We start from the raw sequence: 144,179 nt of genomic DNA, 5'->3' as shown, positions 1-144,179 counted from the left end.
TGTTCCTTTCTAAGGTGACCTACAAAGGACTTTTTTTTTAATTGGACTTACACTTTGTCTCTTTCTGGTGTACAAATTATTCTTTCTTTTTGTTTGTTTATTCATAGCAATTATTTTTTTCTTGCCTATTTCAGGAATGTTAGTGCTGGCCTTTTCTGATTTTTCTGGATGCTACTTTGAATCTTCCCAAGGACAGTTATTATTAGCTTTTACATTGCAGCTGACTGGATATGGGTGTTGAAAGTTTAATCTGTTATCTCCATAAAATATAATTACTTGTACCCACCAACCTTGAAACGAGCCCCTATTTATATAAGAAACCTAACTATTTCTCAGTGAAAGCAAAATTTACTAGCTACCTCGTATCTTCCAGAAATGTTCTCCAAAACTGCTAGCTTCATTAGATATATATCATCTTGACTAAATCTCAGCCAGGCTTTCTTATCTATATACATGTGCCTAATATTAATAAAGTAAAATCTTGTAACCTCCCACTTCCTATTCCATAAAGAAACTTCTTGGATTTAATTTCCTTCAAAACTTCCCAGAAGTAGCAATCAACATGTGTATGACCTTGAAAACTTTATGCAGAGGTTGGCCTTGACATACACGGACCACATGCAATCTATGACACTGGGACTCTGTAAAATATGTGGCCAAGTAATGACTTCTGCCAGCCCTAAGGGAATGCAGCCTGAGCTGTAATGCACCTGCATCACTATAAGAAGCATTGCCTAAAGGAAAAGATCACAGCTCCTCGTGTCTCTGATGCTTATATTTTCCACAGCTGACTTTAAAACCATTTTCGGTGACTATTTGGGCCTTTAGGTTAATTAGTTCCTCTCACTAATTTATTTTTGCCCCAATGGATTCTCATCCCCCTCCTTTCACAGTTTGTTTTATTACACTAAATAGACCAAGATCTTCTAGTCCTCTCTTAACAGAGCGACTCTTTTCCTCTGATCTTCCTTGTAGACCTTTGCAATTTGTCTTCCTTCGTGATGCACAGCCAGGACAGTATTTTAGATAAAGCCTTACAGGGACTTTCTGCAGGGCCATTAATAAGAAATCCCTCTCAACAGATACTAATACTTAACTGTTAGGTGGGAAAGTGGACATCACTGAGGAGTAAATATGTAAGAATGTTCCGCTCAATGAAATGTCTCTCCTCAAACTTTGCTACTATTGCCTTGTTGCCATTTGCTAGAATAAACAGCAATCTTGTGTTAAAATAAAGGGATTCATGGCTCAAACACCAGTGAAGAGAAGTAGCTGTTGAATTGTGTCCCTCGCCTGCTGTGGCTGACAAGCTTAATGACAGAGATAAATGTAAGCTGGCAGCATTACTGGATCCATATTTTAAGCAAAAATTGAAACCTCGCTTCTACAAGGTGCTGACATGGCTCTCTGGAAGGATGAACCACTAAGTGCAGGATCCATCCTCCCTTACCTGTTTTGCTGAGTGCTCTGCAAGTTGGTATTTCATGTACCAGTGGAAAGAGCCACTGATGTGGCAAAACAAATCTTCTGAGTGGAAAAAATACTCTAAAACCAATCAAGGTCAAAAGCTCTGTAAGGGACACTGAGCCTAGGGCAAAGTTGTTTTGGGTTACAGTCTGACATGAGATATGGGCTGGGCAATGCACAGCATCAGTCAAATACAAATCTAATTCAGTTGTCTAAAAATAAGTATCTAGTGCTGTCTGGGATGCCCTAAGATACTGTGTCTGGTCTACAGTTGCTGACCGAAACAGGTACAGGTTTCCTATACATCCAACGTGATATCTCTCAGCCCTTAAATGTTCTAATGCATCTCTTATGCCACCAGGCATTTATGTGCTGGGAAATAAGTTGATTCCCTAATGCATCAGATCCCTGTATGTAAACTGTTAGATTTAATTGTCTTCATCTCAAATTGAATCCCACCACTGTACTTGGTCAGCTGAATCCCATCTCATGTTTGTGTCCTACTGTACCTGCTTGCAAAGGGAGACTGTGGGCTGATCTGAAGGTGTGGAAGCAGGCAGGAGATGAAGCATGCTGAGCTGGTCCCTTGGAGGACGTAGACATACTCCTTGAGTCCAAAACATTGTCATTTATTATTGCTTGCTTACTTGGTCCTAACTGGAAGAAACATTTTTTCTATACAGAGCAGCAAATTACATTTGTGAACAAGACTCTGGCTACTTTAATCCTGTCTATTCCAAGAACAGGTTGATTACAATATAATTTATTTTTAAAAATAATTTATTTCTGTTTTGTCTTAGAAAGAGATTCATCCATCCATCAGCAGCAATTTCCAGATTTGTCTTACATTTCCAGAAAATCCTGTCTGATCTCAAATAAGTGGTTGGTTGTTAAGTGATGACCATTTGTAGATGTCATCACCTTCAGTCAGATTTCTACGTGATCAGAAATTTTCAGAATAGAAAATTCGGCACATATTGTCCTGACGAAGAAATTCCTACTTCCTGTGTATGAAATGAAATATCAGGATAGTCCATATAAGCCATTTCCTATATTTTTATCCCTACAGCCATAATTTTCATGGAGGGGCTGGCTGTATTTCATATATACTAGCTGTCCAATTCCTTATTCAAACAGTAATGCTGATATCAAATTATTTGGAAATGATAAACATAGTTCACTGTTAAATATTTCCTATAGGAAAGCCCAGAAGAAAAGGTCTAGGGATTAATCTAAAGAAGAATCTTGACTAAAGCTTTACATTGAATCGGAGGGGGTTGGAGCTGTAGGGTTAATACACTGATGATTCTTCAATATTTTCCAAAGCCAGTGTCCCTTTGTGCTGCCTGTTAGGTGATTCTTCAGAATTATGTATTACGTTCAGCTATATTCAATTTGCTATAGTCGATATGACTAGTGTGACAACAACAAAAATGTGTGCTCTTAAAAGCGTAGCCATTATGGTATCTTCTTTTATTGTCTGGTAGTTCCAGTGTGTTCCATTGCATTACATGAAAAATAGAGTCTGTCTCTTCTGTGATTAGATAGGGAGGAAAGATGGGTACTGTATTTCATCAGAATTTACAGCAGCTGATAGGAGTAAATGAATAAAATATTCTAGTTAGTGTTTACCTTGTTTCTTCCTTTGCTGACTATTGAGATCGCTTCATATTCTTTCTTTTTATATAACAGACGTAGTCAAAAGCACATTTTTCTTTTTTTCTGATCTTCATTATATTTAGTGAAAGCTGGAACTTATGACAGTGAATCCAAATCTTGCAGTGGATGGCTGCTTTCTGAGCAAGCTGTGGGGAAGAGGATTTTTCTTGCACTCCCTGAAATGGGTATTTAAATAAAAGGTCTACAACTAATGGCTAGTGTTGACCCTTAAAATCCTATAAAATCGTCACTGTCTGAGAACTGTTTCCTCTGCTGCTCTATTTGTGTGTGTGGAAGTGAAGAAGGTCTGTAATGGAAAAATCTAAAGCCAAAACCAGAAGTGAAGATTTTTCTCCCCAGAGATTTAGCCTTTAATGCGTTCATTGTTTCCTGTTTCTCAGAAGGCTTTGGACATCGTTCACTTTAAAGCTGCCATAGGAAAACCACCACAGGAAAAAAGTATGAGTGAAGCATTCCTGGTATCTATTACTAGCTCTACCAAAAACCAACCCAATGGAAGAATGTCATGGCCTACATTTCTAAAGGAGGTTAGTAGTTTTGGGGGGCCCTAATTTTCAAAGCAGCTGAGTATCCAAAAATGCAAGTGAATTTCCTTAGACCAATTCTTGACACCTCACAGTCAAGTCATGCATCTTCTTTTAGTCATGATACATTTTTTTGCAAGCCTGAAAAACAGAGACAGCTTTGGAAATGTAGGAACTTTGGTGCATTTGGCAGAGAAAAGATTCCATTCATGCAAAGCAAAGAAAAATGAAACACTCTTCTATAAATGAGCCATAATCCATCTCCCATGCCCAATTAAGATGTCGATATATCTCTAGCCTGACTTATGCCTCAGTTCAAACTCAACATTGTCAAAACAACATTCCTAATCTTCAGCTCTTCCCTGTACTTGCAGGGAAGTACTTCCCTGTACTTCTTCTCTCCTTTTCAGTCATTCTGAAAAATAACACCATCATCCCTGTCAATCAAGCTTATCTTTTGGGCATGATATTCACCCAGATGGATTTCTTTCAATCACATCAAGCTGTTTCTAAATCTTGCAGACACTTCCTGAAAAAAGATGCAGATTTTCTAATCCATCCACCCATTTAAGTTGTCTCCAGGCTCTGAGCACCTGATGTCTCAAGCCTTGATAAATATAGCTTGGTCTTATTGATATTTATCCAGCATTCAGGTGCAAAAAAACTTTCATACCACATTGTTCTGATCATATAAACTTATTTCTGTAAATTTTTTTTAATAGTGCTGTGTTTTTTTCTGTTGCACTAAATATAAGAAATTCTCTTTTTTGTGGTTTTACTTAGTTCTCTGTATCTTAACTCATTCTCTCTCACTTAACAGTGAGAGATCTGCTTTCAAGCCTCTGCTTCAAACATAACGCCAACTTACAGCTGTAAGTTTTGTCCTTGTTTTGTCCCAGATGCTTGGGGTAAGTTCCCCCAAAGCAACCTTCGGTTTAAAATTAGTCTGAATATGAATAAAAATCCAGAATACCAATTTGCTACAAGTCAATGAATTTACTGATTAGTATTAGGAAGACTGCAACCAACCAATAACATAGATGATATTATCAAATTCTGGTCTGGTGTGTGCCACAGTGACTGTAAATGAAGACCAGTTAAGAGACAATCTTGGACAGAAATATTTTTTCACCTTGTTTATGCCATTGCTTTTAACAGAATGATCCGATCTCCACCTGTCTTAAGTCAAGAGCAAAAGTAAAAAGTGTTAGGGTAACCAGCATAGAGGCTGTAGGTCTGATACTCAACAAAAAGCATTATTCAGTAATTCTTAGCTGGTCCACTGTGGTAAAAGGCTATGGAAAAAGTTTAGCTGATCCCTTAATATAATTGTGTTTACAACATAACACTATACAGACCATCTGCTAATAAGCAAAGAAGCTAAATTAAAATGGCCAAATAGCATCAGCTGCCAATCATTTGCAAGGCCATGACTTCTTTCTTCATCATGTTTTTCTTGATTCTCTTCTTTTCTGTGATGTCTATAAAACCTTGATAACATTCAGATTAGCTGGGTGCTGCAAACCACTGCCTGTTACATCATCAGTTGCTTTATGACTGCCTTTTTTGCTCACCTATTAGAAATTACCTGCTTAAGGAGGTTTGAAGAAGAAATCACTTTTTCTTTTATATTTGTACAGTATCTGTAGGGACTACAGTAAGATTTTTTTTAAAAAAGATAACTACTATATTTAAACCCGATTACTCAAATTACATTTCTAAAAGTGAACAGCTTTAAAAAAAAATGCTTTGAAACAGCTAGCTCAATTCTAGCAAAATATCAGAGTAATCTTGTGAGATCCATCCTCATCTTTATTGAAGATAATGACCTTCAAATAAAGGTAAATCTGAAAACATTTGGAGTCATCCTTCTCTATAAGACTCTTAGGCACACATTTTAAATGGGATCAGTGTTTACCTCTCATCTTTACTGAACTGATCATTTACTTTATTCCAGCTTGGTTACTCTACAAAATGAAACTAATACCTTCTAATAATGGTTGGCACAGAATGCTGTGCTACTTGGACATGTTTACATGAATTTTACATAAATGAATAAGTAAAGTAATGGTGGCTGTCAGAGCAATATTTATCATTACTTGTTGAATTGCGAGTGCATAGTTTAAAGGATATAACTTACTAGCAATGACAATCTGCACAGGTTGCTCTAGCAAATCTTTTGTGATTTTAGCTTCAGCTGCAACCTAGTGGCCAGCTGTGTTAGCTATAATTCAGTTGTCAGTAAAACAGAGTTATGTTGGTAGAAAATGTCTGCAGCCTCACTGCTCTTCAGGGTTGTATAATTGATCCTGCACCAGAACCACTCAGGCAGGGACAACTGAGTGAGGACCCTGTCCCTTTGGACCCCTCCTGGAGGGAGGTGCAGGAAGGCACCAGAGTCCCATAGGATCCCTGTCACATCTGCCAGATCCGGGTGTGTGTTTCAGATGCTCCCATGCATCTCTAAAGGTACTAAAACCTGACGTGTGAGCAGTTGTGTTGAGTCCCTCAGTCATACGTAAACATGCCTGTAGACACCTGCAACTAGATGTGAATCTAGACTGGAATACCATTCCAGATGTCTAGACTATGTTAACATACACTGACTGACGGACAGACAGTGGAAAGAAGGGTATTCCCTGAAAGTGAATCAGTTCCTCTTAAGACACAGGGAATGAAATGATCTCTGGACATGCCTTAAAGATCTTTGCATCTAGTTGACCACTCTAAAGTAATGACATAACAGTTAGACATATAAAATTTGAGGAAATGATTCCTGGTCCAAAAAAAAAAAAAGGAAATAACAAGGAAATGGAGCTCATGATTTTTATCTAATAAAATCTGACTGCTGACATGGAAAATGGTTAGAAGCGGGGGTCATCGGCACTGAAAGCACATGACCTTATCAGATGAGCTGCAGAAATAGCTTCTAAGGGTCGGTACGGGCCAGTCTAAAGAGCCTGGAGGCTGTGTTTTAGGAACATGCCTGCATGTACTGAAGTCCAACATAACATGCCTGTATTCACTTCATATTGTTGAATTTTCCACATACTTGTAGAGATGTTCATGAACTGGGACTGAGCTTGAAAAAAAATCCTTACATCACTTCACAAGTCATTCCTGACAGACTGAAAAGGCGAAAAATCAACCTTAAAGAGCTTATTTCTGAATCTACACGTGCAGAATTTGAGGATGAGCATTATACCGACCCATCAGGGGTGAACCCAGCAGGAGATGACAGGAATTGATACCTGAACCAAGCCCAACCTCCAGGAAGACAGTAAAACTCACTTCAGAGAAAAATGTTCTTACTAAGTATAGCCAACTATCCATGGTTTTTGGTTTGTTCATTTTCAGTTTCCTCATTTAGTGCTTCGTAATAAGAATACGAGAGGTGCCACCTCACCCAGATCCCAGAGTATATGTTTTTAGGACAGGATTCATTTTACTAAACTTCTGCTGCCCAACAGTTAACCATATAGTCTAACGTGGTTGTCTCCGTTTCTACTGCAATCAGCTTAGCTCTGGGGATGGATTTATCAAACTTGTTTTGGCACCTGCCTTTTGATGGGATGAACTCACTTCAGGAGGTGCCCATCTCTCCCTGCTGACCATGAGGGTTTCAGACCAGATATCCATCGTGTGAAGGCCAAAGTCAGACTGGATGAACCATACCCTCCACATAGAAAGTCTTAGCAGCAATTAAAGTAGGGCTAAACATCAACCTGCTGCTCCACTTTAAAGTACATAGCTTGAGTTAGGAAGTGATAGACAATGACAGAGTCATAGTAATAAGATTTCCTTCGCATATTTCCAAACTGCACAGCCTGGCGTGGTGTAGGATCCCAGTCTTATGATGGGAAGAAGCTCCTCCTTTGAGTTACCTTTCCCATTCCCAGCACCCTGTACAACACCACTACATCTGCATTCAGCCTTATTGTTCAGCCTTAAATTGGCTTAATTAGTGGCATTGATTTGAAGTGAGAATCATGGGGGTGGGGGGAGCGTACCTAATTATTTTTCAAGACTTTTGCTAATTAAACTCTGAGTTGCCAAACACTGGGAAGATAGTCATGGATTCTCAGGCAAAATGGAGTGGATATTGTGTTGGAGCTTGGCCCAACTTCTACCCTGCCTCAAGCTACCTTTGACATTAGCTCAGGTAGTTAATAAAACAGGAGTGGTGTTTTAAAACAGCCTTATCTGAGCAGCTTGTTGTGATGCATGAGAGCACTTTTTTATACCTGCATAAACTGGAGCCATCCTGGCTGTAAGTCGGTGACACATCGGGTGCTGGGCTGTTCTCAGCTGACCTCTGGAAGGATGTTTGCACCCGTTCAGAGCTTCTCCCATCGAACACAACCACAGTCTCCTCTTCTCTAGAAGAACTGTTATGACTTAAACTTGGTAAGGTTTTAGCAGATGTTTCCCTTGTATCAATGGGCTTCACCGTGTCACTTCTTACCTATGAACAAAATTGTCACAACTATTAGTTTTTGAGCAATTAGGTTTCCATCTTCAGTTCACACAAGAAATGTGCCTGGGGCAGGATCTAGGTTTGTCACAATTCTCAGAGAGAAGAGGAGATGCTGACCCATCGACTGGCTCTCTGTAATTTTCCCTGCATGCAAAGTGATCTGTTCAGTGTTCTGTTCTGACATCACGTTCAACATGCAGAGCCAATGTTTGATTACGCAGTTTATCACACCCCTGAGTTTAAATTAGGAGTAACACTCCCTGGTGCTTCTCATGGCCACTGTGCTGCATATAAAACCTACCAAAGCTCCTCCTCCGTGAAGTGAATGAAATCCATGTAAACATCAGCTATCAAGGTGGCAGGCCCAGCTGCGCCACAACGCCTAGCTTACATATATAATTATAGCTATAATATAGCTGTATTATATATATAGCATTATATATAAAATATGTGTAATGTAAGATATAATTCTAGCTATAATATAGCTATATTATATATATGATCTTATACTTATCTATGCAAGAAAGAGTATAAGCTATGAGCATATATATATTCCTGCATAGATAAGTACTAAATCAGGTCTTGCTATGTATCGAGTTAAATGCAGAGCATCTTCACCAGCTTTTCTCTTGACTTACCTACATACTTCCCATGTGCTCTGTTCCTGCAGGGGCAGCCGTTTTCTGTTTGGGTATAATTTGCACAGGGTGTATGGCATGCACTGCTGTGTGCAGCAGTTCTCTTCCACAGGGATTGCATTTTGGTGATGATTTTCCCTCCAGATAACACAGAAAACTTCCTCTTTGAGATTCTCTGACTACTGCTTGTACACGGAGCAGTATCGCAATGTCTGTATTCTTCCCAGTGACCCCTCAGGCAGCGGCATTCCCTTAAACACCTGGATGTTCCACATTATGCGGAGTGTTCTCAGTAAATGGCTGGGATAAATGATGAGATTCAACTGCTGGGGGAGTAACCTAATCAACATACAAGGTCACATTCAAAAGCTTGAATGTTGCTTCCCAATTAGAGCTATGTATCAGATGGAAGGCAAGAGATTAAATATTGATGATTTTCTTCACTGGCTAGTGATCTTTTTTCAGGGAAGCTGTTACAGTTTCTCGGCCAGTGTCCATGTACAAGATGCATTCTTCCACTAGGTATTTTTTCTTCCCTTAAGTCAGTAAAATAACTCTCAAATAAAATTTGAAAAAGTACCCTGCAGTGAAGACAAACTCAGAGATGTTTTTTTTTTTCTATTATTCACATTGTGGATTGAAATCACAAAGATAATTGGCTACATTCTGTTTACAATTACCCCTATTTCTGCTCCACTGATATCATTAGGGATTGCATAAATGCTGCAGAACAGAATTAAGTTCACATCTCTTCAAGGTGGTAGGTACTTCCATGTGGTGGGTAGGTTGTTCGACAGGAGAGGTTTCTGAATGGGAGGGATACACAAGATCTAGGGGCAGCCTTGGTGCACTGGAAGAGCTGAATCTGAGCACTGTGAGAGGTGTTTGGTGCAAGGATGTTGGGCCACACTAGCACTGAATAGGGCTTTCCCCCTCTTCTGCTTATAAAGAGCGATGTGGCAAAGTATTTCAGTGACCTGAAAAGACTTTCAGGCTGTATCTTTCATAACGCCTGTTTCTGGGCTGTAGCTGTCACCCATCCTGTGCAGCCACAGACTTGTTGTTATTGCTTTCCTATTCTTTTGCCCATTACCAATAATTCATTGCCTTCTCTCAGCATCATACCTTTGCACCGTAGAAGAACTGGGTGATATTTTTCAGTGAATTGTAGACGCCTTGAAGAAAGGCTCCAGAGCTGTTTGAAAGTTTGTATACTATTTGGAGAACAGTTTTTGACTACAAATATTGGCATTTATTTGAAACTAAATGTTTGCTTTCAAACTGAATTATGCCCCCCCCCCCCAAATATTATGTTCCCACATCACCTGGTCTTATGAAATGATCTGGAGGAAACGAAAAGGAAAAAACCCTAAAAGTTTCATGTCAAGTCCATCTACACTGAAAATATAGCTCAGATAGTCACAGGGCAGTAACTGAACTGAAAATACTTTTTTTGCAAGCTCCCGTTCTTTGCCTAGACTCTTCATATTTGTTGATCACTGGATTCTCTTGCTATAATAACTGCTTCATTGTGTAATTAATTCTACTGGAGAATCCATTCGCACAGTTATGGTTTTGCATTTTTCAATAATTAATTCCCTGTAAGCAGGTTCATGTTTTTTGTATATTCCCTGTATTATTCCTGAATTGTCTTCACTTTGTTAAGGTGACTGCAACAATCTTCTTCCCAGCCCTTCCCTCTGTCCTTCTCTTGTCTCTTTTATTCTGTCATCCAGTCCTCAGCCCTGCAGCACCCTCCAGTCCTCACCCTTGACAGAGCAAAGACAATTTTCATTCCTTGCATCATGGCCAAACGAAGCCAGTTTCAGGACGCAAAAAAACAGTGGATGAATGAAGCAATTTCAAGGCTTTTTGGAGAATGATTCAAGATAATGCCTGGCTGGCTCTGGGCTTCTTGGCAGTGGTAGGGTGGTCCCAGGGACAGCAGAGTGGGCCGGAAGTGGCCAGTAAGCGTTTGTGAGGTCTGAGGTTAAGGACTGGGAAGACTTTAGGAGACTTTATGAGGTTCCAAAGACCTAGAATCAGTGAAAGGGCCTGAGAGGAGATTTCAAGGTGCCTAATGGGGGGAAACATAGAATGAGACCATTTAGTGGGGTTTCAGAGGGCTGTTGGTAGAAGGAGGTCCTTTCTGTCTCCTTACTGTGGAGGGCCTCATAATAGAGCAAGTTTGGCAAGCTCAGTTCTCCTGGGAGCTTCAGCAAATATCCTTTGTTTTTGTGGATCATAACACTCAAGTCTTATGCCTCATCATGGCTTTGCTTTGAATTTTGATATTCACAAAGCTCGCATTTTCTTCACATGTGGGTTGTTTCTCAAATACAGGCTTAATCTCAATACCTGTTTCTTAATTTCACAGAAAGCAATTATCTGCATTGTTATATTGTTTATTAGATGGTTTTCCCCCATTTGTAGTGCTTGATCAAACAAATCAATGGTAGGGCAACATTTTTTATTACTATTTTTTTCTGTGTGATACATTATACTGATCACTGTTAATAAGTAAATGGCTTTTTGGTACAACTTTGGCTTTGCAAAATTGAATATGACCCTATACTTTTTGTCTTGGACAGGAGTTATTACAGTGTTATACAGAATGGACTTTTGATACTGCTTAGGTGGATGCAGTTAGGTGAGATGGATCCTCCACATGGTCTCTTAGAAGAATTTCTTAAGAGAATTTGCATGTTTACAGGTTTGTGAATTTGCTTTTGCAAATATTTTCTATTTCCCTCAAGCTCATTTTTTTCCAAGTAAAATTTCTGCCGCGAAACTTGATTACTCCAACATTTGCCTAAAGGAGATGAATAAAAGAAAACTCAAAAATTTAGAGCAACATTATTAGTTGACTCCTTTGCTCAGTCCGAAGGACACAATCCAAACTTTCTTGATGACTTTATTTGCCTTTGGATTAGGTTCTGACTGCAAAGTTTGGTTTTCAGGCACATTTCTGAAGCACGGGACACTGTGTTCAAATCACCAGCCCAAAAGAGATCTGTGCTTCAGGGGAAAGCAGTCCGAGCACAATTAAAAGATGATGTCTGGAATTGTCAAGCTTATGGAGACTTTTCGTATCAGAGTAGAACTCGCATCTTAATATGTCAGGGCTCATCTACCTTAAATAGCCCATGATATTCCAAATATTAGGTTCTAAGTTGCTGATCTGAAATATTCTCAGTAACCATCGTTAGAAAATTAATACACTCTTTAGTGATTAATCCACATATGACTGGAGTTGCTAGGAGCTTTACTTTAAATACATTGGATCGGAGATACACCCAATTAATCTGCTTTTAATCTGCTTGTTTTGTAGCTGATTTCATGGTCTTTTGCAGGCTGGTATGGGTTCATTCAACCCACAATCTGCAATGGCTAGAAGTTATTAATAACGGCAGCATGACACTGACTTTGAATTACGATTATCTTTTTTCTCTGTATAGCATCAGAGCTGGTTTCTCGCTGATCGTGACTATGCAACTTCTTGTCAGCTTGAAGTGTGGACACTGAATGAGCTCAGGTCTGCCCACAGAAGGTGCTGCAGCACATTGTCCTCCATCAGTATTGACCCTTAGCAACAGATGGAGAGCAAATATTTCAACCTCAATCATTCAAGTCTCATCCTTTGAAGGGCTCTGGAAGGACAACCTCGTGCCATTTGCAGAGTGCAACACAACAGACCCCATACTTGGCCCTACTGGAGGCACAAAACCTTTGATGTTGAAGTTCCTTAAGCAAGCACAGCACATCAGGATCAGCACGTTAGATGGACTCAAGATGTTCAGAAAGTCTGCCCTTGCTTATCCCTCATTAAAACAAGATTTAATATGAACTTTATTTGAATGCATTAACATACATATATTACCATTATTCCTTAATATTTTATCATGAGAACACATTAAGATGGCTATATATGGGGACTGAGTCTCTGCTGGGTGAAATTTGCCTGTATAATGCACTCACACAGGATTCAAGCTTTCCCTCATCCCTGCCAGCACAAGGTATTGTTAGTAACATTAAAATAAAAAATAAAAAAAAAACCCTGAGCGAAGACAGAGGTGTAGTGGCACATGGTTCCTTGCCATGGAAACAGCAATGAAATTTACAATTCAGGAAAGTTTAAATTATTAAAAAAAAAAAAAAAGAGAGAGAATGTAATTTAGGTTTAACTTTTCTCAATGAAGTGACAATTTGAAATTGAAAAAGTTATGAGTTACATGATAATTTGTTTAAAATTTTCATCCTGGTTTAGGATGAAAACATGTGGGAAAATAGTTTCCAAATGTGTAAATCTCAGTATTTCCCTCAGGATGGAACCTCACGTTTGCTATTCGGTTGCAGATGCCACAAATGCTATGTACAAATGCTTGCAAAGACTATGTCCCCATCAGAGAAAAGGGAAAATGTTCTCACTTAGCTAAAGGTCTTGCTCCAGGCTCAGTGAATACCTGCAACAGATCTCCAGTTCCCCGGCATTTCTTGCTCCTTGGTCCTGCAGTGACCTGTGTCCATGGTCCATGGATTCAACCTATAACCCTGATGAAGGTATCTCCCATGAGCCTACTTTATTCTGTGAACCAGTAATGGTATTAATACTGGTCATTAAAATTAAACCTTAGCATGCAGTTTTCTGGTAGCATCCTAATCATGAAGATTAAATATGTGTAAACTATGCTTTCCTTGGTATTTCAGAGAGGCCTTTCAATGAGATTGAAACTATAAGCTTGAGAAACTCATATTAGCTTTAATCTGAGAGGTGTGCAGAGTTTATGTGCTCAGCCATCTTCGTCATCAGAGCTATTAACTTCTGCAGTTGCTGCTGCAGAGTTTATAGACTCTATAGGTTCCTTCCTTCTTAGGAATGTTCCTTCTTAGGAAGGAACCTATAGAGGTGACTATCTTTGTATAAAGTTTCTTCTTGTAGAGGAAACTCGTATTTTCCTCAGCAATTTTGAAGCCATGTAAGTTCTTCAGAAGAATGCAATTTTCAGTAAAGGATTAATTTCTTCACTAACATGGATTCCTGTGACAGTCTGTATTAACACTGATTCAATTTGATTATATGTTAATTTTAACAAAGCCACATATTCCAAAGGAAAAATTGTTCCCAATCAAAAATGTTGACCAGCTTTGGTATCAGCTGCAGGAATCTACCTTCCTTTTAATTTCTGGATGGCTTTCAGGTTAAATTATTCATTCTTCCAACCATTCAAACACACTGAATCTAGGAAGAGTAGCCGTGGCCTCCAAGATTATCAAAACATATAGATGCTTCGTTATTTAAAAAAAAAAAAACACATCTATTTACCTCTCGCTTTAATTCCGTTTCATTTTTATAGTAGCTTATTAAGCTAATTTTTTAGAAGATGTAAAGTAAAGAAAAAATATATTTCACACTCTTTGTGCCTTTCTCCAACACTTATTTCAAGCAGTGATGTTATCTTCCCTCAGTTTTCTTTCTGTCTTACATCTTCCTGCTCTTCACTTGCCTTTACAAGACAAACTCATGTGATTTGTTACAGTTATGCTCACCACCAAGGTATGAAAACATATCATGGTTTATGTTTTTGACTAAAATACCCACATAATTTTGCATCTGATGTATTTTGACATGTGTTGATCTGTGAGACTTGGTGTTAATGTCAGTGTCATACCAAAAAATCTAGAAGAAAGCAGAGATTGGTGGCCTAAAGCTAAATTGCTTTATTCCACACCCTCCTCCACCAGCTCCGTTTTGCATTATGTATTAGACTTTTTTTAATGCCCATAATGTTTAATGTCACTGGAAAGTTAAGGAGGAAGAAAAGGAAATGTGTTTCAGTGTTGGATGGCAGCCAAAATTTTTTTGGCAGCTCTGAGTTAAGAAAGCAAGAGTGAAGTTTTCAGAATCCTCTTTTGAAGATAGATGTTTACCAAGAAAAAAAAAATCAGATTGTCTCAGCATATTCAAAAACACCAAAATTTTTAGAAGTGAAATCCTGACTCCATTGAAATCCCTGGCAAAACCCTGACTTGTTTCAATGAGGCAAAGGTATTTGTTGTAAACTCTCTTGGAGGATTTTGGCTGATGGAAGTAATTGCAGATGATCTGTTAATTTGGATAAAGAACAATCAATTACATGATGAGGGATTGCATAATGTTCAGCAGCCCACTGAAGAAAAAAGTCTTAGCCTGAAAAGACCAAATATCAAGTCAGGCAGGGTTTGCTGTACAGAGCAGGATTAGCCTCGCCCAACCTTTGCTCTTTAAAAATCAGGCCTCTTCTCTGAGCTTGTTGTAGAGGCTGGGATTCAGCTCCAGCTTCAGACATCTACGTGTTGGCACCCACATCTAGGTGGATTCATGAAAGTGTTTAAATTGCCATTATGCTCAGTGGGAATCTAGTCAATACTGTCAAACAACCTGCAGAGAGATTTGACTCATGCTACACTCAATGTCATGATGCTGTTTCCAGTCACAGGGAGGGAAATGGTACCTCTGGAGGGAAATTTATCCCACTGATTTTGAGACAAGATGGACTGTGCTCCCTCATGGGCCATTTGCCTCTCCACTGACCACAGAGGGAGCCCAGAAAAAACAACTGAGATTTGACCTCTGAATTATGCAAAATAAAAGTGTCTTGTAACAGGAGGGCTTTTGCAAATGTTTGTGGCAAGCTAACATGTCAATCAATTTGATTCTTAATCATTACAGATGTGCTACTTGACTCCAGTAGCTTCTTGGCAGATAGAGGATGGTGATGAGATAATTGCCTGGGGAATAAAAAAAATGTTAGAAAATCACTGGCATTGAAACTTTGAGTTCAATAAGATGCTTGAGATTTCTGTGGATTAAATATACGTGAATGCGTATACCAGCCTTGACCACCATGACTATGTAGCATTATACCTTCTCCATGGAAATATGTTTTGGAACATTTTCCTCCCTTGGCATGGGATTTTTTTTTTTTTGACATCTGACTCCTACCTAAGAATGACTCCTTAATGTGCTTCAGAAGGGAAGATGGCTGAAAATAGAAGGAATACTGTCTTAAAAATAAGAAAGCTATTAAAAATAGGACACTACAACTTGAAAAAAGGAATGTTTTTATATGTAATGGCTATTTTTAAATAGGCAATTCCATGAGTCTGACATTCACAAGCTCTTCCAGTCCCAAACTTAGAAAATGACAGGGATGTAGTGTAGAAAGGTTATGCACTTAGAACTGGAGATTAGGAAAAAACTGAAATTAGATCACGCTTACCTTGTCATTGAAAAACAGGACAGATTTTTATGTCTGTTATGGTGACTATATGTAAGTGTTATCTGATATCCATCAAGAACTGTGCATATTTGTCAGAGCTAGGCAATACCACAAAGCCCTTAGTGCCAAACTTTCTCCTTCTGGAGCTGCAGATAAGCAATTTGGATGTGGTCAAACAAAACCTGAGGTTTTGGAAACTAGAAATGATGGAAGCAAGCATGGCAAAATTGCCATCTTTACAAGTAAGAAATAGCATGAAACTAGATCTAAAGAGAAGAGACTGTAAAGCTGCCAAATTAATACCTATAGCCTCCTTACCATGGTTGCACATCATACACTAGAAATTCAGTCCCTCGGTAGGAAGTGAAGCCTTCTTAATAAAACTAAAAATATTGCCTCTGCTTCTAATGAAGATCAAAATCCCAAAGGTAGGGCTTATGTTCTCCAGGTGAAGGCTCACAGGAAGAGTCTATCCTTGGATTACGAAGGGTAACAGAAGCAGGAAACTTAGACTGCAGGTCAAGCATAAATAAAAATGGTCAAACTAGAGAGGGAACAGCCTTGCAAAGCTAGACATCAGATTATGAAAGAGGTAGGAGTTGCTATATAGGAGCTATGGTGCATTTTATAAGTGAAATGGAACTAGATGGTCAAAATGCTGCTACAGACTCTCAGCATTGGAAGACTTTTATCAGCTCTCTATCCTGGGAGCTAAGTCTGTGAATTTTATTAATTGGCTGCAAAAGGCTATGGTCGCTGCTTTTCATGGATTTCTTTTTATTACAACGTGAGAAATCATTAGTTAGGCTAACAAGAGGGATGGTTCTTATGGCTCTCTGGATAGATGAGTTATCAGTTCCCCTAAAACAATACATCTTTGAGATATTGAGAAACTGTTTCTGTAGTTTCTTCCAGGAAGCACACATTTCTTGAGGTGTTAGCAGACTATAAACAGTGGCTTTTCACTGGATCCACAATTTAATAAGGGCATTCAAAAGATTTTTTTTGTTTGGCATTGGAAACATTACAAAACACTATGGCAGAATGAACTTCATTTTCATGTTGCATTCTTCTTTTGTCAGTAACCATATCTGGCCAGTCTTAGAATCTTTTATCTTCATGCAAAAGTAAATTGATGCAAATTAACGCTGGGTTTTGTTTACATTTTATTTTAAAATTTCATTACTGGGCACATGCTTAGGGTGATAATGCCCCATAAGAGGCATGGTATTACCAGATTATTCTCTTACTTTGTCTCCAGGCACAGTAAAAGAATTAGTAGCATCCACTGAGAGGCTGTGATTCTGCAGTGACAGCTTGTCCCATGCTCTTCGTGCATGTGGCAAGCCCTGCTCCAGCACAAGGAAGGAAATAGGCCTCCTGTCTACCCAATTGCCTCAGTAAGTTTGCAGACCACACCAAGTTGGGCGGGAGTGTTGATCTGCTCGAGGGTAGGAAGGCTCTGCAGAGGGACCTGGATAGGCTGGATCGATGGGCCGAGGCCAACTGTATGAGATTCAACAAGGCCAAGTGCCGGGTCCTGCACTTCGGCCACAACAACCCCAGGCAACGCTACAGGCTTGGGGAAGAGTGGCTGGAAAGCTGCCCAGAGGAAAAGGACCTGGGGGTGCTGGTTGACAGCCGGCTGAACATGAGCCGGCAGTGTGCCCAGGTGGCCAAGAAGGCCAACGGCATCCTGGCCTGTATCAGAAATAGTGTGGCCAGCAGGAGTAGGGAGGTGATCGTGCCCCTGTACTCGGCACTGGTGAGGCCGCACCTCGAATCCTGTGTTCAGTTTTGGGCCCCTCACTACAAGAAGGACGTTGAGGTGTTGGAGCGTGTCCAGAGAAGGGCAACGAAGCTGGTGAAGGGCCTGGAGCACAAGTCTTATGAGGAGCAGCTGAGGGAACAGGGGGGTTGTTTAGCCTGGAGAAGAGAAGGCTGAGGGGAGACCTCATCGCGCTCTACAACCACCTGAAAGGAGGTTGTAGTGAGGTGGGTGTTGGTCTCTTCTCCCAAGTAACAAGCGATAGGACGAGAGGAAATGGCCTCAGGTTGCACCAAGGGAGGTTTAGATTGAACATTAGGAGAAATTTCTTTACTGAAAGAGTGGTCAGGCCTTGGAACAGGCTGCCCAGGGAAGTGGTTGAGTCACCATCTGTCGTGGTTTAACCTGGCAGCAGCCAAATACCACGCAGCCGCTCGCTCACCCCCCCTGCCAGGTGGGATGGGGGAGTGAATCAGAAGGGTAAAAGTGAGAAAAACTCATGGGTTGAGATACAGACAGTTTAATAGGGAAAGCAAAAGCCGCGCACGCAAGCAAAGCAAAACAAGGAATTCATTCACCACTTCCCATCGGCAGGCAGGTGTTCAGCCATCGCCAGGAAAGCAGGGCTCCATCACGCGTAACGGTTACTTGGGAAGACAAACGCCAGCACTCCGAACGCCCCCCTCCTTCTTCTTCACCCAGCCTTATATGCCGAGCATGACGTCATATGGTATGGAATAGCCTATTGGTCAGCTAGGCCAGCTGTCCTGGCCACACTCCCTCCCAGCCTCCTGCACATCTGACAGGGCATGGGAAGATGAAAAGTCCTTGACTAGCGTAAACAATACCTAGCAGCAACCAAAACATCAGTGTGTCATCAACATTATTCTCACACTACATTCAAAACACAGCACTATACCAGTTAATAGGAAGAAAATCAACTCCATCCCAGCCAAAACCAGGACACCATCCCTGGAAGTATTTAAAAGACGTGTAGATGAGGTGCTTAGGGACATGGTTTAGTGGGTATGGTGGTGTTGGGTTGACGGTTGGACTGGATGATCTTAAAGGTCTTTTCCAACCTTAATGATTCTATGATTCTATGATTCTATGACTTTTCCCACCAGCATCCATTCTTCTTTACCTAAGCTAGTCCATCCCATGAACCTTGGTGCAGTCCCATCACCTCTGTGTTCAAAGACCTGCCCTACCTTGCTTTGAGCCTTCAGCAGTGTAAGGCTGGAAATACTCGCAGAACTGTAAATTCAATACCAAAATTTGCTTAAGAGATAATGTCAGTGCAATACAGTGCTGTGACAGGATAATGGTTTCCTGACACAATAAAGCTGCCAAAAAGAAGCCAAGCAGTTTATAGATAATAAATGTCAAGATGGAGGTAGATGTTTATTTTCAGAGCATCACAAGCCTATTATCCTGTCAGACCCTCCTGTTTCAATTTCTTTATTTCCATTATACTAAATGAATAAAGAACAGTAAGGAATGAGATATCCCACAGGCCAATCACAAGTCCGTTCAGCCCAACAGCTCCAGCAAGGCATTAGCTCACATCAGTGTATGTCTTTATTGAGGAGCTGCATTGCTATGGATCACTGTCACATGAGCTTCAGATGAACAGAAATCCCTCCGTCTCTTCCAGGAGGTGTTTACCTGCCAGCCATAAAGTTCTTGGTGTTGTTAAACCATCTTCACTTCAGTGAAGGGGGGACACATGGAAGAAACAAGGAGAAAACATTTGTCCCTGCGTCACACTACTGGCACCTGTATTAGCTTGGCAGAGATGAACATTAAATGGGTCTTTAGAGGGGAAAGATTAGGGTTGTGGGCAGAGTCAAACATATATATTTGTGTAGGTACAACGGCCACGAGTTTCTAGAAGGGGAGAACAGGTATCTTCATTTATGTCCACACTGCTAGTAGATGTGGGTTGAGTAAATCCAATGTCATCTCTTGACATCTGTTTCCTCAGATGAGCATTTTGCATCATTCACTCATCCTTTGTTGTTGCTGTTGTTGTTGTTATTATTATGATTAATAATATTTAACAATAAGTATGTGTTTTATGGAATGGAGTGGTAAGAATAATCTCAGACCCAAAAGAAATCTTGTATGTTGCTGAACAGAAAAGGGAAGGGAAAAAGGAGCTGGTTGTGGTTTTTATTTGCTGCTGTATATAACAAAGAAAATTCAGAGCTGTTGTAGTGGGTAAGATATCATGAACAAGGCCATGCTGGTGTGGGTCTGGAGAATGGATCTAAAGGGAAGCAAGTAAGAGTATCTGAAATGGGGTGAAAAGGGTGTTTTCAAAGGAAAATACACTGAGAAGGAAAGACCATCATGCGAGAAGAATGCTGTGGTGACATTTGGTCTCACAAACATTATTCATTTCATGTGCAGCTTTCCATTCACCAACTAAGTGAAGTCAAAAGGCCTCGAGAAAAAGCAGCGTGACAAAGGAAACTCTTGGCAGCTTTCCTATGCAGAGAATGCCAAGGGCATGGTATTAACCTTCAGACTTCCTGCTGGTTCCTTTCTCCTCCTTCGCTGGTTTTCCTGAGGCTGCTCCACCTTCTCTTGGGGGAGTGGCATTGCATTAACATTTTTCACTCTCCTCCTTTCTTTATGACTGAAAGAAAAACACCCAAGATAAAAACCCTCCGCAGAGGAGTGCTCATCTAGAGATGAGCCCTAATATTCCCTGGACAGCAGCCTGGGCTTTAACTCATGTACTGCCTAGGAATGCCTGAACATCCAGCGGTCGGCATGTGAAAAATGCACTTCCAGGATGTCCTGGTTTCGGCCGGGATAAAGTTAATTTTCCTCCTAATAGCTGGTATAGTGCTGTGTTTTGGATTTAGGATAGGAATAATGTGATAACGCACAGATGTTTTAGTTTTTGCTAAGCAGTGTTTACATACGTCAAGGACTTTTCAGCTTCCCATGCTCTGCAAGCAAGGAGGTACACAAGAATATGGGAGGGAGCATAGCTGGGACAGCTGACCCAAACTGGCCAAAGGGATATTCCATACCATACGATGTCATGCTCAGTATATAAACTGGGGGGAGTTGGCCAGGGGCCAGCGATTGCTGCTCGGGGACTGGCTGGGCATCGGTCAGCAGGTGGTGAGCAGTTGCATCACTTGTTTTTCCTGGGTTTTGTTCCTCTTTCTCTCTTTCATTGCTTTCCTTTTCGTTACAATAATTATTATTATCATTATTATTATTATTTTTTTATTTTTATTTTATTTTATTTCAATTATTAAACTGTTCTTATCTCAACCCATGAGTTTTCTTACTTTCGCTCTTCCGATTCTCTCCTCCATCCCACCGGGGGGGGGCGGGGCGGTGTGAGCAAACGGCTGTGTGGTGTTTAGTTGCTGGCTGGGGTTAAACCATGACACAGGGGGAAGATTGATCTGGGCACCAAGGGAAAGTGCCAGCCTGTTGTGATAAGGCTGTTTCAGGATTATCTCATGGTAGATAGATGCATCCTTTGTGTTTTCTGTGACTTGTAATTGCATCTGTCCACAGAGCCATGTTAACATCTATACACAAGTGGGACAAACTTGCTGAAACATTCCACAATTTCTGCCCAGAGGGAAACTTCCATGCCCTTCCTGAAAGGGTTTTTCAGCCCCGTTGCAAAGAGTGATGTCTTTGGTAGACGACCTGGATGAATGATGGCAGCTGACAACGCAGTGACCCTCATAGTCTCTAAGAGTATGTTCATCTTACTGATTTCAGCTATCTGAAGGTTGGGTATCTGGTCTGAACTAACCATAAGGGAGTCCATCAATAGGAGACAGACTGTCATGTCCAAAGGCTATTTCATCCCCATCTAACAAAAAGTTCTAAGATAAGTCTAAGATGAATCTCCTGGTGAAGATGTCTTTTTGATAATTATTAAGGGACCTACATAACTAGATGAGACTAGGCACATAACTTTTAAACAGCTAATGTTAGGTGAGTGGTAACCCGTCCCATAAATGAATTTCATGACTTATTGCATTTTATTTCAATATTGCAATACAAAATACGCTGTGTAGACTGAAATCACAGAAAAAACGGATAGAAAATAAAATGCTAAAAATCAATTGTATCAGATGAAACAGTGGGATTTTCAATTATGATTTTATTTCAATAATAAGTGTCCTTAATATTTAATTTTAAATTCTGACACCTCGGTTAATCTGCTTAGAATAAGCTAAAACTGAGATATATAGTTACTGCCATTTATATAAATCATTTAAATTAAAAAAATTTCAGGCAGTTCAGGGTTCTTACCAAAGTTATAAAAATGTGAAACTATTTAACCTGTAAAAGCACTGAGCAAGTAGCAGGAAGCGGAATTTATTGAAGAGCTAAATTAATGCCGATGCCACTAAGCTCTGTCTCAGTGCAGAGTATTTTCTGTTTATACCACTGATATAGCCAATTTGTTTAGGTGCTAGCATGTTTGAAGTAAAGAAATCAACTGGGAATCAAAGAAGTGGGAAAATTCTGTATTCTCATCAGGAAGGATGAGATCTGCTACTGGACTGGTATGGTAAAATCTTGTGGAGTTCTGAAGCGATCTGTTCAATTTATTTGTAAACATTATAGTTTAACTTCATCCTAGAGGCAAACAGGTCGTTAAAAGCTCTCCAACCCTGCTTAAGCATCTAGGACTTTTAAGATCATTTTATTTAACTCATAAAAATGATTTTTAAAAACCTTGGGTTTTGTACTTTAATGAAATTCCTGGATCCATGTGAAAGCTCTTTGACATTTACTGTGCGGGGGGGGGGGGGGGGGAGGAACTTAATTACATCTTTAGAAAATAAGAAATTTGACATTCACACTTTTTCAGCAAAACAGAAATGAAAAAAAATAAAGATCCTAAATGAGGTTATTCTGTGTATTTTCTTATGTAAATACATATAGATAGAGAATATTCAATATTTGCAAAAGTGTGTCCCGGATTCTGCCGATCACTGAAGATGAAAAAAGTACCATCCAGGTTTTAATTTTTTTATCCCTGTGGAGGGTGAGATTGGAGAAATATGATCTGCTCCACAGCTGATGAGCTTTGCACCCATACTCCTCCATTAGGAGGAACTTCAAGACAGGGAACTCTAGGAAATTCATAGCAGACTTATAAAACCTTCCAGTGTTGGAGATTGGACCACTTCTCTGGGCAGTCAGTGCTAGTGCCTACCTGTTCTCTGCATTAGAAGGTTTCGGTGCAATACCAACAACCTGCTTGCTGAAGTTTATTACATGTTATCCTAGTTAGCAAGAACATGCAAAGCACATTAATTCTTTCTTCTTTTATATCTGCTTTCCATATATTTGAAAAAGACCATCATGTCCACTTTGTTCTTTGCATATGCATACTACAAGGAATATTTTTCTTAAAGGGAGCAGTACTGTCTAAAGAGGAAAGTAAATAGGTAAAGCATGAAGAACTGAGAATTTTGCATAGAGAAGAAGGTTTAGGATTAGGGAGAAATCTCATAAATACTTGGAAAGAGGAAGGAGTGTGATAGTTTCAGACTATCACATCATATTCAATAAGTTGGTCCTAATATGCAAAGTACTTCATGATCTTGGCATGGCAATCCTAAAAAACAACCTAATTTTCTCCTTTTGGCAAGATGGAGCCATTCACAGCAAAGAGAGGGAAATCAGGTCAGCTTATAGCAGAGCCCTTGCAATTAGTTTACTGAAATTCTACTTCATAGTCCCTCACCATGGGACAGTGTGTAACTGGAATCAGCTCAGCAAAGGTGGCAGAGGCACCTAATGGGTTTCATTACCACTGACATTTCAGCTGGGCAACTTGACTTCACAGGAGATAGAACCAGAAATATTTAAGCAGAGATAAATTTGCTTTTGAAAAGTTTTGTTTATCTTTTATTGCAATTTGATTAAAAGCCATTGATACCAAATGATGAGGTTTCTGCTGCAGTAAGTTACTCAGGCGATCATTTTCATGCTGATGATGACAGAATCTTGAAGTCAAACCCAGTAATTAAATTCAGCAAAGAACATCAGAAGAAAAATATTGACTGAAGCATCAATTCATGGTTTGTTGAGGTATGATATCTCATGCCTTGCAGTGGAACCTGCTTATAGTGAAGTCAGTCTGATGCATTTTGCGGCTGTTTCTTGGGTAAATGGTATGACAGAAGCGGTCACTGATTCCTGAAACTTGCTATCATACAGACGTGAATTTGCAAGGGAGAGAAGAAAAGGGCACTATTGCAATAATAGAGGTTTCTGCAACATGAGGGAAGTATTTTTGTCCCCTTTGGGGTGGGAGAAGGGTAACAGTCACATTGCCTGAAGATAAACACCCAAATTATCTTTGTCTCCTTATGGCTTCTGATGTATAAGTGACGGAAATAGTCCTTCAACAAATGAACTAAATGTGGCCTTTTTTGGTAGAAATTAAAGCTCAGACTAGACCAGCTATCATGAAGCAGCACTCAGATAGAGTCTTCCAAACAGCATCTGATCCTTGAGTTTTGTCCTCAGATATAAAACGTCAAGTCTGGACGACCCTTTACACTGGCCAAATCAAGTATATTTCTGGTTGTGCTGGTTTTGGCTGGGATAGAGTTAGTTTTCTTCACAGTAGCTAGTGTGGGGCTATGTTTTGGATTTGTGCTGGAAACAGCGTTGATAACATAGAGATGTTTTCGTTACTGCTGAGCAGTGCTTACACAGAGTCAAGGCCTTTTCTGCTTCTCACCCCACCCCACCAGTGAGTAGGCTGGGGGGGCACAAGGAGTGGGGAGGGGACACAGCCGGGACAGCTGACCCCAACTGACTAAAGGGGTATTCCATACCATATGATGTCATGCTCAGTGTATAATGCTGGGGGAAGAAGAAGGAAGGAGGGCATGTTTGGAGTGATGGCGTTTGTCTTCCCAAGTAACTGGTACGTGTGATGGAGCCCTGCTTTCCTGGGGATGGCTGAACACCTGCCTGCCGGTGGGAAGTAGTGAATGAATTCCTTGTTTTGCTTTGCTTGTGTGCATGGCCTTTGCTTTCCCTATTAAACTGTCTTTATCTCAACCCACGAGTTTTGTCACGTTGCTTTTCCGATTCTCTCCCCCATCCCACCAGGGAATGAGCAAGCGGCTGCGTGGTGCTTAGCTGCCCTCTGGGGTTAAACCACGACAGTCTTTTTTGGCGCCCAATGAGGGGCTTGAAAGGTTCAAGATAACGACAGGTTTGATTGGAATGTGCTAGATCGAATTTATAGCTGTTATTGCTGTTTAGCTATTAATTGGCAGACTCCTGTGCTTGCCACGGGGCTTGCTTGCCTTACTGTGTATTAGAGTCCAGTGCTCGTTAGTGGCTGCTTTTTGCTCTCGCTGCCTGCTGTACTGCTGTACCGCTTATCGTCTTACTGTGCTGTGCCTGGGAACGTTCTGATAACAGCAATGGGGGTGCGCCTGGGCTGGCAGATGGCCAGGGCATCGCTGCTGTTCCTGCGCTGCTGTACTGGGCAGCCTGGAACTCCAGTGGGAACTCGAGTCGAAGGGACTGTGACCTGTGGATGAGTCCACGTGGGAGCAGGACACCCCGAAGCGTCTGTGGCCGTGGATAAACCCATGACAGAGCAGGTACATCTTGAAGCGTCTGTGGCCATGGTTATGTCTGTGCCGTAGCAGGTACACCTCTGAAGGGATTGTGGCCCAAGGATAAGTCCATGCTGGAGAAGGTACACCTCAAAGCATCAGTGGCTGTGGATAAGTCCATGCTGCTGGAGGTACACCTTGAAGCATCAGCGGCTGTGCATGAGGCCATGCTGGAGGTCATGCTGGAGCATGAGGTCATGTGGAGCACCTCAAAGCGTGTGGCCATGGATAAGTCCACGACAGAGCAGGTACAACCCTGGAGGGACTGCAGCCATGGGTAAGGCCATGTCGGAGCAGGTTTACATCTGAAGGGACTGTGGTTGTGGGTAAGGCCACGCTGGAACAGGTATATCTCTGAAGGCATTGTGGCCCATGGAGAAGGTGGCCACAGGTACATCTCAGAGCGACTGTGGCTGTGGATGAGTCTATGCCACAGCAGGTATAACTCTGGAGAGTCTGTGGCTCATAGATAAGGCTCCACTTGGAACAGGTACACTCCTAAGGGACTGCAGTCTGTGGATAAGTCCAAGCCGGAGCAGGGGCAAGGGGAGGAGTTCATTGCAATGTTAAATCTGATGGTCTGGTCCAGAGGGTCCAGGGGTGGAGACTGTAATGGAAATACGTTTAAATTGCTCTAACCCGGGATTTGAGTTGCATGTTATAGGAATTACTATAGCAGGAACCACCTGAACCAATGGAGGACAAGACTTACAAGAAGCAGCGCAAGTGCATCAGTGACCTGACCTGGGCTGGCTTTGGTGCCCAATAACTCCACACAATGCACCACCTCTGCTGACCTGAGTGACCACCATAACAGATGGAGCCCAAAGTCATGGACTAAATGAACTCAGTGGATATTTGTGGACATTTATGGATATTTTACAGACATTTCACAGACATTTCACAGGGGTGGTCCATAGACTAAGGGGATGATACCTGTGTATCATATCAAAGGATGGGAGCGAGTGGCTGTGCGGTGCTTAGTTGCCAGCTGGGATTAAACCACAAAACTGGTTCATCTCTTTATAACCTGCAACAACACTGGGACTAAACCATATCAAGCCTTGAAGTGTAAGCAGAAGGATTATGTGACATGTCTTGACATGACAGACACATGCGATATGATGTTTGGCCATTTTGGAAGCTGCCTGATTTTATTGAAACATGTCCAGATTGTTTTGCAGTAAAACCCCACTTTTATTTAAAAATACCTTTCAATCCAGACATTCCATATCCTGTCTTAAAGTGATTATTATCTGAGTGGACAAATATGCATTCAGTTGAATTGCATGCATTTCTTCCACCCTGTTTTGATTTCTATTCCATGCTCCACTCCTTTCAGCTCTCACCCCATTTGATCCCATTTGCAAGTGTAATATGTTCCCTGTATGACCATCCAAGGCATAACTCAAAATATTTGATAATACCTGACCAAAGAAAGAGTCTTGAGAAATTTTTCACAGTACATCCATTTGGAAAATGAACCAATCATAATTACTTTCAAGCAGTCATTTCTAACTAGTTTTTCAGCCTACTTTGGTTTTATCAGGACTATCTTTCTCCAGTTTGTTTGTGAGATAATAATATGAAACAATGTCAGTAGACATCCTAAAGTCAAATATTTAACTACTGTATCCTGAAGGCTGCCATAGAAAGAAATTAAATTCCTTTGACACTTTTTTTTTCTTGACAAAACCACATTACTGCTCATTTCTCCCTACGTGCTTTCAGATAGTTATTGTTCAATTACGCCTGGCTGGCTGGCTTGCCAGTATCCTTTGGCCTTCTATTCCTCCTCTTCCTTTTTAAAAAAGTCTGCTCTACTTGCTTTTTCTTATCTTATGCGACCTCATCTGACGTCCAGGAGTTCACAGACACCTGACAATAACACTAAGATATTTTTCCATAAATTATCTGAGAATCCAATTTAAATTCATCTAAGTGTTCTCTCTACAACCTCTTCTATCTTTCTTCTACTTTGATTTTTATTTTTCTGACATTCACTTTTTTAGCCATCTGATTTGATTACACATGACCTTCTTGCTGAAAATGGAAACAAAAATGCTATCAAATATTGAAACCTTCTTAAGACTTGTAACAAGTAAGGGAGAAAAGCAGTTTCTTAAAATATCCATCTTGCTGAAGGATCAAGCGGATCCAGTCTAAGAAAATGTTAATGAGTTTGGTGTATAGCAGTGTCCATTCCCTCATGGGATGATCTAAACCACCAGATTTCCTTTTTCCTGGCCAAGAATAGTACCAGATTCTTGCAATAGTGGATGTGGGCAGAGGGGAAGGAAGGTCTCGTACATAACAGCTCTTAGAAATTTGAGGTCTTTGGCGGGGGCTAGGATCCATCAAAGGCAGAAGAAGCTGGTTAAAGTAGACTCTTTTAGAGAACCACTAAATTCACATGCAGAAGGGAGGGGAAGAAGAAGAGGGGGAAGCATTTGTGTAGCAGGGTGGGCTGGGACGGAAGTGACCGTTAAATTTTCTGTGGATTTTGCAGTTCATGTCAGGTCATAATTGCCTATCGATCTTCTCACTATTCTATCTCTCTATACTCATTCTCATATTTCAAAGCTACCAGGCTCATTTGGGACTGGAGCGTTTTTCCTGCAGGTGCTACCCCTCTCCTTTCCTCCGTATTCCTCATCTCCCATAGAAGTTGTCTGAAATGACACCCCTGCTTTTGACACAGCTACTCAACACGATCACATATCGAAACACAGGAAAATTTGCAGGCTGGGGCAACTTTCATGCCCAAGAGTTTCTAGAAAAGCATTTTCCCAAAGAACAGAATCCAGAGGATGTTCCAAAGGGTGGGAAACCTGCTGATGTCTGTCAATAATAACAAATGATGAACCAGATCTCCTGAGAAAGCCAGTGTAACATCAATAACAGAACCGATACAGGAAAAAAAGGCAAAGTTAATACAGAATTGGTAAAAGGTAATAGGGAATATAATCAATTAATACTAGTCACCAAAATTTTACAGAAAACATGTCTCATAAAACAAATATAATTTAAATATTTGATGATTTTCCAAGGCTGGCTAATTAAGGTAACAACAAAGATGTAATCTATTTAGACTTCTGTACGGTGTTTGACTTTTTGCTGCATAACATTTTCATTAAAAAATTAGCTCCACATAATATCAATAAGGCCGATGTTAAGGAAATTAAGAACAGGCTAATTCACAAACCTGCAAAAGGGTTTGTCAATGGGTAACCATGATGGAGAGAGGATGCCCTTAGTAGGGTTCTGCATAGACTGTTGCTATCCCATATTTCTGGAAGGCAGTTTGCAATCACCGTTGGTAATATTTGCAGATAACACAAAGGCTGTCAGCATGCTAAATAATGCAGAGAATGGAGCAACAGTGCACAGCAATATGCCTCACTCAGGGAGTTGATCCCAGACAAGGTTATGTAGCCAACGATGAGGAGGAGTGGGGAGGAGGGTTCTCAGGGCTTAGCATATGAATCACTCAACATGAGCAGTGGTGTGTCAGGAAAGGGACCGCAACCTCTGCAGAGACCAAGCTGGCAAATAGGGCAGGGAGGTGAGTCTTTGTTGAAGAACACGCTTTTTTCCTTTCACTGCCACCCCAACACTTGCATGTGATTTTTCTAATCTATTTTTTCCTTAGGAGGGATCCGGTTTGCCTGGGTTGACTCTCTAGGCAACACCTGTATTTTTGGCTCCTATCAGAGCAGTCCTACAGTAAATACCTAAATTCCCAGGCAAGTAGTGATGATAGATGTCCTGAAGGTCTTGAAAGGAAGATCCACTTTATCTAATTTAGGTGATTAAATTTAGGTGGGCAAGATCTCTCCTTGGAGGCCTCCAGAACACCCTGCCTATCTCCACTGACCACGTTGGGAATTTTAGCTCCTCTTTTGGGAAGAACTTGACACTGAGTCAGATAAACTGGATCACATTCCCTGTGAAGCCACTTGGCCTACATAAATCTATAGTCTCTACTGATAGGGGAATATGTATTGTTCATTCACAGGTATTGGCTAAGCCGTCTTTCTTGTTATTATGTTCATTAAATTAGTCCAGTGCAACAAAAACCTGATACCACACATGAGAATCACCTTTACTCTATGTAGTGCACATACTATCTCAAAAGTTAAGAGCATCCAGAGTTTTCATTAATGCCAAGATACGTCCTGAATTAAATTCATGCTTTGCCAGGAATTTGGGGCATGAAAATTGAATTTCCAGCTGGTGTAAATGGGGACAAAATCACTGAGTTCCTGGTTTTATGGAGAAATAATGGTCCTTCCTTTTTCTAACAGTATGCTTTTCTTTCCTCTTTGCCTATCTTTCAGTTCCAGTCATTCATAATCCACACTTCTATTTTCCTATTTTATAGCCATCCCACAGGAGTAATGTGAAACATAATCAATCAGTATTTGTAAAGCACTCTGAGACTATCAGGTGGAAGGAAGTGTATAAATGCAAATTGTTACGATTGCTCTTACACTGCTGCCAAGGGACCTGCAAACAGAATCAGGTCCTCATATATTCAGATATACACAGACTTAGTCACATCTTGTGAAGGCAGCCAGAAGATAAAACCTGGGGAAGCGTAAGAAGATAGAAGTTTCATAAAATATTGGAAAAGATGGTTCAGGGATTGCTTACCAGTTTAAGACTGAATCTTTGTTCTGTCACAGATTTTTGCACAGTTTTTCTTCTACCACTGACTACAATACCTACATTTGGAGTATAATTACCCTGGATTGTCTATATTGGTCTATGTTGTTCATAATGCAGTGACCTAGTCTTTCTGGGCTACTCTTATAGTCAGTGTTATCTAATACAGCTTTTATGGTGCAATCCATGTGACTGTTATTAGACATCCACTTAATAATAAGTAGATCTCATACGATGAGAGAAATTATGCCCAAGTGTTTATCTTCATTGACTATACATTGTCTGGGGTAGATCCAGACAACTGTCTCAGATGTAGGCATCTATACTTGATTAGGCAAATCCCATCCTATAATTACCTCTGTCAGCAAACTGAAAGGTGCCAGGGAACATTCCCAAGCGCTGGAATGCAATCATCTATACTCTTCAATTTTTAGAATGGTGCCTGGAATGATTTTGGCCCAAAATAACCATCACTTTCCCAACGCGATCCTGACTGTGGGTCAGGATCCAGCACCAGCCAGGAACCGTTCTGAGCTGTCGGTTTGGATGCAGCTACCCTGTTCTGGAGGCTGAGATACTTCAACGTTATAGACACAGCCCAGCTGGGCCAGCTGGCCCCAGAGCTAGAAAATGGGCCCTGGCACTGCTTCGTTTACTAGGATAGTCATATCCACAGCTCAACACCCATCACAACTGTGGCTGGAAATGTTCAGTGGTTCACCAAAGTAGACCTGGTGATCCCAAGTTGACAGGAGACTTACAGCCCCGCTGGGTCTAAACCATTGGCGTAGCATCCCATAGGAACATGACAGAGGCAGGAACAGGAGCAGACCCCCTCCAGGTAGCGTTCAAATGCTTCACACTCCTGCAGCCTCTCTCAGTCCCAGGTTTTTGGGTTTGTTTGGTTTTGGTTTGTTTTTTGGGTTTCTGTTTTCGTTTTTTTTTTTAATTCTGCATTACTGTTTAAAAGACAGAAAGACAGAAGCTGAACTGAGACGTTTTGCATGGACTCATGATCATGTAGGTTTGCTCTTCATGGAACATGTTCTGCAGGTCCCCTATTACAAATATCTTAAGATAATGCAGCTTTTAGGAATTATAAAGTACTTTATCTTGAGACTGTTTTCCTAGATAATAAATTCCTTAGTTTTCATCCTCCTTTTTACCTCTTGTTGAAACCACCATGCCCTTTATGTCATTAAGCAGCCAACACCACCACTAGATGAGGTTTATTGCATATCTCTTGATTTCATGTCAGTCTAAAGAAATAAAGTCCTGAAGTTGACTGCACTTTGCTCCTTCCCATCAGTTTCTGTATCAGCTTATCTTACTGCATTCAGTCCTCACAGGACGCACAGCAAAGGCCATCTCAGGCCATCTCTGAAAAGGCAGACTAAGGCTGACAAAATTAGCAGAGCTAACCTGCAATAAAGGAGAAGCAGTCTCTTAGGAGGATGTTTTATGAATGTGGTCTCTTCTACAAGACCTATAGTGTTGCCTTTTCATTCTGAACCCACCTTTGTAAACAGAAAATAACACTGCCATATAGCACCACCCTCTGATTTGGGCTAAATAACTACATTACCCTCCATTCTCAATGAGGAGGTGAAATAATGCAAGGCAAGTATCCAAGATGTTGTCAGTCCAAGGATTAATACCATCTATCTATAGCCAACCATAACCTGGGCTGCATCAAAAGAAGCGTGGCCAGCAGGTTGAGGAAGGTGATTCTACCTCTCTACTCTACTCTAGTGAGACCCCACCTGCAGCTCTGGAGCCCTCAGCACAAGAAAGACATGGACCTGTTGGAGCGGGTCCAGAGGGCCATGAAAATTATCAGGGAGATGGAGCACCTCTCCTATGAAGAAAGGCTGCGGGAGTTGAGGTTATTCAGCCTGGAGAAGAGAAGACTTTGGGGAGATCTTATTGAGGCCTTTCAGTACTTAAAGGGGGCTTATAAGAAAGATGGGGACAGACTTTTTAGTTGGCCTGTAGCGACAGGACAAGGGGGAATGGTTTTAAACTAAAAGAGGGTAGATTTTGACTAGATATAAGGAAGAAATTTTTTACACTGAGGGTGGTGAAACACTGGCACAGGTTGCCCAGAGAGGTGGTAGATGCCCCATCCCTGGGAAAGGTCAAGTTGGACGGGGCTCTGAGCAACGTGATCTAGTTGAAGATGTCCCTGCCCGTGGCAGGGGGGTTGGACTAGATGACCTTTAAAGGTCCCTTCCAACCCAAACAATTCTATGAGTCTGTGATTCTATTTTCTTACTGGGATCCCCGTGCTTAGGAGTGTATTTCCATCTTCCTTTGGATCTGTAGCACTAAGAACACATTGCAGTAGCTTCACTGGTCAGCTTGAAAACCCACAGGGTAGATACGGTCTCTGTATAAAGCCCTTAAGGAGGAAGTGGATAGCGGGTATAATTTACAGGTATAATTTACAGTTCCACAGATCTCCATCTAGAGATGGGTTGTAGCAGACACCTTTGTTTTCAAAGTACTTTTCCAAATAGGCAGGGACATGAAAATAAAGACATATGGTGATGGAAGAAATGAATATTCATTGTTAGCTTTTTATGATAGTAGGAAGCACAGTAACAAGAGCTGAAAAGATGGGTTTTAATTTTTGCAGAAGTGATAAGGAGAAACACATGTGGGAGTGTATTTGATTTTTTCACTCATCTGAGATAGCTTCTTCAGTCATTTCCATTTTCTCCAGCTGAATCAATATTTTCTCTATCACAAAAGAAAACAAAACCGCAACTTAACCTCCCCACCCACACAAAACGTATTACTTAACTACTTGTTGCTCGCAGCTATCTTTGCAAGCTGTCTTCTTTCAGCATTTTAATTTTTCAGTCCTCTCAAGAAATATAATACATTAGCATTATGCATTTTATGATGCTCTTACTTGCCACAGATCTCACAGCTCCTTGCTAACACCGGAGGCTTTTATCAGGTAACAGTGTGAATTAGCTATAGTTGCTTAGAAAATGGCAAGTATATTTTTGCAACTTAAAAAAGAAACCTAAACAGGAGCAAAACCTGTTTATTTCTTTCTAATAAATTTCCAAGAAAGCTTCCAATTTTTGGTGAAAAATTGAAATTTAAAAAGATTTGCAGAATTAATCAGAAAAAAAATGTATTTTAAATTTCTTCCCAAAAGCTTGATTTTTGAATTGACAGTTTTTGCTTTTCAAAACTAAAAGAACTTGTTTGTTATAGGGGAGACAAAACAATCCAGTAAATGTAGAATAAAACAGTGAGTTTATGCCCAATATTTTTCAAAATCTGGTTTTTATATGTGAAAGTATTGGCCAATTTTATTCAACAAATATTAATCCTTTGAAAACCCTGGCTTGGCAATCTTTACTTATGTGAGTAGTATTTTAGCACTTCACCAACTGCCCTATAGCTACTTAAGGAAATAACACCTAATCGGGGGAGTAAAACTTTTAGAATCATAGAATCATAGAATAGTTTGGATTGGAAAGGACCTTTAAAGGTCATCTAGTCCAACCCCCCAGTTTTTATAATAAAGCTGAACATTTGAAAATATGTCAATACATAAAGGATCTGATACTTGCTTCCTCCCATACCAGAATTTCAAAGGCTCTTCAGCATCTAATCCTTTTGTTATTACCACTACAGCCTCCTGTGTCTTTACTATCAGCCTGACTGTCCGTGCTTTTCATCAGTCTCAGGTATTTCTGTTTAAAATCTCCAGAGTCGGTGGGTGCAGGTTTCTGGTCCTACAGGGCCTGACATCCTCCCTAAAAGGCACGAGGCACCTCAGTGTTTCATACCCTCCATTTCTGCAGCTGGCAGGGTTTTCTCCAATATTTTCAAAACCACCACATAGCACAAAAACAAAACAGCAAATTCAACCACAGTAACCAGAGTTTGGTTTTTTCCCCCGAAGGGTCACCCCAGCTCTTACATCCTTTCTCCAGTGCTCTCATCCCCCCGTACTATGCACAGACCCCTCTGTCTCCCCCTCTCCACCCCTGCCCTCCCTGCCTGGCTCCTGTGTGGTGCTGGCCCTGCAGTCTGAGGAAATTCAGAAATTAAATGAGGATTGCTAAGGGACTTTCTCTTAAAATTCACATTTCTAAAACTAAACTCTATATCATATTCTCATATTCTTTCCCAGTTTGAGGTAGAAAATCATACAAGTATATGAATATGAATATGAACTGCTAGTCGGTCTGAAGTCTGTTTTATTTACTCTTATATCCACAGCCTCTGTGGTTATTCTAAATTATTCCTCTGATTTTTCACTATTTAATGTCTTTTTGTACCATTAATTTTTACTACATCCACCCAGCTATTAAACCATAATAACTTAAAATCACTATGTCAATAGGACTGTTTGTAGCTTTACTTGCTTGTGAATCAACGTATGGCAATCTGGCTCTTGGGCACCCAACTCTTCAGGTACCTTCTTCAGTACCTACTCAATGCACCTATGCCAACCCCTCGAGCCCGTTGATGATTCTTATTTAAACTATCGACAAGTTTCCTGTGTCTCAGTAACCCTCCGAGCTGAACACAGTCCCCCAGTGCAGCCACATCAGAGTGACACAGAGGGACTGTTCCCTCCCTGCTTTAGGATATCTCTGCAAGTAAATTTGTATTGTTTTGACTTTCTGCTATGTAATGTTTTTTCCAAAACCATGTCTACCTTGTCCTTTGCTGTAATCCTGGTTTTTTTGTGCCAAGTGATTTGTTCCAAAGTTGTCTTTTTTCTGGGAGTAGGCAACTCCAATTATTTTCCCCAGATTTCCAAGCTGAATCTTATTTCAAGTATTCTTGAGTGTTTTGAATCTCCCTGTGGTTTGTTATTTCTCTGGGCTCCAGACTCTCTAAACCATCATTCAGTTCCCCCAGCTAACATCCCTGAGATGTCGGTTATTCCTCTTTAAAGAGGATTCATTGGATGACACCAGGGAGGATATAAATATCAGCATATCCCAACACTGTTCTCAGAAAAGGTGCTGATGCCCTGCTTGTTTCTGAGATGTACTTCAAACTGACTTTTTAGATTCTCCATGGATTTTGCCATTTGAGATGACCAACGTAGTGCATTGGTCACTTTATCATCCACGTTACCTGCGGGGTCACTAATGCCGGGTCACACTTTGTTATTGTGTACTCCAAGGGCCAGGCAAGACCAACTGCCAGTGCCCTTTGGCAATATTGCTTTATTTTCCTGCTCTGGAAGGAAGCAGTGTGTGCTCAGTCACACCTTTCATTGCACATATTTCTGTGCCCTCTCTTTGCATGGTCTGTGCTTCAGCAACACCGTGTCTGAATGCTCCACTGCGGCATCCTGGCAGACAGGAGTTGTCCAAGACCAGAAGAAGCTGCAGAAAAAAAAACCATCCTTTGCCATATCTTATTTAGGCACTAGAGGGACCTGCTCCTCCTAGGGTGGTCCAGACTGCTTGTACTGTGTTCCTGAACTCTTCCTGTGGCCAACAGGAAGATCTGGCCAACCTCCTGAGCAACGATTAGCTCTGTGGAGGGCTTACTGGGCAAGGCCATGGCATCCAGAGAAGTGATTGCAGCTTTCTCCCTGCCAGACCAGGTACCCACACCATATAAGCCACAGAAGGAATGAGTACCAAAGGCTCCAGGCAGAGCTTCTGCAGCCTGTGCTGAAGCCCACAGTGCTAAGGTATCTCTGCCAGCAGCCCCCACAGCTTAGATGTGGTGACATACTCTGTCAAAGGCTATTATAAACCTGCGTGTGTAGAAATGAGGAATCAGGTTCTGACTTCCCACTCAAGGTCTTACTTATGTATGTAAGTACAAAGGCTCAATAAAGCGTTTGCATTTAGGCTTTATTCACTGGGAGCACTCAACCATCGGCCTAAGTGCATCATAAAATAGACAAAGAGCTGTAATTTGTACCAATGGAGCTTAGCATTTCCTGGGGTTGTTGAGGCAGATTTCCATCATGGACAATGCTTTAAGACGAGCAAATAGGAGGCTGATAGGGTCTTTTCTACAGAATTTCCCACCTTCGACCTCTCCTCCTTGTTGCCTGTAACAATTCCAGCCCGCATTTGCAAGCGCCTCCAGATCAGCATTATCTAGGCCACTAAATAAAAACAGCTTGAATTTGAAAGGCGTGATGTGCTTGCAGCGCCCATTCAAATACCTAAAAATTAAGCCACTTTTACCAAGGCACTTGTGAATCTTAGCCGCTGCTTTCAGTCAGGTAGGTTTCAAATCCAATGCTCCCAGCATCTCTGTTGCACCCCTTGGAAGAATTTCACATTTCCACAGTTCTGCAGGACCTCAGGCTCCCAATCTGAATCACTGCCTCTGAGACCTAACAGAAGCCCTCCAAAGCTCTCAAAGATGGGCTCCTGCTCTGTACGTCCTGTTCATCCACACAGAAGTGTGTGTGGGGAGGTGTCGGCATGAAAGGGATTGCTGAATATGCTGTTTTTCTCCAAAACACCGATAATTACTTCAAGCTGAGCATAGCCCACTGTTTGTCTAGTCCTGGATCGGGCAGAGTCTGCTAACTGACAGTCTCGAACTTCCCAGTTTCCACTCTCCCTCCTTCTGTTTCGGTAAGGGTTTATTATGGAAGAACCTTGCTCTCTCAGGTTTTGCACAACGTCCTTTGTCCCATCCCAAAATAAATCAATTTCTGCTTGACAAAACTAGCTAAAATACAGCAGGAATTTGATGGAGGGGTAGACACCGAGCAGAGATTTGCATTTTTCGGGTTTTGTTCTTTCATTACATTTCTGCGATTTAAACTTATGAGTTAAATATAAAGCTCCTGCAAAGCAAGCCTGTCTTTTCTCCTGCCTTGCCTGCAAGGGGCTGTCAGGTCTGCTAGGGCTGGATCTGCTGTCCCAAGCAGTCCTGGCTGAAGCTCCTGGAGGAGCAGAGCTTGCTGCCTGGAGAGTTGGTGGGCAGCTCTCCTGCTGCAAATGCATGCATTTCTCTGCTGCTCTCCTTTGGTCCGGGGAGCTGCAGAATTTTTCTCCTCTTATGTAATGGTCTGCTGGTGTCTTTGCTTGGAAAACCTCTTTTTCAGCTGGAGGGTGTCAGGAGCCCCGTCCTACCTCTCTCGGGTCACTGCTCAGGGAGCTGCTGGCCGGGAGGAGAGGTGTCAGGCTGTCGGGCAACAGAAGGGAGCAGCTCATCCCCCTTCCTCCCCTTGCCCCAAGCCCTTCCCGGAGTCACTCTCCCCCTTGTAGGACCACGGGGCAGCTCCGCCTGGGCGACCTCGGGCTGCAAATGGGGGAAAGGGGAGAGAGGTGGCAATTTGGGCTGGGAGCTTTGCCTGGAGTGGTGCGTGTCCTCCCCCCCCGTCCCCCCCCGCCCCCCAAGGGCCACAGCGCGGCTGGGGCAGGGCTGGGTGCGGCGGGGCGCGGGGGGGGATGCAGCAGCCGTGGGACCGGGGGACGGAGAGCGGAGCGCCGCGGCTGCTGCCGCTGCTGCTGTGGGAAAGCGCTTGGCAAAGTCTCCGGGCAAAGCTCTCCCTCCTCCGGCAGTCGGCGGGGAGCGGGGGCGCCCGGGGCGGCCCCGCGGCTGCGGCCGGGGAGAGGGGTGGGCGACGAGGGAGGCGTACGGTGGGGTCGGGGGATGTTAAAATGCAGCATCATCCTCCCGCCCCGGCAAATTCCCCGTGTGTGTGTGTGTGTGTAGGGGGTGGAGGGAGGAAGGCGAGCAGCGGTGCTTTGCAGCGGGAGGGGGACCCGCTGCCGTCGCTCGCTGCACCGCCCCGGAGAAGCGGTGCCCGCCGCGGGGCTGCGCGGAGCGGCGGCGGGCGCGGAGCGGGCACTGCAGAGCCGGCAGCGCTCCCGGTGCAACGCCTGAGCCTCGTCGGCGAAAGGGGGGCACCCGGGCGGGAGGGGGGGGGGAAGGGGGGGCGATGCTAGTTGGCTGGGGGGGAGGGAGGAGAGAGGGGAAAAAAAAAAAGAGAAAGAGAAAAAAAAGCAAGGACCCCCCTCCTCCCTCCTCTGCCCGGTCCCTTCCACCCCCGACACACACACACACACACACGCGCGCTCACACACACCCCATTGATCAATATTTGGCTGTCTTGCTGCAACTTGCTGCAGTCTTTTAAAGGAGTAGTAGAGAGAGAGGGAGAGAGAAAGGGAAACTGTCAGGAAGGGGTAAGGAGCTACACATGTCACATGTGCTTTCTAAGACGGCCAGGAGCATCTGCAGGCTGGATCTGGTGGAGGATGCTGCGGCAGGTGATACACAGAGGGCTCCAGTCGTTTTTCTACAAGCTGGGTTTATTCGTGAGCAGGCATCCGGTGTTTTTCCTCACTGTGCCCGCAGTCCTGACCATCATCTTCGGCTTCAGCCTGCTCAACCGCTTCCAGCCTGACACTGACCTGGAGAGCCTGGTAGCCCCCAGCCACAGCCTGGCCAAGATCGAGAGGAGCTTAGCCAGCAGCCTTTTCTCCCTCGATCAATCCAAAAGCCAGCTGTATTCGGACTTGCACACCCCGGGGAGGTATGGCAGGGTGATTCTCCTCTCCAAACCCGGAGGCAATATTTTGCATCAGGCTGATGTGATCCTGCAGATCCACCGAGCCGTGCTGGAAATGAAGGTGAACTACAAAGGCTATAATTATACTTTTTCCCATCTGTGTGTGTTGAAAAATCAGGATAAGAAATGCGTGCTGGATGATATTATTTCAGTGCTAGAGGATCTGAGGCAGGCTGCCCTCTCCAATAAGACAACAGCCAGGGTGCAAGTGAGCTATCCCAACACTAAATTAAAGGTATGCTCTTACTGCATGCTTTTGCCAATTAAAGAGGCAGCACTTCATTTCTTGTCCTAAACAGCAAAGAGAAATATAATCATATCTCTCTCTCTCTATCTAAATGTGTATGATCTGGGCTTTCCTCGGGAAGCAGCTGAAACCGGTGCCTTGCTATTGTTCTGTACGAGGAGGAGGGTGGGGGGACTGGACGCTAACGCACCAGGAGAAGCAGGGAGTGGAGAACAGCCTCGGGACCGGGAGACCTTGCAATGCCTTGAAGGGTTAATACACCGGGGAAAAGGGACAGGAGGTCGGTGGGGTGTTGAGAGCTGGGGTTTCACTATCACCTTTTCCAGCCCCACTGCCATGCTGGGATAATTTATCTTTAATATGGCCAGAAAAGGCTTTCCTCAAATGCAGAGTGAGCTCCTGTATCTCCCTGCCTCTGCGAGTGCCGTAGGAGCAGCAGGAGGTTTGGGCCAGAAGCGATTTCAGGTGTCCTGCCTTCTTTTTCTTTACCTGCATGCAAAGAAGGGGAAGGGAGGTGGAATTTTTTCTCTCGGTGTGAAAATAATTAACTCTGCCGCTGATGGATGGGCTGGAGTTTTGGGACGGATCCCATCAGCTAGAGGTTTCCAACAAAGATGAAACAAGGTAAAAGGTGAAAGAAGTTTCAGTCCTTCCAATCAAAAGAATAAACAATTCGGCACGAATGATCTCAGGAATATTTCCCCAGCACACAAGCACCCATCCGCTTTCCCTCGCATCTGGAGCAATCCGGTTCACCAGGACTAACCTGCTATGAGGAAATAAGGTGCAAAGTTTGCAGGTGGCTGCTGAAAGAAGTTTCTGCGAATTACAGTATATCTGCATGCTCCCCCAGGCATTGCACCAGAGGCAGGATTTACTTAACAGAGTGTAACAAACTCCCTAGCACACTAGTTACTCATGGCTCAGGTCATAGGGAAGAGGATATGGTCCTTCTCGTAAACCAGAGAGGCTCTTTGGGGTTATCTGTCCCCCTTTTTTCAAAGAGTTCCTCAGGGATGAGGGAGGTAGTGGTCTTGCAAGTACTGGCCAGATCCTAAAGTTATCATTTGTTTCTTACTGTTCATTTACCAGGAAAAAAAGCAAAGCCAGTCCCTGTCCCAAAAACTGAAGCAGAGACATAGATTGATTTTATTGGTATTTTTACTTCAGTAAAAGGGCCAGGGGGGGCAGTTGGGATTTGGTCCCGTTGCTCTAGATGTTACAGTAATTGTTTTGTGCAGAGTTGTGGCTGTTGGTGTTGAGTGTGTGGAAATGAAAAGGTGTCCTTGCTGCTGCTGGAAAGTCCTGAGTGCAAGGAGTGCTCAGAAGCACGAATTATTCCTGATTAAATACCCCTGAACAAATTTTATCTTTTAGTTTGCTGTGAAGACAACCCTGCTATTGCAGAATTAAAGTGCTTTCTTTCCATTTTGCTTATTTTTAAAGTCAAGATTAAGCTAGTTCAGTGGAGAACACTGATAATCTGGACTAACATAATTTTAAACCAGCTTTATACAGAAATAGTGATTCTACTCTCTCAATCCAGATTAATTTTCTTCTGTAGAGAAACCTTAACTGAGCTTGGAAAACTAGGATGGGGTCACTTGCAACATGTTTTTTTACTAGGAGAGTGCATCCTTTTTTAAAGATAAAAGCAAAGGAAAAAACAACCTGGTCTGGTTTAGAGATTTATTGGAATAAGTGATCGGTAGATAATTCACACAGAGAAAGGTTTTCCCAAAGCACAGATATCTGACTCTGAGCACTGCTGAATACCAGTCCGGCACCTCCAACCCCCCAAGTAGTTGTTGTGTATCATCTTCTGGATGAAGGAATAAATGCCCTTAAGAATCCAGGTTTAAAGCTGGACAGGGCAGGCAGCTTTCTACCCACTTCTCAGTGAAGGGAGGTAAAGCCACCAAAATCTGTGACTGCACTTTACAGACAAGCTAACGATTACAATCCATTTCTGCGGATAAGGAGAATCCCTGGTGTTACTGAGAAAGAGAAACACACTTTGCCACAGTTTTTCTTTTCCTGGTACGGTAAGGACTCTGTTGTGGGACTGCGGTCAGCCCTGAACCTGGACTGGCCTTCAGCTATGGTGTGTCTTCAAAAAATCACCTCCTCTGGTCTCTTTGGCTCCAGCTGCTAGGAATAAATTACTACTTTATATAGATTAATTCACTAGGTGAGCCCCCTCTCTGTCATCTCTGTTGTCCCATCTACTAAGCTACGGGGTTAGGAAGTTGTGGGCAAACATCTCTTGCTCTCCTTCAAGCCATGGCCAAAATATTGATTTAATCTAGGCTCCCAGGCTATTTACTGACCTCCGCATCTCTGAGCAAAGACTGTAGAAACCCAGGCCTGTGTTGCTTGTTTTGGGGTGTCTGGATGCATTTAACCAGAACTACCTGGGAGGCTACACTGCTAGGGTAGATCAGTCTCTGGATGTTCAGCAAAAGGCTGTAGTTATAGGTTTTTTATTTCTTCTTACCTGAGTCGTGACATGAAGGAGCGGTTGTGGCTAGACTTCATGGGAATGCAAACAAGAGGGTCACATCTGGCTGCCCTTATTCAGTGTGGACCAGTGTTCATCACACTCACCGGTCCATGTCCTTGGGACTGTTCTCAGCTAAACTTCCCTGCATCATAAGGACCCACCAGGATCTTCTAGGTTGCCTCACTTTCTCAAAGGACACGTTGCTTTGTTAATGCTTGGTTAGATTTTGCTCTGTCTTGTTCTTTTAATAACGGCTTCAGATCGAATAAAATTCTTCTAAGAACAATAGGGTGGGTTTACAAACCGCGAAGGTGTCCCAGATGTGTTTAGTCTGCAGCTGACATGGGTCAAATGTCAACCTGTACTGGTTTGGGAACCACAATGACATGTTGAGTTGTTCCAACTGCTCTCCTGCTCCATCTGGGAGCTGCAAAAACATCTTGTAGTTTTTTCTTCCCCTCAAGTCTTGTGAGCAACTCTCACTTTGTCCCTCTTCTAGTCTCCTGCTGGAGCCCAAATTGATTCGAGTCTCCCAGGTGAGGCTGGCTGAAGGCTGGCTGTGGGTGAGCTCTTGCCAGGTCTTTCACGGGAACTTTTTGGGAGCCGTATGAGCAGGTTTCAGCAAACTGCTCTGGTTTTGAAACAGTTGTTATTGGGCTGTAAAATCTAATGAAACTGCTTGGCTTTTCCTAAGAAAATCTGGCTGTGAAGGGTAATGATTGTTTATTCCTTACTTGCTGTAGTGTTGGAAGAGCTTATAGCCTTGGATACATCTATCTTCACTGCCCCTCTGTAAGTCGGGAAGTCTTGGTCTTTCCACGTGCCAGAGGAAGAGCAGAGAGATGGCATTTACAGCCAGAGTGCAGACTGCAGTGTGGTTTCAAATGCCTGAGATGGGTTTAAAATCCACTCTGGCAACACAGGGGTCATTGTAAGTTATTTTACTCTTCTGAAAGGCCAGGTGACCCAGGCTGTACGAAAATGCCAGCTCCCATTGCTTTGGGGACACTTTCTACCCCCTTCACAGTTATTGCTATGCTACGCTGCAGTCTGCAGCCCAGCCAGAGAGTGACTTGCCCAAGGTCATGCAGATAGACCATGGCAGAGCAGGAAAACAAAGCTGGATGTGTGCAGTCTTGATGAAGACTTTTGAGATACGTCCTGGAGCAAGATTGCTCATGCTTTCCCCAGCCCAGGACAAAAAAACAACGTTCCTGTGCTTGGGGTCTAGATTGTGCCCTAACCACATAGACTGGGCAAGTCTACACTCAGCACTGACCCTCGGACATCAAACTGTTAAATCACAAGTTTTAACGAATCCCGGCATCATTTTTGTCAATTAAGACTTCCAGAATAGTGCCTGGGCATGGCTTGGGAGTTAGCATGGGAAAGGGTCCATTCCTGGTTGGTATATCAACTCCATTTTGGGGATAACAGTCTGTATCTGCTTGGATATGTTGTGCCCCTGCCCCCAGGGCCAGAGTATGGTCTGAGGCACATTTTATTTATTGGTATAGACAGAATTATTGATTACATGGGGATTACTTCTTGTGTACTATCAGATATGAGGAAGGAGATTGGTTTATGACCCTGATTTGCCAATAACTCCAGCAAATTTGCTGTTCTTATCAGGAAAAAAGAAAAAAAAATCACTACAAAGAAAGAGAATGATTTCTGAACAGAGTCCTTACCTGGAGGGGAAAAAAAAAAAGCATGAAAGCATTTTTCAGGTATTTCACCTTTACTGTTTCTTTTCATGTTTATTTGCTAGTTTGTCTGAGAAAATATAATAACTTAGAACTTATCTCTCTGAGATCACAACGAATATGACAACTGCTGGTTAAAAGGAGCCTTTGTAAGCAGATTGGTTTTTGTAATACTGCCTTTAATTAATTAATTATCAGTCATTTATGAACACTAGGCTAAACAGCAGCAAATAAAACAGACATCTCTATTACCACATTTGTGATAAGCACACCAACTGGATATTAAATCCTTTATTGCTTAAGTAGAAAAGTTACTTGCATTCACTTAAGATCTTGAAACCTGTAATTGCAGACTTGCTACTGGCCAGATTCTCAGTTTTTCTCACGCCGACAGCTCTACTTTTAAATAAGCCTTGCTCCGTTTGCATTCGTGGAGTCTTTCCCACTGCTCTAAGATTAATTCCTCCTTACATGACCCTGAGGCACCGACCACCTCCATGGGACAGAGAGGATACAAAACCAGAGCCCGCCTACATCAGAGCACGCGTCTGCCTATCAATAATATCCACAAACTGTTTATTCCTCCAGTAAAGCTGGTCCAAATATAAGATTACTCTGACTCCAAGGACCAGATGCTTCCTCGGAGGCAACGTGGCTTTGTAGCCATTTGTGATACCACCTGTCCCAACCCAAGCCTGTGGCTCAGGATCCTGTGAAGTGCTCTGTGGCTGGCAAAAGTTGCTAAGTTAAAGCAAAATAATAAAACATGAGCAGGGAGAGGATCAGAAGAGGAAGGCTGGAGGCTGCAGATAGTTTTCATCTCAGCCTCTCGGATCAGGATTGGGCAGACTGAGCTCAGAGTAGCTGCTCAGGAGCATGAAAGGAACCTGATAATGTTTGAAGGCAAGTAGCCTCTTCTGGCTCACAGGCTGGGAAAACTTATTTGGGGGGGGGGCGGGGGGGAAAAGTCTGTCTTGTTCTTCTCCTGTGTCTGGCAGGACTAGGAAGGGTTCCTCACCCACCTCACCTGGAGGGGCTGGCAGAGCTGGTGTCTGCAGAGGATTAGCTGTGCCCTTATTGGGAGATGTCCCTGCAGCTATCAGCTCTTGAGAACATGATCAGACAGCCTACCTGCTCCGCGTGGGCAAGAAATGAAGCATTTCCTTGCATTTTTAGGAAAATTCTCCATTCCTTCCTCTGCTCAGTATTAGGAATAATCTCTTTCTTGTCTCTGCTAGACCAGGCGTTAGGACAACACTCTTGACTAAAGGAAGGCCAGACTATGAGCCCTGACTGCACCAGGGACATGAAACCAGGTTAACCTGTACCAGGACAAGCTGTCCCAACATAAACAAACAGCAGAAAGACAGCAGAAACCTATCAAAGCAAGGATGGGGTTTAGGATGCTCTTTTTGCATTGCCATTCTTCAGTTATGAACTTAACGTTCTTTATCAGTCTCTAGGGTAAATTCCACCTTCACCCCAGCAGGGCTGTAGACAGCAGGTTCATTGGGTGTGGGGCTCATTCCTTCCCATCAAGCAGCTGAGAGGACTGGCCACATCAAAGACTGCAAAGAAAATATTCTCCATTGACCTCTCAGATGACCTTGGTCAGCTGCTTCATGTCTTTCCCTCCCAGCTTATTCCACTCTTCAGTTTTGTCAGCACTTGCTGGGAGACATGGCCTTTTATGCAGTGCCAGGCCTTCTGGAGACCTCGCCGTGATGTGAATAATAATAAAGAAGCAATTGGAAGATCGTTTGGGTAGAGAGAAAAGGAAGATGCAATTGCAAGCCCCTTCAGTTAGTAATGACTGCTCATCGCTGTGGATCAGGGATGGATGTCAACCACTTGCCAAAGGTAGAAGGTCCAGTAGCACTTTGCCATCTTCCTACAATAGCTACCCTCTGTGGACAGAAAAAAAAATTATTTCCTTTACTAAATATTCAGTTAACTCTTGGCAGTGTTTCTACGCTGACATAACATCTTCTAATTTCAGCCATCTCTATACCTTTCCAAAATGTCTTTCAAGCCCCTTACTGTAGTGGCTATGTGAGCTGTTGGAGGGCTCTGAACTTCTCCCTCTGAATTTACTACGGATGGGTATTCTTGCTACCTGTAACAAGAATTAAAACAAATTCAGATACCACCACGCTAGCAAGGCAAGAGAATACAATTGATGAGCCTTAGTAAAGAAGATGTGTCATCTTCCCAACCAGAGAAAGATGCTTTAATGGAGAGGAGAGGAGATGTTTAAACCAACATTAACTGATTAAATATATGTTCTGTAGTAGAAGTGTGAGGAACTTTGTAAGGAGAAAATTAGATTAATAAATATGTCAAAAAAAGTTCTTAAATTATTTAATGTCCTTTATGTATATGTGGGTATGCATGTTACATATGTATCTTTCTTAGCTGGTAAACAATGATGTAGGTAAGGTTGTGCTAGACATTTTGAAAATAGGAATCTAAGAACAAAACCTGTATTAAACCTTTTCAACCATTAAGAGATAAAAGAGCCCTATGCAGAGCTCTGCACAGTTGTTATTACAGAAGTCATGGTGAAAAAACCTGCTGACTGGTTTTCCGAGAGGAGTGAATTCAGTTATTAAAATAATCATCTTGCATTTCTAGAGAAAGCCTTTAATTGATGCAGACCCCACATCCATTGCACACTCCTAGAGCAAACAGTGAGACATGCTGTGCATGGCTGGGACTCGAGCTGAAAAGCAGCTTTAAATACAGATGAAAAAAAGTCTTCAACGACGTAGGAAAGCAGGTGCTGCGTGTGGTGGAAAAGAGAGGGGAAGACAACGGGAGGCAGAAAGGGCAAGTTATAGTGTCTTTTATACGTCTGTTGCTCACTATTAGTCCTGTTCTCTGTTTTCCTACCTACCAAGGAGCAAGATGCTCATGTGGAGAATAGATAGTAAAGGAAGTTCTTGGTAGCGGGACTGCAAAGGGAGAGAACAGTGACAGAGCTCCTGAGCATTGCAGAGATGATCACAGGCAGTGGCACATGTCATTGCCCTAGCCCTGGATTCACCGGGTGTGAATTAGCTTCACTTTTACACTGGTTAGGCCATTTGGGAGCAGGAGCTTTGGGTGAAGTACTTGGAGATCTTTGATGACACTAGAAGTGTGATCTGATGGCAGCGGGAGGATTTCCAGCTAAAAAGAATTACTGTGGAACTGGCACAAGGGCAAACTGGGAATAATTTGTTGGTGGGCAGCTCTGGTATGGCAAAGAGATTTTTCTGCAGCTTTTTTTTCTCCTTTACCCCTCTCACATGTTGGTGGGTAATTCCTGCACGATGCCAGTTCTGCACGCCCAGCAGCGGCTCTGCGAGACGTCGGACAGCCCTCCCACAGCCGTGGGTCGGCCAGATCAGCTTTTCTGCCTGATTCTGCATTCTGGCACCAAACGTGCCCTCCCCAGTCCACTCTCGCTAGTAAACTGGTACCGCAGCCAGGAAGCTGCTGGGGGGACTGCAGGTTGTGAGACCAGCATGTCACTACCTGGCTAATTGCAGAAAGGTTTTGGTCTGATAATGATTTATAACTAAGATGGAAAAATTCTGTCGGCACCACAGGTGTATAATGTTTCCTCAATACATACGATGGCAACTGTTTCAGCATCTCCCAGAATAATTCTTCTTTAAAAATACCAATTGCACAAGCCCCAAGGCTGCTTGTCTGCTCTGAGGGCATATGAGAAGGCAAAGGGCAGTCTTGCCTACCTGTCCCATGCCTTTGAAGGCGATGCCACATTGCAGAAACTTTAAGAGTAATGCAGCCCACCTACCTAGGGTATGCAACTTGGGATTAAGAATCGAGCTCCTAATGGGCCAGTCCACCACAATTAATTTCCTTGTGCAGTCGATGGGAGACCTGGGAGATGCCATTGAATACCTCCACAGGGAACCCCAAACACCTAACGTGTATCCTCTAGCAATACATAGGGAACATAAATATCACCTATAGGACCGGTTCAGTGGGCACCTAAAACTTGTGCCCAAGTTAGGTACCTAAGCAAGACAGAAAAGTTGCCCTTGCGAAAGACAGGGTCTGGCTTTTCTTACACCTGGCATAATTGTTACCACCAGCGTTACAGAACTGTTGTCAGTCTGATGGGGAGGTGTTATTGTTACCACATACGTGGTCTACTTTTGCACAGTCAACAGCTTCGTAATGGGTGCTACGATTCAGAAGTGGCTGTGGAGTGTTTTGCTGCTTCTGTGCTAAATCACTCATTTACCTGTGCTAAATCACACGTTACCTGTGCTGCATGTAGGGCAGGCCCATAAAATTTCAGCTGAATCTTCTTCTATCAGAAGTTACAGTACTCTTGAAATCAAAAGTGTCTGTGAAACAATGTCTACCTTGCCCTTAATTTTGTCTTGGAGGAAGAAAAGAGAAGGGCAGGTCCCCATAGTTTCATCTTGATATGTCCCCAACAAAATGCTTCTATTTTTTTTGTGTTGAAATGGTTCTTTCAAAGTATTATTTCAAAATCCTTTCCAAAATATTTTGCATTCACATTATATTGTAGATTAGAAAATAAAGGAAAAAAAAAGTTACTTTAAAAGGAAATGTTTTCCCATGTTCAGACTTTGGGGAAGGAGAGGTCACTCTGCTTTGAAAATCACAGAGAAATGAAGTCACCCCACCAGCTCCGCCTGGCAGGATCCCTGCGTGGCTGAGGACACAGCCCGGTCCCCGTGGACATGAATGTATCCCCCAACAGGGTGCTTTGGCTTTTTTAATGCCATTTTTCACTGGAGACCAAGGCACTGTATTGATGGGCCAAGTGATCCTCGCTTCCAGTTTCCGGAGCAGGTTTAGTTTGTAAAACAATTTGCAGTTCGTTAAGAAGAAAGATGCTGTTAGCAGTGCTTCATTATGCAATGCAATCTCTTGTTTGACGGGGCCTGTGACTTAAATATAAATCACTTTTTCCCTAACCATTTTCCAGGATAGTTTCTTAGAATAGATTTTGATTCATTAACTAAACACTTTAACAAATTCAATGCTGAGCAGGTGCAACATGGAAATATTCGTGTGCATTTTTCTCCTTAAAATCCACACTTCAGTTTGTGCATGTTCTTGACTCCTGTCCTACTGAGTGAGGTTTTATTCACAGATAAGTATAAAACATCCTCCAACAGAGATTGCACCACACAGACTTTTGGATCCAAATGACAAACCCACTTCTCTTCAGGAGTGGCTGGGAGGTGTGGTAATAAATGCTCTACCAGTGGTGTTTCTTTGTTAACTAATATTAATTTTCCTGTCTATAACTGATTTTCTGTCTGCACATAAAAAACACTGGTCACCCAGTTGATGCACAACAGATTTATCATTGTAAATTGCATAGAAAGTTGGGACACCGGCAAAGAAACATGAACATTTCTGAACATTTACAAATGTCTCTCGAATCCTTTCTTTCCCCAGGCTTCAAGATTAGCACAAGTATTAGCCTTTAGGTATATACCCAAAAATAAATTTCACAAGCTTGACAAGCTTAAGAGCTCCCCTGCTCTCATAAAGTATTTCATGATGTTTCATTTTTGAGAAGAATTTAATTTAAAGAAAAGGGTTTTTTTCCTCCTAAAAGAATAAAGCTTGTATCCTTACAACTTTTACCATCTCCTTGCCTCTAGTATAAGATTTTGGAGGTGGGAGAAAGAGGACATCCTTGAAGGGAAAAAATGTGTTATATAAATGCCAAATACTGTAATTGCATATGTTCAGTGGTCTTTTCATCAGGATATTCACCTCAAAAGGAAAGTTAAAGTAGGTAATTTGTCACTACTTAACAGATCTGAACAACGCTCCTTTAGGAACGATTCTGATGCTTTTTTTTGTGGAAAACCCAATTACTCTTTGAAGTAGCAAAAATGACAAGGAAAAATAAAGGCAGAATAGGACATTTTTTCACTTCCTTTCGAGTAGCTAAATAAAAGATAACCAGGGTAGAGAATAGCCCAGAACGAAACTCAAAGAAACTCAAGTGCATCCTGAAATAATAGGACCAGTTTGAGCTGGGTCTTTCCTATAGCCTTTTCAATGAGGATACATGGACGGAAAGGACAACCCTTCATATGCTGCTTTGTGAAGGAGCAGTTTGGAGGGTCAGATGGTGATTTGGGTGCAGGACCACGTATTCAAGAATTCATATTCTGCTGCAACTCAGATCTTCCTCATTTTCCCATCATAAAGGAATGCTGTGGTGCAGCTGGAGAAATCCAGTCAAAGAGCTGTTGGAGTTTTATGAGCAATCTCAGGCCTCTTCCATGTAACATCAAGAGGTCAAAGATGTAAAAGGTTTATAAGGTCAGTCTAGCCCATTCCCTGGTCTGTGCAGGATTATGAGGGAATCCTAACAGAAAAATTAATTCAGATTAATTAATTCAGATTCAGGGAAATCAGTCACGTGGGTTGAAAACTGGCTGAAAGATTATAAATGAAGAATCATGATAAATGATAATGCAACAAGTTTATGGAAGGTATCTTGCAGGGTTATCTGGAGAATTTGTGTTAGGTCTGGTCCCATTTAACATGTCTATTAATTATTAGGAAGTGGAATTGAATTGCACAGGAATGAAATTCATAGATAATATTAAACAAGGAGGGGATGTCAGCAGCAGCTGAATCAGTGAATTTACACAGAGAGAAAAGGAGCAGTTGGAGACCCGAACAGAAAATAAAACAATTTTCTGAAGAGTTTTGGTTGCATTCTGGTCTCCAAAGGGCAATCTAGGGTCCTCCCTTGAAACAGATTCCTGTGAGCTGAGTTTTGCAAATATCAAACTGAAGATGCAGTGCTTAAATGATAGGACCAAGGTCAAAGACAAAGTTGATGTTAAAGTTGGGATTTTGCAATCCCCACGGAAAGGGCACTTAGTTTTACTTCTGACTCTGACACTGCTTTGCAAGTATGGACATTTCACTACTTGGTGTTGTCCTTCATCCTTCACCTTCTTGGAGATCAAGTTCTGCAGGACAAAGACAGGTCCATATGTTGAGTTTGAACAGTGCTTTGGAGGTTGTAGATGATGTGTTAAATAATCAGTGAAACCTTGATAGATTGTTGCTTTGCCTTGGTCCTTTTGTTATCTTTCTAGAATGAAATCAGTCGTCTTCTGCAGTTTTGTGCCAACTGTGTGGATTTTGGATGGGCCAACTCTGAAGTTGTTTTGCCATGTTGTCCATCATCTGCTTGTTCCTCAGCACTTCAAATTTGAATAGCCTCATACCCCTAATGTCACAAATTGGCTCCATTTTGTCCCTGTTGAATTCTGTCATTCATTAATTATATTCTGGTTGTGCCAGGGAAAAATTCTCGTAGCAGACAGTCTTAAAACTCAGTTGAGCAGGACAGTTAAAAAATACTCAGCTGGATCATTTCTACTATTTTTTGTCCAACTTGAGTGTGATTGCAGACCAAGTCTTTAGGAACAGGTTGGTGATGTTTGTGAAATGGATTGTAGAGTCAGGCCATTTCTTTTCTTCTTGACAAACGTCCACAACATCAGGCCATTTGGTACAGGGGATGGTACCTGGTCTTGTCTGCAGAGTCAGGCTGTGGCCCTGCCCTGCCACTGAGGGTCCATGATGTAGCAGTTTGTGGATGCTCATATAGAGAGTCACGATGGGAAAACCCGTCCCAAAGATGGGACGTATTTCTTCTAATTCAAGCTCTTTTATGTTTGGCATCTAGTCTAAGCTGGGCCCATGTGCAATCAGAGGAGAGAAGGATGAATCTCCAGAAGCAATGCATTTCACTTTTTCTAAACAACTACATTAGGTGGGGATGAATTCGCCCTTCAGAGATCTCATAGATCAGAGAAAGAATGTTCAGATTATGCATTTACCTTTCAGCTGGCTAAAATTAGGTGAGCTGAATCCCACCATATTTTCATTTCAAATCACAAAAAAAAAAAAATTCCATGAAATTTTCATAAGCATGGGAATATGCTAAACTTTGAGATCTTTATAGCAAAGACTTATGTCAGGTGAAGTGTTTCTGAATGACCTAGGGTATAATCTACATTTACACTGACATGAGAAAAAACTTCCTACAATAATTTCATGGGGAAAATCAAAGCTTTTTCTCAGCCCATTGCAGCTTTGTCTCACACCAGATCTCTGACAGAGTTTTGAAAAACTCTTTTTGGAAAATATTATTAGACAGTTGCAAAAGAACTAAAATACATTAATCTGAATAAGGAATTAGCTTCCACTGAAGGAACCAGAATTAAATGCCATCCTCCTGCAAAATAGATTGCCAGATATTGGCAGTTTATTGCAGCAGGGAGACTGAGATTTTGCAGAGTACTCAGAAGACAAATGCTGGGGTTCTATCATCTGGAAGTGCTTTACCATCTGATTACTCTTTGGCTTACTTTATCAGAATTTTTCCCTAAATATTAGTTTGAAATCCAAAGGTGGCTAGATACCACAAGGTCCCACCATCTGCAGCACTTTTGTTTTAAAATTAAAAAGTCCAATCTTTCCTGTTCTGCCAGAACCAAAACCTTTCCAAATAGGTTATACTAATATAAATTGAAAAACCACTTTGCACTCCAGGGGACTTTGAAAAGACTTTTTTTTTAAACATGTATTACATTAAAGTAACTGTAAAATGTCTATTTGGGGAAAAAAGTTTTGATGTCTTACAGGGAAATGTCTCAGATAAGTTGAAAAGTGGTGGTGATGGTGGTGGTGGTTGTTATTTACAATAAATATACAACATTTCTTCAGAAGTGCTTATACACAGTAACTAATATTCATCTTACTTGGTATCTTGAACTCATTCTTAACAGTGGCACTACATTAACATATAAATCTAGTAACACATATAACTTAACTTTAAGCATTTAGTGAAGGTACTTAAATTAGGGTTTGGGACATTTTAGGCTTTAGGAGGACTAGAAACCCTAAGAATGAGATTCAGTCCCTTTAAGATCAAAATTGTCCTTCGAAGGTGCCCTGTTTTTCTCTTCTCCTTGAGCAGGCAGCCTGGTACTCCTGGCATTTCTAACCCGGCAGGTTTGGTTAGGCAGCCTGACTCAGGCCCTCAGAGTCTAAATTCTGACCTTTCATGTTTTGAGTCCTGTTCTAGATGAAGAGGCACATCCAAATCAGAAACTCTGCTTGAAGTTAATAGCTACAGTGTACTTGCACGAAAGGACAAATACTCAGCTGTGAAATACAGCCACCTTGAGGATGAAGCTATTTAGGTGTTGCATAGCTGACACCACCACCGGACCATGGGGTTTGAGCACAGGAATTAAAGAAACCCTGAGCCAGCTGGCAGCAAGGAGGGAATTAAGTCTTTTTTTTTTTTCTTTTTTCCTTCCCATTGAGTTTCCATAATCCTTGGTTAGTTCTCCAATCCAGTTCACCATGTGCCACATGAGCTGCCCAAGCTTGGCAGGGAGGAGGTGCAGGCTCAGGAAGGAGAGGGAAGGGACCCCTCCTTGGGCAGCATCACCCGTTTGTACTGAGAACTACAGCAACTAAGGAAACTCCAGCATCAGATGGGAAGATCTTTGGAGCATGGGCAGCTTCTCCAGCTGTGCGTTTGCACGGCACCTTGCACAGCGAGGTCCTGGGCCATGCCAAAACCTCACTGGTCATCAGTGATTATGGTCTGAACTGAGACCTCAGCATCTGCCGTACCTCGTGTGGGTCCTTCCAGGCCTCAGCAGTGCAAAGGCTGCATCAAGATGAATTGCTCCCAGCATGTGGAGCTTGATCAGCGGCAGTTGTTAACAACTCCTGCCAGCTCTAGGTGAAGGTTTTGGGCTGATGTAAAATTTTCAGGTTGTAGCACGCTGTTGTTTAACACTTGTTTATCATTGCAAATGTGCTCTGTGTCGTCTGAGACAGTAAGAGACACACTCTCCCACAGAGTATAGCTGAAAGAAATAAAGAAAAGCTGGCCCTCATAGTGTCAGCAAACTTCCAGTGGGAGAGTTCTCCAGTGATGGGAGGCGATGAGAATCCCAAAGCGGAGATGACGCCTTGAGATTTACTTTTTTGACTGGAATAAGAACTAAAAAAAACATGTTAGAGAACCGCACATGACAGCACCTTCATCTCTATGGGCTACCAAGAACACAAGATTTTATCATGAAGGGCATGTGTTACAAGATGATCAAGAGACAGATTTTACAAATATAAAAACTACCTGCTGATGTTCACATGTGGGGGTGAAAAATCTCTGAATGTACTGAATTCAAAAGTACCTTGGGTGGGAGTCAGCTATTTCATATGCAGATCCAGAACCCCAGCTTCAGTTATATTTTAATGTATAAATGTAGGCCTACTTAAATGCCTCATTCCCACTCCCCCTTTCCAGATTCTGGTCCAACGTTATGAAAAAAAAAAAGGAAAACCATCTGAAACTAGACATTTTTTTGGCTCTCTCCAGCTAACAAATGGCCAAACTCATTAAAAACCAGTGTGTGCTGGAGGGAAGGGGGCGATGCTTCAGAGTAGAGAAATTGCTTCACAATGCCAAATCTGAGATTAAAAAAAAAAAGAGGGAAAACTGATTAATCATCTCTTAAAAAGGAGGAATTTTCAGCTGGAGGTGTTAGGTATCCTTAACTGTATCTGCTTTGCGCAGTGCCTTGTTATATCTTACTGAGCTCCGCGAGAGTGGAAGTTCCTGATAGGACACAGTAGCGCTTTGCATTCAAAGGCTGGGCTTAGTTAAGCCTGCAAACTGCTTAGTTGGAAGTTAACCTTCTTAACCTCAAAACCACGCTAGCCCCAAAATCTTGCCACATCACACTCGGCTCTGTCTGATTCTCAGTTATTTCTTTTCTTCTTGCCTTTGATAAAACATTATCGCAGCATTTCAGTACGTTGGCTGCTGGTCCCCAGAGAAACCAGGAGAAAATTAAAGAGATGTTTGCCAACATAAAACATAATTTAAAAAGAAAAAAGCACCCTTTTCTGTGTCAGTATTGAAACTTAAGATTGTAAGAGCTTAAATGATTCCTGTGGACCTGCTTTACTCCTCACTTTTTATTCTCTGCTGTTTATTTTTTAACATTTCCTTTAGATGGAGTAATACACCCAGGCAAATCCAATTCCTTTTGCTTCCTGGAAGGTTTTCTTCCTATTTCTTGTGTGTATTGGACTTCAAGTGGTGTACGGAAAACAATTGGAAGAGGGACACAGTGGGATGCACACAAAGCAAGAGGGCTGACAAACCTGTCAGGGAAAACGTGTGACTGCTTTTTAGGATCTCCTTTTAGGGACAATTGTTGGATCCCACTCTCATCCCCCCCAAAACCTTCAGCTTGGGCATATGAGGTGCGTGGTGAAGTTTTGCAAACAGTTTTGTGCCTTTTTGCTTTTGTTGATATGGAAAGATGACAAGAAAGGAGGTTTTCTTGATTTCTGGTGTTTTCTGCTGGTTTTTTTTTTTATTATTATTTTAAGAATTAGGTTCTTGTTTAGCCTATAACTCCATGGACTTCAAGAAAGCTTTAAGATTAGACCTTCATAAGAAACAGAAAGCATTCTGGTGGAATATTGTCCTATTTACTCCCATTTGGAGAAAGCAATGCCCCTCTTCAGATAACAAAACTCTCTTGGATTTCACTGGGGCACAAGATAGCTGTAATTCATTAATCTTGCTTACTTTTTCCTGTCAATTTCATTCAAATCTCTGCATTTGGGAGAATGATTTCTTTGTTAGAAAATGAACAGTTGTATTCTTTCTCCCCCTTCCCAGCAGCTCATTTCACTTTTTTGTTTGTTAAAGAGCTGGAAAATCCACAAAAACAATGAGACTCCCAAAGGCATCTTCCAGACGTGTTATGGAAGACACTATCTTGGTGTGTCATGCTTTAGAAATGCACAGGGACTGAAAATTGGGCTAGATGGACCACTGGCCTGCACGGAAAAATATTTCTTGTCTTCTTACTCTCTTTGTAATTTTCTTCTTTTCCTTTGAACATTTTTAATATTGAGTTTGAGCTGTGGATGAAATCATGGAGTATTCTTTAATATAAAGTATTCATGCTATAGAATCCTAGAGTCTGCCAAATATGAGAGATGGTAAAAGTGTTCTTCACACACATGCCTGCATACGTGAGTGTGAATGTTTAACTGTATATATCCAAATATTGGTGGTTTGCGCATGTCCCTTGAGGCACTGCTGTCTCCTTAGTGATTCATTCCTATGTTTCTCCTTGGCACAAACAGAATCCTTTGGGATGAACACTAACTGTGCTAGGGAGACAAATTCACCTATTTTTAATTGGACCTGGGTATTCTTCATGGCTTAGCACCTGGCAGAGGCCTAGATGTTGTCCCAGTTTGCATAGGTGGAGGACCACAACTGTACCATGCAGTGCAGAAGGCTGGATTTCCCCTCCTAAAGTCATGTGGCACCTCCTCGCAAAAGTCTGTCATAAAACAGGATTTGAATATATGAAAAATATGAATGCTGTCCTGCTTGGTGATGTGAAGAAGCGTGGAGGTCCTCGGGTAAAAAAAGCTTTTGAGGAAATTCCCACACCTCAGTGCAAAGCTCCTGGTTAGGTGAATCAACACGCCGCGCTCTGGAGCTGGCCTGCAAACAGTGCAGGTGGGGGAATGCAGCCAAAAATCTCCAGTAATCAGGGCATGGTCCTGTGTATGTTGAGAGGATGCCACTGACCCGTAAACCAAGTCCCTGCTTCTTTCCAGACCAGAGACAGAACTGGAGTTATTCGTGCCACCCTTTCCCTCTTCCCCCGCTGCTCACCCTTTGCATGTTGAGCTGTTACGGGCCGTTGGGGAGACCCCCAGAGCTGGGGATGGGGCTTGAATCCTCCTGCGCTGTACGGGTCCCTACGCACAGGTCCAGGGCAGCACAGTCTGGCGTGCAGAGCTTGCCAACCAGATGCCCAGGAGCAAATAGACGCCAGCAGGAAGAAATAACCCATGTGTTACCCAGCCGGGTGTGTGACTTTTGGGGTGGAAATGCTTGAAATTTCCTATTCTTCTGTTGAGGGGGGGGGTCAGTTTAGGGTAGCTAAACCCAGCCCTGTGTTATTGCCGCTCTTCTCGATGCTACTGTGTGGTCTGGGTCTCTGTGGGGAGATGGGAAGGGGGGAGGCTGGAGGGAGATGGGAAGGCAGCGAGAGCTGAGGCAGGGACTGGAGTGCAGGGCTGTGCTTGTCTGCTGCCACTGGCACGGTGGCACAGGGCCCGGAGCTCTGCTGTTTGCAGGAGGACGTCAAAGCAACTTTGCTCCCACCTGCCTTCTCCTGCCCTCTTTCTGGGTGGTCAGGGTGCAATGAGAACTGCTGCTTCCTTACCCCTCACCCTGTGTTTTCTCCTTCCTGCCTCCCTCTTTTTCACACCTCCAGTCTCTTTAGGGCACCCCACTCCACAGCCCCACTTTTATTTTGCAGTCACAACAAACTCCACTTCTTTTGCATCATTGACCACTTTCTGGCTACATAAATCCCCCCACAAAGCGCAATTCCCACTTGCGTAGTTTGTCCACAGCCATCCTCGGATAGGAACCCATTCACGGATGGGCAGGGGAAACTGTGCTGGTCTGCGGTGATTATTTTTACGATCATCCTTCATCCTGGGGGATTTAGGGGCTAGATGCAGCCTGACTTTTTACTCTGTGATACCAGGGAAGCTCCACTGGCAGGGACAGGCAGTGAAAAGCAGAGGGCTGAGCCCAAGGTGACTGCCGCGAGGGCTTTTGATCCTGGACAGGGCAGAGCAAAAACCCAAAGGGCGATATGAAGTGGGGAGGGAGCTGTGGTTCTGTACCTGCTGAAAACAAGAGGACAGTGGTATTTTAAGACCTGACCTGGTAGATTTACACACCCAGGCTTACCTACGACTTGAGAGGTCCTGTTGACACGAATCTCCTGTGGAAGGTGAACTGATGTCACCGACACCAAGTTTTGCTGAACCACCTACTGTAGGGCTTCCTCCTGCCATCTCACCAGTCCCCAGGCCACTGGGCACCCAAAGCCATCTGCGCTCTTCACCCTTGGATCCATCTCGCAGGGCTGGGATGCAGCTACCAATTCACCTGCCGCTGCCTGAACTGTCAGTGCCAAAGCTATTTCACTGCTGTGCCTGTGATCCTGCTCCTGGTGCGGGGAGAAGAAAAAGGCAGATAGGCCAGCGTGCGCCAAAATTACCTCCCAGTGCCTGCGGTCCTCTTTGCGCTGTCTGTAACCCCCATCTTCCAGCAATACCCTTCCCCACGTAGAGGAGGTGTGCAATCACAGCCAACATGGGTATTACTCAGCAGCTTCAAGGACACCACTGTGTCCTTGGGTGCATGGGTGCAGGTTAGGACAACCAGGGACAAAGCTGTGCTGGGAGTGAACTGGGCTGTAAATCCACCCCTTTTTTCCCAGAAGAACTGGGACAGGATCTGAGATGGGTGGAATAGGAATCTGACCTTGAGAGTGAAGGAGTCAGTTGAGCGATGAAGAGCTTGAAGATACAGGAGGCTTGAAAAGGATGTAAAGGTGAAACACAGTCTAAGAGGAAGGGTTTGGTGTGGAGTGAGCTGGTCTGGAAGGGAGAGAGCTTGTCTTGTATTTTCATTCTTGAGGGATGTGCAGAAGAAGCAAAGGTGGAGGGAGAGCCTTTCTGCTTTCCCTCTGGCCCTCCCATCTCTTGACAGCTGAAAACCTGATGGGGTGATACTGAAGGAGCAAAGTGGGCAGGACCACTTAGAAATACAGCGTGTCCAGCACTAGAAGCTCCTCCACACAGAAGAGGTCACCAGTAGCAATCACACTCTGCTATTGCACCCTTATGAATTCCTCCATAATTTGATTTACTTGGAAGGAATAGATGTGTATTAGGAACGCTTCTCTTCTTCTCTGTTATTAATCCTAAAGTATATAAGTCTCTTGAAATACTTTTCTCCTGTTCTTGTCTCTTTTCAAATTACCTGATCAAAAATTAGAAAACCAAAGCAGTAAAGGAAAGGAGCACGACCCCAGACTCATCAAAAAGACGTGCCAGACGGTTCTGGTTGCCTTTTGGGTGTTCTGGGTACACATCTCCTTCACTTAAAAATCACTCTGGTGATCCTTGGTTTCCCTGGGAGGGGGATCAAGGTTTGTACATTTGTCAATGTGCAGGACATGTCTGTGAAGGGGCCAATATGAGCCAGGGATGACAAGACAGGTCAGCTAGTTTTGTGTCTGCATTTGCCACTGAGGGTGAGTTAATCTCTCCTAGCTTTTTTGCCTGATAAAAGCTAGGATCAAGTCTTAAGTAATCTTGTGCCTCTGTCGTAAATGGAGAGAGAAAGGCAACTGCAGAAGGCAAGTCTGGTTTTTACCCATACCTTAGGATGGGGCGGACCATCCTTTGGACATGCCTGACTCTTCCCAGTGACTATAAAACAAATTTGCTTGACTAGCTGGTGAGCTGAACCTCACCGTTGCCAAAATAACTGAATTGTTCTTTATTGCAGCAGAGACCTAGAGGTTTATTTCCTGGATAGCTTCTCATGGCCACTTTCATACATTTTATTTTTGCTGAGTGAACAGACCACATGGCCATTGCTGCGTCCCTGTTCCCAGTCAGCCGAGGTGCAGTTTTACCTCGAATGCGTTGCCCTCAGGGCTCACTTGCCCTGGACTCTCCCTCCATCACTGAGCCATACAGAATAGCTGCACAGGGACAAGCACAGCAAGCAGTCTGGTGGGTGTGCAAGAGCATCTACACAGCTCTGAGGGCAGGAAAACTGCTGCGCTGACATAAATCAGCGTTACGTGCGACCGTTTGAAAGAGATGCTTCAGGAATTGTCGGTAATTGGTGGCTGTGTAATAGGGATTGACTGGTATAAGGTCTCTATATACTAGGGACAGGGACAGAGAAATCAGTTCAGTTGGGGAGAAAAAAAAAAACCTTGAAAGTTTTACAGTGAGCTAGAGGGAGGTAGGAGCAACCAAACATGTTAAACCTTAAATGACTCGAAGAAAGGGGATTTTTATTCTATTATACCTTGAAAACTTTAGGTGAACTAAAGCAACTGACTTCATCGTAACCTCTGTGGATTTTAGTGTAATACTTTCTTTGACCTACATTTGGTAGAGTAGGAATGTCCTTATCACGGGGAGAAACAAATGCATTGATCTCATTAGGATGTTTATCACACAATATATTTCGACAGACATTCCTGGTTGCCCTCTCTTGAACATTTTTAAGCTTTTAAGATAAAATAGAGTTTAGCCAGGATTGTATGCTTTATCCTAACATTTCTGGAAAGTAGCTTGATAATTATCCATCACTCCAGTTGATAAGAGGTAGCAGTTAAAGAAAAATAAAAATAGAGATAAATTTGCTGGCAAAGGTTCTGCAAATGTACTTGAATGAGAGCGATCTGGCAGTAGGGTTCAAGGGCTCCTCTCCTCCTTGCCAGGGATCTGAAATGACTTTTAAACCTCTCACCAGCCCTAGCCTCCACTGAGCAGGGTGCTGGGAAGGCAGGAGCCATACTATCTCAAAAATACTTTAAACCCTCTGTTTTTCCCATGAGAAGGAAACCGGTGGAGGCTGGTGCCATTCAAAGTGGGGAGGAGAAGGCGATCTGTCCCGGGCTGGTGTGGCAGTGGGCAGGGACCACACGTAACCCCGGGGATGGGAGGCAGGGCTGCAGCAGCCAAACTGAAACTATTAAGGAAACAAAAAAGGTCTCACAGGTAATTTAGTAGTAAGGGAGTATTGCTAGTATCCCTCTGGGCTGCATGCCGAGAGGATCTATGCCTGCATTAGCACCAGCAAAAGATATTTAGCTCAGTAGGAGCAGCTGGTTTTGTTTAATCTGAGAGGTCTTGCACTCAGCTCTGGAGCAAGCCAAACATCCCCATGCCATTTACACATCTTTTTAGGATATTAAAGGTCCAAGCATCCTTTACAGACAAGTTTCTAGCCTGAAATATGGTAGGGGCTTATTCTGCATCCATCCATTCACCATTAGTGATTTTTACCACTGAACGGACAAGGAGTTTGGGTTTTCAACCACATGCAAGGCCAGATCTGCATAAAGGCAGGTGGCAAAATCCATCATCCTGGGGGAAAAGGTGGATAATGCTGTTGACGTCTGTCATCTCTCGTTCCTTTGAGAGTCCTTAGTTCTTGTCTTCCTCCCTTTCAGAGTCTAAATCTACCAGATGGCTTTGGGGCATCTAGAAAAACAGAAGGGATTATATAAAAAACAATTTAATAGTATCCATCAAAGCAAAGATTTTTGCTTGGTCCCTGTTTAAGATCAAATATCACATACCCCAGCAAGTGATCTATATTTCATGCCATTTTTAAAGATGCTCAGATCTGGAGAGAATTAGCTGCCATCAGAATGGATGATGGCCCTTTTTGTCCTCTGGGAGAACAGACACTGTGAAGTTTTCACTAGACATTAAAAGAAAAAAAAAAAAAAAAAAGAGAAAGACACATAGACACAGCCTGAGAATCTAAAATTCAGATTCCAGACATGCTGGTGACCTTGCTAAAGACAGTTATCATCTTGTGTTGTAGATCCTCTGGAGATACATGGGTGTAAAATGGTGTATAACCAATAAGTATTATTATTACTCTATTTTTTGAGTTTGCTTTTCTGTGTATAAGATCAAAGAGTAGCAACATATGTAGGTAAACTGTGTAAAGGATCTGTAGCGTGAAACATGAAACTATTGTTATGAAATTAAAAACAGCATCAGGTAAGCATATACCAGGAAGGACGTGTTAATTAGCAGCAGGAAGTGCTTTTTTTCATTGAGGAACTAGGCGGAATGAGGGATCTTGTTCAAAACCTGCCTGGCCTTCAGGCCTCGTTTATACAAGTCACTGTGGCCTCATTTTGTTTCCCAAACCTTAGGCTTAACCCAGGAGCTTAGCCATTCCTGTCTCCTTCTTTCACCAAGGTGGTCCTGGAGGACAACAGAGAACTTGGGATGGTGAATAACTCCCCTGAAGTGCCCATGAGACACCAAGAGGTGGTTAGGTCCCTGGCTTGGAGGCCTCTAGGAAATGCTGAAAGTCATGTTGGCAGCTGGGTCTTCATTTTCCCACACTTCAATCTCCATCTGTAAAATGGGATGAAAGGCAATATTTTTTCCCATCTTTCTTCTGTCTTCCTTCCTGAGGAATTGTTACCATTGATGTGACAGCCTTGCCTAGTGCAACAGGACCTTTATCTCACTTGGAGCATTTGACAAAACCAACTTGTGAGCTGTATTAGAAAAGGGCCCCATTTTCCCAAATGCCATGGTGGCAGGTTCGTGTTTGCATGCAATAAAAGCAGCAAAGACAAAACCCTTGCGTAGATAGGAAGCAATCTGCCTTTGGAAGGGAGGGGACGGACAAAACGACCTCAAAGCAATTCAGCATCTGTGATTTCCTCGATTCCATCTGAAAGCTCACTCTCTATTTTGCTGACATATGAGCTGGGTGCCCTATTGTACATCAGTGTAACAAATAGCTGTTATCTTACTTTCATGGGAGATACGGCAGAACATGATTTATTTGTGCCTGCTTTGTTGCCTCTTTTGAAATGTTGCCGTCATTCGGTGCACCTTTCGCAGAGGAAGGCAGATGGTCATCGCAAAGTTTCCCATAACCTTGCCGTGCGTGCTGCATAGTGAATCAATGAAATCTGAATTACAGTCCATTGTCTGAGTTTGGAGCTGTGCTGCTAAAGTATCCTGCAGTGGCTGAAAACGTTTGAATGTCAACACTGTGTATATACTGAGGAAATATGACATTTCTCCCTAAAATTTCAAAGCAATGCCAAAGGAGATTTTTAACTGCGAAGTTGCATCTGATGTGAGCAGGGACTGTATTGCTCAAACCTTAATTACCAGCTTGGAAATGTACCTTTTGTGAGCGTGCGAGTGTTAGGTATGACCCCCTCCTTAGAAAAAAATAGAAATAATGAATCAAAACAGGATTCTAACAAGACATGCCAGAGACGAGGATTTTTTGGAGTCCAAACAGCACCAGCTGCCCCTCTGTACTAGCTGTCTCTGCTTATATGACATTTGCAATGAGGCTTCAGGTGATTTGAGAAGCTGGCATTAGACTGTAAATCACCTTTCATGTCAGCTCGTGCCAGGATACCTCGCCAGAAGCCATTATTTCAATGGGAAATAACAACTGGGAATAGGGAAAAAATGAACTTCTGAAAAGCACTTTGTCACGTTCCCTGGGCTGTGGCAGGCAAATGCTGAAAGCAGTGTGAGCTCCTGCCATGAGAGCAGGCATAGGCAGAAATTTCTCAGTGGGAGGATTAGTTCCTTTACATACCAGAGACAAGGCAAGGTGAGTATATAAAACATTTTCAGCACTGTCTCTCAATTTCTGATATTTTTGCTTTATGAGCAGACATTCCGGAAGATATCTATGTTTCATAAAGCCTGGTACTTTGCTTCATTGATTTTTCCTTAGGATGGGAATCATTAAGGCAAGAAGGTCTGGCAATTACAGATAATGACCTGTGTGCAGCACAGGTGTTTCTAGAAATGGTTAACGTTGGATGTAATAGATGCTAAAAGTGTCTCCCCCAAATGCTTCTGGCCTTTTGCAGATGACTGCTTCCATGTGTGTGTGTAGGGCACAGCATCTCCCAAATTCCAGCTGTCAGTCAGCTCATTCCTGTAGCGCATCTAGGCAAAGAGTATTATCTCGCTGCTGAAAGATGTTTTCTATATTAACTGGCTTGATAATTTTGTGTTCTTATTAAATACAAGCGGAAAGAAATTGGAAAACTTTTAATCCCATTTACATTAAAAAAAAAGCAAAATGTTGGGTTTTGGTGTGCAACAGACATTTAATCCCTGGGTTTAGAGTTTTTGATCAAAGAGATTACTTGTACTAGGACATTTTTATCCAATCTACTGAGTCTTCTTCCTCAGTTTGCAACTGGGTTTGATCTAAATCCACACAAGCTTCCTCTGCCTTGAGAGGGACACATCACAGTTATTCTAGAGAACTAGAATAACCAGTGGCTAAAAAGCAAGGACCTTTCTTACAAAAAAGAAAAAAAAAACGTCTAAATGGGACCAGATAACTCTACAAAAAGGTAGTCTGGTCTTGTAAATAGATGGGGGCTGATCCTGAGTGCACCTGATGTGTCCTTCACTGATTGTCATGGAGTTTTTATGTCCTAGCATATACTGAAATAAGTGAGACGAGAGTAAGGTTTATATTCTTGAACTATAAAAAAATGAATCCTGGCTAAATCGAGGTGTAAGGTAGATTCTTATCTCTGTGCCACTGATAGAAATCCATGAAACTTCAAATAAACAATTCAAAAAGTCTGATTTTTATTACGTTGTTCTAGAGCCAGAGTAGCTACTAAACTGGATCTGTCTACATATACATCTGTGTACCGAGGAACCAGGCCTCATTTTCTGTACATTTCCAACTTTTTCAAAGCGTTTCCAAAGTGTCAGGAAATCACAAATCTTCCAGAAATTGATCTTCCTCTCAAACATTTCATACTTCAGTAATTGGAGATTTGTTGTTGTTGTTTTCTGTGACAGTTACAATGTGGGAAAGCGATCCTCTCCCGCGGGGTGAGGAGCTTGCATGCTACATTGCAGTCCCTGAACATCTGGGATGGCAACGAGTATCTGGGCAGTCCCTGAACTGCAGCACAGAATTGCGAATGAGCCTATAATGAGTAAGGAACAGAGTTGTGGCAGGGAATAGGGGTGCGTCCCAAAGCCCACTGAAGTGAACGGCACGACTGCTGTTGACTGCGGTGGCTTTGAGCCGAGCTCTTGCCATGTCTGTGGAAGGAAGGTAGAGTCAAACGGTATCGCTGTATCACATCTTATGCAGGATAACCACATGCTCATCTTTTTTGCTTTCCCTCCCAGGATGGAAGGAGCAGTTTTATTGGCCACCAGCTCGGAGGGGTCATGGAAGTACCAAACAGCAAGGACCAGAGAGTCAAATCAGCCAGAGCCATCCAAATCACTTACTACCTCCAAACGTATGGCTCTGTCACCCAGGACCTCATTGGGGAGAAGTGGGAGAGTGAATTCTGTAAACTGATGCACAAGATGCAGCTGGATCACCAAGATCTGCAGCTCTACTCACTAGCGTCCTTTAGCCTCTGGAAGGACTTCCACCAGACCAGTCTCTTGGCCAGGGGCAAGATTTTGGTGAGCCTGATGCTGATTCTCCTGACTGCTACCCTCTCGAGCTCCATGAAGGACTGCCTGCGTAGCAAACCTTTCCTGGGACTCTTGGGAGTACTCACTATCTGTATTTCCAGTGTCACTGCGGCAGGGATATTTTTCATTACTGATGGAAAATATAATTCTACTCTGTTGGGAATCCCTTTCTTCGCTATGGGTAATTATTTATCTTCATAATAATAGGATTAACAGAGCTTAATGACAGGATTGTAAATTACATCCTGGGTTATAAAGTGCAGATTTTACCTTGAGTGAAAGTCTAAGTCGTTTTCATCTTGTTAAATTGATCTGTGCCTTGTCAAAAAAAAAAAAAAAAAGAAAAAAGAAAAAAGGAAAAAAACCAAAGCAGTAGCAACAATAAAGAGCAAATGACGTTGCTGGAATCTCGGCCAATATGAGAGAGGGGCAGTTTTATTGATCTCTGTTACAAAACAAAGGAGAAATTGTTGCTGAAAACTAGTCAGCTCAGCACAGAAAATGGATATGTGTTGACCTGACTTTGATGGGATGCCAGCCGAAAGAGTAAGTTAAAAAAGGAGAGAGCCGAGGAAGGACAGATTTTAGCATCCTTCCCGAGGGGGGCTGCTCTTCCAGCTCTGTCTGAGGGGCAGAGGGGAACAGGTTGGTGTAAGAATAAGATTGATGGGCTTTATCTCAGAGAGGAGATTACTGTTGTGGTGATTGCCAGGCTGTAAGCAAAGGCGCCTGTCAGTATCTGTAGCGCATAATCCCTCAGTTTGTGAAGTCCCGAATCAGCTGCAGGGATTTCCTTTGTGTTGCACCCAGGCAGAGGAAGGTGCAGACGAAGAACAAACATAAATCCCAGCTCTTTTAGCAGAAGAATTGTTTTCGTTCCTTTTGTTCTCATTTCTGTTCCAAGCACTTTTAATGCATCTGGGTGGTTAATGAGCTTGCTGGGACGGTACGTTGGAAAGGGAGCGGGAAACATGCCCAAAGCGGCTTGCTGAGGCAGCGTTGTTTGGTGCAATCACATCCAAGTTTTTGTCAGAGTTCCGCCGTATCATAAGTGTGAACCCCAGCCATGACTCTCAATGCAAAATCTCAGCAGTGGCAGGCCAGACCCAAACCCCTTCATGTTGGCTTTTTGATAGCAGGAACTCTTACCTGTGGACAGAATTCTGCATCTTTACAGTTAATTTCTTAAATTCCATTCATGCTTGTAGTACTCAATCCCAGTCCTCTGCTGCGGTGAGAGATGACTAAATATGCAAAGCCACAAGCTAGAGTCAAGGTTTGGAGAAGGGTCTTCTATTTTTCTTAAAAACGTCAACCCCCCAAACCCCTACATTTTCTTGCTCTTCCCCTCAAGAGAAGCCCTGTAGGTGTATGCATCCTCTGACCCCCTGCCTCCTATTTTGTCTGTCTCCTGACAATGCATCTGTGCCACTAACCAAGGGGACCGAACCATGGCCTCACCAGTCCTGCACCCAGCATCTCTGGAGCAGCTTCCTAAGCAGCTGGGAAGGAGTGGGATAGAGTGGATGGTCGAGATTCCAGAAGGGAAAGGGAAGAGTGAGGCAAAAGACCCCAAGGAATTGCATGATTGGTTCAGCCTCATTAATACCGATAAACTCTAATTCAATCATCTGCACTGTTAAATTGTGACAGTGGCCCCTGGCATGGTCTGACCTGTGCCAACTCTTCAGCTGCTGCGCACAGCTCCGCAGCGTGAGAGGGTTTGCTGGAAAGAAAGTGCTGAGAGGGTTAAGAGGCCAGCAGGAGGAGCAGAGAACGTGCCAGGTTGTGACAGGGATGGATGCCAACTTGAACAAGGGGTGTGAGCTTAGGAAAAAGAGATCTGTGTAGCAGGATGGAGAAAAGGATGACAGCGGGGAAGGGGAGGTTCATGCTTGTTGTCAGATTATGGCAACCTTTTTGTTGGGTGTCATGAGGTGCCTACCAAAGAGTGGGGCCAAATGACACTGTCTTGCTTGTGTAGCAAGTTGAAATAAAGGCAAGAAAACACTGAAGTGATGAAAAACACCTTCCCTCCATTGTTTATTCCTCTGCTGGTGTTCCTTTTTAGACAGCTGTAGAGAAGGGTGACCCACCTTTGCTTGAGAGGTCCCGAATTTGTCACTCCCAAGGAGCCTCAAACAATGCCTGTAGGTGAAGCTCATCTTCGGGCTGGCCCCAAAAGCATCAGCATCCATACAGGCCGGGAGCATCAGCTGAAACGGCAGTAGCATTGCACTCAATGTATACACACCCTGCAGCCCCAGGATGAGGCAAGGGTGGGAGTTTCTGAAAGCAGAGTGGCTCAGTTTCCCATCTAGGATGGTGGTAGTCCGGGATTTTGTTTGCTGTCTAAGGAAAAGTAATGTTTATAACTTTCTGTTGTGTTTTGCGCTGTCATTCTTGTCACAGCCACTGCTAAGAGCAAAAGAAAAGCAAAAAAACCACCTCCCTTGAAGTGAGATATTTGCGAGAATTGCTTCTGTAACAGTATATGAATGGACTTCAGGTTGAAAAAGAAAACATTTAAGTAACCCTTCTACAGAAATTTCATTCAGAAGTCTCAGACTGAATTGGAAATATCATTAGAGAACAGCCTGCAGTGCCTGGGAACTGCTGCTGCTGGTAAATATTAGGCAACAGTTTTGCGGTTTGGTGAGCTAAAAGGCAGGAAGCGTGTCTTACCAAGGTCATACTGGGTTACATCCTGCAAAGTGCCACGTGCCTTTAGTCCCTTAAATCACCCAGCTAATGACACCTTGCTCTGTCCATGATATGCCCAGGGTGTCACAGACCTGGGGTCTTCACAGGGTAGGGTTTTCTATCGAGTGACCTGACACCGTAAAGTAGATGCATTGAAGACCCCAAGGCTGTTAATTCTGGGGGGCAACACGTAACTGCGGCCCATGTTGTACCGGTGTCCCTTGCCGCTAGCACAGCAAAAAGCAAACAATACATTAAATAATAATTCTGTGATTATAAACGAGAAAGTGTGCAAAGTGGAATTTCCCAGAATTACAAAAGCCAGATTTGCAAGTTAGCCTTTCAGAGTCAAGTTACTTAGATTTAAAAAATAAAAGCAAAAAACAGGCAATAACAGCCACAAAGTGCTTGCAAGTGGAATGCTATGCAGAATACACAGGCAACCTTAATTCTGGCAGCTCCTAACTTCGGAACGTTTCAACCTGACATTTGCAAAATATCCATTTAAAAGTATATTTGTTTGGTCAAAAACATAACTTCTTCTGACATTGACTTTTCAAAGGATTAATTTTAATGGAAATTCTGTCATGTTCTTCTGCACTTGTCCTTTTTTCCTGCCGAGATGGTAGGATGCTGCCATCCTAATGACAGGAATAACCCAGGTCTTGTACAAATGTTTAGGTCCATAATTCCTATTCCAGTGCAGAGCTTCTATGGTTTTCAGTAGGTGATAGAAGCCTATATAAAAGTGAAATGTTTAATATTTTTCTAAATTTGGACTGAATGACCTACACATTAATTACTTACTGTAGTCCTGCTGTGAGGGAATGATCTGCTGGGTTAAAGCATATCTCTGGTATACTGGGGGAAGACTGTTAGCTCAGACTGGCTTTTCTCTCCTTTATCCTTGAAGGTGAGAAACTTCGGTCTCAAGCTAGGCATGGGGACAGTGGTGGAAAATACTGCTTGCTCTGAGTCCCTCTTCTCAATACCGCGATCTTCTCAGACAGCTGCCTCAGGAAAACCAGTTTCCCCAGTAGAGTGTTTACCACTGTGTTTTTGGAGTCAGTGAGGAGCAACTCTTCAGAAAGATCCTGTGCAAATAACGCTCTGGTTGCCAGGATCTCCTGCAAACAGGAGTAAGAGGCGCTGATTTTTAGCTGTTCATACCCCAGACAAATGGCTAAATGTGGTGAGTTAGAGAAGGTGCTGCTTTAGTTTCAGGGTTTCCTCCTTTAGGAACTGAACTGGACCTAGATGTTTTGTTTGTCTCTTATTTTTTTTTTAAGTCAGATTTTAGTAACCACCATGTGAAATCAGAATACGGGACAGTTCTACCTTGCATTTCCCTTCTGGGACAAATACAAACCGCAGTTTCTTCTGCAAGTGTGACACCAGCAGAGCTATCACCACTGGATGTGTTTCGGATAGGAGGTAGAGGATCAAATCATTGAGTTTCAGATTTGTTCTAGACGTCAGATATGGACCTAGTTAGATGTTCACATCTGCCTTTTGTATTTGGATTCATGACGCAATTTCGAAGGGATGTTATGTACGTGACATAATTATGGTTTCCCATGCCTAATCATCACTAATTAATATAACCAGAAGGTTAACTACATAATTGAGACATTATTGCTCCCATGATTTGCTTTTTAATGCACAGGAACCAGACTGATATCATCAGAGAGATAATGATTTAACTCAGCTGAGGATCTGAGTATATTTTTAAATGCAGGTATATTAATTATGTTATTTTACACTGTAATTATTTTTGGACAGTCCATGAAGTACCTTATTATATAGATTAGTGGAAATCTTAGGTTAAAAATGTAACTACACTGTAATTAGAGTGTAATTATGCTTTTTGTATTATAAAGTGTATGTGTTTCTTAGAAGGCTGGATTCACAGTGGATGTAAGAAATATTTCCTGCTCTTTGTAAGTCCAGACCATGAAGACCATAAGATCTTCATGGGAACGGCTATTTCTTGTTCAGTATTTAGAGAACATTAAGCTCAATGCCCTACAACACATTGCAATATTATTACTACTACTACCAATAACAATACTGTTAGTAGCAGGGTAGTAAAGAGATACAAAAACTTTAGGAAGCAATAGACTACCTGTTTCCAGTAGTAACCCCATGCCTGATGTAAGAGCGCAAGATGGATGGCAGAGATTGTACTTACAGTGCAGACACCTCTGTTAAAATTCCCAGTTTTTTCTTCCTCTGAGTTATTCAAATGGAAGGAGGAAGCAAGGCAAAAGCAGACAAGACTCCAGGCAGTTATTAGCATTTCAGACAGAAGCCATCTAACCTCTTGCAGATAGCAGTTGTTAATATAATGGCTGGTGATCACCTTTAAGTAAATTTGAGATGTCACAGTATTATCATTAGTGGTAGAGTTGTGGGAAATTACAGAAAAAAGTCCTAGTGCAGATGAGGAAATTTTTTTTTTAAACCTCAGAAGACAAAGGTGAATGCTAAAGTGCATGCCATCGCTATTTTACCTGTACATGAAGTATCACAGTATTTCTAACCTTTGCTTCAAGCAGTGGACTTTCTGATTACAGCTGCAACTTAGAAATATTTCAGGAGTGACTCTGACTTTGGTTTTGTCCTTTTGATGCAGCAGTAAAGCAAATCCCATATGAATTTCATGTTATATGAAATATTTCCTATCTGTATGAAGAGAAAGAGAATGACCCTTTAGAGCAAAGAGACCTACTGACATAAACCCCCATCACTCCATGCCTTAGAAATATAGTGAATCTGTCATGTTAGATGTTATGGCAGTTCATGTCCTCTCCCACTCAGCAGATCATTAAGGATTTGGAAATACCTTGTCCTGAACTACAAAATGTCTATTCTTACTTTTATAATAGGAAACGGGAATAACAAAAAAAAACACGGGACAGCAGGAGAAAAAAATTGAAAGATATAAAAATGTTTAAAATTACCTATTTGGATGGGCACATACCGTAGATAATTCCTATGAATGGGTTTAGACATTCTCCATATTTTTAAGGTTGATTTCCCCATAACCTGGTATACTCCCTAGCGAGTCTATTCCCAGTTGCAGAGGGTTGGGGTTTTTTCATTTCTATAGGAAAGGATAACCTCAGTGAACACTTTTTCCTGGATTTTGAGTAGAAAACGAAAGCCTGTCTGGGATAGTCTGTTACACTCGCACCATGCAGTCTGGCCCTGCAGCTATGTCCTGGAGCTGTCATGGTTAGGGAGAGGCAACAGACTGGGGTTGTCCTTCTCTCCTCAAACATGGGTGAGATGAGGATATCTTCTTTGAGCCTTCCCACATCCAGCAGAAAGAGATGCAAGAAGAAGCACAGCCAGCCTCAGTCCTAACAACAGTTTGCAGCATGTAATTTCAGGTGTCCCAAATGTTTCTCCCTTAACTGAAGTGACACAATCTTAATTCCCTTTGCAGTCAATAGAAATAGGCAACTCCAAAGTCATTTGGACAGTCACTTAGTACATATTTGTGATGAGCTGCGTTAGTCTCTGGAAAGTCCTATCCACCTCTGAAAAAGCTAGGGCGACTGTTTAGACTTTAACACCTAAGTTTCTATACGTGAGCTCTAAGATACATATACATGCATGCATATACGGCATATATGCATACACTGACTTGAAGCCCTTACAAATTGAGTTCTAGCTCTTCTTTTCCTGTAGAGACTTAGGGCAAGAGCTCTTATCAACTCAAATGTCATCAACCTGGACATTAGGAGAAATTCTTTACTGAAAGAGTGGTCAGGCCTTGGAACAGGCTGCCCAGGGAAGTGGTTGAGTCACCATCCCTGGAAGTATTTAAAAGATGTGTAGATGAGGCCCTTAGGGACATGGTGTAGTGGGTATGGTGGTGTTGGGTTGATGGTTGGACCCAATGATCTTAGAGGTCTTTTCCAACCTTAATGATTCTATGATCCCTTAGTGCAATTTCTCCACCCCAGGAGGTGGGTCTGCAGGTCTCTTGTCAGTGATTCTGAGGCTCAGCTCAGGCTGAAGCATTCATCCTTGGACCATCGCCCAAGCACGGACCATTGCCCAAGCACAGACCATCACCAGATCCTCCATAATGACAGAGCAAATACAAAAGACATCAGCTGGGTTTGTTGCTTAAGAACAGCCAGCTAAACTCTTCCTCCTGACTTTGGTGGGAACTCAATTAACCCATTTGTCCAAAGTGAAGTCTCCAAATGCAGTTGTCGTTCTTTATTATTATTATTAAAACAGCTTCCTCAGCTCTCCATCTGCAGCTAGCAGACTGGTAGCTGTCATTTGGGCTGCTTCCAATTTGCTGCAAGCATTTCTACAATCCTTTGAAAAAAGTGGTTTGATAAGAGAAGAGAGCATGTTTTGAGCTAAATAGTCAAAGGCTAAAAGGAATGATTTTCTTTTGCAGTTAAAAACATATGTTTAGTACTCTTAATCAATACACGAATTCTGTTCAGATAGTAAAGGATGTTTCCTTTTCAGATGCCTCATGCATTTGTCTGAACACCTCTTGCTTTCATTTTTCCACCCTTTCATGGCAATGCTTATTCCTATGACTGGGTTATTTAAAGTTCTTTATTGGATGCACCTTTTCTGCCTGTTGATCTCGTTTAGCAGGAGTTACGGTCCTTGTACTTAGTATGTATCGATGCACATCACATTTACGTTTGGCTCATTTGGGCTGGAAAGGAGCTGCATCATGGCAGAAATGATTTAGCTTCACGTATATCATCCCTAATAGGGCAATGTGAAATCCAGCCTTGAATAACACCATTGCTAGCAATTCCATAACCTGCCTCAACAGCTTGTTCCAGTGCTTAAACAGCCACACATTTATAAAGGTATTTCTTAATATTTTCACTGCTGCAGTTTATGCCTATAACTTCAAAGTCTGTCTGGCCTGACTGTGGAGTGTAATTTTTCACAGTATCTACATATTTGCAAATATTTTTAGGATATTTTATATGTAAGGCTGTGCATACTTCAGCTCGGATATACTTTCCTACTAGATCTTTTTTTTTGCAGATATTTTATTGTAGTTCACACTTTCCTATGAGCTCCATCCATAAGGGAAGATTGATGGTGGCTTCTGGTCTCTGCTGGAGCACTGTGGATCTGCAGGAAAGAGCAAATGTGGGACAGGCTGAGGATGTGTCCTGTGCTCTTTGGTGTGTGGTGGGAAAATGCAAACTTGCATTGTCCTTTCTTTTCTGCTGGGTCGGAAAGTTGGGCTCTGCTACCTGGGGAAGCATAGAGTGAATGATCCTACGCTCTGTCAAGCACACTGTCTGTTCTCCTTAGGTTTCTTGTTCCTCTGTAGGAAAATCCAAACTTGAGTCTCTGTTTTCTAAGCAAAAATGAAAGGCAGCAAATGCATTTACTTTCTCCTGGAATACATTTTATGTGCAAATAGCCCCTGGAACTCACTGTTGCAAGATATGGTGTGGCTCAAAATTCAGTCTGATTCAGAAAGGGTTGGATTTTTACACAGCTAGCTAATACATCTTCATTATTTTGAATAACATTGCAACACTAAAACATAATAGTCAGGAAGAAGTATAAAAATTAATGACCATGTTCAAAAGTGTCATGGTTTAACCCCAGCTGGCAACTAAGCCCTACACAGCCATTCACTCACTCCTCCCCGGTGGGATGGGGGAGAGAATCAGAAGAGCAACAGTGAGAAAACTCGTGGGTTGAGATAAAGACAGTTTAATAGGGAAAGCAAAAGCCACGCACACAAGCAAAGCAAACCAAGGAATTCATTCCCTACTTCCCACCAGCAGGCAGGTGTTCAGCCATCCCCAGGAAAGCAGGGCTCCATCACGCGTAACGGTTACTTGGGAAGACAAACACCATCACTCCAAAAGTTCCCCCTTCCTTCTTCTTCCCCCAACTTTATATGCTGAGCATGACGTCATATGGTATGGGATATCCCTTTGGTCAGTTGGGGTCAGCTGTCCCAGCTGTGTCCTCTCCCAACTTCTTGTGCCCCCCCAGCCTACTCACTGGTGGGGTGGGGTGAGGAGCAGAAAAGGCCTTGACTCTGTGTAAGCACTGCTCAGCAGTAACAAAAACATCCCTGCGTTATCAACACTGTTTTCAGCACAAACCCAAAACATAGCCCCACACAAGCTACTATGAAGAAAATTAACTCTATCCCAGCCAAAACCATCACAAAAAGCCCAGTTCAAAAATGAGCACAAAGAAATTTCACTTGTGAAGAAATTTTCCCATAGCTGCCCTCTTTCAGTCTGATAGTTTTCCCCTGAAGAGTTAGGAAAAGGGTACAGAACTTAATAGACCATTTGCCAAATGTTCTAAATCAATATTTATCTGCTATATTCATCTGCAATGTCAAAAACATTGCATAGAATTTAAAGTTTAAAGAGTCTATTGCAAATACAAACCCAACTAAAAAGACCTTACTGGATATTGTATCATTTATATGTCCTCCTTTGCGCAACCATGAGCCAGTTGAGGTTTTAATAATTCAGTTTTATCCTTCCATTTCTGACCCCTTTTTTTCACTCCATTTCTTTCCCATGAAGTGACTTCTCCTCTCTGGTGAGATAACTGCCTGCAGTAACACACAGCATGCTGAAACCACTCTGGCTCCAGGCCCACTGCTCCACGAGTGGTAAAAAATGATAGCAGCAGCCTATGTTATTCAACAAGTATCTTCCATGTCATTGGCACAACTCTATGCTAGTGGCCTTCAGACAAAGGCATATGCAGGTATTACAGCTGTGACTTTCCATGTGTTAGTCCTGCTGGATGTGGTGAAACAGGTCATGTTTCATCCACACTTGTCTAACTGCAAGATGAGGATGCTGTTTTGGATGCTCGAAGGGGTAGTGAGAGCTGCACCAGCAATAGATGTACACACAGGGCTGCAAGTGGTACCACCAACCTCAGGCCTTTGCAGCTTTGGATCACTAAAGATGCTCTTTAATTTTTATTCTGCAAGAGTGGGTATACTGTCCTCAGTGTCTTGGCTGAATTTCAGTGTGGATAATTGCATTTCTATCTTCTTCAAATTCGCCCTGCTGTGCAGGTTAGATGCAGTATTGGTGAGCACTGCCTGGCTCAAAGCACTGTGCAGGTGGTGCTCTGTTAAGCAGATGCTGGTTTTTACCCTGACATGGCTGCATTTCACTGGTGAATGCAATGGCCACGTTATGTGGCTCAGCAGCCTCTAAAATCGTTCTGCGTTCCCTGAGAATATGTAGCTGTGTCTTGGCATGTTATCATTACATTTTCCTGCAGTAATCTGTGGTATTTCAGCAGTAGGGAATTTTTTGCTCATACTCTATATTCTTAAAATCCAAGGAAGAAAAACATTTCTTTACAGCCTGATATGACACTTAGACCTGCCCAAACTATACATCCCAACCCATATTCAAATGCAAATTTGCCACAGAAATGTTAAATGGTATAGCTTTTCCCGGTGTTATGAACTCCATTGCTGTCGATATCCTGCATATAAAGAAAACTATTTCGCTAGCACAGCCATGAAACCAATTAGTACTATATTCATTTTGCAAACTTTACATAAATTCAGAAACCACAGGTATAATCTATTAAAGGGAGCACTTGCATTGCTTTATAAAGAGGACCAAACGGCAGATTACTGCACACCCAGTGAGACCCTAGCGGGTGAAATTTTCTGTGTTTCTTTAAGTTTCTAGTTGATATTTTTACTATTACTGTTGAGAAATTATTGTCCTTCAGGGAGGACACAGAGTTGCAGAAGCTGAAGGCAGTGAGGTGTTCTGCATACCGAGTGCAGAGCAGTGAAACATTTTGTCCTTCTACAGCAACTTAAAATAGTTTAGCACAACGTTTTCAGTTAAGGCAATTTAAACTTTCTGAAACTAGACTGAGAGCTCTGGGAACAAAAAGGCTGTTTGTGCTTAGGGTAGATACCACAGCAAAAAGAAACTGTGCAAAGAGCAAAACCAAAACCCTCCTAATGCACAATCTTCTCGTAGGAGCAGCTGAAAGAGAAGACGACCCCACAGGAGAGATGCTAACCACCCTACTGAAAGCATCACCAAAAAGTGCGATGTCGGGGCTATACAAGAGCTCAATATATTAGGCAAAAAAACAGCGCAAATATCCCTCCCATCACATTGCCAGTCAACTTTCAGGCACCACTTTTAGGAGTGAGAACTGCTGGACCAACCGAGTCCTCGGCTCTCTGCAAAAGTACAGCTCAGTGCCTTTTGTAATCCCTCACGTGGGCTTTCAGTGTCTCTCCCATCAGAGCCAAGAAATAGTAAAAGCTTTATCATGCAGTTAGCCTGCTTTTAAATGAATAACCTTGGTAGGATATTGAGGGAGAGACGGCTTTACTAATCATAGATACAGATGTTCTACCTCTTTCTTAGGTCATTTGAAGTCAAGCTCTCAACAATGCAGCTAATGAAGCAAGTCTCAAAAGATCTCTCTTACGTGGATTTTGACCTCTAATATACTTATTCTTTCCCTGAGGGGAAAGTAATAGAATCTCTTTACGGACTACTTCCAAAAAACAAGTGTAGAAATTTATTATGATTGAAATCTCTTCTGCTGTGCCGCAATTTTTGAAATTGGTCAGAAGGTATGGAAGTAATTGGTGGTCAAGGACAGACAAACAAACCCAAATGCATACACAAACATAGAAGATTGGGCAAAACAAGGCAAAAATGTCAATTGATTTAACTTACATATAGTGTAAAAGAAAAACGTAAAAACTGTATATGCGGTAAACAGTCATGATCCGGCTTTCACAGCAATGAAATCATTAAATCTCATCCACTCGGGAGTTTTGTTCACAAGCTGGAAAAGATATTTTGTCAGCTTTTAAATTGCAAGAATTTTGTCAGTGCTCCATGAGACCCTTGCTTGTCTTTTGTGACCTCTTTTACCCGATTCTGTCACATTTGCATACCACTTCCCTAGGACCTGACACTGTATTGCAAAACATACATCAAACGATGCATTCCTTATGGAACTTTTTGGTTTAGCTATTGATAAATTTTCCTTGCAGTTTATTCAATGTTTATTTTAAAAGATGGGAATATCTTTAGTTTCATTAGTCAGTGACACAAATGTCCCCTTTAATGTCTTTTCCTGGAACACATTGCAAGGTTTTTAACTCTTAGAGGGGATTGTTTGACCTGACATCAGTAAGGAAAAGTGAAAGCACCACAAAAATTGTTGAAAAATAGAGAATTTTTTTACCTGAAGATCAGGTTCTTCCATGACTTTTCCCTTAACAGTGTGTGTAACTGGGTCACTGATCCACTGATCATCTAGTCCAACTGCCTGACCGCTTCAGGGCTGACCAAAAGTTAAAGCATGTTATTAAGGGCATTGGCCAAATGCCTCTTAAATACTGGCAGGAATGGGGCATCGACCACCTCTCTAGGAAGCCCGTTCCAGTGTTTGACCACCCTCTGGGTAAAGAAATGCTTCCCAATGCCCATCTAAACTTCCCCTGGTGCAGCTTTGAACCATTCCCACACGTCCTACCACTGGATCCCAGGGAGAAGAGCTCAGCACCTCCCTCTCCACGTCCCCTCCTCAGGAAACTGTAGAGAGCAATGTGGTCGCCCCTCAGCCTCCTTTCCTCCAAACTAGACAAGCCCAAAGTCCTTAGCTGCTCCTCATGGCCCATGCCTTCCAGCCCTTTCACCAGCTTTGTGGCCCTCCTCTGGACACATTCAAGTACCTTCAAGTTTTCAATTCAAGTTTCACCAAAAGTTAGCAAAGTTAGACAGTTATTTTCCATAAATTCCTTTGAAAAGAAGTTGTCAAAAATTATTTCATTGGTCCAAGTGTAGGAAACTTTTTATTTCCTGGAAAAAAAGAAGTGATAACCATTTATATTTTTCAACATTTTCAAGTTCTTTACTTTTCACTCTAAAACCTCATTTCTCCTTTATTTTTCCTCTGGGAAAAAAGGAAATAAAGAAAAAGGGGAAGAAAAAAATCAGGGTGTGAGGAAATGAAGAAAGGAAGAAGTCCAGGAGTTCCTTTTGCTTTTTAAATTGTAAACATGCAGGAAAGAAAAGAACACATTTTAGTAGATAAAAGATTTAAGTAAAAAAGTTCCAACAACTTTCTAAAATCTTAATGTTAAATATGAAGGCAAGAGATGTTTTAACACCCTAGATCAAATGTTTATCTGGAAAAAAAACAGTGAATATTATCCCATAAAATGGCTTTTTAAATGGTGCAATAATTATTTCCATGATATTGTGGAAAATAGGTCTTATTAGATAAACCTGATTTTTTTAAATTAATCTCCAAATTTACACAAGAAAAGAAACTATGTTGGTGTAATATATTCAGATAATGATAATTTGATTTACCCCTGCACAACAGTTTGATACATGCATGTATTTGCACTATATTAAATCAGTGTAGCTTATATTAAATGTAATAATGAAGTATTAATTTGTAAATGTGCACTCTTCCTTCTGGGAAGACATAAATAATCTGGCCAAAAAGAATTTCTTCTATGCCATTCAACACCTTTCCCCATGTTCTGGAATGAAAAAGAAATCAATAGTAGTAAAATTCTCAGATAATGCAAGGTTTGGCAGATAAAAATAATGAAAATGCAGCCCAAGCACATCATCAGGCAGGCTCATTTTGTCAACATGTGCTTCATCACAGTTAAGTGCTAGATTATGCATCTAGAAACAAAGAATGTATTCACATTTGCAAGATGAAGAATTGCATCCCCGAAAGCAAAAACAATGAGATCACAGTAGATAATGCATCGAATATGAATTCCTAGTGTGCTGCTGTTGTTAGCACGGGAGGAGGAAATTGCAAATGTGTGTTAGAGAAAGAATAGGAAGGTGATACCAGTTAGGTGAATGGCTTTAGGAAGATCCTAACTGGCATTTTGAGTGGGATTCACCTGATAGAATGTAGATGTCTATCATGTATGCAGTACCTCTATGGCACTGTTGAGCCCTTCCTAGAGTATGTTGCAAAAACAGACTGCAAGACTGGAGTCCTTCACTGGGAGGAATACGATGTTCATGTTGTTTTCAACAGCAGGCAGTATAGGGCAGGTGGAGATGACATAACAAGATCCAGTGTCTGGAAGCTGCAGTTAAACCACTTCATACCAGAATAAAGTGCAATTCTTTTACACCGAAAGCAATTAACCACTGGGACAATTTTTCAGGGCTTGGTGGACTCTGACTAGAAATTTTCAGACCAAGATTGCATTTTCAGTGTACAGGCTATACCGCAAAAACTGTGATTTTGATGCAGAAATGATAGTTTACAACGTTTTGGTATGTGATCATAAAAGTTTTCCCTAGTCTTAAAACCTATGAAGTTTGTTATGGAAGATCAGAAATTTTGTCTTCCATCTGTGTGACAAACCAGCTTTGCTTTTGCTTATCCTAAATTTTTGTCTTCTCAGCTTTATCCCACTATTCTTATTTTATGCCCACCTTTAGGGAACTTCAGATAATCATCTTTACTCATTAAACTCCTACAAATATTTCTACAGAATAATCTTATGTTCATATCTCTATGTTACATACCTCTTATTTTGCAAGACTTTGATAACAAAAACCACTCAGTTATTTAATGGTATTTTGTAAGACTATCACATTACAACTAACATACCAAAAATACAAAATCACTTCCAAAAACTTTCTTCATAGTACATTTTGATAAGTGCCCAAGCTCCACTGACCCATCTGATATGTACAGAGGTTTCTAAACTGTTTTGCTTCATTTGTTCTAGAACATTTCTAGTTTTCAGCCTCTTCAGAGCAGCCGTGACTCATCTGGCAAACTCTTCCAGGCCTACACGTCTTTTTACTCATATAAATGCAATGCATATGAAAAATACTGGAAAGCTATTATTGTTCGTATGGCTCAGTGGCTTTTGATCACATTTTGCTTGAACTCATATAACAGTAGGACTGCGTAAGACGTCGCATCGCAAGGATTTTCTCTAACCAAGACATACCGCATCTCTTCTGTTATTTTCATATTACTTCCAGCTACGTATTAGTCTTAACAGCATCGCTCTTCCATAAACCCATTCAGTGTTTCTACCTTGTGGCTAGTATGGAGTCCCAACAGAGAGCTCATATACCTACCACACCATGTGTTGCCTCTCAGCACAGAGATTAATTTCACCTAGTTTCCTTATCTGGTACCTTGTTAATGGTATTCCTCTTTAATACTTACCTTTCCTTTTGCCTAGACATGAAAGTTAGTTTCAGTGGTTAGCAATTGCTGTACTCTACCTCTTAAGATCAGAATCGTGATTAGTTCTTCACGTCTTCAGTCCTTTTATGTCCTTTTTTGTCTTTCCAGTACAAACTGGCAACAATTCAGTGAAGCTGGTTGCAACCATCATTCCCTTCACACCGGTACAGTAGATGAGAAGGCTCGGTATTTTGGCTTTATAAAATGCAGTGAAGGAAGAAGTTTCAGTAAGAGCTGAAATTCAAGCTCTTCTTGATCCAAGTTGTAGCACTTGCTTCTTAACACACTCACTGGTTCTGTGGTAATCGCAACCTGGATTTCACAACGGCGTAAAGCCCATACGCAGCGTCTTGGATTGTAACACAGGGCAGAAATAGACTACTTAAATTCTTCTCTCATCACAGCTATCCCTTTATGGCTTTCTTTTGGTAGCTTGCATTCCTCAGATCACTGCTGGATATTGAATTTCCAGTATAACAGATTAAGGCAATATCCGAATCATTTGGGAACCTAGCACTTTCTGGAAATCAGAAACTGCTGCTTTATGCAATCTATGTTTAGAATTACTAGCAGAAGGGAGCAATTTTTAAGGGAAATGGAAATAAAGCAGTTATATTGCTTTTTCCTTTTTATCCCTATTAAGGCAGTTTTACTTGCTGCTGACCATCTCCTAAAGATATTGCCATATCATTTCCCTGCTTCCACAGATTCATCTAATCATATATTTTTCTTCCACTCTATTTTTGCTCCTATACTCCAGGCTTCCTGTGGTCCATGTAGTTCATCAAATGTTCTTCTCTCATCCTTTCTTCCCACAACCTTATATGCCCTTGGCTCTTCAACATCAAACTGTGGTCTTTCTTGTTTCTCTGTTTCCAGTTATAGCATTTGATTCCTATTTGCATCAAGCGTATGACATGTGACCATGATCCTCCTCTAACTGCTTTGCAAATCTCTTCTTTGGTTCCTAAAGAATTCAGGATAACAATGTTTCTCCACTACGTCTTCTTCTTAGAGGCAGCATCCTCATAAATCCCTCTGGCCAGCTGCATGCTGCATGCGCCGATAATCCCCAGACGAGGTGACATTGTCGAACCATAATCCACAGTCTCCTTGTTGCCTCTTCGTATTTGCTAACTCTGTTCTTTTAATAGTCAAACACAATAATCTTCCAAGCGACAACTAAGGCCTCACCTTATCTGCATGGAGTGGCAGAGGATCCAAGCAGCAAGTAAAGCTGGAAGGGGAATTTGCTTCCAGCCCTTTCCCAGCAACGCTGCAATATGTTCTGTCTGCTCTCCCAGCTGCTGGCTTGCAGTGGCTCCCCACACCAGCTCCTTGGATCTGGAAAAACACAGCTTCTTGTGGGGGCTGAGAGCAGGACCATGTTGAGGAGCACTGAAGGACCTGACTAACTAGAAGGTACTTGGCTCTCAGCATGCTGGCACCTTTTCTTACCTTTTGAAATTATCTCATTGCTTTTCAGAAAATATGTTGGTAAAATGAGCTAGGCTACGCTCCGCTTTACTTTTTGGATTTTGATGGGTGAAAATCTGCCATGGGCTGCAATAGCTGTGCTGTTAATTGCCTAAGTGGGGTCTGTTCATGCTCCTTCAGGGAGAGTCCAGCTCTTAGGTTTTACTTGTCTCTCAGACCCCCATCTTAGCTGATCACAGGCAGTCAAGTGCCTGCCGTAAGGAGCTCCATTGACTGGAGGGAGCTCTGAAGAGCCCCACAATGCCTGTGTCGGGAAGGACTTGCTGGTTTGGTCCTGGTATAAGCAGAGAAACTGGAGCATCATGAAACAGGAGAGCTCTTTGTACTGGATACTTCCAAATGCTTGACTAAGATGTGTTTGTATTTTTCTGTTAGAAAAAAAAAATATTGTTGGCTTACTGAGCAAAATATGTATGTGGTGTGTCAGAGAAGGGGCTTCTCTACTTCACCCTCCATCAATCTTCCCTCTTCCCAAAACTCTTCTCAATAAATCAGTGTGGAAATGGCAGAAATCATGCCCTTTTCTCCCTGGCTTCTCATTGCCACGGCTGAATTCACAGGATGAGTCTATCAAAGTCAATGGAATTGCATCAGAAATTAATTTGCGTGGAATAGCTTGCAACAGATGTGTGTTGGCTTCTGTTTTATTATTTCTGTGCTCATAGCATGGCCCTGTTGTGTCAGATCCATTCCACAGGACCTGAGGACCCTGCAGCACAAACTCACTCTGAAGACTGAGAGAAGGGAAAATAGAAAGATTTGACCAATACTACAGAGGAGACCTGGCTTTAGAAATTTAACGTGGCCCTCGTGTCTTCCTTGCATAGTCTGATTTTGGACCATGCCACCCAAATGCTATAAAACACGGGTGGGAGTAACCATGGAAGAGGTCCAAGATGTCTGCTGGGGAAGGAGTCCAGGGCTTGCCATCACCATGTGAAAAGAGAAGAGAATAAGCCACTCAAACTACTTTCTAATTTGATACTTGTGATTGAAATATTTTATCTCACTACAAAGCATTTATTTGTGATAGATGCAACTGAACTCAGTTGGAATCAGGCCATGAGTTACTTGGCTAAGGAGAGCATTGCTGCAGAGGTGGAGGTGCATTGCACCACTGGGGTATAGCTGTTTGCTTCATGTTTGGCCATGAGCCACCACCAAAACTCTGTCAAGAAGACTGAGACAGCTGCTCTAATGCTATATATGTCTATGCTATGCACTCTGGGACCTCCATTCAAGTGCAGGTTAGCATTTAAGGTGAAAGAGGATAAAGATGGGAAGCAGATTGCTCATCCGCTGGTCTGCACCCAGCCATGCCCACCCAAAGAGCTACAACCAAGTAAGAATAACCATATCTTCCTAGGAGAGCCATAATGATATAGGGAAGGTCAGTCTTGCTGGAAATACCTCAGACATACTAGACATTGGCTGATACAGGAGAAAAGAGGAAAACTCTTTTGCTGAATGAAAAGATAAATGAACAAGAGTATCAGCCACGGTGCCAGAAGAATTGCTACAGGTGCCAGCTTCACTGGAGAAGTAGCAACAGCAATGGCAAATAATCTTAATAATCTTTAGCTGATATCAGCATCCTTCTGTTCAAGTATCTGGCTGAACTCACAGCATAATTAACCTTGGCTGGGTTATAAGATCAGCAATGTCCTGAAGAGGCTTGCACTGAAAGAATATATACTGTCACATATGTGAGTAGGAAAATCATATAAAAATCTTACCAGAAATTTTGCATGTGGCATTTCGCACCTAAATATGAGTGTTTATAGGAACGAAATAAGTTAAAAGTGAGATATAAGGCCTGAGCATCAGATTGTAAGAGAACTTTTTTTACATCTCAGAAGTAAACGTGATCCGGAGTCACAAGCAGGATGAGGTTCGGGTACATACTTTCATTGTTACCAAAGTACTATTGTACTATGTAACTAACTGTGGTTATCAAAGTACTATTGATTTGCTGTATTCTTCCTTAATACACCGTTCAACTGCCACCAGAGAAGACAACACTGCCTCCCCAGAAAACAGCAGCAGGCAGTTTTACACAGCTGTTCCCACGTTGTGTAGTTATTTTATGAGAGACCCACGTTTTTCGTCTTAGTGGCTGCCACCCTCTCTGGGACAGGCAAACAGCAGCCGTCGTCGCAAGGCTGTTGATAAGGATTTATCCTGCTTCATCTTCCAGCATTGCAATGTATTTAGGTAAGCAAAAGCCCCAAACTTACCACTTAAATATGGATTAATTAAAGCCAGATTTTCTCCTTTAAACATGTCTTATTTCCAAGCTTAACTTTCCAAGTAATACTTGGAAAATTACTGACCAGGTTTTTGATCTAAGAACCAAGCCTGGAATAGAACAAGCAAAAGGGTGAAAGGATGTCCTTGGATGAGGATTGAAGAGATTCAAGATGAGGCTCAGGAGAGATTAAAAAAAAAAAAAGACATAGAAAGAAAAAAACCACCCCAAAAGAAACAACCACACAGCTTGAATCTTTTATCTATTCTGATGAAGTTTTAATGACTTAAGTTTCTTCTTTGTGTTAGTTAAAATATTTTTAATATCTTCCTATAAAAATAAATTCCTACTCTGACAGAAGAAAAGCCATAAGTGATATATTCTCAGGAACAGCTACTATAATTACACTGTAGTTGTAATGAGACAATAACATAGCTACATTGCAGTCAACTTTGAGATACTTTTCATGCCCATTTTTCACATAACTGACAGTTCATCTACATGATGGAGTTATTGATTTTTTTCTCTATTTCTTTCATGCTTAATAAGCACAGTTTGTGACATAGAAGTAGTAACAAAAGTGTTTTAGCCTAAAACATAATTATACAGAAACAACTTCAAAATTACAGCATAATTGAAATGCTATTACCTTCTACAAGCAGTTTTTATACAATGAAGTGTACAACCATGAATGTATAACTGGTAACTTTTGAAGTGATCAGATACTCTAGTGGCAGATCTGGTAGGAAACCGAAGACAGATGCGTTAAAAAATATTTGTGGGTCTTGCTTCAGCTGGCCTATCAGCTCCTTGGAAGTATCTATGCTCAAAAGCTGCAGTTCACTCATCCTTAATTGTTCTAAATAGAATATTCAAAAATACAGATTAGTATACAGTATATGGCCTCTTTGCTTATCTGAGTATTTTAATATAATTTTAGCTTTAGCTTTCTGTCCTTCCAAAATACTCTTAACTCCAGTATAACCAGGAACAAACTGAAAGTAGAAATCTTTGACTTATGAATTAAAATGTGAGTCTGACAATTAATGAATTACAATAGCAGCATTGCTCTCTATTTTGAGCCAAATGAAATAAAGAGGCTACAGGGATTCTTTAATAATAACAAACATGGAACTCTAATTCCTTTTTATGCTCTGTGATCACATACAAAAGATCTAATAAAAATAATTGCATTAGATGTCCTATTTTTGGAGAAATGCATAGCTAGTACTTAGAAAAATTCATTGCTCTGATTTATCTATTAATGGAGCAAAACCTAGTTAATTACCTAATTTGCATGATATTTTGCATCCACATAGATGCTGGGGTGAGCGCTCGGGAGAGGTTTTGCATCAATCCATTTTTAATAAGGTAATGAAGTTGGCTGGGCTGACTCTGCAGATTAAACCATTGGGTGTTTTTCTCCTGTTGGACTGAGAACTTGTAAATCAATGTACAGATCAAACAAGCTTGTGACCTGGAGAAGGCAAGACCTTTCCTCCTCCACTGCCAGGGTCCTGCTACTGTACTGGAGCTGCAAATCAGTAACCTGCGTGAGGTCCCAAATTATTGTCCCATGGTTTTGAGTGGAAGAAGTAAGGAGGATATTGTAGCTTGTAGCATCCTACCTCTCACCTTCTTCCCTTCCTGCTCCACTGTACTGTTGCCCTGAGGCAGGACATAACCTTGAAAACTGCCAGCCAGAGCTGGGTCAGTAATATCAAGGCAGAAGGTGGTAGGTCTACTGCTGCTTTTGCTTCCTTTTTACATCACACCTTCTGTGCTCCATAGTGTTTCTTCTCATTCTTCATCTGTCACTCCTCTGTCCCCTCATGTTGGGGGGCCTTTTCTCAATCCATCTATCCTCCCACCAGTGTGTGCTTGACGTTTCTGCACCCCATATATCTGTCAGGACAGAGTCAAGACATAACTGGCTCAAGGAAAAAAAAGACTTACACAATTTTCCGTGAGGCCTTCCCAAGTCCTGTGCAGCAGAGGGTCTGATTTGCCATGCAAAGATAATTCGTGCAAGAATGCATCTTCCCCAACATTAGCTATTTAAAACCAAGGCATCCAGTCTAAGCCAGTTAGTTTTCCAGGCTGAGCCTGCGGTGGCCAGACAGAGCAGTACCTCCAAGGAGTGCTCTTCTCATCCCAGGGTGGGAGTTGGAAATAGGTTTGAATCCCCTCTTTGATGTTCTCCTCTCTCTGTGTTGAGAAGAGAGGGAGCCAAGGACAACAAATTTAGATTATATACAAAGCTCTACATGGCTAAAGTTGGGAGAGATTAATTTCATCCTTAGGGTCTTCTGAAAAACTCCCACATGCTCTATGCAAGCACAGAAAAAGTGCCATTAAATAAGAAAACTCATGGAAAAAAGCTAGGTCTTAAAATGCAAACATCTGCCATTGCAGAAATGAGGGGATTTGGCAGCAAAGAGCTCTCCAAAGAACAGTCCATAGTCTTCCAATCTCTGCTGCTTCAAGTAACAGTTACAACGTCTGAGCCATTTAATACTGAAAAGAGGGCAGACTCTCATCACTGCAGATAAATTACTAGTTCTGGAGACTCAGCTACAGCGTAAAAGTAACAACCAAAAAAAATATTATCCTAATTACACCGAGGTCATATATCGAAATATGGTAATTTGAGTGCTGAGTCACCAAGAGTGCTGAGGAAAAAGTTTCTGCTATAAAACAAAGTTGGTGAAGTCTGTGTTTTCTGTTTTTAAAGCCATTGTTGGGAATAAGATATATAAAACTACATAGGCTTTTGATCTAATCAATGCAATCTAGATTTAGACTAGATATAAGGAAGAATTTTTTTTACGATGAGGGTGGTGAGACACTGGCACAGGTTGCACAGAGAGGTGGTAGATGCCCCATCCTTGGAAACATTCAAGGTCAGGTTGGACGGGGCTCTGAGCAACCTGATGTAGTTGAAGATGTCCCTGCCCATGGCAGGGGGGTTGGACTAGATGACCTTTAAAGGTCCCTTCCAACCCAAACTATTCTGTCATTCTATGATTTTAGTCCACCATTTTTTTAATACATTTGGAGTTTTATTCAGATTATTTACCTTTGTGTCTAAGATGAATTTTAACAACTAACATGACATTGAAGCTTAAAGAGCTATTCGAGCTCCTTATTATCCAGGGCAGAAAGATGTTAGCTATCTCTGGACCCAGTGGAGAGATGCCTACATAAAAATTCAACCTGCATATTTTAACTATTCAAAAGTTAGGCTTATAGCCTAAACTAGGGCAGAGAAGTGCCACCTCCAGCACCAAGTGCTTGTGATAACATCCATATCATAAATATCTGATCATGGTTTCCTGTTTGGATGGAGAGATCCTCCCTTAATATTTTTACCTGGGCTTCTTTTCTGAGTTTTAACTCTGGCAGAGTGTGGGCTAAATAACCTGGTGCATACCAAGCCGTTGTTCATCTGTGACTTTGCTGAGAATAATGCGAGATCTGTGTAGCTCTCATGCTCATGAGATAATCCTCTCATGGCATGCCACGTAAACCTGATGGCACATAATTCATAAGAGCTAAAGAAACTTCCAAATACAGGCTTTAAAAAGTACTTAGCTTCATTGAAAAATGTGCTGGCAGTGTTGGTTTCCCTAGTGTTGTGCTAGGGAGGACAAGGGCCATCTGATAACACAAAAAGAAAAGAAGGTGATAAAAGTCTCAACTCAATTTTAAGGATAATCACCAACTTTCCCTGTTTTCTAAATGCCTCTGAGGTTAGTCCAATAATTGTCTGCGGCCCTTTTGAGATTTTGATCTGAATTGCTTAGTTGCCAGAAAGATAATGAAGTAGGGCTAGATCATGACAGAAAGAACACTGTAACCCAACGGGTTTCAGTACCAACCTAACTACTATTATCATAACATAGAAAACATAATACAACATTGGCACACAGAATTCTGCAGCAATGTTTCCATACTCTCTTTTCTATTTTAAATTCTGATGCTCTTGAGGAATGATATAAAAATTTCCAGTTTGATTAGGCTAAAATTTCCAGCTCAAAGTAGCACACAAACGTGTGATAGAGCTAGCATAAATCAGTCTCAGTTCAATGAAGCTTACAATGAATTGAGCTCTGCTGTTTTACCCAAGCATTTTTCCCTGAGCATTATATTCAGCCCTGCGTGATGCATCGATGGAGCCCATTGCTTCACACAGCACAAGCTCACAGACACAAGCACATATAGCATCAGCACTCCGTCCATATTTGAATCAGTGGCATCACTACCAAGTATTGGTGGGCTTCATTTTCTAATTACAATGCTGCAAAATTACACAGAAAAAACAGGTAGTAGAAAAACTGTTGGTTCCAGAATTTAATAAGGAATCAGCTGGTAACTTAAGAAACTTCCTTTCAGGAGACAGATATGTGAGAACAAAAAAGAACAGAAGTTCATCCCTTAAATCTTCTCCTCTCCTCTCCTCTCCTCTCCTCTCCTCTCCTCTCCTCTCCTCTCCTCTCCTCTCCTCTCCTCTCCTCTCCCTTTTTTTTCGGAACAACTTTCTCTGATATCTTAAAATCACTGTGAAAGTCACCTCTCGGAATAACAGTCCAGGCACCCCTGAGCTTAAGCTCTGCTTGAGCGCAAAATAATGTGATTCCTCTCTAATTGCCATAAACTTAGCGCACTTAGTGCAACTAGATGTCAAAATTTTAAATTCCCTAATCAGGCTGGCATTTAGTTACTCTATCCAATGAGATGGGAAAATGATCTTAAAATAGAAGTAAGTATATAAATATATGTTTGTGTTTCTGAGGATAGAATTAAAGTGTCTTGTTTCATTTGTGAGAGCCTTGCAATTTTTTCTGCAGCTGAATCTGAGGTCTGGCAAAGTAGGAACATGCTCTTTAGGCTGATTAAACCAAGTGCATTTCACAGCCTCGGCAGATGAGGCTTGAAGGTCTCCTGGTACAATAATGGTGCACGCTCCACTCCCAAGAGGTGGGAGAGGATTATTTCAGCTTTGCTGAGGGTTGGGGTTTTTATGAAGGGTTTATTGCGACGTTGCATTGGTCTAAGAGATCCTTCCTCCATGGGGAAAAGCAGCTGACACTGGCAGTTCTCAAGTAAAATTCTTTGTAGGACAGAATAACAAAAGAGACCATTGTGATTTTCTGATGTGACCTCCCTTCCAGGACTGACAATAGAAATTACCGCATTTCTGGAACCAATTGCATAAAGCAAGAAAAGAATGAAAGACAAGACACTCTCATCCTACTTGCTTTGTTACTTACCTTAACCCCACTGAATTTGGTGTGATCCCTAGATTCACGGCCCTTGTGAAAAGCACAGATGCAGGTTTTTCAAGATGGTACCCCAAAGTGAGTGAAAACTTCTGAAAATGTAGGCTGCAATCTTGTTATTCCCCAAGTCCACTGCGCTGGGTCAGACAGAAAGAAAACTGTCAGGAATGACAGCTCAAAGGAAACCTGGCTCTTGCAAAGAGAAAACAAACAAAAAACCAAAACAAAATACAGAAGGAACTTGCATAAAGAGGAAAAGGACTAGGCCAAAGGAAAAGGGAGTTTAAGGACCGGCCATGATGCTCCAACAGATAGAGATGGAAAAATTTTCTATCAAGGTGGAGGTGAAGACAACTGGGAATACACTTTCCAGGCTCCTCAACCACCTCATAGGCTGTAACGCTGACAACCAACACCCACGTATCGAAAAAAACCCACTGTTGTAATCACTGTTTGGATGTTTTGCCACTTCCAGCACCTGTTACTACAAGCATCTCCCCTGCAGTCCTTGCGCTGTAGGGAGCATGGAGGAGGCTGGAGAGGACCTCAAGGAGGTCCTGACAAGAGCTGTGTGCATGGGTAGCACTATCATGACATCGTAGTCAGTGCTGGGAAGTGCATTTTGTCTTTGTGTTGTAAGTTCATTTTTCATTCATTCCTACTTGCACAGCATTACATCTCACTCCTCTAATGATTACACAGCCCTTAACTCAAACAGAAAAGCACCTCCTAAAGCAAGTACTCCATCACAGCATAAGGAAAAAAATTGTGACGTTAATTCACCAGGGTAAAGTTGGTATGACCAGATATTGCTCTTTCCCTGGTGTACATACTCTTCTGATATTTATTATTGCATTCCTTTTGCCTTATTTTTTATTTTCCTCAGAGCATGACACAGTAACTTCCTCCTTGACCGGGTTTTGAAGACAGAAAGTTGTCAGGAACTGCCTCTAAATTAGACCCCTTTCTTCAACTCATGGTTAGTTTCCTGGAAGTGCATCTTCTCTGATGCACCCTGAGGCTCCCCCTGCTCTCTCCTAACTTGAGGCACTCAGCTGAGATGCTGGCTTGCCCAAGGCATCCTCTGTAGCCAAACAGAAAGAGGGATCTCCAGCAGGTGTTTCTGATCTCAGTAACCTATCTCCTCCCAGTGATTATAAGGAAGCCTGGTATAACTAACTGCTAGTGTAGGTACCTTTAAATTGCCTAAAATTATATGGGATGAGGCCATGCAGCAGCATCTAAAACTGAATGCCATATTCCATGTAGAAGCTATACAGACATTGTACCCCCTCCATCCCTTAGGCTACTGCTGACCTAAACTGGATGAGCCTTTCTTTGAAACCATGCAATACAAAAAAATACCTGCTTGATCTGGTCTTTTTCAGCAGTAACCATCACTAGTTACTCCATCACTACTTACACAAGTATCTGGATCTTGTCTTCCTTTTTGTTATTAGACTGTTATTTTCATAACTATTTTCATTGTGATTTCTTCTGTCCATGAAAACAATTCTGTGGAGTTTCGCTGATGGCATTTTTGAGAGACAGTCAGGTCAGCCTAAGAGAAAACATGTTGAAAAGAGATGGTCTCCTTTACAAAGAGACAGAGCTCCCACCACTCTTGGTAAACTGAAGGTGATCTCTTATTCTTCAGTCTCTCCAAAACTTTATTTGCTCTATTTTTGAATTCCTGAATCATCTGTACAACTGTGTGCAATGAAGCTGGAGCCTGGGAGGCTAAAATATGAGAGCAAAATCTCATCTAAGCTTTGCAATACATTTCTGTGATAATTGCATCCAGCATCATTCACTACCACCAGGGAATATTCCATGATTTATCACTTTAATCTATTTTTTTGTTACCAGTTTTTGCCAAAAGGAAAAAAATCTATGGATTAGCTATTTGACTGACATGCATAAGAATACTTCCATTTAGCTCTGTAGGCTTATGTTCTCTAACACCTTGTGGTGGATCTGGTGTTATTTCTCTCTCGTGGAAGAATATATAAATGTGATGGAATAAAATATACCTTGACGCATCTGTGGTCCTGCAAGAGCCATGTTTCTGCAAAATGTCTTCCTTAGTGCAAAATAGCACAAGCCTTTGACTATCATATAATCAAATAACAATATTAGTAAAGGTACAATCTTTTATGCAGTTGAGAATATATCTGCTTTTTTTTTTTTTTTTCATTTATGCTGTACTGGATACTTCGAGGAGTCAAGCAAAAAGTTCACTTTCTCTGGACTGGAAAGTGGGATGAGAGTAAGAATATAAACTTAGCTGGATCACAAGGGAAATTATTTTCTCTCTATTTAGTACGAGTGAGAACTTGTCTTATTTATATATTACGATAATTGAGGAAAGAAAATTTAAGAAAGCTGCTCTGTAAAAGCATGCTACTTTCTTTAAAATTCAAGGTACTGGTGTTTCTCCTAAGAATAAAGCAGGCACACAAATTTATGTTGTTGTAATTTTATAACGGATGTCTCTAGCAGATGGCACATTTTAACGAGGTTGAAAAATCCCTATGGGCTCAAAAGAAGAACAGTGAACATAACAAACATTTCATAAGCAAGCTAAATCCAATATATTTAAAAAACAAAAGAAGACTTTTTTCCACTAGCCAACCTATATACTCAATGTTTTTATTCTCAGGGGTCTTTAAAACAAAACAAACCCCAACCATTTTAAATGTGCTCAAAAATCATTTTGGTCTCCTCTAGGATGTTTCTTATGAATGTTTTACCTCTGGTTTCCACCATAGGCATGCTTGAAGGATTCTGTAGAGAATTACTAAAAGTGACAGTGTATTTATATTTCCTAAGGGCTGTGACAAAAAGAAAATCATCCCTTCCCTAATTTCTGTCAGGACAGTCTCATCCTTGGTGTAACTTCTTAGATTTCTAGAGATCTACTTTGAATAAAATGAAGCTGAACCGATGGAGTTCATTTATACAGGAGTGAATCCAAAGTAATTTAAGAAATTTTAGCAGACGTACTTGGGTTTAAGACAATATAATTGAGATGGCAATTCAGAAAAGTATTTAAGCACAGACATAGCTCCATCCCTGTTCATGCTTAGCTTTAAACGTGCATTTAAATCCAATCACTTAAGTACATGCTTAAGTATTTTCCTGAATGGGATGCTTTCCTGAATTACAGACTCCTGAGTCTACAGTGATGTTCACATTTTATGATGTGCAGTATATTTAGGTAATATCACACTTCACAGGCACTCAGTGGTAGTGATGTTTTAGAACAACCTACTGTTTATTATGCTTGGTTTGTGGCTCTGTGTTTAAGGCCATTTTGACTTCTTTTTCTACTAAAAAAACAATTTCAATTCCTTATTTTTTTCCAGAGAGCTTCAGTTACTTCACCATTGTATTTTGAACTCTTAGTCAGTAGGTCTGGACAGCCCCATGAAAGATGGTGAGGAAAATCAGGTGATATATATGTTATATGGCGAACAACGTACGTGGAATTTCAAATCTCTCTTGGAATACCTTGACAAGTTAAAAATGTTAACTATTTAGATAGCCACTTTTGTTTTACATCCAAGCATTTACAAAGCTCTCTCTTGAAACACACACTATGTCTATTTATTTTTTCTCAGACTCTGAACTGCAAGATTTGTAATACTTAAAATTTCAGATCTCGCCTACATCAGTCTTCATAAAGACTCTTTTGAGAGATTAATCTCTTTAAGAAGATCAGTCATTACAGGGAAGAGGATGGGGAACTTGAGAGAAAAAATCTCTTTATATCTTGTGTATTGTTTAGCATGATTAAGTCTTCAGATATTTTTTTAAAATAAATAAGCCATAATTATTACCATCAAATCACTTATTAATATTTCTCAGTTGAAAGAGGTACATATCTTAGGTACCTGGAGGGTCTGCTTTCTCTCTCCAGTGACCAAAGAGGGAGCAAAGGTGATCATTTTGGACTAGATTCCTTTCCCCTTGGCTGAAGATAGGGAAGATGACTCCCAACTACCCTTGGTGTCCGTAACGTAATCTTCGCTATGGACTGATCCATTACTGCAGTAGAGACATCTCCATTTCCAGACACTTCTAGATTCTCTGATACCACAAGGCAGTAGCTGAGGAAGTGTGACATAAAGTCATGCTTCATTATGGCATTTATGCAAGCCAGTTTTGGGGATTTACATTTATGTTTCCTCACTTCTTTCTAAAGCATAGCTGATTAGAAAATAATTTGTTAAAAGCATTCTCAGCTAAAGAATTTCTACATGAAAGTGCATGCTTTCCCCCCAGGGTAATGCTTGTTTGACAAAACCAAAAGAAAACCATTGACTCTGCTTTTCAGCAAACACTTGTTTTTAGGCAAAAAGCAACACATTTTGACTGCTAGACATCTGGTGGTTTCTAGTTATCTGGAATTTTTTAAAAGTTCCAGCTACGTGAAACTGGAAACAGTAAAAAAATTAAGACATCCCTTGAAAAACTTAACCAAAAGATGAGGTTTCTGATAGAAAAAAACTTGTTTTTTTCTCACTGACTCTGATATTCTGAACTGTTCTTTATAAGCACAGCATCTTGAAATACTGTACAGTCTTATTCTGAATGAGATTTGCTGTGGGTGTGTAGCTAATTTTGTGGAAACATATCTACTGTGTTCACCTCCATCTGTTTAGATATCTTGCGTAAGAAAAGAAAGTGGGCTGATATTTCTTCACGCTTCAGGCTTTTCGTGTTCTCTGCGCCGCACATTTCTGAACTATAGCGTTACTGGTGCCACTACCACAACACTGCAGCTGAATACTCTTGGCTATTTTTGCAAATTTTGTTTAGATTAATGTCATAGAAGATAACTTCTTCCTTCCCCCGCATTTGAATCTCTTCAGATAACATATTATAACATATTATAGTCTTCGAGCTATAAAGGACCTATACTAATGCATTTCTAATCCTGACAGATGTCTCCAGACAATATTTTAGTAAAATACATTTACTGCCAGATGGCTTTTCAAAGTTAATGGTCCATTGTTAAAAATGGTATCTCATGGTAATTTGAGTTCTTTCTGAATTTAGGACACTTCACTGTGCAAGAATGTAACCTCATCAGAAAGAAAAATGAATTGATCTGAGTGGTATCCTGCTTTAGTTTCCAATTTACACCTTCTTGCCCCGTACAACTAGATCTGTTTTGCAGGAGAAACACACAATGAAATAAGAACATGTTTAAATCCAAGAAGTGTGTTTTCCAAAGCCATTTTTATCAAATTTTGCAATATATTTTGTTAGCATTATATCTGAAAGAGAAATGCTTTGGGCCTTCCTTATCCCCTCTTTTAAAAAAAAGTTGGCAATCTGATCCAGTAGAGTGGGAAAAGGGAAAAGCACAAGAGAGACTGCAAAGCTTTGCCTGTCTTTTGTGACATAACACATACAGCAGGTTGTACTATGGTATTGGTAGGACATCATTTGTCACCTCTCCTCCAAACTCCAACCCCTCTAGTAAATTTGTGACCTTTTGTGGTTTGAACTCATATTAAAGCACACAACCACTATAAGATGTTGTAAATTTGTCTCCAAGTTGAACTACAGGTTTAGATCAAAGTAAATGCTTGAAGAAGATGTGAAAAATTATGTTCCTTCATATCTCCATCTCATCTTTGGAAAGATAGGAAGAAGAAAAATAACATTCTTTGATCTCTTCTTTTCCGTAGTTACAAATCAAGCAAAGCCTGAGTTTTCCGAATTAAACTTTTCCATTTATATTTACCCTTTTTGTTCTTCTTGATGTGTGCAAGACTCTGCCAATGTTTGCTGACCTCACAGAAAATGCTTGCTGAACATTGATTGAAAAACTTGACTTCCAGACATCTTAGTTAAGATAGATGTTGTTTTTATTATAAGGTATACAATACTTTTTTTTAAAAAAAGTCACCTTGGGAGATTGTCATATTGCACTAGCTTATTCTTGCACTGACAGCTTATCCTTATTCTATTTTTTCTAAGAATGTATTGCAGTAAGAAAATTAATTATGCAAGCTGAAGGACAAGATCCAGGGGGAAAAAAGTGGAGGAAGAAATTCCTTCTTAGCTTTTGAGGTGAAAGATAGACCTAATGTATTAATTTTCCCTGAGCTGCAATGGTAGAGACAAGCAGGTAGCAGTGGGGAACATGACTTATGAGTGGATTGGCTAAAGAAACATCGCTTATGAAAGTTGGTACCTGCTAGTGTTGTTGAGAGTGACTTCCAAACGTGTTCAGATAGTCCCCATAAACCAGTGAGCCTTTGGATCATTCCAGTATTCTGGAAATAAAAGATCCACAGTTGTTTAATATGGCATAAAACAGAGCATGACAAGGTAAAAAAAACCAACCACACTTACCTGTATTTCCTACTTGACAACTACTGCTGTCAGTATTAACTTATCTACTTTATCTACTTCTGCTCTTGGTGCTTTCTCTAGTCATTGTCGTATATTCATCTTACATATTTTCCTCTTCCTAAGTATTAAATTTACATGTGGAAATTACACAAGTCCCTCTCCAATGTCAAGTTTGTCATGGTAGTCCTGATAAGGAAGCTAATACTCCAAGTAAGATCTTCCAGAAAGAAGGCTTTTATTTCTGTGAATGCTCCCTAATGGCCAAACAATCCCAACAATTCAAAAATTGTTGAAACAATCTAGTCTGGTTCCAGGTCTGGGACTGAAAATATTCCAGGACTTTTAATGCCAATCTGATAAATGTTGGAATACACGATGTGTAAGCTGGAAAGTTTCACCTGACAGAGAGAGAATTTTATACAGGGCTTCTGCTATACCTGATGTTGTAGAACTGGAGAGGGGCTGTGGGGTTGTGTGGCACCCCATGCAGGAGTTACATAGAATTTCATTGCCAGGCCATGATATCTGTATGGGAGCAATCACAAAGACCATTTCTTGACATTGGAGGAGAATCATGACCAACAAGTGAGGAGAAGGTGAGAAAATGGGAAAATGAACCAAAGGAAGCAAAGTCATGTATTAGATGAGATTTGCATCTCCCTCCTCTATTTTAAAGGATAACTGACAACTTTATCCATTGCAGCATTCTGCAGCCACTTTGCAGAAGAGTTCACTTGTTTTTTAAATTCTGCCAAGGGGCCGTGTCTAAGATTGCAAAGCTGTTTACTGTTTGCCCATGCAAGCAAAACACATGAATAAAAGAAACATCTTCTCTAGCCCTTCAAGTCAGAGAGAAAATGTCACTCAATCCAGGAAAGATAGTTGAATATGACAAAAACACAGAACCTCAAAAGTGTTTTGATATCTTCTCTCATAAGGTGAGAGTAAAGTTCTTGTGCACCTTAGAAGACTTAGGAAAGATCAGAGGCTTTTTTATTCATAAGACACCTCTACCAATCAGTTACAGGGAGAAAAAGTTAGCACAGAATTACTGAACTGTATTAATTATTTATTCTGACAGTCTGAACAAGCAATTCAATTGAGATAGTGTCGTGGTTTAACCCCAGCTGGCAACTAAGCACCACACAGCCACTCGCTCACTCTCCTCCAGCAGGATGGGGGAGCGAATCAGAAGGGTAAAAGTGAAAAACCTCATGGTTTAAGGTAAAGACAGTTTAATAGGGAAAGCAAAGGCCATGCACACAAGCAAAGCAAAACAAGGAATTCATTCACTATTTCCCATCAGCAGGCAGGTGTTCAGCCATCTCTAGGAAAGCAGGGCTCCATCACGCGTAACGGTGACTTGGGAAGACAAATGCCGTCACTCCAAACGTCCCCCCTTCCTTTTTCTTCCCCCAGCTTTATCTGCTGAGCATGACGTCATATGGTATGGAATACCCCTTTGGTCTGTTGGGGTCAGTTGTCCCAGCTGTGTCCCCTCCCAACTTCTTGTGCCCCCCCAGCCTCCTCGCTGGTGGGGTTGGGTGAGGAGCAGAAAAGGCCTTGACTCTGTGTAAGCACTGCTCAGCGGTAACGAAACATCCCTGTGTTATCAACACTGTTTCCAGCACAAACCCAAAACGTAGCTGCTGTGAAGAAAACTAACTCTATCCCAGCCAAAATCAGCACAGTTTGGAGTCTCTGTTGACTAATAGGGGAGAAATATTCAAGAGCTTAAAGGCAAAGAGTGAATTGAGAGTGAGTGTTTATTAATACATGATTGAATTTACTACTCCGAGGAGAAGTTTATTAGTATGTTATAGATCTTTGGTCTTCATCTACAGAAAAGGATAATTTGGAAAGGCTTTAGAATTGTTAGGCAGACTATGAAACATAAAATCATTAAGAGTAAAAAGAGGGAAAATCCTGAAGGAGGACAGAGAAATTGTACATTGATCATAATTCTTATGCAAAGTGTAAACTAGACAAACAGGAAAGAAATAAGGTAATTAGATGAAGGACTTTTTTCTTTTTTAAATGAAGACTAAAAAGGAATTACACACAGGAAAACATTTATTATCACAGAAAGCCAGAAAGACAACAGACTGATCTTAAGCTTGTTTTATTTGATTTATGTCTCTTGGTTTCAGTATTATAACGCCAACTAGCTCTTGCTGAACAGTAAAAGCTTTGTAAAAACTAAATTAGAAAGCAAAATTGAAATCCTGAAACTCACAGAAGCCAGAAGAAATAAAGGGTGGGCTTCATCTGTCATAACTTTAACCATGCGCAATACAGCTGGTTCCCTGAGAAAATCATCGTAGGTTCCCTTTGTAATGGGATGAAATACGCACTGTTGGGTCATAATTAATCTGTCCTGATTTAGAAGCCCTCCTAGACTGAAATGAATTGTACCCTAAAAACATTCCTCTTTCAAGGACTAAGATGGGTGTCTAAACAGCTAGCTCAGAGTTACATGTGTTCAGATGAATCCACTCCAGATGTTTTGTAAATGCATGAAATTCCAAGGAAGAAAATAGAGTCTATTTGATTCTAAATAGAATCTATATGTAGCAAGGAAGAAAAAGAAATTAATAATTTGTAGCTTGGATTCCCATTCTCTTAAGTATTTATGCATCTAATAACCACTGGAAGCAATGGCTGTATCCATACCAGTTACTGTTTATTTTTTATCCTGGAGGCCAGCTGGCATTATCTGACAACATCCATATCTTTCAATTCTCCTAGTCTTCAAAAGAGAGCAGTTGTATCCAAATTTCCTATTGGGAATGGTTCCTGGCCTATAACACATCCTAAACTGTCCTAGGAAATATTTGTGAGGATGCTACTTGGCCCAGACCTCTGGTGCCAGGGACCTCTCTGGCAATCAGAAACATGGCAAATAGATTTGCAGTGCCCATTCCAGGGCATTGTTTAATGTACTGATATAGAGGTACCCACTGAAAATTACTTTATAGCACAGCTTTAAGAATTTGGGTTTCAATAACCTGTAGAACACTTCAGTAGAGACAGTGACAAAAAAATACCTCAGTGCATGTTGGATCCAGCTCCAAATTATCTTGTCTCCATTTTCAATAAAATATAAAAAGAGATTTGGAAGCTACGAAAGGTGAGAATAGTGAGAATGAATGACAGGTGGTGCTGATAAAGGGGAGTATTTGCTGGGTAACCTAAGTTTATGCGAATATAGGAGATACAATGAATGGGAAACGGGTATTAAAGTGATCACTGGCAAATAACTGAAGTGAAAGCAGATCAAAAGAACAGAAAATGACTAGATGGTTTATTTCTGATCACGTTATATAACGACACGAAGCAATCACAACAACATAGAGCTAAGCTTACAGATTGTCTTTTAAGTCAAGAAGAGGATAAAGATGGAGTTCCACAATATTACAAATTGGTAGATAAGTAGCGAGTGGTCCAGTCTAACAATGGGTATGTCCTGACAGCTCACACTTGATCTCAGTGGGAATAGATGGAATAAGAATGTCACCAACCATAACACTAACAAAATATCTAGATCGATCTGAAAATATAGACTTTCAAAGACAGTGCCAAGGTGATTAAATGCCAGCCTGGGCTTTTGGGGAACAACAGACAAGACCTGGATGGTTACCACCAGACTTTCCCTAGCATCACTGTAATTTTAAGTAAGTAGTAGAGCAGGTTTATTGCAAAAGATAAGTTTTTGTATGGAGGAAAAGTATTACAGTAAAAACAATATTTGAAAATGAAAGAAAAGGAGAGAAGGATTTTACTTAGGAATAGTGGATGTTTACATATCTTGTGCAACAGAAGTTGATTCAGATACTTAAACAATGATGTCTACCGCTGCTTGAATCATGCTAAGGGACATTACTTCAGAGACCTATGGGAAACTCATGCTTTTCTTGAATCACAGATAGAAACCCACCAGGCCGTCTGCCCTAGAACATCTTTAATGGTATCAGATGCCTTCCAAGGACACCTGAATCAAGATAAGGCTTTCTTGGTTCCAATTGTATCAACAGAGGTCAAAGGTGGGATTCAGCTGCTTAAATGCAGGTATCTTGTGCTGTTTAAGAAGCCCTGGGACATATTCTGTCTGGTCTCTGGCTGCCAAATCAAAAGGACATGAAGAGGTCCTGTGTCATTCTGCCCTACCTTTGTCTGTGTGTCAGATGCTTACAGGTATCTGAAATCACAGAATCATAGAATCATAGAATCATACAGGTTGGAAAAGACCTCTAAGATCATCGTGTCCAACCGTCAACCCAACACACCATGCCCACTACACCATGTCCCTAAGGGCCTCATCTACACGTCTTTTAAATACCTCCAGGGATGGTGACTCCACCACTTCCCTCGGCAGCCTGTTCCAAGGCCTGACCGCTCTTTCAGTAAAGAAATTTCTCCTAATGTCCAATTTAAACCTCCCTCGGCGCAACTTGAGGCCATTTCTTCTCGTCCTATCGCTTGTTACTTGGGAGAAGAGACCAACACCCACCTCGCTACAACCTTCTTTCAGGTAGTTGTAGAGCGCAATGAGGTCTCCCCTCAGCTTCCTCTTCTCCAGACTAAACAACCCCCCTGTTCCCTCAGCCGCTCCTCATCAGACTTGTGCTCCAGGCCCTTCACCAGCTTCGTTGCCCTCCTCTGGACACGCTCCAGCACCTCCATGTCCTTCTTGTAGTGAGGGGCCCAAAACTGAACACAGGATTCGAGGTGCGGCCTCACCAGTGCCGAGTACAGGGGCACGACCACCTCCCTGCTCCTGCTGGCCACACTAGTTCTGATACAGGCCAAGATGCCGTTGGCCTTCTTGGCCACCTGAGCACACTGCCGGCTCATGTTCAGCCGGCTGTCAACCAGCACCCCCAGGTCCTTTTCCTCTGGGCAGCTTTCCAGCCACTCTTCCCCAAGCCTGTAGCGTTGCCTGGGGTTGTTGTGGCCCAAGTGCAGGACCCGGCACTTGGCCTTGTTCAACCTCATACAGTTGGCCTCGGCCCATCGATCCAGCCTGTCCAGGTCCCTCTGCAGAGCCTTCCTACCCTCCAGCAGATCAACACTCCCGCCCAGCTTGGTGTCATCTGCAAACTTACTGAGGGAGCACCCTATCCCCTCGTCCAAATCGTTGATAAAGATATTGAACAGGACCGGCCCCAGTACTGAGCCCTGGGGAACACCGCTCGTGACCGGCCGCCAGCTGGATTTAACTCCCTTGACCACAACTCTCTGGGCTCGGCCGTCCAGCCAGTTTTTTACCCAGCGAAGAGTGTACCTGTCTAGGCCGTGAGCCGCCAGCTTCTCTAGGAGAATGCTGTGGGAGACAGTGTCAAAGGCTTTACTGAAGTCCAGGTAGACCACATCCACAGTCTTTCCCTCATCTACTAGGCGGGTCACCTAGTCATAGAAGGAGATCAGGTTGGTCAAGCAGGACCTGCCTTCCATGAACCCGTACTGGCTAGGCCTGATCCCCTGGTTGTCCCGGACATGGCTCGTGAGTGCCCTCAAAACGAACCACTCCATGATCTTCCCCAGTACCGAGGTCAGGCTGACCGGTCTGTAGTTCCCTGGATCCTCCTTTCAGCCCTTCTTATAGATGGGCATCACATTGGTGAGCCTCCAGTCATCCGGGACTTCCCCAGTTAACCAGGACTGCTGGTAAATGATGGAGAGCGGCTCGGCAAGCTCCTCCGCCAGCTCCCTCAGTACCCTCAGGTGGATCCCATCCGGTCCCATAGACTTGTGAGCGTTCAGGTGGCATAGCAGGTCATTAACTTCTTCCTCTTGAATTATGGGGGGTTTATCCTGCTCGTCGTCCTTGTCTTCCAGCTCAGGGGGCTGAGTACCCTGAGGATAACTGCTCTGACTATTAAAGACTGAGGCAAAGAAGGTGTTGAGTACCTCAGCCTTTTCCTCATCCTTGGTGGCAACGCTCCCTCCCGCATCCAATAGAAGATGGAGATTCTCCTTGGCTCTCCTTTTGTCATTAATATACTTGTAAAAGCATTTTTTGTTGTCTCTCATGACAGTGGCCAAGTTGAGTTCTAGCTGGGCTTTTGCCTTTCTAATTTCTTCTCTGCACGACCTAACGTGATCCCTGTACTCTTCCTGAGTTGCCTGCCCCTTCTTCCACAAGTGATAAACTCTCCTTTTTTTCCTGAGTCCCAGCCAGAGCTCCCCGTTCAGCCAGGGCGGTCGCCTTCCCCGCCCGTTCTTGCGGCACATGGGGACAGCCCACTCCTGCACCTTTAAGACTTCCTTCTTGAAGAACGTCCAGCCTTCCTGGACCCCTTTGCCCTTCAGGACTGTCTCCCAAGGGACCTTCTCGACCAGTGTCCTGAGCAGGCCAAAGTCCGCCCGCCGGAAGTCCATGGTAGCGGTTTTGCTGGCCCCCCTCTTTACTTCACCAAATATCGAGAATTCTACCATTTCATGGTCGCTAAGCCCAAGCCGGCCTCCGACCACCACATCTCCCACCAGCCCTTCTCTGTTTGTGAACAGCAGGTCAAGTGAGGCACCTCCCCTAGTGGGTTCGCTTACCAGCTGCGTCAGGAAGTTATCTTCCACACACTCCAGGAACCTCCTCGACTGTTTCCTCTCTGCCGTGTGGTATTTCCAGGAGACGTCCGGAAAGTTGAAGTCCCCCACGAGAACAAAGGCTAGCGGCTGGGAGACTTCTGCCAGCCTCTGGTAGAATATTTCGTCTGCCTCCTCGTCCTGGCTAGGTGGTCTATAACAGACTCCCAGCAGGATATCTGCCTTGTTGGCCTTCCCCCTCATCCTTACCCACAAGCACTTGACCTCGTCATCACTACCATTGAGCTCTAGACAGTGGAAGCACTCCCTAACATACAGGGCTACCCCACCGCCTCTCCTTCCTCGCCTGTCCCTTCTGAAGAGCTTATAGCCGTCCATTGCAGCACTCCAATCGTGAGACTCATCCCACCACGTTTCCGTGATGGTGACTAAGTCATAGCTACCCCGCTGCACAATGGCTTCCAGCTCCTCCTGTTTGCTGCCCATGCTGCGTGCATTGGTATAGATGCACTTGAGCTGGGCTGCCGATTTCTCCCCCGACATTGGCGTGCCGCCCCTAGGCTCTTCTCTAGTGAGCCTGGTTTTATCCCCTTCCCCCTTCGAACCTAGTTTAAAGCCCTCTCGATGAGCCCCGCCAACTCATAGGCGAGAATCCTTTTCCCCCTGTGAGACAGCTGAACTCCGTCCGTCGCCAGCAGGTCCGGTGCTGTGTAAACCTCCCCGTGGTCAAAGAAGCCAAAATTCTGCCGATGGCACCAGCCCCTAAGCCACGTGTTGATCCGATGAGTTTTCCTGTTCCTTTCAGTGTTCCTCCCTGCCACTAAAGGGATCGAGGAAAACACTACCTGTGCTCCCATTCCTCCCACCAGTCGCCCCAGTGCCCTGAAATCCCCTTTGATCCCTTCGGGACTTCTCTCTGCAACCTCCTCACTGCCAGCCTGTATAACCAGTAGCGGGATGTCAGTGGATGTCTATGTTTGCACAACTGGATTTTGTCACTAGTAAGCAAACATAGTCAAGAGAGTCTTTCGGTTGATCAAATGTATTTGTCCACTTCAGGATGTGCTGAATATTTTTATAGATTTCACTGACTATTGAAAGGGCTTCCACTGACTATGATGAGACCATTAATACTTACCTCCCAGGTACCATTAATACTTACCTCCCTCAGCATTGCAGATGCTGAAATTTGCGTATGTGAATCTGGATCTGAATCCTTCATCCTTCCCCTTTCTGTGGGTGTCTAAATCAAAAAATAAATTCCACTTTCAGGACTCAGTTCAATTTTCTAAGAGTATGAATCCTGTCAGTTGTGTTTGGATATCTTGAATACTCAAGTCCTGGACACCTATGTTTAGGCATCTGAATCAATTCCGTAGTGATTTTGGGTAATCATATATTGTCAGATAAGATAAAAGTCTCCAAGTCAGCAGAGCTTCATGAAATCTATTTTCCAAAGGTTCAAGAAACTATCTGAAATAATCTTGTAAACTTTAGCAATTATTCCCTTAGAACTTGCGGAGGCCAGGGCAGGCCCCAGAGGATGGAATTAGGGCAAACATAATACTTATCTTTAAATAGCAGCAAAAAAAGAAGTATCCAGAAACTTACAGACAGGGCAACCTAACTGTGAAAGTCACAAATATAGAGAAGAAGATTTGCAAACACTGGCAGGATAATAAGGTGATAAGAGCTAACATGTATTTGTCAAGAACAGGTCACATCCAACCAATCTAATATCCTTCCCTGATGGAGTAGAAGCATAAAGTTTAACATAAAGACATATAAAGCGATTTATTTTAGTGATTCTTGTATGTATTTTCATTTTCCCATAAATAATGGATGCCAGATTATTAGTCTCTCTTCATGTGCTTTTTACGTCTTGATGTGGCAAATGCCTCTGTTTAATGTGTAGTACATTTCCTAGGAAAATGTCATATTGTTAATTGACACTTTGCAGAAATTGCCATACCTTGGCAAGAATGATATGAGGCATATGTACCAGAATTTGTGATGGAAGTATTGTCACCATGAGAAATTACTCATGTCCTTGAGGGATTCCCCCTTCTTGAATCACAGTTCTACATCTGTATCTATCGTGGTCAATATTTCTCAGTTAATCACATTCTGCATTGATGCTATCAGCCTGATTTCCCCCACACTTACACTGGTACTGAGAATGCAGTTATCATTAAACTACACAGATGTAAAAGAGATATGGATCAGGTTTTTGAATTACAGAAACAACACTAAATACAAAAGCCCTTTTAAAGCAAAAAGAAGCCTTCAGTAAAATGATTTGTGAAGGACCAAAGACCTTAGGATTTAATATGAAATTATTGACTAGTATTTTTGAAAGCCTAAGGCTTCACTCTTAATACTTTTCTACTAAAGATGCTGTAAGTTAAATGTATCCAGTGTTCAACTTTTTTTTTCTTTTTTTTTTTTTTGTTTTTTTTTTCCCCAGTACTATCATGGTGGACTTTTCAGTATGGACTTCTAATGATAATATTTCATTACATGAAACCTGCACTGAATTATAAGTTGGCTTCCAGCAAAGATTTCAGCAGCTAGAAAGATGTATAAATACTAAATAAGCTTGGTGCACTCATCTTTCTTGGTATATAGATTGTCAGTACTTTCTTAGCTTTTTTAGATTAAAATAGTTCGCAGAAAAATTGGTAGGGTAACGTAGAATCATAGAATTGTTCAGGTTGGAAAAGACCTTTAAGATCATCGAGTCCAAATGTTAACCTAGCACTGCCAACTCCACCACTAAACCATGTCCCTAAGCACCAATCTACAATCTACGCACCACATCTTTGAAATACCTCCAGGGATGGTGACTCAACCACTTCCCTGGGCAGCCTCTTCCAAGGCTTGACCAAACCCTTTCCGTGAAGACATTTTTCCTAATATCCAATCTAAACCTCCCCTGGCACAACTTGAGGCCATTTCCTCTCGTCCTATCGCTTGTTACTTGGGAGAAGAGACAAACACCAACCTTGCTACAACCTCGTTTCAGGTAGTTGTAGAGAGTGATGAGGTCTCCCCTGAGCCTCCTTTTCTCCAGACTAAACAACCCCAGTTCCCTCAGCTGCTCCTCATAAGACTTGTGCTCCAGGCCCTTCACCAGCTTCGTTGCCCTTCTCTGGACACGCTCCAACACCTCAATGTCCTTCTTGTAGTGAGGGGCCCAAAACTGAACACAGTATTCGAGGTGCGGCCTCACCAGTGCCGAGTACGGGGGGACAATCACTTCCCTAGTCCTGCTGCCCACACTATTTCTGGTACAAACCAGGATGCTGTTGGCCTTCTTGGCCACCTGGGCACATTGCTGGCTCATATTCAGCCGGCTGTTGACCAACACCTCCAGGTTCTTATCTGCCAAGCAGCCGCCGGGCAGCTTTCCAGCCACTCTTCCCCAATCCTGTTGGATTGCAAGCCCCACATTGGGGGTTGTTGTGACTCAAGTGCAGGACCCGGCACTGAGCCTTGTTGAATCTCATACAGTTGGCCTCAGCCCATCGATCCAGCCTGTCCAGGTCCCTCTGTAGAGCCTTTCTACCCTCCAGCAGATCAACACTCCCGCCCAGCTTGGTGTCATCTGCAAAATTCCTGAGGGTGCACTCGATCCCCTCATCCAGATCATTAATAAAGACAGTAAACAGAACTGGCCCCAATACTAAGCCATGGGGAGCATCGCTCGTGACCGGCCACCAACTGGATTTAACTCCATTCACCACAACTCTTTGGGCCCAGCCATCCAGACAGTTTTTTACCTAGCAAAGAGTATGCCCGTCCAAGCTATTTCTCCAGGAGAATGCCGTGTGTAACTGTGTCAAAGGCTTTACTGAAGCCCAAGTAGACAACATCTACAGCCTTTTCCTCATCCACTAAGCAGATCACCTTGTCATAGAAGGAGATCAGGTTAGTCAAGCAGGACCTGCCTTTCATAAAGCCATGCTGACTGGGCCTGATCACCTGATTGTCCTATACGTGCTGCGTGATGGCACTCAAGATGATCTGCTCCATAACCTTCCGTGGCACTGAGGTCAGACTGACAGGCCTGTAGTTCCCCGGATCCTCCTTGTGGCCCTTCTTGGAGATGGGGATCACATTTGCTAACCTCCAGTCAACTGGGACCTCCCCGGTTAGCCAGGACTGCTGATAAATGATGGGAAGTGGCTTGGTGAGCACTTCCGCCAGCTGCCTCAGTACCCTTGGGTGGATCCCATCTGGTCCCATAGACTTGTGCGTGTCTAAGTGGTGTAGCAGATCGCTAACCTTTTCCCCTTGGATTATGGGGCTTCATTCTGCTCTCCATCCCTTTCTTCCAGCTCAGGACACTGAGTACCCATAGAACAATTGGTGTTACTATCAAAGACTAAGGCAAAGAAGGCATTAAGTATCTCAGCCTTATTTTGTGAAGTTGAGCATAAATCAAATTTCAAAAGTATCTAAGGGAAAATTGGCAAAATGTTAAAATGTCTACACATGCATACATAGCAGGATTTTTAAAAATACCTTTGTGGTAGATGGAGAAATGACTTAGATGTCTATCAGTCAGTTTAGATATCTACATACATTTTTAATTGTCTTTTTAATGTTATGAGTGCCTAAAATCTCTATATTATCTCACCTGCAGTTAGCAGTCTGAAAATTAGATTTCTAGACTCCCTCAATAATCAGTGATGTGAGGCGGGTGTCCCCAGAGGACAATCCATCCCACCTATTTTAAGATCCAATTAATCTTTTTTTTTTCTCTAAAGAGGAAGCTTAGGTGCCTATCTTGGGCTTGGTGTCTTTGAAGAGTAAGCAAAAAATATCAGGGCATATCATGTACAACCTTGCAGAGAAAACAGCTGGAGGTGGGAACTGAGGGAACGTCAGGCTGTTTGTTTCCCGTTTTAGTTAATTATGGACTGAAAAATGAATATGAATGAGCTGAGCATGTAAGATGCTAGAGCAGGACTGTGTGTATTAAAGCATCGAAAATTCATGTGAAAGTTAGTGTTTACTGAGGCTGTTTTCTGACGGAGAAATGTCTAGGTTCTTCTTACAGTCCTGTAAATACTACCTTGAAGTTCTTTTCAAAGTTTCTTTGAAGTCTATCCACTTATATTTAAGCACCTCATTATTTTCTATAGGACAACTTCTTCATGGATTCGTAAAATTCAGGTTCAAGGTGGCGAGTCTCAGTCTGAAAAACTTGCATCTAACTTTCCATCCTTTTCATGCCAAAATGCTGAAAAAAATTACTTTGACATAAAATGTTCAATTCAGCCTGAATCAAAGCACTTTTTTAGACCCTTGGAAAAAAAGCAAAGCAAAGGGAAAAAAAACACCTGTGTTAACAAATGATGAAAAGTACTTCCTGTCAGTAGATCAATGGAAAGAGCACCTACACTTGCTTAGATCCAGATCCAGGGTTAATTACCCTGTCTGCCTGAGAGGATCAGTGCCCACTTGCTTCACAGTCCAGCACAGTCTCCACATCACCATGCAATAGGAGCACTGGGGGTGAGACAGTGCCTATCAAGGCACCATTAGTCTGCCCTGACCATATTTGTTGAATCAGTGATTGAATTGAGATGTCACTGGATTCAATCCCAGATGAGTGACATAATCCCCAAACAAGAGTCATTCTCTGCTCTCTCACTTTGTCTCATCTCATTTGGTTCATTCATTTAAAAGGCACCTTTAAAACCAGCTCCTGAGAACAGGGGAGGAAAGAACTATGTGTTTCTACAAAAAAAATTAGTTGGTTAGATTTGTACTCTATAAATTTATAACAAACCAAAAGTAACCTTTATGGTACAAGACAACAAGCAGAGTGAAATATAATGGCAACATTCAGTCAATTCCCTGAAAGAATAAGGATAGAAAAATTTTCCCACCAAGATTCTTCATTGTTCCAAATCTACTCACAAATAAGCCTAAAACACTCTTGTGGATGCTGAATATTTACCAACAAGGCTGAAGTAATTCATCTTCATTAGTAGAAAATAAGAGGTAGATGAGAAGGATTATTGAGACATGATGGGATACTTCAAGAGCAGTGATAAAGTTGCTAAGTGTAACCACAATAAAAAGCTTTGCAGCTAGCTCATTTTGATTAGCTGCATCTTTGAGTAGATATTCAAGTCAAACTGTGCCTGTGCGGCTTAGAACACGTCTCCAAGATCCTTCTTCAAGGGATAGTATTTATGGGGTAAATTACTGTGTGAACAAACAGAACAGCTAACAAACGTGAAACAATAACCAAAACAGGACCCTTGCTTTCAGTAACTTCTATACCCGTATTTTACAGTTTGTGTGCTTCACCATTGTAGCCCAAGAACTTAAAATTGTTACTTCCTTTGAACAAGAACTTGTGATTTCCATCAGAAGTTTGTCTTCTCTTTAGGGCAAGCTCAGGACTAACTGACCAGCATGAAGCTTTTTGCATTTGCAGACAAAAGTGGGGGTCGCAGAAGAAGTGCAATCATTCACAGCAAGGCTGGGACTGGGTTTCCTGCCACACTGCAAGAATCACTGCAGTGGGAGTCACCAAGTGGGCATGTGGAGCACCCTGCTACCAGTGAGTAGACACCGGATAAGAAGAAAGTTACACCTGAACAAGCAAATCTGTGAAAAGCTATTGAGAAAGGTCTCTCAATCGTCTATGCCAAAAGAAAGAGAAAAAGAAAAAGAGATAAAAGGCCAATAATGTGAATGAGCATTTTGTTTTCTGTTCTACTCAATTCATACCTGAAAGCCCAGGAAGCAGACAGACAGGAGATATATGAACACACCCTACCTTCATCTGGGCTGCTGGCAAGTCTGCTTGGACACACCACCTCCCATTCTACTGTTCCAGAAGTAATAAAATCTGCCATCATTGTTCTGCTAGTGCCAAAGGCAAAGAGGAGTTTTCTGCAGAATAGTTTGCAAGAAAATTAATTGATGACAGGCTTCTTGGCAGTTTGCAACCATAACATTTGTGTGATCTGCTGATGCCATGGTTTTATTCCCTGTTAATCAGATATTGCTCTCTTTACTATGCAAGGGCATCTCTTCTAGCTATTGTTGGCATGGAGAAGGCAAACCTCCTAGCAGTAATAACTCAAGTCCACAACAACTTTCCCTTCATATTGGTACATATTTTTATAAGGTCTCAGGATATTCCCCGGAAAAAACCCAACACATAACAGCCAAAACATGACAATCTGCCTGACCATTCATGGTGTGGAAACCCAGCTTTGCCAGCTGCCTCCTTGGCTTCAGTACAAATCCCTACCAAATAAGCCAATTCCTAAGAGGTAATCTTGGTCTTTATTTACATACACCTGGACTCATCCCACCTGACATAACTGAGTTGTCTACATCTGAAGCTGTCTTCTAGAGCTTCCTCTAAGTCAATGGAAGGAGACAGACACCTGTAGATCTCCAGAATGACAAACTAGGTTGTCTTCTGTCTGTCTCTCTGGTTACAGGGGAAGCATAGGATGGTTAGACACCTCAGATAAATACCTAAAGTTACACAGGAAAGAGAGACAGATCAACTGAGAGAAAGAGATCTGCTCAGGGTGTCTACGTGGAATGAATATCCTTGGGATGACCTTCAGGTTGTGTCTATACTAGCAAAATCACAGTGCAAGAGGGTGGGCAGGGCAGAAGAGTGGATCCTCATTCTCTCTACAGTTACAGAGTCCCTAGCATGCTTTTGGTCAGGGACAACTCACATTTTCCTAATCAATTATTAGACATAGTTTGGGAGTCAAGTACTATTCAGAGATAGAGTCTGAGAAGAGAGATTTAGTGTTAAGGCTATGACCAGATCCCACAGCTGGCCTCCAGACCAGGAAATGGTCCCTGATCTCATTTCTTTAACAGCATCAATGTAATCATATTGAGTTCTCCATTCACTGTGGATTGCACTATCTATGGAGACAGCTTGGAGGACTGAAACAAGCTGGACTGCAAATAATTGGAAGTCTAAAGAGAGGAAAGCTAGGTCAGATACACTCTAGTTTGGAAAGATGTGCTGTGCTATGGAGCAGTTTGCAGTAAGGAAGGGTTGATGACTACTGCATTGGGACATCCCAGCATGAAGCAGAACAGTCTCACATCACTACACACAGAGATAGCTGTGACTGTGGCCTCCTGCATTGCCAGGTCAGCTCCACACCTTCTCACAATACTCCTAACCCTCCTCGTGTCCCACCCTCCCCAAGTACTTTCTCTTCTCTAACTTTTCCCACAGTGCTCCAAAGTCTTCCCAGGTCCATTAAGCCCTGATACCAGAAAACCTCCAGCTCTTTCCCTTATCCCTTACATTTGTCTCCATACCGTCAGCTTCAGCCACATTCTTGTTTCTCATAAATACGTTTTTCCAGAAATGTCACGATTTAATTCACTCTCCATGTCTCCTGCAAGGGCAGGTGAGTCTTCTCTCACACCCAGAGAAAAGAGGGAAGCAGAAATGAGGAGCCTGGGAGTGGAGGGCCAGCCAGCTCTGACCTACACCACTGCAGCCTGTGATAGTCACCCAGGCTGGAGCTGATCACAGCTCTTCCAGAGCAGGATCATCTCCAGCAATAGCTGTTTTCCTATAACATTAGCAACAGCAGGAGTGGCCACAGCAGCAAAATTAGCAATGTGTTGACTCCAACAGGTTGAATATAACATTTTTTTTCAATTGTTCATCCACAGACTAACTCCAAACATTTTGCTCCAAATCCCATCTTTAGTCCATGGTGATGCAGTGAGTCTCCTAGGGCAGGAGATTGATTTAGAGATGTGCACGTGTGACTGTCAGGCTGGTATGGGCATGCTGGCCAGCTGGCAGGCGTTATGGGACAGAGTAAGTAAGAGGAAAACTCCTTTCCTGCCTTGCACTGGAAGGAGGCACTGAGGAAATGAATAGCCTCTACTCTGTGAGGTAAATCCCCATCATTGAGAATAGTACACTATAAAACTAATAAACTTTTTATATGGTTTCCGTGAGGCATTACCAGCTGAAATCATAGCAGCTGAGGTTTGGTTTACTGCTTAACCAATATTCAGGGAAGAAAAAAAGATACATTAAAAGAAGGACATATCTTACATTTCATACATAACTTTTAAAATAATAAGGAGTTGCTAATTAGAAAGAAGATAATTCTGGTTTACTGGAATTTATCCAGAAGCATGAGAAGTGCTTACAAACCAGCTGAACTGCTCAGAAAAAAGTTCAATAAGGTGAAAGTTTTGTAGCAAAATTCACCATGAAATTGGCTTTAAATTTCTGAGACTGGCAAAGGGGAAGAGAAGAAGGAAAAAGAAAGTAATATTTGTGACTGTTTTCTGCTCTCCTGGTAGTGTGGCATCAGAATTTGGGGACTTTTTTTGCAAACTAAGAGTGTTGAAAACTTCTTTTTGCCCAACGGAGGGTCAGGATTCTTGCACAGTCCCAGGACACCAAAAACCAGAGCTGTTGGAGGAATCCCAGGTGCCGCTGCAAATCCTGAGAAAACAGCACAGGGTTGCAGTTATCTGGTATAGAGCAGCAGAGAGCATGGCCACGTGAAGCTTTAACTTTCCCATTTAAAAAAAAAAAGATAGGTAATCCTAAATTTACATAAGTAAGAATAAGATTGTACCTAAAAAGAGGTTCCAAAATGCAGATTACATAGTAATTTTTTTATGGGGAAACATTTGTTTCAGTAACTTACTGCATCTCTTGAAAAATACACTTTGGAAGACACAGGGTACATCTTACAGACCCCAGACAATGCAAGAAAATGAATTTTCATATTCCTTGCTGTTATATTTTTAACTTTTGCCCCAGTGCTCTGGTTTGTATTTAGCAATCTTTTACATTTGTACAGTGCAGTTGGAGCCTTATGAATGAAAACACCATTATAACGATCATTTATCATGTTGAGAGATAGAGACTGAAACTGTACAAATTTCTGGCTCAGTCTTATAATGATAACTTATGACAATATCTGAAATCACTTTTAGTTCTTTAAAACTGAAGGGAAACAGCAATTTGTGATGTCATAGTTTGGATGAATGGGCAATATTCTCAGAAGCAATCATCTAAAATAAACTGATATATAGGTTCCCGTAGGAGACAAACAATCTTAAAATCTCTTAAAAACAAAACATAACTTTGCATTCTGTCCCATATTTAAATTGCAGTGATTTATAGATATAGTTTGTTCATTTTATATTTATTGTTATTTGCCTTTCTGAGTAAATTCAACGTACTGAGAGCACATTGCAAAGTGCTACTCACAAAGCTTTGCTGACATAAAAGTAATAAAAAGAAGCATGCCGTGAGATCAGTGATTCATTGAGAACAGTCAGCATCTTGCTTCTGGTGTAGATTATCATTTTCTTTCTTCTGAGCTTAGCAAGCAAAACCCTCTTTTGGTAACAGACTAATAGGCTGCTTCTCCTCAGATTTTTTACATCTCTCAGTTACAGCTACCAAGCAATTAAATGTGGTCTGTAGTCTGGACTCAGGTTATCTCTGCTTTACGCCCATTGCGATGACTGACAATGCAACTTTTTAAAGTGTATCAAAAGCACTAAAACCAGAGAGTTTGATCTAGCAGTTTCCTCATTCCTCCTTTTTCTTTCACAGCACTGGTCTTCTTATAAAGGGTAATCTCCTGTTTTTCAGACTTTTTAGAGAAGAAGAATAGCTGAATCAACACATCAGATGAAAAGAGAGCCAGAGATCATCTCCCCAGTTCCTATTACCATGAAAAACTCTGCTGTTTCTTAATGGTTAGAGAAATTAATGAATGGACATAGTAAAGCCAGGTGGGAGTAACAGGCTCAGAAGAGCCAAGGGTTTGGTCCTAAAGCTGCCACTAGTGATATACTATTGTATCAGTTATCCTATAAAGTAAGGCAGCCCCTCTCCCTTCCACCAGTACAGCTGTAAGTACTTTCAACCCGTGTAGCCATCTCTACATAAGAGAATATGTAGAATATAAAAGAATGATAAAATGAATTAGCATATTGTGCTTTCTCCCATGTCCACCAAGGGATTAAGATCTCCCACCCATGTTTATAGATATAAACATGAAAGTTAGGTACCTCACTAGAACCAGGGAATTAAGCAACTTGTGCATGCACAGTGGCAGAACAGCATCACCTTTGGCTAAAGCCTTTACTAGAAAATAGAAGAGGGCCGGGGCTGTGACTGTCTCTGTGGTATTAAATTGTTGCATGCTCCCTGGCATGATTTTGCCCTGTCCATGGCACTTTCCCAAATAATTCCCATGTGCAAATCAGGGTTTGCATGTGGCCATTCTATTTTGGAGGCTAAAGAAGTAAAATACCATAGCGAGGCTTAGGTTGCACCAGCTGGCCTCCGTGACAGAAGATTAACCCTAGAAATATTTCATTCATTAGAATGGATGCAGATTAGGAATCTCCAATGACCTCTGTAGGGACTTATGCACAACAAAAGATTAACCAGAGAAAGCATTCCCTCTCCAGTCCTTATCCCACTTTCTTCCTCCTTGAGATATTAGGAAAGTACACATTCAAACTAATTTCACGTTCAAAATTATTCACATCTGAAATTATGGATATTCAAAATATAATGGGAAAAGGGTGGGCAGCCAGCTGGCTCACTGCTCCTGGTATTCCTAGCAAAATGGACCGCCCCAGAAAACAGAAATATTTCTCATATATTGCCTTAAGACGACAGTGAGTTTAGCCAGAATAATAATTAAGTGAAAAGCTTAATTATACCCCCCTGGGACAGACTGCTAAAGGTCAGGTTTCAGATACATTAACGAGCTGCTAAATGCTGCGAATTGGGAAAGGCTTTTTTTAAGTCCTGCACAAGTTTTCATGCCAGCACTGAGCATATCAGATGTCTGTGGGAGTTTTGCCATGAAAAGAAAGCTCATCTTGTGCTTTATTTACAACCATTTCACCAGGTTTTATGAGAAGCAGCTTGAAGATGGGCCATGAACCACAAAACTGGGAAAGAGCTTGTCGGTCTAATTCCAGCTCTTCACGGGGTCCTCTGGCCAGCCATTCGGGGGGTGAATCAGAGCCATGCAGGGAAGGACACCTTTGCTGGTGGCAGCTCTGCCTCTTGAAAAGGCTGAAAAGCAACAAGGAAAGAAGTCTAGGGCTTGTGGAAAAAGCAGCAGTCATGTGCCATCTTCAAAATTGGGAAAGCAACATATTTTAACAGATGTCTATTAGTTTGCATGGTTTACTTCAGTGTCTTGGTCTAACACCCAAGGTATGAATCCCCAAAGTATGACATATGCATATATTGGTTGATATCAGGCTTTAAGCATATAAATAGCAATAAAAGTCCTGTGTTACATGAGAACAGCAAGGCCTGGTCAATGCCAAGTGCTCCCTGGTGGATCTTGGTGACATTTTAAAACTAGATTTCTTTTTGCCTCAATTTCCCTGCCATAAAATTGGTGTAATAACCCATGGCAAAATAATCAATTTGTAATCAGTGCTGTGTACAAATGCTGAGGGTAAATAGGACCTGAGATCATGCAGTGAATGAGGCAAGTATTTGTATCAATTCAAAGACAGGTTTCTAAATGGTATTACTATAAGACTAAAATTAGTAAAGTCAAAAACTTAAATGCCGGAATTAAGGGCCCGAAGAGTTGCACAGCTTTAATTCATTCTTCACGTGCATATGGATTTTAATGCAGTCAGCCCCATCAATACTTAGGGACATAAAAGCATGCAGACTGATTCAGGCCAGAGGGTTTATCTAGCTCAGCATCCTATCTCTGATAGTAGCCAATGGCAAGTGCTTTAAAAATGAGGATTTCAACAGGTCAAGTGTAAAGTCGTACTTTCCCAAAACACTCCCCCAGGCTCCAGCTGTTTCTTGGCTCACTGGCTTCCACATCCAAATGTGTTGTCTCTGACTTTAATGACCCTTTCCATGCAGTTTTCCTCCATGAATGTATGCAAGTCCTCTTAACCTCCTGAATGGTCCATATTAGTGTTACAGGTTTTTGAACAATTTTGATATGAGTCTAGCTGAGAGTGATGGAGCAGCAGGCATAGCATCAATATGTCGCAGCTGTAATTTTTCAATAGAACTGCATAATGAAATGTAAGGAGTAAGGTTTTATTCCAGTCATTTGGAAAAATCGTTTCTTCTCTCTTTGGTTCATTTTGCTTTTCACTCTCTGTCTAATGAGAGGAAACTCTTAGGTCAAGGATAGGCTTTTGCCCATGCAGAGGCATGCTGAGGACCATTATAACCATTTGGCAGTTTGGCTGAATGAATTCCTGCATCTACAACATTCCCTGGCACTGCTGTTCAATAAACGGTATATATGCAACCTACATATCCTGGATCTGCAAGCTGCGATCCCCAGGGTAAATTTATAGGGACAAGCTGAGAATATGAGAGAGGGCTGTTGCTCCCCCACAGCGTTACTGTGTGAGCAGCACAGCTTGCGCATCTCAACGTAGAGCAGCAGCCACATCGCTGCATCAGCCGCTTGGCAGCTGCCTGTGTCTCGCAGCCAAACGGGAAGACGCTTCCCCGCCTGAGCAGTCCCACCGGTGGGACAACCTGAGCCAGAGCTGCGGTGCTGCGGCGGGGCGCGGGCAGCCCAGCGCTGCAGGGCACCCAACGCCTCCTTCCCGAGCGCCGCCTCGGGCTTGGCAAGGGTGGCAGAACAGCCTTCCGCCACATTCTTGTGCAATGCAGAACCTGGGCTTTTTGGGAAGGCAAAGGGAGATTTAATACCTATTTTTCAAATTGCTGAGTCAGTCCCCCGTATTTCCTTCTCTCCCAGCAAACAGAAGCGAAAGGCTAACGTTGCCTCCCATTCTGCTTTCCCATCCCTTTTCTGAAGTAAACAAATGTCAGCAAATTCTGCACTAACAGCACTGTTAAAAATATCACCCTATCAGCAGATGGGTTTATTCCCTTTGGTCTGGAGCTAGCTCTTCATCGCAGAAAAGGTATGTTTTTGCATCAAAATAAGTAGTTTAGATGGAAACCTCAGCGGCCGAGTGAAGAGCAGGCGTGCTACGCTCTGCACCGCAGTGTCACCGGCTGGAGTAAATTCCAGATAAACATTATTGGAGAAGGAATGGATTTGACCTGCATTAACTATTGAGATAGAAGTTAGTCCTGCTTTTCTCAGCTAGAACCTGGCCCTGGGGTAGCAGTCGAAAATGAGCTACTTCAGCCAAGATGCAGTACTCGTGCCCTTTAGCATATTACAAATCCCATGAACCAAGCTAACCACAAGACCAGATCTTCAGCCAGTGTGAAAAGATGGTGCCCATAGGCTTTGGGGATGTATGAGAAATATCCATGATCAGACAGACTATATCCCTTTCAAAGGGAGATAAATCCCCACAAAGCTTTGTCCAGGAGAGTTTCCAGCTGTTCCAGTGAGGGGACATCGGTCGGTGGGATGACTAATTTCACTGGGGAAATTGAAGGGCGAACTTTTTCCAGCTTATTGGTTGTTACATTCAGGCATCCTGCAGTTCAGAAACTTCAGATTGTGCAGGCAAATGCATTTTGTCACTGAAAGGTAAAATTTTTCCCCTTTCATCCCCTTTTCCCCTTTCTCCTTTCCCCTTCCCATCACTAAAAACTTTATATACTTCCCTCGGGTAACTCCAGAAACTTGTCCCACTCTCTTCAAACACTCGTGCGCTCTCTTCATTTGCTCAAACTTACAAATGCACCAGTCATTTTTTGGACATGTATTCTTTCACACCTTTTATTTTCTTCTTCAACTATTTAATCGTTTTGTTGCTTTTCTTTGAACAATCCACAATTGCTCTCTCTATGCCAGAAAGTAGCAAATGACTGAACACATTGTTTCTATGATGATTTCAATGAAATAATCTATAGATTATTTCTTCTGGATGCCAGAATCCACACCTGATCAAAGCATTTTCCTTTCTTGAGACTCACTAGTGCCTTGTTCATCTGATTTTCTTTCGGATGTTACTGGATTATCAAATCCAGGTGATAAACAAAGCGTGTTCTGATCAGTGTCAGAAATCCATCCTAGCATAAATTAATATATAATAAATTAATTAACAGCTTGATCTAAATTCATTCCCTTGTCTTCTATATGTCACTTAAACTCCTATCAATGAACAGCAATTTCCATATGTGCAGTCCTTGTTTACGATGTTCATTAAAAAGCTTAGATGAGAAACAGCGAAAAGCATTTTAATTCATTGCTAAGCACAGCAGAAAACTAAGCAGGATTCCAACTTTATATACAATTTGCAAGCAGTATATGTTAGCTCAAACGTAAATCTCACAAAATGAGGTGTGCAGCCTGATGACTAATCACATCCACTGAAATGTTCTCCATGTTCAGCTCTGTTTCAATGCATGGGGTGGGGGGGTTTGCTATTTCATATTTCAGTTCCTTCTAACACGAAGAAGAGGAGCTTCTAAGCATGAGAAATTGTAAAATTTCACCTTAAAATGAACTGTAGCAAACAAACCTTGAATGCAAAGTGGTGTCACTACGGTTCAGTTAGAAACATGTTTGTGTCTGGACTATCAGGTCTTTGGCTCATCTCCAGCACTCGACCCTGGGCTTCTACCCAGAGATGTTTACGGTGAAGCTCTGGAAAGGCCTTTTCAATATGAAAGATCCAAAACAGGATAACATTCAAAATCAGAGATGCCAAATTCATGTTAGCTGTTAGCATAATTATTCTTAATTTAAATCAAGATCAAGGTCCCGTTACGCTGGTCTCTGTACAAACAGGTATAATAATGTTTGCCTTGGAGAGTCTGCAAAATGAGAAACAGAAACAGATGAAAGATGGAGGATGTGCCGAAGGGATGTGACATGTAAGTAAATGATCACCATGTGATTTAGCCCAGTTTCCAAGATTGCTTGCTCATGTCTGGGCTTCTTTATATTATCTGGAACAACATTTATTTTGAGGTGGATGGGAAAGGGTAGAGTGAGGGGGCTGTCAAGGACTGTGGAGCTGATTAACTGCAGGGAACACATAAAAAAAAGGAGACCAAAAGAGCAAGTGAACCATCGCTTTTCATCTGTGTTTCCAACAGATTGGCAGCAATGTAATTTACAGATTGGTGCTCCTTAGGATCTTGGATCCTTAGGATCCTTAGGATCTTGGAAATTAACAGAGAGACTCTGCTATCACTGGTACATCATTACCTTGTTTTGTTCCACAGGCACATGTTTCTGTATAGACATCCTTCTGCAATAGAAGGATTTAAGAAAACAGGATGGAGACAGAAGATATGATTAATCTCACATAATTTTAGTAGTCTACAAGTCAGGCTCCTAGGCTGAACTAGCTGTCTCAGCTCCCTTTTTAACAAGTAAAAAGAGAGAGGCATTTTCATTGGGAGAGTCATGCAAACAGGTAACCTTAGGCTAAAGCAGCCAATATCTCCTGCTGCCACGTATCAACTACTACAGCTATGGCTGTGGTTGGTAAGTTCGCAATATTTTATGGGACCAGTGTTAGGCTGATACTGAGCTCTTCTGAAATGCCATTATACAGCAAACACCAGACAGAATCAAATGTTTGCCTCTCTCCTCATTGCTTTTCAGTCTCAAACACTCATGGGTTTGCTATCTGCCAGGCTCCACTGAAATGCCCATGAGGAGACTAACTCTTTTATGTTTTAGTCTCATCAGCAATTCCCAGAATTATTTAAAAGGTTTTTAGAAGTGCTCATGCGAGCAGAAATAAATGCAATCACTTGGAGCACACATGAAGGCATCATAGTCTGTATGTTTAACAGAAGTACCCCATGATGCACTGTTTTTTTTTTAATGGGTTTCACATTGTAATGAGGATACACCAAAACTTGGGAGCTGGAAGCCACTAATGTGTACAGGCCTGCAAAGTGGCCATAGGCTGGCAGAAATATTTTTAAGGAAATCGAAATATCTATTAGGCATAACTGACTTCATTTATGATATTAGTGATAGCTTTAAGTGCATTTGCTGTGTTTGTTGAAAGTGCTAAAATCCAGCAATACCAATATCCCTTCTGTAGTACTGGAGAATTCCCTGAAGTCCTTGTCACTAAAGACGCACAGTTCAGCTGGCTGAGGTTTCATTGCACTTGGTTAAACACTCCTGCTATAGAACCCAGCTCTGTAAATTAGCCAATTTATTATGATAGGGATCTGTTGCTTAAAAGAACAATTCTACTCTGTATTCTTTTCAAGATGGAAAGGCACTGCAGGGTGTAAACCCCTCTGTCAGCATGTCTGCATAAATCTGGTCAGAGAAAAAGGTGTATGCCATGGCACCACAAGGGGAATGTACCTAGAAATGACTTAATTTCTCTGTTTAGATGCTTTTTAATATCACAAAATGCGATGTCTCAAATGAGGTAAAGAATCACATGTTCAGTGAAAACAAAATTTCTGCAGGAGATTCATCAGCAGATCTTGGCTGAACTTTATATATTTGTTGCTGTAAGCTCAGTGACATTCAGAAGGTGTCAATACTGTAATATCACTGATAATCCCTATGACTCAAGGAAACTCCTCCCTTTGGACAATGCTAGTCAGTGGTGCATTGCTTCCACAATTAGACTCTCTGTCCCCAAAATCTGAACCATCCCAGGGATCTTACTGGTAGGATGAGATCCTACTTCACTTCTTGTACTGAGGTTCTGGAGAAAGAGTAAACAGCTAACCACTGTGAGAGTGATCTAGTTCCTCATCTGCCTCAGCAGACCCCCTTAGTTACACTAGTTACCACTAAAACAGCATAATAGCTAAGGGAAAACTAAACAAAGAAGATAAGGTCAGCAATCCAACTGTGTGAACAATTCAGTTGCAATCATTTTCGAGCTACATAGAGAGATATAAAATGAAAACCATTCTTTTCCCACCTATATTGTAGATTTCTTAAAAAAAAATGTACTCTCTCTACTCCTTATCCTTAATCAAGCTGGGAAGTTGTTTACTCAGCCTTGTGGTCAAGGTCCACTTCTTGCCTGGATTCATTGTCCTGAGATTTACCTTTATGGAAGAGGATCTAGGTTAAGGTACACTTTTCCTCATAAATCCTAATGCTGCCTGAGGTATCACCAAGCTTCAAATCCTCTTTGCCTTCTGTACCAGGGACCACAAGGATTTACTGACTCTTCATAAGTAGTTTAATCATTCTTTCTATTGCTTCTTCCCTTCTGAAATGTAGATGGTCCTTTGCGACCATGATCAATTTGCTTAATCTCTTGTCCTGGTTTCAGCTGGGATAGAGTTAAATTTCTTCCTAGTGCTGTGTTTTGCATTTAGTATGAGAAGAATGTTGATGTTTTCAGTTGTTGCTAAGTACCCTGCTAGTCAAGGACAGCTTCTATGTTCTACCAAGACAGCTGGCCCAGCTGGCCAACGGGGTGTTCCATACCATGTGATGTCATGCTCAGCATATGAATGGTAGGCGTGTTCCAGGAAGTAGCCATCGCTACTTGGTTATCGGTCAGTGCGGGTGGTGAGTAATAGCATTGTGCATCACTCATTTTGTATATTCTATTATTATTATTATTTTCTCTTTTCTGTTCTATTAAACTGTCTTTATCTCAATCCATGAGTTTTTCTCACTCTTACCCTTCCGATTCTCTCCCTGTCCCACTGGGGGTGTGGGGGAGTGAGCGAGCGGTTGCGTGGGGTTTGGCTGCCTGCTGGGTTAAACCACGACATCTCTGTGCTTCAGTTTTCTAAATGTAAGTGGGGATTCTAATATTAGTGATTAAGCAGAAGAACAAATGCATCCTACATTGCACTGTGTTGAGATGGAAAATTCCTCCTCTGTAAAAAAGTGATTGTATGAGCCTAAACTATCTAAAATAGGGTGCATTTTCAAATCATTAGGCCTGGATAAGTTCATAGTTTCACAAATTTTAAGGCCAGAAGAGAGTATTAGATCACAGCCTCACCTTCTGAATAACACAGGCTGTTAATTTGCACCCAAATAAACTATATTGTCTTAAAACATTTAATTAGACAGAGAATAGGTCATGTGAATATGCTACTAATGGCCGTGGCCCCTGCTGGCATGGGGCATTGATTAGATAAAACAATCCCAGTTTTTCCGGGAGATAAATTGGCCTCTCTAGTGCTAAGGAAGAAAAAAAATCTCCATGTGCCCTGTTTGTCTATTCCAGCAGGGGGAAAAAAATGTGATTCCCCCCTCAAGGAGTTATAGGTTGTTTTTCTAGATAAAATAATGGAAACGTCATTTCCTGTAGACTCACAGAAAAGAATTTTAACGTAAAAATATACTTAGAATCATAGAATCATTAAAGTTGGAAAAGACCTCTAAGATCATTGAGTCCAACCGTCAACCCAACACCACCATGCCCACCATGTCCCATTACTAAACCATGTCCCTTACTGCCCACCACTATGATTTCAAAGAAAGCTGTCCTTGCATCCTGTATATACATGGCAAGATGGCTGTTAATGAAAACTAAATATAATACTTGGGTTTCTTAGGGCAGAAATGTTGAGTAAAGCTGCACTATGGCACTTCCTTCTAAGGCTTTTCTTTTTTTCCTGTGATTAAAAGCCCTGTGATTTTTTTCCCTGTGATTAAAAACCCCATTACAATATCCACTGCAGTTTTGATTTGAAATATAGCGTAGTCAACAAGGATATCACCACATTGACTGTTATCACCTATAACAGCAAACCCTCTTCTTTATGTCTTGACTCAAAAAAGTACAGAATCATGCTGGTCTTCCTTCCTAGAAAGTTTACAAAAGCTGGCAGTACCCAGCCCCCCCTTCCAGCAGTGCCTAGTGACTGAGGTCTCAGCGGATATTATGTTGAGTGATAAATGCAGATCAAATTCCTATCCCAAGAAGTTGGTGGGTTGTAGCAGAAGGAACAGATAAATGCTGAACAGGCAGGCTTTGGTTAAGACAACACAGAAAGTAGACTGGTTTTCATGCTTAAGTAATCCTAAGAATCTTAAGTCAAAGTTAGCTATGATGGTACAAAAGTAGAGACATAAAAGATCTCAGGAATCTTCATAGAATCCACGTCACAGCACTAAGACAGGACGTACCTAGTACCTCCATTCGCATTTACTAACCTACCCTTTTTTTAAAAACTTGCAACGAAGAAGACTTTAAGGCCTCCTCAGATAGTGTGTTCCAGTGTTTAATGAACCTTAGAGGAAGAAAGCTTTGCTTTTTCTGATATCTAACCTAAATGTTTTTTCTGCAAATGAAGCCAATGATCTCTTTGTCCTCCTCCCAGTAAAAATGAAAAAGAATTGATTGCTGTCCTCTTCATGGTAACTTTTTTCATGTTGAATGTTATTCAGTCCTCATTGGCATTGTGCCTATAGGGGAAAAAAGGCCAACTCATTCAGCTTTTCATTGTGCTTTTCATATTTCACAAACAGGCTATTGTTCACGGTTTTCATTCCCTAAGGCGTTCAGACCAATTTTTCCAGTTTTTTTTTTTTTTTAAAGTGTCCCTGCCCACAGCTGGGGACTGAAACTAGATGATCTTTAAAGGTCCCTTCCAACCCAATCCATGATTCTATGATTCCATGAAAATATCATGCCCCATTTCAAAACAGTGCTCCAGTTTATGCCTCCATAATACTAGAGTATGCAAAAATACTACCTCCAAATTTTTAAGTTATTACTGTTAATTCAGCTTTTTACATGTTGTAACAGAATATTGGAAGTTCCCCATATCCTCTAATCTTGTGTCTCACTTCTCTTTTACCTGTTATTCCTTATTATGCATTTCTTTAATTTGATTTCCTCAAAACGCCTTGCATTTTCTTCATTAAATTTCATCTTATTGATTTCTGACCACATCTCTAAGTTTAAAATCTTGCTCTACAGAGGGTTTGAACGCCTCCCCAGTTTAGCCTCACACGCAAATTCCATAAATGTCTGGATCATTAACGGAAAATACCAAAAAAGAACCAGGCCCAAGATGGACCTTTGATGCAATCTCACTTACAATGTCCCTGTGAAAATTGATAGATCATTGGAAACAACTCTGTATGTGCACATTTTCAATCAGTTGAACATATATTTCCCATGTTTTTCTCTAGACAGTATTGCCTTAATTTGCTTGTCAGAATACTGACTACAATAGTATTAAAAAACTTACTAGGCCCAGCAGAAAGGTATTAAAAGCCTTACTGAGGTAGATAGCATGTCTCCTTCTTGTTCTTTCTAAAAGAATTATAGACTCATAGAATCATAGAATTGTTTAGGTTGGAAAAGACCTTTAAGAGCATCAAGTCCAAACGTTAACCTAGCACTGCCAAGTCCACCACTACACCATGTCCCTAAGTGCCTCATCTACATGTCTTTTAAATACCTCCAGGGATGGTGACTCAACCACTTCCCTGGGCAGCCTCTTCCAAGGCTTGACCAAACCCTTTCCGTGAAGACATTTTTTCCAATATCCAATCTAAACCCGGCACAACTTGAGGCCATTTCTTCTTGTTCTGTCACTTGTTACTTGGGAGAAGAGACCAACACCAACCTCGTTACAACCTCCTTTCAGGTAGTTGTAGAGAGCGGTAAGGTCTCCCCTGAGCCTCCTTTTCTCCAGGCTAAACAGTCCCAGTTCCCTCAGCTGCTCCTCATAAGACTTATTCTCTAGACCCTTCACCAGCTTCGTTGCTCTTCTTTGGAAATGGTCCAGCAAGTCAATGGCTTTCTTGTAGTGAGGGGCCCAAAACTGAACAGTGTGGCCTCACCAGTGCTGAGTATGGGGGGACAATCACTTCCCTGCTCCTGCTGGCCACACTATTTCTGATACAGGCCAGGATGCCGTTGGCCTTCTTGGCCACCTGGGCACACTGCCGGCTCATGTTCAGCCGGCTGTCAACCAGCATCCCCAGGTCCTTTTCCTCCGGGCAGCTTTCCAGCCACTCTTCCCCAAGCCTGTAGCGTTGCCTGGGGTTGTTGTGGCCCAAGTGCAGGACCCGGCACTTGGCCTTGTTGAACCTCATACAGTTGGCCTCGGCCCATCGATCCAGCCTGTCCAGGTCCCTCTGCAGAGCCTTCCTACCCTCCAGCAGATCAACACTCCCGCCCAGCTTGGTGTCGTCTGCAAACTTACTGAGGGTGCACTTGATCCCCTCATCCAGATCATTGATAAAGACAGTAGACAGAACTGGCCTCAATACTGAGCCATGGGGAACACCACTCATGACTGGCCGCCCACTGGATTTAACTCCATTCACCACAACTCTTTGGGCCCGGCCATCCAGACAGTGTTTTACTCAGCAAAGAATATGCCCGTCCAAGCTATGAGCAGCCAGTTTCTCCAGGAGAATGCCGTGTGTAACTGTGTCAAAGGCTTTACTGAAGTCTAAGTAGACAACATCCACAGCCTTTTCCTCATCCACTAAGCAGATCACCTTGTCATAGAAGGAGATCAGGTTAGTCAAGCAGGACTTGCCTTTCATAAAGCCATGCTGACTGGGCCTGATCACCTGGTTGTCCTATACGTGCTGCATGATGGCACTCAAGATGATCTGCTCCATACCGAGGTCAGACTGACAGGCCTGTAGTTCCCCGGATCCTCCTTCTGGCCCTTCTTGGAGATGGGGATCACATTTGCTAACCTCCAGTCAACTGGGACCTCCTCGGTTAGCCAGGACTGCTGATAAATGATGGGAAGTGGCTTGCTGAGCACTTCCGCCAGCTGCCTCAGTACCCTTGGGTGGATCCCATCTGATCCCATAGACTTGTGCGTGTCTAAGTGGTGTAGCAGATCGCTAACCTTTTCCCCTTGGATTATGGGGCTTCATTCTGCTCCCCATCCCTTTCTTCCACCTCAGGGCACTGAGGTACCTGGTGAACAACTGGTGTTACTATTAAAGACTGAGGCAAAGAAGGAATTAAGTACCTTGGCCTTTTCCTCATCCTTTGTCACTCTGTTTCCCCCCGCATCCAATAAAGGATGGAGATTCTCCTTAGCCCTCCTTTTGTTGCTACTGTATTTATAGAAACATTTTTTATTGTCTTCTATGGCAGTAGCCAGATTAAGTTCTAGTTGGTCTTTGGCCCTGCTAATTTTTTCCCCACACAACCTCACAACACCCTTGTAGTCCTCCTGAGTTGCCTGTCCCTTCTTCCATAGGTCATAAACTCTCCTTTTTTTCCCTGAGTTTCAGCCAAACCTCTCTGTTCAGCCAGGCTGGTCTTCTTCCCCGCCGTCTCGTCTTTCAGCACATGGGGATGGCCTGCTCCTGTGTCTTTAAGATTTTCTTCTTGGAGAATGTCCAGCCTTCCTGGACCCCTTTGTCCTTCAGGACTGCCTCCCAAGGGACTTTGACAACCAGTCTCCTAAACAGGCCAAAGTCTGCCCTCCCGAAGTCCAAGGTAGCAGTTCTGCTGAATCCCCTCCTTATTTCTCCAAGAATCGAAAACTATCATTTCGTGATAGCTATGCCCAAGACAGCTTCCAACCGCCACATCACCCACAAGTCCTTCTCTGTTCACAAACAACAGGTCCAGCAGGACACCTTCCCTAGCTGGCTCACTCACCAGCTGTGTCAGGAAGTTCTCTGCCACACACTCCAGGAATCTCCTAGACCGTTTCTTCTCCGCTGTATTGTATTTCCTGCAGACATCCGGTAAGCTGAAGTCCGCCACGAGAACAAGGGCTAACAATTGTGAGACTTCTCCCAGCTGCTTATAGAATATTTCGTCTGCTTCTTCATCCTGGTTGGGTGGTCTGTAACGGACTCCCACCATGATATCTGCCTTGTTGGCCTTACCCCTGATTCTTACCCGTAAACACTGAACCCTACCATCACCATCATTAAGCTCTAGACAATCAAAACACTCCCTAACATACAGGGCTCTCCTTCCTTTCCTATCCTTTCTGAAGAGTTTGCAGCACTCTAGTTGTGCGAGCCATCCCACCATGTTTGCGTGATGGCAACTATATCATAGTTTTCCTGCTGCACAATGGCTTCCAGCTCCTGTTTGTTGCATGCGTCAGTGTAGATACACTTCAGTTGGGCTACTGATCCTGCCACCTTTTTGTGAGGAGAAACCCTAATTCCTACATGACCATTCTCAGGCTCTTCCACAGTTTCTAATACAGCAATAACCCTTGTGTCTTTGCTGCTGCATGGATCTCCATCCCCTACCTGCACTGAGACGGCAGACTGAAGGACCTCACTAGCACACCGTCCCTCAAACATTGGCATGCTGCCCCCCGACTTATCTCTAGCGAGCCTGCTTTCATCCCTTTATTAGGCTAGTTACTTTTCAAAGCAAGAAATTAGGTTGAGATTATTTGCTTTTGATAAACCTATATCATTTTTTTCTGATCACTTTCCTATCCTCTTAGTGATGGTAAATTTGTTTGTAATTGCTTTTCTATTACCTTTTGAGATAGGAACTAAGCTGATGGACATTAGGTTCTGCAGGTCTTCTTGTTTCTCCTTTCTGAAGGTAGATACTATGTTTGTCCTCTCCGTTCTTCTTGGACCATCCCATCTACATTCATTCTCTAGAGTGACAGCTAATAGTTCAGAGATTGCTTTGGCTCAGCTTTTAATTAATTCATTTCTCCAGGTTCTTCCAGCTTGAATAAATTTAACAGAATCAAGTGGTTTTAATCTGTTATTTCACTTTTCATGTTTTTATCCCTATCCTCTTCAAACTTGTTTTAAATATCTGCTCATAATTAACATTTTGTTTTGAAAATTGAGGCAGAAAAAGCATTATGTATTTCTACCTTCTCTGCAGCCATCCTCATTTTCTCTCCTAACCTCATAAGTAACGGAATAAAAATTTCTTGTCTCCTTTCTTCTTAAGTAGTCATAGGCCCTTGCTCATCTGACAAATAAAAAATTGCTGTACATGTCATGTTAGTACTAGAGAAACTTGACATTTTTGACCCAGAGCCAAAGACCCTGTGAACCTTCCTAGCACTGTTCAGTGAACTTAACTCCACTGTCAATGTTGTCAGTGACATTAGTGATGAAGCTGAAGGATCAGAATTTTATAGCGTGACTGTGGTGTCTGAATCATCAGAAATGTCACAAAAATATTGGTTTCTGTCCAATTCAGAAAAAAATGGATTTGTATCCTTGGTGGGAAAGGGGAATAGACCTGTTTATCTGGGGAAAACAACAGAAGCTGACTGGAAAACTTGGTATGAGAGTAATGATGCAGCAAAACCAGTCAGGGAAAGATTTCTGCTTGTGGCAGCAAGGGAATTACTGCACTGTATTCCCCAATTCCTGTATTTGTGTGATAGAGCTGACGTTATCTGCAAAAGGGGGATAAGTGGAAATTTTACATTTGTGTAATAATAATCATAAGAAAATTACTGCCAGTTTTCCTCCTCAAAGATGTTACAAATATCAATATTTTATTTCCTTAAGATACTACTTGTTCTATTAGAAAAAAAGTCTAGTGTTTAATTACAGTATTTTAATTTTCAGTATTAACACAAGTTAGTACATACACATTAATGTATACTCTTGGATAGGCTTTGCACACATACATGTTTCACAATAAACCCCCTTTCTATCAGTCATCACGTACTTACCCTAAGATTAAATGTACCCGTGTACTCATTACTGAGAATATGATACATTAAAATTTATAAATTAGAAAGAATTTACCACAAAAACGTGGTAAAGATGCAGCTGTGAACATATCGCTTCAGGTGGACAGACAAGTGAGATTTTGGAATGAGCAGAGAAAAGTCAATATTACTGTAAATTGTTGATAAAGCTGGTAGAGCATTGCTTCACCTAAGGCTTTTTTGGAAATTGCCAATCCATCATAACTTAAACCGTTTCTGCAAAAGGACTGTTTTTGCTAAATTTCCAATTTAAAAGCATTACAATGATCCACACTACCTGTTTTAACATTTTCAAAATCTTTTATTTTTTATTTGATTTTGCCAATCACTTTTAGCTGTGATTCCTAACAAAAGCACACTCCTAACTCCCACAGTTATTCTCTCCATAAGTTTGCATGTATAACAACAGCCTGCAAATAATGGGCCTATTTCAGCCACATCTGGAAGAGGGATAGAGATCTCAGAGACTACTGCAGTCCTAGAAGCTTTATGAAAATTGATGCCTAGAAAGAGGAAAAATCCCAGATTAGTATCTGCTAGAGGAGGTAGAAAGTAGAACTCAGCTATTTCATATTTTATTGGTAACATCCAGATGGCAAATTAGCATATATGTCTTGGACAGCCAGCTAGGAAGCACATGCCTGGCTGTGGACATGTGGTCAAGGAGAGGTGTCAGGAGGGTGAGGGATGCTGGGACTATTCAGATGGGAGATCCCAGGAACAAAGGACACATGCATAGAACAGGTTTTGTTAAAGACAGTGCTCATGTACTAACAGGTTTACATTTTACTTAGTTCAGCCATGAAGTTGTAGTGGCTGAGAGTTTGAAACAAACAAAAACCAGTCCTTCCTTCATTCAGCAAGTAATGAAGTTATAAAGCTCCTGGTAGGAGGAGGCTGTGGTGGCCAAAAGTATGAGTGCATTTAGAAATGGATTAGACAGATGAATAAAGGTCCGTCAATGCCTCCAAACATGATGTTGCAAATACAGCCTCTGGCTTTGGCAGGTCTTTTGGCTGAATGCAAAAATCTCAGAGGCTGAAATGGAAAAGAATTACTCTATATGTTTCCAACATCCTTTTCTTGAAAATCTATCCCTGCACTTTGTCAGGTCAACTAGACAGAGGTAAAGCAACCCTTGGTTTGACCCAACGTGGCTACCGTCATGAAGAGAGAAGTTAGAGAGGAAAGATGTTCCCAAAGTCTCAGCTAGACCCTAAATTAGTGTTTCCAATGTGGCATCTGTAGATCAAGGATTCTCTTAGTCTTAGATCACAGCAGGGTACCTGGGAGAGCGGGGGGAAGCATCTCGGTTCAGTAAGATTACTCTGCTGTCAGTGGAAGAGTCTTTATGGGATGGGGAGATGGGAAGAATGACACCAGCGATAGGAGCAGAAATCCTGTGCTACTACTCATTCCCTCAGCCTTCCTCATAAGAGAAGAAAAGAAAAAGAGAGAGAGAGAAAGAAGAGGGGTACCTAAAGCTGGAAGATAAGGGGCAAGAATGAGGTCAGGAGCTGGCTTGGAAAGACAAGTGTTATGGACATATAGGATATGACCAAGTTTTGAGTGGTAAAGTCATACATTAAAGGGACCTTTGTAAGAAATGTCTGGAAAAGGACCATCCAAAATCAATCGGTAGATGGAAAGGGGGTGAGCGCGACATCTGAGGGAGATCATTGTGCTCTACTGTCCCCAAAGGAGAATGAAACACAGCTCCTATAACATTAAATTAAGCCATGCCAGGACGTGGGCACTGGAAGTGGTGACCAGCCAGCCTGGTCCACACCCCTGCAGGGTAAGTACGTGCTTGCTTTAAGCATAATATAAAATTGCATCCAAGTCACTGGACTTTGCAGCTGTACTCAGTCCAAGGAGCCAATTCGTTCTGCTTGATGGTCCAAAAGTGACAGTGTGCTAGACAGCCGTGCCTTGAGAATTTGAATAGACTCACTCTAAACTTCCCAGGGGATTCAAGAGTCCCTCCTGAACCAAGATGCTGATTCATAAGAGAGCACCATTTCCACACAGGCTTTTTACTAACTGCAAGACTTCTGTAATACTGTATGTTTATCTTTCACTGGGGACACTGATTTGCAGTAAAACAGGTAACATTCACAGAACTTGACAGTTTATGCTGTAATTTTCCCTGTCTAGAATGGCTGTCAGGAGTCTGCTTTGGACGACATAAGCAACTGTATGCATCCAAACAATTTGAATCAAAAGACAAACTCAACAGAATTTTGTTCACTATTACACACTTCATTATTTGCAAATCTCCTGTTGTCATATTTCTGGTTTTGTTACAAGAAAATTACCTTTGGGCATGCTTTATTGCATGCAATTCTTCTACTGCAGAGAGTGAAGGCACACAAACAGAGGCAGGAGCATCTGCAATCTGCTTCTACTTCTTTCTCTGCTCAGTAATGTGTTTCCTTACATTGTCCAGAATTTTGTCAGGTCTTGATCCAAAGTGCAAAGAACTTTCCATTTTCTCATCCAAACCCAAATATGTGTTTTTAATTTTTGACCAAAATTTTTATTTGAAAGCCAAACCCTTTTGGCTGTGTTTTTTAATGCTAGTTTTTATAGTTTCCCCCAAATTGAAATTCTCTAATGGGAAATAAAAGAATATATGTGTGTGTGTATATATATATATTCAACATATAAATGATATGAATATATATACATAATGAATAACTTTTACTAGTTAAATCTTTTCCAGTTAGATTAGCTTCAACTTTACCATTCTGTCCCAAAGTTTAACAGCTGTATACTTCCTGGACTGTGACTGTGATGAGTAAAATGAAAGTAAGTCTGTATTAAGCTTTAATTTATTAAAAAATCATACCCCTAAAATACTTCTCAGGATGGAATACAAAGTAAGAAGCTGTCACGGAGCACTGATCACGTCTGGCTCTTTTCTGAGTGTCCTCTCATGTGAGCTAAAGGAATTCCTTCTCCCCAGGAGGAGCTCGGGGTAGCTGAGAGAAAAAGAGAGACAGAGGGAGACATAATAATGAAAAAACACCATAAGTTTTCTAGATGACGGATGTAGACCAGTGATGTAGACCAGTACTGTAGTCTCCGTCATTACCACCAGCATGTCAACTTTTGTATAGTGTGGAAACTCGTGTACTGTCTCTGAGAAGTTCCAATTTCACTCAGCAGGTAGAGAACCATCATACAAATTATTCTGGTTATTTGTACTTAATGGCAATATATTTTTTCGTTTGTCCAGCATGAAGAACCAAGGTGTCCCTTTCTTGGTCACACCTCCTCATTTCTGAAATAATGTTTTTAATTTATACTCTCTGGAAGAAAATGTTGTTAGTTGCATTTGTAAGTGTTTCACACTGAATCCCTTAAGCATTGAAAGATGTAGTAGGATGCCACAAGGAATTTCAAGAATGAACCCCAGACTTGAACTAAACTTCTCCTTTGTCCTATACATGCAGTCCATTTGGGAACTAATTCAATGTCCATTAAAATCAATGACTGCCTTTTAAAGGATATTTCATCATTTCATTTCTGAGCATGGAGAGTCTCAGAATATCAGGCTGTCAATTTAAGCACCTGCATTTGAATTCTGGCATCTAGCTTTAGACAGACAATTCACAATTTTCCATTTGTTTAACTGGTGACAAAATCGTAACGAAGCTTAGCTGACAAATTTTTTTGCCTGCTGGAAGAGGAAAAACCTGGAGGATGATGGGACCCCCTTTATATACGGACATGTATATACTTTGTTTTCTCATTTCAGGTCACGGAACCAAAGGAGTGTTTGAACTTCTTTCAGGATGGCGTCGAACCAGAGAGAATCTGCCATTCAAGGACAGAGTAGCAGATGCCTACTCAGATGTCATGGTCTCCTATACAATGACAAGCTCCTTGTATTTCATAGCCTTCGGCATGGGTGCAAGCCCTTTCACCAACATTGAAGCTGTAAAAGTCTTTTGCCAGAACATGTGTGTCTCCATCCTGTTGAACTACTTCTATATCTTCTCCTTCTTTGGTTCCTGCCTAGTCTTTGCTGGCCAGTTGGAACAGAACCGTTATCACAGCATCTTCTGCTGTAAAATTCCTTCAGCAGAATACCTGGACCGGAAACCCGTGTGGTTCCAGACCATGATGAACGACGGCCATCAGCAGACTTCTCATCATGAGACCAACCCATACCAGCATCACTTTATCCAGCATTTCCTCCGCGAGCATTACAATGAGTGGATTACCAATATCTATGTCAAGCCATTTGTGGTGATACTATATCTCATCTATGCTTCTTTCTCCTTTATGGGGTGCTTACAGATTAATGATGGAGCCAACATTATCAACCTTCTTGCCAGTGAGTCTCCAAGTGTCTCCTATGCCCTAATACAGCAAAAGTATTTCAGCAACTACAGCCCAGTGATAGGTTTCTACATTTACGAACCTCTGGAGTACTGGAATGGCACCGTGCAAGAAGACCTAAAAACATTAAGCCAGGGGTTCAATACAGTGTCCTGGATTGAACAGTATTACCAGTACCTTCGAGTGGGTAACATCAGTGCAACCAACAAAAGTGACTTTATCAGCATCCTCCAGAGCTCCTTTTTAAAAAAGCCAGAATTCCAACACTTCAAAAATGACATCATTTTCTCCAAGGCTGGAGATGAGAACAACATAATTGCTTCTCGTTTGTACCTGGTGGCCAGGACTAGTGAAAACACACAGAGGGAGGCGGTAGAATTGTTGGAGAAGCTGAGGCCACTCTCTCTTATACAGAGCATCAAGTTCATTGTGTTCAATCCTACTTTTGTTTTCATGGACCACTATGGTTTATCAGTAACTATGCCTGTCCTGATTTCTGGTTTTGGCATCCTGCTGGTGTTAATATTGACCTTTTTCCTGGTTATCCATCCTCTGGGAAATTTCTGGTTAATTCTCAGTGTCACCTCAATAGAGCTGGGTGTCCTTGGCTTGATGACTTTATGGAATGTAGACATGGATTGCATTTCTATACTGTGCCTTATCTACACTTTGAATTTTGCCATAGATCACTGTGCACCCCTGCTTTATACATTTGTACTAGCTACTGAGCACACCCGAACTCAGTGTATAAAGAACTCCCTCCAAGAGCATGGGACAGCCATTTTGCAGAACGTTTCTTCTTTTCTTATTGGGTTGGTCCCCCTTCTCTTTGTGCCTTCAAACTTGACCTTCACACTGTTCAAATGCTTGCTGCTTGCCAGCAGTTGCACACTTCTGCACTGTTTTGTTATTTTGCCTGTCTTTCTAACCTTTTTCCCACCTTCCAAAAAGCACCACAAGAAAAAGAAACGGGCCAAAAGGAAGGAACGAGAAGAGATCGAATGCATAGAGATTCAGGAGAATCCTGATCATGTTACAGCAGTCTGAAAGGCTTAGAAAAAATAATAGTATATTCTCTTTTTAAAAAAGCGTTGCACAGAGATGCAGGGAAAATAGAGCAAAGATCTCAGCTGCTTGTGCTGGCCAGGTCTGACAAGGCAAAGGAAGATCAAGAAGGGGTATTCATGACACATCAAGGTGCAAACTTTTTTTAACAAAAATAATGAAAGTAAAAATAATCTCAAATGTTTCCTTTGAATCCTCATCCTCCACCAGGGAAGAGTCTGTTGGCCATTAAGTGTTCCTGAATCTCAAACTGTAGCTCTAATGGGAATTGCTTGATCTGTCGTATGTAGGACTGAAGCAAAGGTGAAAAAAAGAGTTACCATTAAGTAAACAGTAGGTAAAAAGGCAGATTTGTTTGATAAAATTGTCCATGGAAACATTTCAAATGAGAAGAGGGAACAAGACCAAGAGAGATAAAAAATGCCATGATATTTTTTTCTTATTTTCTTGAGCAAGTTGGTTAAGATGAAACCTATGCACTTGGGAAGTAGATGTTTAAAATGATCTCAGCCAAAGTACTTCCCAATTCTAGTATACCATGTATATCTGTAACACCACAATTAGAGTGTTATTGTGAGTATGGATGGCAAAGCTATACTGCTAAGGGATAGAGGTACTGTTTATATAGGAGAAGAAATAACCATAGCCATTTGGAAATTTAACATTTAGATTTTTTAAATATGACACATGACCTTTATCCCAAGAGCTCACAGCTGGTAGTTAATACCATACACACATTTTGGTATTTCTGAGTTGTGAAATTCCCCTTGAACTAACAGATCTCATGAAACTAACCCAGGCCATTACCACTGCAGCAGTATCTGCAGTTCCTGCAGTGTAACACTTTTGAATTCTAATTTCTCAGTGTTGACATTAAATACTGAATATTAATCAAGCAGGCACTTTAAACGTAATGATGGATTGCATATCACGGGCATAATGTGATCGTGTAACAGCTGAGTCAGCTCTGGAGCACTCGCACAGTATTATCATTATATATTTGGTCCAACGGACGAAGGGACATGTTTGCTGGTCCCTGCAATATGCTGCAGGAAGTGGGATTTTCCCCTTCTTTAAGCAAAACATCAGTCAAATACTTGCCACACACACAAAAAAGACATTGTTAAGGCTTGCACGGGGCTGAATCAACCCCTAGTTGTAAAAAGACAGATCGTTCCCCTGTGGGAAGGGGAGGGGAGGGCGAAATGTCTTTGTTATTATTGCTCCTAAATATTTGAGTGTTGATTGTCTGCAACACAAAGCTTTGTTATGGCAGTTGAAATTTCACAGGAGGGTGCAGTAAATCTGCAGTTACTATGTGACACCAGAACTTGTACTGTAAAGAACTATGAATGACTTTTTCTGCTTTGTAAACTATACAGCTTAGTAGCCCAAGAGAAGGGATGAAAACAGATCTAGCCATTTCAGTTTGCTCTTGGCCCAGTTCTGCGCTGGAACTTGCCATGTCATCTCCCCTTTCAGCATTTTAAAAGGGCTTGCTTTCTACTCTCTGGAGTATGGTATAGCATCACCTACATGAGCAATGTCTTCCTGAATATATAGTATCCATGAGGACACTATGTAAAGATATCACTATATGGCGTGTTTATGTCTATTTTGTATTACTTGTGGGTACCTTTAAAAGATGTCTGGAAGCTGTTCGCCTTCCAAAATGTGTATACATGTCTATTTGTGGCTGGTTAACTCAGTCTCAAACCTGCAGAGTTTGCTGATGAGATCGTGTACATATGTTTCACTAAAAAGCTCTCTGCAAGTTGATTCTTTGTTCTGTGACATCTCTCACCTCTTCCTACTGTTTCGTGGTTAGGGAGAGCCAGAGAAAATTCACCTGCAGCACAAAAAGCCATTTGAACGCCTGTTCTAATGTTCATTAGCTGCTTCTGTTTCCAAGGAATGCAATTTCACCTCTTCTCTATACTTTCTGTACTTTGCCATTACCATTTGCCAAAAATGACCTCTGTGTTTTAGGAGTGGTCAAAGCTCTTGATTGTTCAAGGGCCTTTTTGCGTGCAACAGGTTTTAGAGAAAGATAAATTTTCTAGATAGGTAAAGCTTCCAAAGTTTGAATCCAGATCTAAACTTCAGGTGTAGCTAGATCAAGACTACTGGTTTGATCCAAGATACTCAAGGGCCAGCTGCAAAACTGAGACCTAAATAGTTTAGTAAGATTTAGGAGCAGGGGATGTTTTAATGTTGGGTTATGACTCAGATGTGTCACTAGTTGGGAAGTATTTACTGACTTTGATTTGCATCTTGAAGACATTGTGCAATATCCAGCCTTTTTAGAACAGTCGGTTATGAATGTCAAGCTTTCCATGCCTTCTCACATTTCCTCCACTGTCCATAGAAAACCTGGATTGTTACAGCACAACTCTTCTGGAGGTGTCACAGGGGAAGTTGCTGTTCTTCTCTTGTACTGCCCAGATGTATCCCAGGGATCTATGTCATGCATTGTATTGAAGAAAGGAGCATTTTCCAAAGCCATCAAAGCCAAGATTCGTCTCATCTAACTTTGGATGTTGACAATGTAGATATTTATTTCTGAGCTCCCTTTATGGCCATAGGAGAGGGACAGACAATTCTGACCCATTTTACATCAGGAGTAAATGAATCAAACCTTTAAAAATACATATTTCTGTCCATTGGTGATAAAGGGAGCTCAGCGTTTTTAGTTCAGACACAGACATCGGCAGTGTAGACTCATCCAGATTTGGTGAGATTAACCCCACTTAAAACGACCAAATATCAAGTGAAAGAGAAAAGAAGAAAACCTTAGAAACTTGCTTCCCACGCATCTATTTTAAGGATAAATCCCAGGAGTAACTCAGCTCAAATTTTATGTTCGGCTTTTATGCAGAACAGATCATTTAAAAATTGCCACTGGAATTCCCCTAGCAGAGAATGGTGAGCTAAGAAATCAGAAGATGTCAATATTGAAGGTTGGCTCACACAAATGAGCTAGAATTTGATGAGATGTCAAACCAGCTTCTCTCTCAATACCATGCATGCACAATAGCACTTGTGCATACCAGACACAGATATATAGATTACACTCTGGGACTAGAAGTTTTTTATTTCTACATCAATGCAGGAGTGGAGCAGAAAACAAACCAGATCTTCCATGGGTGTCATTTTACTACTTTATTTATCAACCATTTTCCTGATCTACCAAGAAAGGCTGTCGCAACTGTTACTTCTGCAGATATGTCAGTCTTTGTGGAACAACGAAAACTTTAATCTCAAGCCAAAAAAAAAGATTATTTTCTTCTATAATTCAGTTCACACTGGAATCATTTGGGGATGGGGAGTCTATATGTTTTTAATTCCTTCTCCTTTTTTTGCTTATTTTGCTTTCAGTCCTTTTCAATAATTTCTACCCCTTTCTGCAGCACTTGTTCAGCTCAACTGGAGCTACGTAAGTACCTGTGAAGAAAGGACATAGCCCATGCAAAGCGATTTGACACTCTGATACATGCTGCGTATTAGATCTTCATTATACACTTTTTTTCCACTTACCATAAGTCCCCTGGGATATTGCACATATTCCTTTAATGTCTGGTTTTATATAGGGTCTATATAAGCTGCCAAGAACCCTGTGTGCGTTTCCTACTTGGTTTGGTTTCATTCCCTCAAAGTATATTGGTTTGAATACATTGTTGAGATAACTCTGTTAAGTCAACAGATTTATTGCCATGATATATCTGGCTTTGCATGCTTTCTATCTGGTGAGAAGTGAAATCATGACAAATGAACTTCTTACATTGTTGATATGCTTGTTGAACAATATATCTGTCTATACTCTATAGCCATTGTTGCATGCTGCATTCAGGAGGCTGCAGTGAAGATATATTTTCTTTCTGTAATTCTTTCGTTACACTTTCCCATGCAGGCTATTTTAACCTTAATTAATCTATTCCTCTGTCTTTTTTATTAGAGTTAAGTCTTCACCTCTGTAGTTGAGTATTTGATGTTTCATAAATTTATTGCCTAACAAAGCATACTTTTTATGGCCAAGATAGATATGGATGCATGGCACCTTGCATGAGTAATTTAAAGAGATTATCATCAGGGTTATCGTTCTCAACCTTTTACTTCAAATAATTCCCATTTAGGGTGTAACCTGTCACATGCTAATATCCATTTGAGTTCACTTGAACAACTCTAGTTTTGAAATTTTCTCCAGTGGGAAGGAAAAAAACGAGAGGGGACGGAAGAAATACGAAGTAAAGTAGTTTGTAATCAGTGTTCTTTTTTCTCAAAAAGCTCTCACTGCTCTACTCTTAATTAAGTCACACTGAGTAGTGACTCTAGCATAATTAAGATTTATTTCAATGGAGTTATTCTATATTTCACTATGACAAGAACTTGGCTTATTGTCTTTATGCAAGTACCATGCTAAGTGTCTTTGATTAATTTTTCTGTAATTATAAACTTTAATAAGTTCTTTTTCATTGCAACACTAGGTTTCTGAGTATCTCAAGCTCTCGTTTGATGTCCTAGGAAACACTGAAAGGAAGCAAAGTTAGGCAGTTAGTGAGCAAGAGAACTGTTGTAGTGTTGGGGAAAAGGGGTACTTCACAAAGAGGCAGCATATCCTCCAATAAAGCTTTAAATAAAAAATTATGTTAAGGCTATCTCAGAAGATTAAAGTGAAGTGGAAACCAAGCGAAACATGTTGTTCGGAGGGTAGTGCAATCAAATTATAGACAGTCAAAACTTTGATTCTTCTTTCATACCATCTTACACAAGCAAGAAGGCATTTGAACAGGGAAGGAAACTGAATATGGAAAGAAGCTCATCCATCATCTAAAATACTTCTTTTCACTGTAGTGTTGCATAAAGCAATGTCACAGACCAAGTGAGTTCAGATTCTCCCACCTCAGCATGGGCCTCTCCATGACCTATTTTCCATGTACAGCAAGGAAGGGATTCCATCCTGGGTTTCACACACCCTTGGGGAGGAGATTCAGAGCTGCTTCCTTACCTGACGGGGGCAAGCACAGGTGTTGCATGCCCCCGCTGTTTGCTCTCTGCCTTCTTACAAGCAGCAACACCACAATCTCCTGGAGGAGAGGTACCTACCTGGAGTTGAGTGCTGGCATTCATAATTTCCCCAGGAGCAATCTGGAATTTGTGATCACAGCAGCTCACAGGCATACACCTCTGACCAAGAAGACTTCAGGGGCTTTTTCAGAGTGTTCTTTGAGAGATCCCCATTTCTCACTACAGAGCCCATCACATAACCTCACCTGCCCAACACTGGAGAGGTGCAACTGCTTCTTCTTGCATGTCAGTCAGGTAGAAGAAAGTTTTCTGGAAGCTTTTTCTTTTAATCCTCAAGGTCTTTTTTTCCCCAACTGTCTCTACTTCCTTCATGACTTAAAATCAAAAGATCCAATGTGAAACTTGGATGCTCATCCTACCCATAGTGGTGTGAAACGTCATTGCTTAACCACAAGGTTGAGGTGGGTTGTGGGTTTTCAGGCCAAACACAGGGATCTGGCCTTCTTGCCCAGACAGGCAATCAGAATCCTGCAGAAAACAAGTAAATGTGAAGCAGTTCTGAACTTCATCTTTCCTTGCTTTCTTTGGTTTCTCTCTGACGTACCAATGTGCCCACAACACTATTCTCATTTTCTTCCTGCTTCCTCATTAAAGAAAATAAAGTTTCTCTTTCCCACTCCCTGAGGCTATCTTTCCTTTGCAGCTCAACTTATTTTGTACTTTAATCTTCTGTGTGTGCTCTCAACCTCTTCAAAATTTTCCTATTTATTTTTGAAAAGTCTGAGAGCACAAGCCTGTTGAAATAAATGGAAGATGCTTGGATGCATCAAAGTGCAGACTCTGGTACAGAACTAGATCATTTATATAGCTAAAAACTTTCTTTGGACAGAAAAGTGTCTGTAAGAAAACTCAGAAAATAATTAAGCTTAAATTTCTGTTTTTCTGCACTTTTTATCTCATAAAATTCTACTCTTTCTAGTTCTTTTTACTGTAGGCATTTCTTTTTTTCAGTACTCTTTCATCATAGAAATGCCCAGTTTTTCACTGCTTTTCTGTCTCAGAAACAAAAATAAATGGGTATTTCTTCATGCCCTCAAAAAGAAAATATTGCCCCTGCTTGGAACATTTTGTGCCAAGTTTCTGTTCAGAGCACATTTTCCAGGCTGAATTATACAAGCCTTTGGAAACAAGTATTCTACTGGAAATGCTGATATGGCCTTAACTAGAGAAAAATTAATGGTACCTCAACAGTGTCCTTCTTAACTTCAACTCCTCTGCATCAGCCTGCTGGGTACTCCAGGCAGTATTTCTAACACAGATTGATAATGGTCTCCCCATTACTTGCAACACCACTATTTTGGCAATATCAGCTGCATAGTTCTCCTGAGCACACATCAGAGTCTACCCTGCTTATGTACTAAAATCGTGAGGAGATCAGCACAGCTTCTGCTGGAGAAGGGATATATCCCTGGGTAAGGCCGTGGCAGCCCTCTACTGTAAGACTGCTTCTCAGTTTCTCAGCTGTATGTTGAAGGTTGTACTGAATTCCTCTGTAAAGGACAAAGAGCATCACTTCTGTTTCAATAAGCCACTTGAGAATAAGACATGAATTATTTTAGATTCAGTCATGGATATAAATTTTTTACATGGGAATTTGAATAGGAATGTCAACGGAATAGAGAGTTAAAGTCTCCATGAATAGAGAAATCTTGGTCCAAAACATTTTTTTTCTATTTCTGTTGCATTTCTGTCATGATACTTCTTTGATCTTATTTCCTTTCATCAATAAGGACTGAATTTTTTTCACACTTGTCATGCTGAAGATGATTCCTGACCTATGAAAACATCCTGTCTGCCAGAAGCAGACTTTCTCTTGGAGGAAACCCCATTGGTTTCAACTCCATGTCAAAGGAGATTTTGCACCATCTGGCACAGCAGAAGTGTTAGTATGCACCTATTCAGACATAGGCCCTCATTGCCAACATGTACACCCAAATACTCAATATGTAGGATATGTGGGATGTGTGATTTTACCTCTACAGAAAAAGAAGAGGTGGTTGCAAAATTCAGTTCTGTGGCCAAATCAACTTTCCACCATGGTGTAGAAAAGCAAAGAGTGGCCAAGGTGCCGGCCGAGCTGCAATTGTTGTACCTGTGTGAGAACTTCAGAGAGGGATCATCTAGCTGTGAAAGCCTAAACAGTGACAGTATCTAGCCCTGAACAAGAACTTGTTCTCACTACCTCAGAGAGCCATGTGTATAAAACCAAACTGCTACCGAACACCACCATGAAACCTGATCTAAGTCCTGGGCATGATAAAGCCAGTTGAAGCACAGAACTTAGGGTGCAACCTCTTAAGACTGAGGCAGTTACCTTCAGAAGTGATTCCAGGTTATGGCATGACACAGGTGCTGGAATTAATTTTCAAAACTATTAAGTACCTGGGGAAGTCCCTGGCACAGCTTTGGTCCAGAAAACCAGCTTCTCCCCAGCAATTCCTAGGCATGGTCTGGGTGCTGGCATGGCCCAGGGACCATTCCCACCAGACAACTTGTTTACAGTTATCTGTTTTTTAGACTACAGGACATTGTATGGACATTGACGGACCATGCCAGCCTCCTTCGGGGCCACAGAGCAACCTCTGACATTGCTTGGTTTACTAGCAACGTTATACCTTTAGACACCAATGCAGCCTATATTCATATTGATATTTTACTTCTGAAGCTCTTAATCTGGCAAAGCACTCAAGTAAATGGTTTAGTTTAATCAAATTCTTAAGTCTCATGGACTGGGACATCTTTAAATTTAAGCACGTGTTTAAGTACTGAGCTAAATAAGGATGCACTTATCTCTGTGCTTCAAGTTAAATATGAGCTTTGCAGAAAAAGAGGCCTTAAAAGAAAAGGTCTTTTTCCCATAACATACTAAACCCTACAATTATGGTAGCAATTTCACAATATGTAGAAACACTGTGCCAAGCACATATATTTTTCAGGGTTTCAATTTCCCTGGTGTGAGACATCTCAGGGACATTTTAGTGATTTGTTACAGTCATACAACACTCGGGCAAGAACAAAGCCTTGCTGAGCACTTTTTCTGGAAAAATAACACGAAGATATCTGACTCAGAATGAGAATACAGTATTTTATGATGCTAAAGCTCATCTTTAAAAGAAAAAAAATGAAACTTTTCATTTAATGTAATTCATTATTTCTTTCAAGTGATACTCTGGAGAAGTGCTGGATATGCCTCTATTATCAATAAGGGAGGAATTGCTTGATGAAGTTAAATTCAGCTTTGTGAATTAAAAAAAAAAAAAAAAAAAAAAGCTGGCTTTCTGCCTAGTGTAAAACTTGCCATGGCATCATCTGTTGCTTTTTAATTAAATTAAATGTGAATGGTGACATGAATGGGGCAGAAGTGGAGATTCACACTGTACATGTCCTTGGGCTGCATCTGGTGAGGAACACTTATGTACACCAGGAAAAGAAATCAAATCCCCACTCCTGCAAAAAAAGATGCAGCTGCCAAGCTGTAAACATTGTAAATAATCCCATTAGCTTCAGTGGAGCCATCAGGATGTATATAAAGATATGCCCATAAGTCTTTGCCAGGCTGAGGACTGGGATAAGCAGATATTCTAATCTGAAAAGGAAACAGAGGGTCTTAAATCAGACATTTCCTCAATATTGTTAAAAAGGTTCAGTGTAACTGATCTCTGTTTCTTTCAAGAATAATGCTTTTTAAAAAACTTTGCCCTAAAATATGATCCTGTATAAGCATTTAAGAGTCTAATGGCAGTGTCTTTGCATTAAATAAGTCTTCTGCTGTGATGTCTGTAGCCAATAATTTACGGAAGCACACGACCAGATGGAAAGGCACACGTAAAAATCAGATATCAAAGACCTCCCCTTCTAGGTTAAAATCAAAGGAGAGAAATAAGTTCTGCAATTCAGCTAGCCCAGATCGCTACTTGCCCTTGCACGCATCTGACGGCAGCTACCAGAGCTGGTGAATAGCCTAGGATAACTAGTTCATATACCTGAGAGCACACGTCTAAAGTGGGGTCAGACTAATCCCTCTAACAGAGGCATCTCTGATCATTGAAACTGCAATGAAAATGTTGATAAATAATTTTTGGGTGATGGGCAATGGATGCAGGATGGCAGCTGGGTGACTGGAGCATTACAAACAAAGTTGTGAGCAGCCAAGAGTTGCTACAGGGAGAATATAAAAAGGACTGAATTAAGCAAGTACTGTAGGGAAGATGAAGGTCATTTTTTCCTACTGTTATTTATGTCCATTTGCACTCTAATTTAATGTCATGCTTGTTCTTTTTTTTTTAGCCCGTAATGGTCAGCTTTTCTATCTCCCTTTAAGTTGCAGAATTTGCTTAACCTTTTTTTGTATGAATTTAGCATTAGGTGTTTAATTACTGGAATTTCTCAGGTGTAGGCAACTTTACTATGCTACAAATAAACACCATAAGTCAATATTGGTTTTCCTCCCTCGTAAAGCTCCCTTGTTGCTGAAAACTGTTAATATTTTTCAGGATTATACCATGACCATATTTGTATAACAGCCTTTTTCTGAGCTTGAAATTCTATACCAAATACTTATGTCTCTGAAAGACTGAAATCTTCAATAAAATATATTACTCTTAAATATTAGAATTTTCCCTTTCTTTAATAGAAAGATATTCAGTATTAACACATATTACAGGACCATTTTGTCAGGTGCCTGTTTCCTTACATTTAGTTTTAGAGGAAATGAACAGGGTTCTTTTTAAGAGCGAATGTGGAGCTAAGACCTTGGGCAGCACCAGGAACAGGCACCTCCTTCCTCACGAGAGGTGCAGGGCATTTCAGGGCTTGGGAAGAGTGGGTCAGAGTCAGGGAACTGGCAGCCCTGAGCTGGCATATGGACCCTCACGGACTATCAGCAGATAGACAATTTACAGCTGCCCTGAAGCTATGCTAAATGCAACCAAATGTTTAAATTTCCCAGACAGAGCTGACTAGATAATGGCCTCTATAGGACATAACCCAGTTCCTTTCTTCACCAACTGCTCATGCCAACAGCTCCTTTCTTACCAAGTTCTCTCTTGCTTTCACATTCAGGCTTCTCCCCTCTCCTCCGCCACCCTGGTAGCTCTCTGCTCCTCTTCCCGCAGGTAGAGTTGGGCGTTCAAGTCCTTCCAGTGCAAAGGCATGGGGCGTGGTTTTCTCAGGTTTTCTCTGACCAGCTCTGGGAAGCCCGAGGGAACCTGCCCACATCGTCCTCAGCACTGCCCTGCAGCTACAAGATCTGCCCCTACCTCTGTGCTATCACTTCTCTTGCTCTTTATAATGGAGGTAGCAGCATGAACGTCTCTCAGGCCCTTGATAAATAGAGAGTTTAGAAGGACACATTAAATCGTGTATTTCACATTCATTCACATTTCCCCCATCAAGTGCAAATGGTAACCTTTGGGTTTTACCTTGAAGTCTCTGGCTGTATCCTGAAATCCTGGTCCTTGGTACCATGTCTAGAGGGAACCTACTGGACTAAGACTCTGTCGTTATCCATGGACCTGGTTTTCTTTCAAATGAAAAGGAGGGGATGGTGCAGAATCAGAGGACATGACCTTATCAGTCATGTTGGAAAGGGCACCTAATCCAGAATGTAGGCCTATCCATCTTTGTCAGGCTATTTTCCACAGGTACGCTTATTTTCCATTTCTAAATCAACCATTTTCCCAGGTGAGCTTTCCAGCTAGTGGCCCCAAAAGGCACTGAAAAAAGGACACTGCTGGAAAGCTGCCTCTGCCAGTTGTTGCTGAGGAAACTCTCCCTGGTGAAAGGAAAGTGGCTAGCTGTCATCTCACGTGGTGAAGTGGTAACTATTGTGTCTTTGAGATGCAAAACATCTCCACTGCCAAACATGGGTAATATCGAGTGCAAAAAATACAGGCTAGTAGAATAATAGTGAAGCTGTTCAGCTGAAATGCAAGAAGTTATGAAATTACTTCAGTTGAAATATTATTTGTCATCAAAATTGTATGGCTTATGTTGTAAATCACTAGTCGTACTACAGCAATTTACTGAATTTCTGCCTAGAAATTCAGGACTACCAAATACTGCAACCTACACAATAGACACTCAGCTTTAGCAACGTATCTGTGCTGGTCCCATGTCAAACGCCCGCTTGTCAATCCATTGCAGAGGCTCTTCTGGAAATTAAGCTAATTAGCTTATCAGAATGATTCCTGCACATACAGCCAAGAATCTCAGCTGATACAAGTCAGCCTGAATCGTACAGCTGCAAATGAAGCACACTTCCTTGCCTACTGAGGACTTGGTCCTCAAGTTTCTGTGTCTGACTTGAAGCTATCGTATCAGAAATGTTTAACCAACCAATTTACTAACATCGCCATAAGAGTTTCTTTCTTTTTCTTTCATTTTCTGCTTTTATTTGATTTAACTGATTTGGTGTAAAGTACACAATTTTCTCCATTCTTCTTCTTCTGTCAGATTTATTTGAAGGGGAAGCAAAAGAATTTTCCTTGATTAAATCATAGCTACTTTTACAGTCTTACTTGGGACTAGATGTTCACACCAGCCAAAGTGAACGAAGCAGAGAGCTACTGTTGCCTCAGAGGTTCTGGCTTTGCATGAAACCAGAAGAAGCCAACGCTATTTCTCTTGGCCTGAACTAGATGCTGCCATTTCTGCTCATGTTGATCCTGTGCTAGTTTCACTTTCATGTGGGAGGATACATATTTGACCCAAAGTAACAGAGGTACCCCACAGAATTAACGTTCTTTTTTTCATAATTTTCTAAGGAATGCCTCGTCCGGAAACTTCACAGATTGCTATGATTAAGAAAAGGTAGCCCAGAACTATAGCATTAAATTTTCCTCTTGCCAAGGATGTAGAAAAGCTTGACAAAGTT

At 41.8% G+C, this 144,179-nt stretch overlaps 1 protein-coding gene across 2 annotated transcripts; it reads left to right on the top strand.

Moving 5' to 3' along the window:
• Positions 1–38,307: 38,307 nt before the first annotated feature.
• PTCHD4 (patched domain containing 4) lies at positions 38,308–132,367 on the top strand. Of its 2 annotated transcripts, none has more exons than XM_075148013.1 (3): positions 38,308–38,733; positions 64,021–64,501; positions 130,569–132,367. In XM_075148013.1, exons 1-3 carry the CDS (start codon positions 38,308–38,310, stop codon positions 132,200–132,202), a joined length of 2,541 nt encoding a protein of 846 aa, XP_075004114.1. In that variant the 3' UTR covers positions 132,203–132,367. The 2 variants fall into 2 exon arrangements, with proteins under 2 accessions (XP_075004114.1, XP_075004113.1); XM_075148012.1 differs by having other exon boundaries at positions 38,308–38,907.
• Positions 132,368–144,179: the final 11,812 nt, after the last annotated feature.

Source organism: Calonectris borealis, chromosome 3 (assembly GCF_964195595.1).
Source record: "Calonectris borealis chromosome 3, bCalBor7.hap1.2, whole genome shotgun sequence".
Classification (NCBI taxonomy): Eukaryota; Metazoa; Chordata; class Aves; order Procellariiformes; family Procellariidae; genus Calonectris; species Calonectris borealis.
This window is presented reverse-complemented; position numbering and strand designations above follow the sequence as displayed.

What these genes read in the sequence shown, in the direction of transcription:
- PTCHD4 (XM_075148012.1), top strand. Translation starts at nt 38,308, where the DNA reads ATGTGCTTTCTAAGACGGCCAGGAGCATCTGCAGGCTGGATCTGGTGG. An exon ending in ATCCCAACACTAAATTAAAG is followed by an intron (nt 38,908 to 64,020) that starts GTATGCTCTTAC and finishes TTTCCCTCCCAG; the next exon opens with GATGGAAGGAGCAGTTTTAT. An exon ending in AATCCCTTTCTTCGCTATGG is followed by an intron (nt 64,502 to 130,568) that starts GTAATTATTTAT and finishes TTCTCATTTCAG; the next exon opens with GTCACGGAACCAAAGGAGTG.